At 43.4% G+C, this 139,485-nt stretch overlaps 8 protein-coding genes across 13 annotated transcripts; 5 read left to right on the plus strand and 3 right to left on the minus strand.

Moving 5' to 3' along the window:
- Window positions 1-7,870: 7,870 nt before the first annotated feature.
- On the plus strand, window positions 7,871-11,833 carry tnni4b.1 (troponin I4b, tandem duplicate 1). Its single transcript, XM_029643580.2, has 6 exons — window positions 7,871-7,964; window positions 8,488-8,619; window positions 8,990-9,079; window positions 9,449-9,619; window positions 9,992-10,082; window positions 10,440-11,833. The coding sequence occupies exons 1-5, from the start codon at window positions 7,905-7,907 to the stop codon at window positions 10,076-10,078; spliced, it is 540 nt and encodes a 179-aa protein (XP_029499440.2). The 5' UTR covers window positions 7,871-7,904; the 3' UTR covers window positions 10,079-10,082; window positions 10,440-11,833.
- A 9,845-nt stretch (window positions 11,834-21,678) lies between these two features.
- Window positions 21,679-32,463, plus strand: LOC115115103 (troponin I, cardiac muscle-like). The gene is made up of 8 exons (XM_029643583.2): window positions 21,679-21,755; window positions 23,312-23,340; window positions 27,846-27,900; window positions 28,907-29,038; window positions 29,195-29,284; window positions 30,116-30,289; window positions 30,490-30,573; window positions 32,202-32,463. Exons 2-7 carry the CDS (start codon window positions 23,330-23,332, stop codon window positions 30,568-30,570), a joined length of 543 nt encoding a protein of 180 aa, XP_029499443.1. The 5' UTR covers window positions 21,679-21,755; window positions 23,312-23,329; the 3' UTR covers window positions 30,571-30,573; window positions 32,202-32,463.
- A 7,604-nt stretch (window positions 32,464-40,067) lies between these two features.
- LOC115115106 (troponin I, slow skeletal muscle-like) lies at window positions 40,068-43,317 on the plus strand. The gene is made up of 5 exons (XM_029643588.2): window positions 40,068-40,211; window positions 40,399-40,530; window positions 41,169-41,258; window positions 41,634-41,804; window positions 41,927-43,317. The coding sequence occupies exons 1-5, from the start codon at window positions 40,083-40,085 to the stop codon at window positions 42,008-42,010; spliced, it is 606 nt and encodes a 201-aa protein (XP_029499448.2). The 5' UTR covers window positions 40,068-40,082; the 3' UTR covers window positions 42,011-43,317.
- A 291-nt stretch (window positions 43,318-43,608) lies between these two features.
- On the plus strand, window positions 43,609-90,660 carry LOC115115104 (bisphosphoglycerate mutase-like). 3 transcript variants are annotated; one of them, XM_029643586.2, is made up of 6 exons: window positions 43,609-43,711; window positions 44,331-44,963; window positions 45,652-45,804; window positions 84,568-84,702; window positions 88,241-88,277; window positions 89,973-90,659. In XM_029643586.2, the coding sequence occupies exons 2-4, from the start codon at window positions 44,363-44,365 to the stop codon at window positions 84,615-84,617; spliced, it is 804 nt and encodes a 267-aa protein (XP_029499446.1). In that variant the 5' UTR covers window positions 43,609-43,711; window positions 44,331-44,362; the 3' UTR covers window positions 84,618-84,702; window positions 88,241-88,277; window positions 89,973-90,659. The 3 variants fall into 3 exon arrangements, with proteins under 3 accessions (XP_029499446.1, XP_029499444.1, XP_029499445.1); XM_029643584.2 differs by having other exon boundaries at window positions 43,622-43,711; window positions 44,336-44,963; window positions 89,973-90,660; XM_029643585.2 differs by lacking the exons at window positions 84,568-84,702; window positions 88,241-88,277; window positions 89,973-90,659 and having other exon boundaries at window positions 43,622-43,711; window positions 44,336-44,963; window positions 45,652-47,770.
- On the minus strand, window positions 69,486-71,250 carry LOC115115105 (uncharacterized). Its single transcript, XM_029643587.2, has 5 exons — window positions 71,093-71,250; window positions 70,524-70,781; window positions 70,246-70,342; window positions 69,910-70,139; window positions 69,486-69,814 (listed from the first exon to the last, which is right to left on the minus strand). Exons 1-5 carry the CDS (start codon window positions 71,133-71,135, stop codon window positions 69,678-69,680), a joined length of 765 nt encoding a protein of 254 aa, XP_029499447.1. The 5' UTR covers window positions 71,136-71,250; the 3' UTR covers window positions 69,486-69,677.
- A 9,586-nt stretch (window positions 90,661-100,246) lies between the features above and the next one.
- LOC115115109 (troponin T, cardiac muscle isoforms-like) lies at window positions 100,247-105,753 on the plus strand. The gene is made up of 9 exons (XM_029643590.2): window positions 100,247-100,338; window positions 100,799-100,856; window positions 101,270-101,386; window positions 101,484-101,561; window positions 102,446-102,559; window positions 102,726-102,838; window positions 103,049-103,139; window positions 104,391-104,428; window positions 105,572-105,753. Exons 1-9 carry the CDS (start codon window positions 100,262-100,264, stop codon window positions 105,609-105,611), a joined length of 726 nt encoding a protein of 241 aa, XP_029499450.2. The 5' UTR covers window positions 100,247-100,261; the 3' UTR covers window positions 105,612-105,753.
- Window positions 104,477-130,916, minus strand: LOC115115107 (dynamin-1-like protein). Of its 4 annotated transcripts, none has more exons than XM_065022332.1 (19): window positions 130,541-130,912; window positions 129,276-129,415; window positions 128,202-128,237; window positions 127,135-127,181; window positions 125,137-125,208; window positions 123,436-123,522; window positions 123,042-123,204; window positions 116,099-116,219; window positions 115,704-115,835; window positions 115,292-115,498; window positions 114,203-114,323; window positions 113,774-113,929; window positions 111,414-111,503; window positions 111,177-111,269; window positions 111,023-111,076; window positions 109,238-109,378; window positions 108,931-109,040; window positions 107,506-107,665; window positions 104,477-106,744 (listed from the first exon to the last, which is right to left on the minus strand). In XM_065022332.1, exons 1-19 carry the CDS (start codon window positions 130,603-130,605, stop codon window positions 106,688-106,690), a joined length of 2,052 nt encoding a protein of 683 aa, XP_064878404.1. In that variant the 5' UTR covers window positions 130,606-130,912; the 3' UTR covers window positions 104,477-106,687. The 4 variants fall into 4 exon arrangements, with proteins under 4 accessions (XP_064878404.1, XP_064878402.1, XP_064878403.1 ...); XM_065022330.1 differs by having other exon boundaries at window positions 129,276-129,420; window positions 130,541-130,910; XM_065022331.1 differs by lacking the exon at window positions 128,202-128,237 and having other exon boundaries at window positions 129,276-129,420; window positions 130,541-130,909.
- Window positions 130,917-131,728: 812 nt separating this feature from the next.
- LOC115115110 (dnaJ homolog subfamily B member 9-like) lies at window positions 131,729-135,468 on the minus strand. The gene is made up of 3 exons (XM_029643591.2): window positions 135,380-135,468; window positions 134,496-134,739; window positions 131,729-133,786 (listed from the first exon to the last, which is right to left on the minus strand). The coding sequence occupies exons 2-3, from the start codon at window positions 134,710-134,712 to the stop codon at window positions 133,335-133,337; spliced, it is 669 nt and encodes a 222-aa protein (XP_029499451.1). The 5' UTR covers window positions 134,713-134,739; window positions 135,380-135,468; the 3' UTR covers window positions 131,729-133,334.
- Window positions 135,469-139,485: the final 4,017 nt, after the last annotated feature.

Genomic DNA, 139,485 nt, shown 5'->3' on the forward strand with positions numbered 1-139,485 from the left:
TATAACAGTGGTGGTGGTGATCTTTATAACAGGGGCGGTGGTGATCTTTATAACAGGGCGGTGGTGATCTTTATAACAGGGGTGGTGGTGATCTTTATAACAGGGGTGGTGGTGATCTTTATAACAGTGGAAGTGGTGATCTTTATAACAGTGGCATTGGTGATCTTTATAACAGTGGGGGTGGTGATCTTTATAACAGTGGGGGTGCTGATCTTTATAACAGTGGGGGTGGTGATCTTTATAACAGTGGTGGTGGTGATCTTTATAACAGTGGTGGTGATCTTTATAACAGTGGGGGTGGTGATCTTTATAACAGTGGTGGTGGTGATCTTTATAACAGTGGTGGTGATCTTTATAACAGTCGGGGTGGTGATCTTCATAACAGTGGTGGTGATCTTTATAACAGTGGGGGTGATGATCTTTATAACAGTGGTGGTGGTGATCTTTATAACAGTCGGGGTGGTGATCTTTATAACAGTGGCGGTGGTGATCTTTATAACAGTGGGGGTGGTGATCTTTATAACAGTGGTGGTGGTGATCTTTATAACAGTGGTGGTGATCTTTATAACAGTGGGGGTGGTGATCTTTATAACAGGGGTGGTGGTGATATTTATAACAGTGGGGGTGGTGATCTTTATAACAGTGGTGGTGATCTTTATAACAGTGGGGGTGGTGATCTTTATAACAGTGGTGGTGATCTTTATAACAGTGGGGGTGGTGATCTTTATAACAGTGGTGGTGGTGATCTTTATAACAGTCGGGGTGGTGATCTTTATAACAGTGGGGGTGGTGATCTTTATAACAGTGGGGGTGGTGATCTTTATAACAGTGGCGTTGGTGATCTTTATAACAGTGGAAGTGGTGATCTTTATAACAGTGGGGGTGGTGATCTTTATAACAGTGGGGGTGGTGATCTTTATAACAGTGGGGGTGGTGATCTTTATAACAGGGCGGTGGTGATCTTTATAACAGGGCGGTGGTGATCTTTATAACAGGGGTGGTGGTGATCTTTATAACAGGGGTGGTGGTGATCTTTATAACAGTGGAAGTGGTGATCTTTATAACAGTGGCGTTGGTGATCTTTATAACAGTGGGGGTGGTGATCTTTATAACAGTGGGGGTGCTGATCTTTATAACAGTGGCATTGGTGATCTTTGTAACAGTGGCGTTGGTGATCTTTGTAACAGTGGCGGTGGTGATCTTTGTAACAGTGGGGGTGGTGATCTTTATAACAGTGGGGGTGGAGGTGGTGATCTTTATAACAGTGGCGGTGGTGATCTTTATAACAGTGGAGGTGGTGATCTTTATAACAGTGGCGGTGGTGATCTTTATAACAGTGGAGGTGGTGATCTTTATAACAGGGGTGTTGGTGATCTTTATAACAGGGGCGGTGGTGATCTTTATAACAGTGGAGGTGGTGATCTTTATAACAGGGGCGGTGGTGATCTTTATAACAGTGGAGGTGGTGATCTTTATAACAGTGGGGGTGGTGATCTTTATAACAGGGGTGGTGGTGATCTTTATAACAGGGGTGGTGGTGATCTTTATAACAGTGGCGTTGGTGATCTTTATAACAGTGGCGTTGGTGATCTTTATAACAGTGGGGGTGGTGATCTTTATAACAGTGGCGTTGGTGATCTTTATAACAGTGGGGGTGGTGATCTTTATAACAGTGGGGGGTGGTGATCTTTATAACAGTGGTGGTGGTGATCTTTATAACAGTGGTGGTGATCTTTATAACAGTGGGGGTGGTGATCTTTATAACAGTGGGGGTGGTGATCTTTATAACAGTGGGGGTGGTGATCTTTATAACAGTGGGGGTGGTGATCTTTATAACAGTGGTGGTGGTGATCTTTATAACAGGGGCGGTGGTGATCTTTATAACAGGGGCGGTGGTGATCTTTATAACAGGGGTGGTGGTGATCTTTATAACAGGGGTGGTGGTGATCTTTATAACAGTGGAAGTGGTGATCTTTATAACAGTGGCATTGGTGATCTTTATAACAGTGGGGGTGGTGATCTTTATAACAGTGGGGTGCTGATCTTTATAACAGTGGGGGTGGTGATCTTTATAACAGTGGTGGTGGTGATCTTTATAACAGTGGTGGTGATCTTTATAACAGTGGGGGTGGTGATCTTTATAACAGTGGTGGTGGTGATCTTTATAACAGTGGTGGTGATCTTTATAACAGTCGGGGTGGTGATCTTTATAACAGTGGTGGTGATCTTTATAACAGTGGGGGTGATGATCTTTATAACAGTGGTGGTGGTGATCTTTATAACAGTCGGGGTGGTGATCTTTATAACAGTGGCGGTGGTGATCTTTATAACAGTGGGGGTGGTGATCTTTATAACAGTGGTGGTGGTGATCTTTATAACAGTGGTGGTGATCTTTATAACAGTGGGGGTGGTGATCTTTATAACAGGGGTGGTGGTGATATTTATAACAGTGGGGGTGGTGATCTTTATAACAGTGGTGGTGATCTTTATAACAGTGGGGGTGGTGATCTTTATAACAGTGGTGGTGATCTTTATAACAGTGGGGGTGGTGATCTTTATAACAGTGGTGGTGGTGATCTTTATAACAGTCGGGGTGGTGATCTTTATAACAGTGGGGGTGGTGATCTTTATAACAGTGGGGGTGGTGATCTTTATAACAGTGGCGTTGGTGATCTTTATAACAGTGGAAGTGGTGATCTTTATAACAGTGGGGGTGGTGATCTTTATAACAGTGGGGGTGGTGATCTTTATAACAGTGGGGGTGGTGATCTTTATAACAGGGGCGGTGGTGATCTTTATAACAGGGGCGGTGGTGATCTTTATAACAGGGGTGGTGGTGATCTTTATAACAGGGGTGGTGGTGATCTTTATAACAGTGGAAGTGGTGATCTTTATAACAGTGGCGTTGGTGATCTTTATAACAGTGGGGGTGGTGATCTTTATAACAGTGGGGGTGCTGATCTTTATAACAGTGGCATTGGTGATCTTTGTAACAGTGGCGTTGGTGATCTTTGTAACAGTGGCGGTGGTGATCTTTGTAACAGTGGGGGTGGTGATCTTTATAACAGTGGGGGTGGAGGTGGTGATCTTTATAACAGTGGCGGTGGTGATCTTTATAACAGTGGAGGTGGTGATCTTTATAACAGTGGCGGTGGTGATCTTTATAACAGTGGAGGTGGTGATCTTTATAACAGGGGTGTTGGTGATCTTTATAACAGGGGCGGTGGTGATCTTTATAACAGTGGAGGTGGTGATCTTTATAACAGGGGCGGTGGTGATCTTTATAACAGTGGAGGTGGTGATCTTTATAACAGTGGGGGTGGTGATCTTTATAACAGGGGTGGTGGTGATCTTTATAACAGGGGTGGTGGTGATCTTTATAACAGTGGCGTTGGTGATCTTTATAACAGTGGCGTTGGTGATCTTTATAACAGTGGGGGTGGTGATCTTTATAACAGTGGGGGTGCTGATCTTTATAACAGTGGGGTGGTGATCTTTATAACAGTGGTGGTGGTGATCTTTATAACAGTGGTGGTGATCTTTATAACAGTCGGGGTGGTGATCTTTATAACAGTGGTGGTGATCTTTATAACAGTGGGGGTGATGATCTTTATAACAGTGGTGGTGGTGATCTTTATAACAGTCGGGGTGGTGATCTTTATAACAGTGGCGGTGGTGATCTTTATAACAGTGGGGGTGGTGATCTTTATAACAGTGGTGGTGGTGATCTTTATAACAGTGGTGGTGATCTTTATAACAGTGGGGGTGGTGATCTTTATAACAGGGGTGGTGGTGATATTTATAACAGTGGGGGTGGTGATCTTTATAACAGTGGTGGTGATCTTTATAACAGTGGGGGTGGTGATCTTTATAACAGTGGTGGTGATCTTTATAACAGTGGGGGTGATGATCTTTATAACAGTGGTGGTGGTGATCTTTATAACAGTCGGGGTGGTGATCTTTATAACAGTGGGGGTGGTGATCTTTATAACAGTGGGGGTGGTGATCTTTATAACAGTGGCGTTGGTGATCTTTATAACAGTGGAAGTGGTGATCTTTATAACAGTGGGGGTGGTGATCTTTATAACAGTGGGGGTGGTGATCTTTATAACAGTGGGGGTGGTGATCTTTATAACAGGGGCGGTGGTGATCTTTATAACAGGGGCGGTGGTGATCTTTATAACAGGGGTGGTGGTGATCTTTATAACAGGGGTGGTGGTGATCTTTATAACAGTGGAAGTGGTGATCTTTATAACAGTGGCGTTGGTGATCTTTATAACAGTGGGGGTGGTGATCTTTATAACAGTGGGGGTGCTGATCTTTATAACAGTGGGGGTGGTGATCTTTATAACAGTGGTGGTGGTGATCTTTATAACAGTGGTGGTGATCTTTATAACAGTGGGGGTGGTGATCTTTATAACAGTGGGGGTGGTGATCTTTATAACAGTGGGGGTGGTGATCTTTATAACAGTGGGGGTGGTGATCTTTATAACAGTGGTGGTGGTGATCTTTATAACAGGGGCGGTGGTGATCTTTATAACAGGGGCGGTGGTGATCTTTATAACAGGGGTGGTGGTGATCTTTATAACAGGGGTGGTGGTGATCTTTATAACAGTGGAAGTGGTGATCTTTATAACAGTGGCATTGGTGATCTTTATAACAGTGGGGGTGGTGATCTTTATAACAGTGGGGGTGCTGATCTTTATAACAGTGGGGGTGGTGATCTTTATAACAGTGGTGGTGGTGATCTTTATAACAGTGGTGGTGATCTTTATAACAGTGGGGGTGGTGATCTTTATAACAGTGGTGGTGGTGATCTTTATAACAGTCGGGGTGGTGATCTTTATAACAGTGGCGGTGGTGATCTTTATAACAGTGGCATTGGTGATCTTTGTAACAGGGGCGTGGTGATCTTTATAACAGTGGGGGTGGTGATCTTTATAACAGTGGCGGTGGTGATCTTTATAACAGTGGTGGTGGTGATCTTTGTAACAGTGGTGGTGGTGATCTTTATAACAGTGGTAGTGGTGATCTTTGTAACAGTGGCGGTGGTTATCTTTGTAACAGTGGCGGTGGTGATCTTTGTAACAGTGGTGGTGGTGATCTTTATAACAGTGGGGGTGCTGATCTTTATAACAGTGTTTGGTGTGCAGCTCTATGTATTTCACATAAGGATTACCTGTGTTGAAAGGCATTTCCGTTTTAATTGTATTCTATTACACTGCATCTCTGTTTACAGTATGATACAAGCCAATCATCCCTGTGTGAAGCCCTCATGACCCTGAGCAATGATTTCTAGCTGGACCTTGTGCCTAAGAATCTATTTTGCTAGAGAAACTGGCATCAGATGATGGTTCCATGTTTATGGTCTTACAGCAGGTGGTCTTAGATATCAGACTGTTCTGCCAGTTTGTTAGAATTATTTATTATTCAGAAGTAGTTTCATGGTACTGTGTGTGTGTGTGTGTGTGTGTGTGTGTGTGTGTGTGTGTGTGTGTGTGTGTGTGTGTGTGTGTGTGTGTGTGTGTGTGTGTGTGTGTGTGTGTGTGTGTGTGTGTGTGTGTGTGTGTGTGTGCGTATACATACGTGTGTGCAACGTGCGTAACTGTGTGTGTAACTGAGTGTGTGAACTGTTTACAGCTTTTATATGTACATCATCTGGGAACGGATGTATACTAGGTTGGGGAACAAAGAGCGATGCATTCTAGTCAATGTTAAATGTCAGGACTAGGAGAGGCGTTGCAGGGGGTCTATTTTAGTGAGCCATTCACACGAGGCTTTCAATCCATAAATCTATCATCTCAAATCATAAAATACTTTTTCCTCTCCTCTGTCCTCTGACACTCCTCTCACTCTCTCTGATTGTCCTCACCTTGAAGGTAAGTTTGATACAATAATCAAGTAATAGAAATACGCTAAATTAAATGGGTATTGTTTAAAGTTATGTATTTGAATTTGGAAGAAAAAATGTAAGTAAATCAGATTTACATTAAAAAGGGCAACTTAACGATAAAACGTCTGACGTTGCAAGATACAGTGGAAGGAAGAATGGAGCCCAGCTGTAGCTCCTGCATAGTAACGTTAAGACAGAAGTGCATTTGCCTGGGTGTGTTTCAGGCTCTCTCTCTACACTGTACAAATGTGCTGAGGACGGTGGACTAGCCTTTGTTTTAATGCCGGGGACTAGTGAAGATTGCATATCATCGTGACCAGCTGTGACACGGATACCGCTGCTGCTATTCGTATTTACGTCATGGAATCTGTGTTATGCCACTACTTTTGTTGTATATGTGTCTTAGTCAGAGCAATCGTCCAATTGTGTGTGACTTATTTTGCCCCTCTCTGGGCCAACACCATGAATGACTGACTGATAAGATTTTTTACCTTTATTTAACTAGGCAAGTCAGTTAAGAACAAGTTCTTATTTACAATGACGGCCTACTGGGGAACAGTGGGTTAACTGCCTTGTTCAGCGGCAGAACGGCTGATTTTTACCTTGTCTGCTTTCGGTTACTGGCCCAATGCTCTAACCACTCGGCTACCTGTCGCCCCAAAGAGAAAAACATGTAACCTGAAAAGCTTATACACACCCCAATTGCAAAAAGTCTGATGGCAGGTTACAACCACTTCACAGCTTGAATCCTCTTTAGTGGTCAAGAATCTGGGGTCAAAGGCCATTCTTCCTCTACTAGTTTACCTTGACTTGAGCACACCGTCAGTCATTGACAGGCTTAGCTTCATAGGCTGCATATTTTGCATTTAGGTTTCATTATACTGTCATGCTATGGTACAGAACCTGTAATTATCATTCTATAGTCTCATTCTATCTACACTCTTAGAAAAAGTGGTGCTATCTAGAACCTAAAACATTTCTTCAGCTGTCCCCATAGGATAACTCCTTGAAGAACCTTTTTGGTCCCAGGTAGAACCCTTTTGGGTTCGATGTAGAACCCTTTACACAGAGGGTTCTACATGAAACCCAAAAGGGTTCTTTCTACCTGGAGCCAAAAAGGGTTCTACCTGGAACCAAAAAGGGTTCTCCTATGGGGACAGCCAAATAACCCTTTTTAAACAGTTTTTTCTAAGAGTGTAGGGTAAGGAAAAATTGTTTAAAAAATGTTTTTTTTTCATCCAAATATTTCAACAACAAGATATTTCAGCCATGTATTGTAAGGTTCTCTCTGCTATATTTCAACACCAGCCGCCATGTGCAACAGGGAAGCTGAAAGGAGAGTCACATTAAATCTGTTTCCTACCAGAGACAGAAAGAAACAGAAGAAAGAGAGAGATGGGAAAACAGCTAGATCATCCTCAGTGTCCTGCCAAAACCACTTTCCTGTCAGGTCTTCTATCGACAGACCTTCTATTGCCAGTCCTTTGACTGGCATAACCAAGGCCACAGCTGCTACTTAATGTCTATCTGGGCCAAAGGAAAGCACGGGAGAAATGTGCAACGCAAATATAGCCAGACAGGAGCTCTCACACAACCTTAGCCCTTGATAACAAAGAGAAGTATTATCCCATGGTGTGAGCACACTGACATTTTGTCCCCATCAAGTCCTATGAGACAAGCAGGCCTAACTGTAATCATTAAATGATCTGTGGGAGATTACTGTATCAGCATAAATGTTCCATAAAGCTTGTAACGCTTGTTTGGATTGGTTCCTCAGGTAACCTGACCGACGGTAGCCATGTCTGAAGGGTGAGTAGTGACTTTAACTTCTCTTTATCCAAAGCTTGGTCAAAATATATGTCATGTACAGTCAATTAACTGCTCTTGTCTTATTGTTGTTTTACCAATGGTGGAAAAAGACCGGTGAGTACTTTGTCCTTTATCCACATCAACACATCTAAAGCAGTTGCTTATATACAGAGGTCACTGGTGTATATTGTCTATAGTGAAAATGTTTTGTCTCTTTCAGAAAAAGACAAAGTATTCGGCAACACGCCGGCTGCTCCTAAAGGTAGGTTTCACTCTCAGGCCTTGCTGTGTTGATGACGGTAGTAGGTCGATGACAGAATTCACAGAAACAAGGAGGCCTTAGTTATCTGCATGTGCCCCTACAATATGGATACACATTGAATCCTGAGTGTTAAAGACTCCAGGTCTTCAGACATGGACCTGCCCTTTGAATCCCTAGGTTGTCCCTTTATTTCAACTTCCTGGCTGCTTATTGGTCCTTCGAGCCGGATAGATGGTTATACATGGAATCAAAAATGGTTCAACCTGAAACCAAAAAGGAACAGCCAAAGTACTATTTAAGGTTCTAGATAGAACCTTTTTTTCTGAGAGTGCAGCTACACCTTTTATTGAGAATGGATTCTAATACATGATAAGCAGTGTTAACTTCAGTTGAAAAGAGATGTTTACCTGTTTACCAAATGCCACATTAAAAGTGATTAACTGTTGGTGTAAAACATAAATCTGTGTCATTCTGTGAGAAGGAAAATTGGCAGGGGTTAACTGCTGCTGTTGTCCTTCCTCAGACCAAACTGCTGAAAAAGGCAGGGATAATGCTGGTGGCTGAGTTTGCGGACAAGAAACGTGAAAGAGAGAGTGCTCTGAATGAGAGAGCCCCACCCCTCAAACTGTCTGGCCTGTCTGTGCAGGAGCTACAGGTAGGCCTTAATATATCTATAATACTTCATGTATCTATAATACTTAATATATCTATAATACTTAATATATCTATAATACTTAATTTATCTATAATTCTTAATATATCTATAATACACCATATATACTATAAAATATATTCCAGCATATCCATCCATATTAGGAGGTGGTTAAATAGGCAGAGAATCCTCCATAAAAATATTTTACTCAACACATCTGCTAATATAGAATTTTTAGAATTGTCTATACACTATAAGTTCTTTCTTTTGCAATTGATTGGCTAAATATTTTAAATAATCTGTAATTTCAATAATATTGTTATCTGTAATGTGTTGTTGGTTGTCTTTTCTACATGATATCATATTTTTGCAGGACCTTTGTAAAGACCTACACAAAAAGATTGATATCGTAGATGAGGCACGATATGACATGGAAATCAAAGTGGGGAAAAATGATTTAGAGGTATGCTATGTTCTCTGTTATTGTGTTTGAGATATTCACCCAACCATAAATCTGTCCACGATGATGACTCATCTTCTAGAATGTATTTTACAGTAATTAAATGATTACATTCCTAGCTATATTAAATAAAAAAGTGATGAGAGTGTACACCCTTGTCTTGTGCCTCCATGAGAAGGAACGTAATTCCTAATAATTAACAGCAATAGCAATTGACTGATTGGACACGTGCTAGATAAACTAAGATTGGACTTTATTAATCCCTTTAAGGGAGAGCCGATCTGATTGCACCAGCCATACAAACAACACCAATAAATACACAACAAAAATATCAGACACTAAAAAGCAGCACATCATCAACGCTGTCCACAGATTAAGTCGCTGACCCAGAAGGTCGATGAGATTAAGGGGTCGAAGAAGCCTACTCTGAAGAGGGTGAAAAAGTCTGCCGCCGACGCCTTGTCGGGAGCCGTGGCCGACACTGGCAAAATGAAGGCTGACTTCACATCCGGCCTCAAGAAAGTCAAGAAGGAAGAGGAGAAGGTTTGTTTGTTTTAAGACAACAATTAGGTCTATGGTTGTCCCAAATGGCACCCTATTCCCTATATAGTGCTCACTGGTAAAAAGTAGTGCACTATATAGGGAATAGGGGTCAAAAGTAGTGCACTATATAGGGAATAGGGGTCAAAAGTAGTGCACTATATAGGGAATATGGGTCAAAAGTAGTGCGCTATATAGGGAATATGGGTCAAAAGTAGTGCGCTATATAGGGAATAGGGGTCAAAAGTAGTGCACTATATATGGAATAGGGTGCCATTTGGGATGCAGCCATAATCTTCCAAGGGTCCACGGAAAACAGAAATCTGATAGTATTTTTCGAATCAAACCTAATAATATGATATCTGGTCTCCTCAGAAAGAAGAGGTGACTGACTGGCGTAAGAATGTGGATGCCATGTCTGGCATGGAGGGCAGAAAGAAGCTGTTTGATGCTGGAAAATAAGCAGGTATTGATTATGATTAGCAACATTAGCTAAATGACACTTTAGGACATGTGTCAAACTAATTCCCCGGAGGGCCGAGTGTCTGCGGGTTTTCACTCTTCCCTTATACTTGACTGAATTACTGAATTAAGGTCACTAATTAGTAAATAGCTCCACTTACTTGGTTGCCTAGGTCTTAATTGAAAGGAAAAACTCGCAGACACTAGGTCCTCCATGGAATGAGTTTGACACCCCTGCTTTAGGACATTGGAAAGTGTCTTTTGCACTTATGATACATTGTCAAGGAGTGCTTAAATACTAACCTTCTTCTTCATGTAATTCTTATTCTCATCTCTAATCTCGATTCTAATATTATTGCAGGGTCATGTTGTACCACCATTAAGAGAGAAGTATGCCAAGACTGTAAGAACCCACAAAGAAGAGAGAGAGGAGGTCAGTTCTAGATGAGATGTGAATTTCATGTTGTGATATGAAATGAATTTTATAAAGAATCATGTCAACCATGTCAATTTTACGTGTGTGTCCCCTGTTTAATGTGATATGAGAGTTTGCTAGTTCACAGGGAATATTGTTGATATTATATATTGTAGATATGTTATAGATAGTTGTGTTATAAATTATGTGTTGATAGAATCAGTTATTTATGATGTATTGGTAGTATCCCTTATGTAAAAACCACATGATTTCAAGTGGAAAATCACATTGTGGTTTTCGAACACTTCACATATGAGGATATTTCACATTAAATTTCACATGGATTTTCACGTGATCACATTATCTTTCACATGTGAACCAATGTGGTTTTGGAACACTTCACGTGTGATTATATTTCACATGAAGTTTCACATGTGGATTCAAATGTTGACTTGTGTATATTTTTCACGTGATATTTCACAGGTGATGATGCCCTGCATACAATAATTTGTCACAAAATAGTTGCAGTGTTTTCAACTTACATATTTGACACACATGATTATATTGTGCATGTTTATTTCAGTGGAGGGGAGGACGGCTCATAATAACAGCTAGAACCATGGAAACCATGTGTTTGATGTTGTTAATACCTTTCCACCTATTCTGCTCCAGCCATTAACACGTGCCCATCCTCCCCAAGTATGGTGCCACCCAACCTCCTGTATGTTTATTTATACAGTAATTATTATTCAACATGTCCTCACCTTCCTGCCACCACCATGTCTGTGTCAATGACTGATTTCACCTGTATTCCTACACGTTGGACTTTAAGTTCATCTTAGCTTTGTATAATACATTCAAGAAAATCTATTATATTTATCATAGTGATTCACCAACATCAGACAACTATACAGAAAACCCTCAAGTTGCTGAAATAAGTCAACTAAATCAATGAGAGAATAATCAGATTAAATGATAACTAAAATCTTAGTTATGCAGAGATGTATTACAGGTAATGAATGTGTAGGGGACTTCTACACATGGTACAAACTTTGTGGTGCAGCAGAAAGATCAGCGTAGCCCAATTCCCAGTTGGGGTCATATTGAAAAGTCTACTAAGTGATCATGTAAAATGTAATCATTTTTCTATTGATGAAAGATTTTTGCACTATTTCAGCTGAGCAGCGTACCATTTACCTTAACCCCCCCTACCATTTCATTACTTCCCTAACAAACAAAAATATGAAAGGTGCAGTTTCACATGTGAAACCATGTATATTACATATAGAGTTCATAATTTAACACCAACTTTGTGAGGAGAATAACATTTTGTGAAATTTGAAATTTGCAGTTCCACATATGAAAAACTTTCACATGTGAAAATTAAATTCAGCATTTTAATGTGAAAAACTTTCACATGTGGAATTGCATTTTCAATGTGAAAATCGAATTTGTCACGGTCTTCATCGTTGACTTCTATTTTAGGATAATATGATGATTTCACTTACCCGAGGTCATTCATTATCCACCTACAAAACATTCTCAGTCCACTCCTTATACGTGTATGTAGAATAAGTACTAACTAAGTGTACGGTCATGTGGGCCACTAGCCTGTTCCGATTCTGTAGAGCAGCATGTATAGCCAACCCTTCTATTGTTGTCATGACATATGAGGCAAGCTGCATTGCATTAAACATCTATCTTACTTTACATTAGTCTTTCCCATCCCTGGTCCTCCAGTACCCCCAACAGTACACATGTTTATTGGGACCCTGGACAAGCACCCCTGATTCAACTGATCCTCAAGCCCTCAATGAGTTGAATGAGGTGTGCTTTTCCAGGGTCACAACAACAATGTGTTGGGGGTACTGGAGGACCTGCATATGTGGAATTGCAAGTTCACATGTAAGAAACATTCACATGTGAAAATTGAATTTGCAGTTTTACATGTGAAAAACGTTCAACTGTTATCACAGGTGTAGTGTCTTGGCATCACATGTTGTCACATTTATTTAACTTGAGATCATGTGAAATTCATGTGTTTTTCCGTAAGGGATTGTAGTTTTGTAGGTGGATGGATAACTGTCAATATCATCTAAATAGATATTTCAGGTCAGAGCCAGGAATGTGATGATATTAACAGTATCTGTACATTATCTGAAAAGATGTATATTTTCAGTTGATTAAGCTAAATAAAAAAAGACGATCGCTACTGAGAGAGTGAAGCCAGGTTATTTTGATGTACAGACTTGCTGTAGCCTACATACATTTAATTTGACTGAATGTACAGACTTGCTGTAGCCTACATACATTTAATTTGACTGAATGTACAGACTTGGTGTAGGCTACATTAAATTTGACTGAATGTACAGAATTGGTGTACACACTGCTACATTTGACTGAATGGTTTAAAAGTGATTTATTTATTTGATATGAATGTAAATGCCACTCCACTATTTAATAAATAGAGCTTGATAGTTTTGCAGTCTGGTGTCTCACTTTTTATTACTATGGAAAGGTGGCTGCTGCGGGTGTTTGACAAGTTCCAGAACAACATCCTCTCATCCCATCTAGGGCTGAACACTGGAGTGTAGTAGGGGACCTGCCATTGGGGACTGGGGGAGTTCTACACTCATGGTATAGTGTTTAGATGTTATATCCTGGTTCGTCAGGACAGTGGGTTTATTTGAGTTGTCCACTCACAGGAGGCCATGACATTTGACTGAGGTCATACAGTAGTTATCATGTTGTCTAGTTATCACATTGTTTAGTTGTCCTATTGTCTAGTTATCCTATTGTCTAGTTATCCTACTGTCTAGTTATCCCAGTGTCTAGTTATGCTATTGTCTAGTTATCCTATTGTCTAGTTATCATATTGTCTAGTTACCCTACTATCTGGTTATCCTATTGTCTAGTTATCATATTGTCTAGTTATCCTATTGTCTAGTTATCCTGGTGTCTAGTTATCATATTGTCTGGTTATCCTATTGTCTAGTTATCATATTGTCTGGTTATCCTATTGTCTAGTTATTCTGGTGTCTAGTTATCCTATTGTCTAGTTATCCTAGTGTCTAGTTATCACATTGCCTAGTTATCATGTTCTCGACCAGTGAAAAGCTCGCTGTTCCAGGTTTTCTTCCTGCAGAGAAAAAGGTAAGTTTGTTTAACATCCGATGTGGCATGGGAGCATGGTCTGAGATCAGATATATGAAGTTAATTATGTATAATTTTATATTCCAATATCAGTTACGTTTGAAGCATTATGTACATGCAGATTCATATTTCTTATACTATATTTAATATTAAAAATGAAATATTGAATATCAATATATATTTTAATATGTCATATTCACAATTGAGTAATGTAGTGCTACCATTGTTATGTAGACACATTCTGGACAAGAAAGATATTTGATTTAAAAAAAAGATGTTTAGATCTTTCAGAAATAGGGGCAGATGTACAGTATGCCTCTCAAAAATATATTTCAAGTCAATTTCTTTGAACAATCTATAGTATTCAGGTATGGCCTGGTGCTAATTGAAAGGCTAAGTGCCTGCGTTTTAGCATACCATGACTTGAATAGTTAACATCTTTAGCTTCAGCTGCATGGGCATCACTCAACCAGAGGCTTGATATGGGAGAAATACACAGGGTTCTGAAGCTGAAACCGTATTCTATTCTACGTGCAGATGCCTTTGGCAATTAGTCCAAAAATAAAGCCATAGTTGATGAGTTGTGGCTACAGACTAATTGATCTGATTCTTAGGTTCAGATATGTGTATACTGTAATTTGTCTTCAATGCAAGGAAAATGTTAGTTATTTTAATCTAATTAAATCTCATCTAAATTGTGGGCGTTTGGCAGTTTTTCAGGAAACTAAAGGATAATCCATCATGTTTGAGGCCTATGATTTTTACGTGTTTTAAAAGGATCTTTTTATTGCACAGAACCTGTTTTATCATTAACTCATTGTTTATTTCTCCATTGTTCTCTACGATCATGTTCTTCACAGACCGGGGCAAAAATCAATTATATCAACCTATCATTTCATCATTTTGTTACACATAATTGCTGAAAAAAAAACATTGTTTTATGGTAAAATTATGTACATTAACTTGTCAGTGATGTCGTGTTAGGTATGTTTAAAAAAACAAACGATGATACAGTATGGAGAAAATAATAAAATAGGAGATAACGAGAATCCTAATTATAACAGACAGTAAACAAAAACAAGAGGTAAACATGATATATAGGGATAATTCAAAAATTCTTAATTAACCTCTATGTTCACGTAGAAAAAAACGAAGATCGCTGCATCCCGCTGACTGGCTCTAAAGCTATTTTCTTCCCCAATCCTGAGTGGTGCAGCGGTCTAAGGCCCTGCATCTCAGTGCTAGAGGCGTCACTACAGACCCTGGTTTGATTCCAGGCTGTATCACAACCGGCCATGATTGGGAGTCTCATAAAGCGGCGCACAACTGGCCCAGCGTCATCCGGGTTTGGACGGGGTAGACCGTCAATGTAAATAAGATAATGTTCTTAACTGACTTGCCTAGTTAAATAAATACTTTAAAAAATCCCAACAGCTATACAAGACACAAACACATTCAAAGAGATCTCAGGAGGCCTAGGAAATCAATTATATTTGTGATAACATGTCTTTATTTGATAGGAGATACTTAGTGGCATAAGTCATGCATTATTATATTATAATTATTAATATTCCTCCTGTTATTTCAGACCAAACTGCTGAAAAAGGCAGGAGTGATGCTGGTAGCTGAGAAAAAGAAGAAGAGGCTCTGAGTGAAAGAGTTCCTCCTCTTAAGTTTTCTGATTTGGCTCTGGTTGACCTAAAGGTATGTCCCAGGGGTCATAGGACAATGGTCATAGGTCACAGGGGTTGATTGACTCAATCAATCATGAGCCTAACTGGAACATAATTGACAGGATGCAATACTTTGCCTGTCATCCTATCTAAGTTCTGCACAGGCACTGTGTAGAGAACTGCACCATAAGATCAATGTTGTAGACGAAGAGAGGTATGACATTACAATGAAGTTGTCCAAGAATGTCAAAGAGGTACTCATTTACATGTATATGTAAACATCTACACACACAAACTCTGTGCAAAACACTACCTTATGCATTAACATTATGAATGCTTTGTATAGGCTAGGGTTTGTTATTTATATACCTAATATACTTTATTATGCTATATTTGCCAAAGATTGAGAATCTGAATCTAAAGATAGTTGAGCTGATGGGTAAAAAGAGACCTACTCTGAAGAGGGTGAGAGTATCAGCTGAAGCCATGATGGAGGCCCTGCTGCCAGCCAATAAATACAATAATCAAATAAGAACTGTCTTATAAATGAGGGATATTTTAAATGATGACACCTATATAGATAGTTAGCTAGCTACTGAAACAGATTGTCGTTTTATATGGCGTTGAAGCTCGTTTGGAGGTTTGTTAACACAGTGTCCAAAGAAGGGCCAGATGTATACAGAATGCCGTCGTCTGCGTAGAGGTGGATCAGAGAATCACCAGCAGCAAGAGCAACATCATTGATATATACAGAGAAAAGTTGGCCCAAGAATTTAACCCTGTGGCACCACCATAGAGACTTCCGGAGGTCCGGACAAGTCAAAAGCCTTGGCCAGGTCGATGAAGATGGCTGCACAGTACTGTCTTTTATCGATGTTGGTTATGATATCGTTTAGGACCTTGTGCGTGGCTGAGGTGCACCCATGACCAGCTCGGAAACCAGATTGCATAGTGGAGAAGGTACGGTGGGATTCGAAATGGTCTGTGATCTGTTTATTAACTTGGCTTTAGAAGATTTTAGAAGGGCAGGGCTGGCTGGATACAGGTCTATAACAGTTTGGGTCTAGAGTGTCTCCCCCTTTAAAGAGGGGGATGACCGTGGCAGCTTTCCAATCTTTGGGGATCTCAGACGATACGAAAGAGAAGTTGAATAGGATAATGAGGGTTGAAGGATGATAAGGGTTGAAGGATGACAGAGGGTTAAAGGATGATGAGGGTTAAAGGATGATGAGGGTTGAAGGATAATGAGGGTTGAAGGATGATGAAGAGTGTATCCATTAGCACCTCTAATGGGAACTTTGCAGTCTAAACAATTACTGTGCGTGGTAGGTAGAGTCCTCTGTGAACAGCTCTATACATACCTGAGATTTTCATCTCTTGAGAAAATAATCAAATGCAGGGGTGTTTTGGTTTAAGCGGCTCTAAAGTTTCAGTCATCGTCCTCTACACCACTGCTTCCCAAAGGAACTTTGTCCCTGGTTCCCTGGTTCTTAGTTTCATAAGTGGATGACTTTTTATTTAATGTATTTCCAAAATGTTAAAAAGTACATAACTGCCGTCTGACTGTATAAATACAGCGCTGTTGGTACCGGGCATTTGATTAGAGAGCGGCGCTATGTTTTGGGGGAATAACACTGCTTGCATCCATCAGCCAGCTAGCTTTTCTTATGACCAGCACTGTCCAGGACTTGGGGAAACGCCTGCGCTCGTAAACTGTCCAGGACGTGGGGAAACGCCTGCGCTCGTAAACCGTCCAGGACTTGGGGAAACGCCTGCTCTCGTAAACTGTCCAGGACTTGGGGAAACGCCTGCGCTCGTAAACTGTCCAGGACTTGGGGAAACGCCTGCTCTCATAAACTGTCCAGGACTTGGGCAAACGCCTGCACTCGTAAACTGTCCAGGACTTGGGGAAACGCCTGCGCTCGTAAACTGTCCAGGACTTGGGGAAACGCCTGCGCTCGTAAACTGTCCAGGACTTGGGGAAACGCCTACTCTCGTAAACTGTCCAGGACTTGGGGAAACGCCTGCGCTCGTAAACTGTCCAGGACTTGGGGAAACGCCTGCTCTCGTAAACTGTCCAGGACTTGGGGAAACGCCTGCGCTCGTAAACTGTCCAGGACTTGGGGAAACGCCTGCGCTCATAAACTGTCCAGGACTTGGGCAAACGCCTGCGCTCGTACGGCAGCGGCATCTACGTGAGACAAAACTTTACCGGCATCATAGCATACGAATCGGTGAATCGTTGTGACATGAAATACGAGTGATGGTGTAATCAATGTGTAATAACTACATATAAAATGAATGAATGTGTTAAATTATTAGGTGACGTGCAGTCATATTTAGGTCCTGATTGGTCAACACGCTCATTTGGCGTGTCAAAGTGTTATTTGACGTGTATCTTTTTTGACACGCAACGACCCAAACGCCGTTTCATACTGTTCTTGTCTATTTACATTCTCTATTATGTAATGTTTCATGTTTTGTGTGGACACCAGGAAGAGTAGATGCTGCTTTTGCAAATGACTCACAAATGACTCACTTACTTACTAATTACTTTGCTTCTTCTGGGTATTATAAAGTATTTTCCTCTAGAGAGTACCTCAGCGATCAGCCAGCGGGTCATTGTATCCACATTCAGTCTCTCTTTATACTTCAAGGTCTCCTCAGAGAACAGTCAGTCAGCCATTATGTTTTTTAACAACGTTTGTAAATCAAAGAAGACATGAGACACATATTAGGATTATTTGACCTTTCCAAACATAGTGACGGTCACAGGGTCAGGGTTGCTATTGTTCAACGATGTGACTCAAAGAGGCCTGCCTGGCCACAGGCCCGAGAGGACGCCATTCCTTCACTCACATACCCGTAGAGACAGGCTGCGTAATAAAGATGTTGTGATTGACAATAGACACGTGGGGTTGTGTACCAGGAGTTTAGTTTAGTGTTGTGTGGGGCCAGGAGTCTATCCTGACCATGTGACCTGACCAGGTAAAACTACGGATCGCACTCAATGGACATCTTTTAAGAAGATCTACCAAAAAAATAGTATTGAACCACTGAAAAAAGTGGTCCAATACCACAGTATATTTGCTGACTACTATGCTGACAGGATACTCATTTTCATTAGGCGCCACCTACTGTAACTGATAGGCTGTTTCACAGAGACATAAATATACAGGATATCAGAGACATGATAAATATACAGGACATCAGAGACATGATAAATATACAGGACATCAGAGACATGATAAATATACAGGACATCAGAGACATGATAAATATACAAGATATAGACATGATAATATACAGGATATCAAAGAGATGATAAATATACAGGACATCAGAGACATGATAAATATACAGGACATCAGAGACATGATAAATATACAAGATATAGACATGATAATATACAGGATATCAAAGACATGATAATATACAGGATATCAAAGACATGATAAATATACAGGATATCAAAGACATGATACATATACAGGATATCAGAGACATGATAAATATACAGGACATCAGAGAAATGATAAATATACAGGACATCAAAGACATGATAAATGTAGAGGACATCAGAGACATGATAAATATACAGGATATCAAAGACCTGATAAATATACAGGATATCAGAGACATGATAAATATACAAGATATAGACATGATAATATACAGGACATCAGAGATATGATAAATATACAGGATATCAAAGACATGATAAATGTAGAGGACATCAGAGAAATGATAAATATACAGGACATCAAAGACATGATAAATATACAGGATATCAGAGACATGATAAATATACAGGATATCAAAGACCTGATAAATGTAGAGGATATCAAAGACATGATAAATATAAAGAATATCAAAGGCCTGATAAATGTGGAGGATATCAAAGACCTGCTAAATGTGGAGGATATCAAAGACCTGATACATGTGGAGGATATCAAAGACCTGATAAATGTGGAGGATATCAAAGGCCTGATAAATGTGGAGGATATCAAAGACCTGATAAATGTGGAGGATATCAAAGACCTGATAAATGTGGAGGATATCAAAGACATGATAAATATAAAGAATATCAAAGACCTGATAAATGTGGAGGATATCAAAGACCTGATAAAGGTGGAGGATGTCAATGACCTGATAAATGTGGAGGATATCAAAGACCTGATAAATGTGGAGGATATCAAAGACCTGATACATGTGGAGGATATCAAAGACATGATAAATATAAAGAATATCAAAGACCTGATAAATGTGGAGGATATCAAAGACATGATAAATATAAAGAATATCAAAGACCTGATAAATGTGAGATTCTCATCACAAAATTGTCCAAGTTCAACTTTTCCCCTGATGCCTTGAGATGGAGGAAATCATACCTTGAAGGCAGAACTCAGTTGTGTCAGAGAGAGCAATGAGCTGTCGCCCACTCTTAGCTATGATGTGGGCATGCCCCAAGGGTCAATACTGGGGCCCCTCCTGTTCAGCCTGTACATTAATGATCTGCCTTCTGTCTGTACTGGGTCTGAAGTTCAAATGTATGCAGATGATACAGTGATATACGTCCATGCAAAGAGCAAACAACAAGCTGCACAGGAACTCACTACTGTAATGGTCCAGGTTACAAAGTGGCTCAGTGACTCGTGTTTGCATCTCAATGTGAAAAAAACTGTTTGCATGTTCTTCACAAAGAGGGCAACAGATGCTACTGAGCCAGATGTCTATGTGTCAGGGGAGAAGCTCCAGGTGGTATCTGATTTTAAGTACCTTGGCATCATACTTAATTCCAACCTCTCTTTTAAAAAGCACGTGAAAAAGGTCATTCAAATAACCAAATTCAACCTAGCTAATTTCCGATTTATACGAAATTGTTTGACTACAGCGGTAGCAAAACTGTAAACTTGGTCCAAACATTTCAAACAACGTTCCTAATCCAACCTAAGGTTTCCTAAAACATAAATAATCTATACAATTTAAGGCGGGATAAACTGTTTCCAATACCGGATAAAAACAACGTGAAGCGTTCACTCGCACCAAAATACTAGAGACCTTCAGAGTGACACTTACAAAGAACAGCCATACTTCTTAATTTCTCAAAAGAAAAACATCAAACAATTTCTAAAGACTGTTGACATCTAGTGGAAGCCATAGGAACTGCAACCAGGTTCCCATTAAATAGTGCTTCCCATAGAAAAACATTGGGAAATACTATAACCTCAATTGTTTTTTTCCCTGGATGGTTTGTCCCGGGGGTTTCACCTGCCAAATAGGTTCTGTTATACTCACAGACATTATTTGAACAGTTTCAGAAACTTTAGAGTGTTTTCTATCCACATCTATGAATTATATGCATATCCTAGCTTCTGGGCCAGAGTAACAGGCAGTTTATTTTGGGCACGCTTTTCGTCCAGACGTGAAAATACAGCCCCTATCCCTAAGAAGTTTTAACAGCTTCTACCCACAAGCCATAAGACTGTTGAACAACTAATCAAATGGCCACTCTGACTATTAACATTGTCCCCCCCCCCTCCCTTTGTTTTTACACTGATGCTACTCGCTGTTTATTATCTATGCATAGTCACTTTACCCCTACTTACATTTACATTTACATTTAAGTCATTTAGCAGACGCTCTTATCCAGAGCGACTTACAAATTGGTGCGTTCACCTTAAGACATCCAGTGGAACAGCCACTTTACAATAGTGCATCTAAATCTTTTAAGGGGGGGGGGGTGAGAAGGATTACTTTATCCTATCCTAGGTATTCCTTACTTACATGTACAAATGACCTCGACTAACCTGTACCCCCACACATTGACTCGGTACCGGTAGCCCTTGCATATAACCTTGTTATTGTTATTTTATTGTGTTACTTTTTAAATTTTTAATTTACTTTAGTTTATTTCAACTCTATTTCTTGAACTGCATTGTTGGTTAAGGGCTGGTCAGTAAACTTTTCACGGTAAGGTTTGTTGTATTTCGGCACATGTGACAAATACAATTTGATTGGATTTGGTTGGATTTGATTGCCTAGAGTTGCCCTGAGACAAGTTGGTAGACTCCTATGGCAACTAACCATAGGATGCTGTAGGAGTCTACAGACACGCCACAAGGGAAGGTTTTAGAGGGGCTCTAACAATAAATGTTTCATGTTAACTTGCCACCAATGGGTGGCGTCAGAACCACGCGACAGACAGACAGTGTACTGCCCAAACATCCAAGTCCATATAAGTTGTTTTATTGCAGCCCTTTCCTGCCTGAATAATGTTTGTAAACGTCAGCAGGAGAGTGGCTTGGACAGAGAGCAGTCTATTTTAGTGAGCCATTCACACAGGGGTTAGAAACTATAAATCTGAATGATTTCCCCCCTATCCTCTCTCAGTCCCTCACTCTCTCCCTCTCTCAGCCTTTTCTACATCTTAAAGGTAGGGTACCTCTCAATGACCACTTTGGCTTGATATTAAGGAACTTAGTTTTTTATATTTCATCTTCTGTGTAGAATACATGTATTATATTGTAGGTACACTATGAATGCAGGAAGAGTGTTGAGGAGGCAGAGGAAAACAGTATGGGAATGTGTGATTTTTCAGTATAGGTGAATTAGATTTATTTCTGGAGGGTCTGCCGGAATTCAGATATGAAATTGATGATATGATGACACATTGTATTAATATTTTGCCATAGACTGCAAGATAGTGTTAATTAGTTCACATGCCTTTAAATTAGTGGGCTATGGATTACACTGACACCTATGCAGAGACTCTTGTCAGTTACAGAGATAAACGTTAGCTCCTCACATTGTACATTTTATATTTTCAACTAAATGTTTTACAATATTTATATTTTAACTATTTAAATATAACATTTAGGCACATTGTTTCTACTCTGCTTTTTACTTGGGAGCAAAAAAGAAACCAGCACAGCCTTTGAAATTGGGATTGAACTGTAAAATGTGTTGTAATGGTTTGTCATTTGGGTGTTACACGCTCTGACATTTTCCCAGAATATAATGATATGTGATATATAATAATATCTCGAAGTTTCTTTGTGTGAAATGTTGACCTTTGGAATCAGGTCATGTGAGCTGCAAATAACAATAACCCCATACTGCCTCACATACTGTACCCAATTCAAATGTGCTACAATAAAATAACTCCCTTCGTCAAGTCTGGACTGAGGCCTCTTTTGGATTTGGACACACCAGTGGTGCACAATAAATTATCTAAAGAGAGGTTTAATGAGGCAGCACATGCTCTGAGTACGTGACATAGCTGACCCAAAGACCATACAACCAGTCATCAAACCCCATCCTCAGCATTGGCAACAGCTCAATTGATGCAGAAGTGAAAGATACAGTCATTGAATTGTATTTCCAATACATTTTACAACCACATTAATAACATAGTATATAAATAAAGGAAAATTGTTCCCACATTAAAAAAACAAAATCATCAATGGATACAAATGTACAGTACATAAAATGTAAAGTACATAAAAATGTACAGTACATACAAATGTAAAGTACATACAAATGTAAAGTACATACAAATGTACAGTACATACACATGTAAAGTACATACAAATGTAAAGTACATACAAATGTAAAGTACATAAAAATGTACAGTACATACACATGTAAAGTACATACAAATGTAAAGTACATAAAAATGTACAGTACATACAAATGTAAAGTACATACAAATGTAAAGTACATAAAAATGTACAGTACATACAAATGTAAAGTACATACAAATGTACAGTAGATAAAATGTAAAGTACATACAAATGTAAAGTACATAAAAATGTAAAGTACATAAAAATGTAAAGTACATAAAAATGTGAAGTACATCAAATGTACAGAACATAAAATGTAAAGTACATACAAATGTACAGAACAGAACATAAGCCTGAATGTTCGGTTTACTGTTTTTCTTTTCACCTGGGGTAAAAATGCTAACTCCTTTCTCTATCTAAATTTCAGTAAGATAAGCAGGAAAACATGGCAGACGCGTAAGTATTCATGTTCACTGTGTGTATCAAGGTTATTATAGTAAACTAAAACTGAAACTAAAACGAAAACTAATCATGAAAAAACTATTTAGTCAACTGAAATAAAATTATTAACAAACCCATTTGAAAAATATACTAAACAATAAAATTTGACTCCAAATCAAACAAAAATAAACATTAATTATGTTCAATTTTAGTTTTTGGGGGGTCGAAAAGCGAGTGGGGTTTTTCAATGGGGTTTTAAAGCTTTTTAATTTTTTAAAAAACTTCTAATGGGGTTTTCAAGCTTCTGAATCTGGCAGATCACATTGAGATTTAGTTTAGTTTAGACTCACAAGATGATGTTGCCAATAGCAGCACCGTTGATATTTGGTATTTTTGAGTTGGAAAGCTAAAGCAACCGACTCTAGACAAAAGTCGAGGAGTGAAGCCGGGGGAGGTGCATCTGCCACAGTCGAAAGTTGGAAACTAATGTGGTTTTCTAACAAGGCTCAGATCCACATGGCAGTATTGCCATTGTTTAGAAACATACTTTTAATAATATGTGTGTACACATTATAAAATGAATTTGTGATAGAGAGCCTCAAATATCACATATCACAATGCATATATACAGTGCATTCGGAAAATATTCAGACCCCTTCACTTTTTCCACATTTTGTTATGTTACAGCCTTATTCTAAAATGGATAACATTGTATTTCCCCCCCTCATCAATCTACACACAATACCTCATTAAGACAAAGCAAAAACAGGTTTTTAGAAATTTATTACGAATATAAAACTGAAATATCACATTTACATAAGTATTTAGACTCTTTACTCGGTACTTTGTTGAAGCACTTTTGGCAGCGATTACAGCCTCGAGTTTTCTTGGGTATGACGCTACAAGCTTGGCACACCTGTATTTGGGGAGTTTCTCCCATTCTTCTCAAGGTCTTGTCAAGCTCTGTCAGGTTGGATGGGGAGCGTTGCTGCACAGCTTTTTTCAAAGATCTGGTTTAAGTCCGGGTTCTGGCTGGGCCACTCAAGGACATTAAGAAACTTGTCCGAAAGCCGCTCCTGCGTTGTCTTGGCTGTGTGCTTAGGGTCGTTGTCCTGTTGGAAGGTGAACCTTCGCCCCAGTCTGAGATCCTGAGGACTCTGGATCCTGACCAGTTTCCCAGTCCATGCCACTGAACAATATCCCCACAGCATGATGCTGCCACCACCGTGCCTCACCATAGGGATGGTATTGGCCAGGAGATGAGTGGTGTCTGGTTTCCTCCAGATGTGACGCTTGGCATTCAGGTCAAAGAGTTACATCTGGTTTCATCAGACATCTCATGGTCTGAGAGTCCTTTAGATGGCTTTTGGCAAACTGAAAGCGGTCTGTCATGTGCCTTTAACTGAAGAGTGGCTTCCGTCTGGCCACTCTACCATAACAGCCTGATTGGTGGAGTGCTGCAGAGATGGTTGTCTTTCTGGAAGGTTCTCCCATATCCACAGAGGAACTCTGGAGAGAGAGACCATTGGGTTCTTGGTCACCCCCCTGACCAAGCCCCTCTCCCCCGATTACTCCGTTTGGCCGGGCGGCCAGCTCTAGGAAGAGTCTTGGTGGTCCAAAACTTCTTCCATTTAAGAATGATGGAGGCCACTGTGTTATTGGGGACTTCAATGCTGTAGAAATGTTTTGGTACCCTTCCCCAGATCTGTGCCTCGACCAAATCCTGTCTCTGAATTCTCTACGGAGAATTCCTTGGACCTCATGGCTTAGTCATTATGGGATATTGTATGTAGATTGATAATCATTTGTATTTATTTTAGAAAAAGGCCTGTTTCAGTCATGTCTTTGGTCACGTTCGCATGGTCATGACCTCTGATCACATGATTTTTTGGAAAGATCATGCATTCGATCTGGAGGCGCTATTGTCAGAAAATGTGTATTCCCAGAAAGCAAAACACTTTGAAAGGCGTGACCAACAATGGTCACCGAGTTGGAGATCAGACCACTGAGGAGACCCGAAGCGGTTCCACGGAGATGAGAGAGAGAGAGAAAACAAATTAAATACAGTTGTGATGGAAACTAAGAAATCCCTAGATTAGTTTATAGTCAGAGTGAGGGTTTTGGATCAATGTTACCTGGGGGATCTGTTTGAAGTCACAAGGAGTATGATGGATAATTTGGGTGAGGTGGCGTCGGCAAGAGTCACAAGAGCTGGTTTTATTCCTATTTTTTGTGTGTCCGCGGAACAGAAGAAGCGTGCTTTGAGCCTCAAAAATATTTTGGAGTGGAATGTTTTGTGCATGGAATTCCTGAAGCAGGTTGCCTGTCAAGGGGGTTATTTCTGGGGTTCCGCATGAAGTGGATGGGACAGCAGGGTAGCCTAGTGGTTAGAGCATTGTACTAGTAACCGAAAGGTTGCAAGTTTAAATCCCCGAGCTGACAAGGTACATATCTGTTGTTCTGCCCCTGAACAGGCAGTTAACCCACTGTTCCTAGGCCGTCATTGAAAATAAGAATTTGTTCTTAACTGACTTGCCTAGTTAAATAAAGGTCAAATAAAATGAAAAAATATACCTGAGAAAGTAGGTGAAGTGATTGATGTCGACTGACCTGTATGGTGGAAGTATGGAAACTCACTCCGTCCATATTATAGTTTCTTGATGAGTCTCTTCCTTCTCATGTAAAGCTAGGCTATGAGATACCATGTAATATTCCGAGTGGTGCAGTGCTCAGTGCTAGAGGCGTCACTACAGACCTGGTTCGATGCCAGACTGTATCACAACCGGCCGTGATCGGGAGCCCCATAGGGAGGCACACAATTGGCCCAGCTTCGTCCGGGATGGGGTGGGGGGGGGGGGGGGGGGGTGGTTTGGCTGAGGTAGGCCGTCATTGTAAAATAACAATATGTTCTTAACTGACTTGCCTAGTTAAATAAAGGAGAAATACATGTTTTTTTTTAAAGTACGACCCAGTAGTACTGTTTACTTCATGCATCTACATCATCTCGCTGAGTCATCTCGCTGAGTCATCTCGCTGAGTCATCTCGCTGAGTCTACCTTTAAAGCTGAAATCCTCAACCGTGAAACAGCCATGTCCATTTGCAATATTACAACAACAAAGTTACAGCAAACAACCAAAAGTTTTTTCCTCCTCAGACATCATTGTACGGATGATAGAAGAGCGCAATATGTAATGCCATTTTTTTTTACCATGCTGCGCGACGTCTCAGCAGTGTTGCCAACTCCTCAGTAAGGAAAGTTGGCCATGTGCATGTAATTGTGATGGACGCTGTAACAGAGAGGAATAACGTTGTGGTAGAGACAAAACATGTGTAAAAAAAAACACCCTAAATATGTTTAGAACTACAAATTAACTTTCTTCTGTCGATTCTTGTTTTTTTATGTTACAATTCCAACCCTCCTCCTTTATCCGGGCTTGGGACCGGCTAAAGTGACCAAAAAGAGACACTCTGGCGGAGTTACTTATTTTTTATTTTATTTTTTTGTTTTTTTGTTTAGTTTTCTTAATTTGTTTTTGTTTTTAACCTTATGGTCCACTTAGGAGCCTACAACAAGTCACAGTAAAACAAACATATTTTTTTGTTGTATACAATCTACATTAACAATCTAAATGGACCAAAAAGAGACAATAGAAAAAACTGTCAATGGCAATGTGAGAAAATGATAGTAACTAGTCTGGCCCTAGTTCAGGTTTAAATTATTATTATTATTTTTTAATGTAAGCCAGGGCGGGATCAGTCAGCGGCGGCTTCCCACATGCGCGATTCATTTGCAGTCTGGAGGAGGAGGGGTGAACATCTCCTGCTCTGACTGCAGCTGGGAGGGACTGCTGCGCGAGGACTGGGCCGCCTGTGAGGGCTTTGGGACCGGGGTGGGGCCCACAGGCAGCACCTGCTGCTCATTGAGAAGAGTAAGAACGATACGTGCTTTCACGTCAGAGTCTCCAAAAGTCTCCAATAACAGCAGAAAAAGTTGCTAGATTTGTCACTAGTCACTTTTTTGAAAATGTGTCGCTAGAGGGGTAAAATATAGTGACATTGTCGTTAAGTTGGCAACACTGCTCCTCAGCTCGGCAACAAAAACAATAAAACTGTAGTGGGGCGACCATGGCGCTGCTTTCGACTACTGTGGGATCCATCTTTAAACCTAACCTAACCTAACCGATAACTTGACCCATCACTTTATGTGTTACTGCCCCCCTGTGGCAAAAAGTGACCCCCAAAAACAAACCACACAAACATACATGGCTCCTCTCACACATAGGTTACTTTCTGTCGCTAACAGTAAAACTAAAACTAAATCATATAAAAATGTAATATAAATGTTTTATAAATGGTAAAGTGGATCTGAATTTGTAATACAAATCTTAAAACTAATAGAAATAAAAATGAATATAAAAACACAGAAGTATAATAACCTTGGTGAGTATTTTAATAATGAACCACATGTAAATGACAGGTTAGCACATTGAAATGTTATCTCCCCCTCCTAATGACACAGACCAAAACCAAAAGAAAAGTCCAAGATCTCCTCAGCCCGACGGTTGGGTTTGAAGGTGAGCGTTGCATCCCATTGTCAACACAAGAAACAAACAAGTTGTCTTACATTTGCGACATGAATGTTATATAAACAGAAAGCATGCCATAATGTGTAGCTCATGAACCCTGACCTCTTGTGACCCTTTTTAACATCTTTTGGATGTTAATGCTCCTATAGATCAGATTGCTGACTCTAGCTTTATGCTCCTTCCTAAAGATCAGTAGTTACCAGATTGCTGATTGTAGCTTTATTCTCCTGTAGATCAGATTGCTGACTAGAGCTTTATTCTCCTGTAGATCAGATTGTTGACTGTAGCTTTATTCTCCTGTAGATCAGATTGCTGACTAGCTTTATGCTCCTTCCTAAAGATCAGTAGTTACCAGATTGCTGATTGTAGCTTTATTCTCCTGTAGATCAGATTGCTGACTGTAGCTTTATTATCCTGTAGATCAGATTGCTGATTGTAGCTTTATTCTCCTATAGATCAGATTGCTGACTGTAGCTTTATTCTCCTGTAGATCAGATTGCTGACTGTAGCTTTATTCTCCTGTAGATCAGATTGCTGACTGTAGCTTTATTCTCCTATATATCAGATTGCTGACTGTAGCTTTATTCTCCTGTAGATCAGATTTCTGACTCTAGCTTTATGCTCCTTCCTAAAGATCAGTAGTTATCAGATTGCTGACTGGAGCTTTATTCTCCTGTAGATCAGATCGCTGATTGTAGCTTTATTCACCTATAGATCAGATTGCTGATTGTAGCTTTGTTCTCCTGTAGATCAGATTGCTGACTGTAGCTTTATTCTCCTGTAGATCAGATTGCTGACTGTAGCTTTATTCTCCCATAGATCAGATTGCTGATTGTAGCTTTATTCTCCTGTAGATCAGATTGCTGATTGTAGCTTTATTCTCCTATAGATCAGATTGCTGATTGTAGCTTTATTCTCCTATAGATCAGATTGCTGATTGTAGCTTTATTCTCCTATAGATCAGATTGCTGATTGTAGCTTTATCCTCCTATAGATCAGATTGCTGATTGTAGCTGGCCAGATGCTAGAGGTTGAGGTGGAGGAGAAGAAGAGAGAAAGAGATGAAGCTCTGGCTGAGAGAGTCCCTCCTCTCAAACTGTCTGGCTTGTCTGTGGAGGAGCTCCAGGTATACACATTGTATAAACAAACTGTTATGAGTGCATTTATAATGCCATATAAGCCGGGCATAATGCGTTATAATGCACAACGCAGTTGAAATTCCTTACAGAAAGTGTAACAAAATAAAATATGATAAATGAGCTGTTTTTTGCTCTCTCGGCAGGATTTGTGCAGAGATCTGCACCATAAGATCGATGTGGTAGATGAGGAGCGATATGACGTGGGACTCAAAGTTACCAAAAATGACAAGGAGGTAGGATACCCCAAAATAATTTGTAGAAAACAAATCATTCCAGAGGGAAATGACAAAAGATAGTTGAAATGTTTTATAGATTATTGTATGTAAGGTATAGAATTGCTCCTGTGATATCATAAAAGGATTGCATTATTCCCCTAACATTTAAATCACTTCTACTTCTATCAGTCCAACATGCACCTTTTTTGAATGGTTGGACTGTACATTTGAAGTTGAAACTGTTAAAACACTGCCTCCCGGTGGTTTTAAGTTTAAAACATACATTTAGAGCGAAAGTCAGCCACAGTACATACTAGTTACTCTACAACTGGGAGGACTAAGTGTGCAAATTGGACTGATAGAAATATAGGCCCTGGTCCAAAGTAGTACGCTATAAAGGGAAAAGAGTCCCGTTTGGGACGTAGACGATGTCAATGGTCACATGTGCGACCCTTTGTTGTACCTCAAAAGTAGCTCAAATCCTGCTTACTGTGACTGTGATATGTGGCTGCTTCTCTCAGCTACTCTACGAGAAAAATAAACTCAAACATTTTTCATCGGTCCACTGTTGATACAATCCCAAAATGTTTTGCATGTCAGCAGTCAAGTTGTCAAGATATTGGACTTTCAAGAAGCAAAGTGTCACTTGTCACATAATCATCATGATATGGTAAGTGACACATCTTGAAAACTTGACTGATGACATGCCAAACATTTTGGGACTGTATCAACAGTGGACTAAGGATTTTTCCTTTAGGATGAACGCACTACCTATAAGTCACTCTGGATAAGAGCATCTACTAAATGTCTAAAATGTAAAAATGTCCTTTGTTCTTTGTGCTCTGCCAGATCCATGATTTAGGACTAAAGATCATTGAGCTGCAGAGCAAATTCAAGAAGCCAAACCTGAGGAGGGTGAAGATCTCAGCTGAAGCCATGCTCAGTGTTCTGCTTGGCTCCAAGCATAAGGAGACCATCGACTTCAAGTCCAACCTCAAGACAGTCAAGAAACCAGAGGAGAAGGTCAGACTGGTGCATGCCCGTTGTACTTCACCTGCAAGATGTCTACTTGCTTTTACATGTTATTTAGCTACTCTTACAGGCGGTTGAAATCTGAGAACCTCTTCATCTCTCGGACAAATTATGAACTTGTTGTTTATTCTCAAAGTAGTTTGTTTTCAATGATCGATTTAGTGTAGATAATACTTTTCTGGTCCTCCCAGAAAGAAGAGGTCACCGACTGGCGTCAAAATGTGGATGCCATGTCTGGCATGGAGGGCAGAAAGAAGATGTTTGACGCTTGAAAGGTACACAAAACATTATCTGTACTGAGAAGATCAGCATTCAACCTGCAGAGCCTTCAGAATGCATTCATACCCCTTTTGTTGTGTTACAGCCTGAATTTAAAATGGATTCAACATGTTTCTGGCCCATCTACGCACAATACCCCATAATGACAAAGTCAAAACGTGTTTTTAGACATTTTTGCAAATTTCTTGAAAATGAAATACCGAATTATCTCATTTACATCCGTAATCCCACCCCTGAGTGAATTCATGTTAGAATTACCTTTGACAGCGATTACAGATGTCAGTCTTTCTGGGTTAGTCTCTAATCTTTGCACACCTGGATTGTACAATATTTGCAGATTCTTCCTTTTAAAATTCTTCAAGATCAGTCAAGTTGGTTATTGATCATTGCTAGACAGACATTTTTAAGTCAAAACTGTAACTAGGCCACTCAGGAACATTCAGTGTCGTCTTCGTAAGCAACTCCAGTGTGTATTTGGCTTTGTATTTTAGGTTATTGTCCTTCTGAAAGGTGAATCCATCTCCCAGTGTCTGTTGGAAAGCAGACTGAACAAGATTTAACTCTAAAAACGTTCCTGTGCTTTAGCTTATTACGTTTATTTTTATCCCCCCAAACAACTCCCTAGTCCTTGCCAATGACAAACATACCCATAACATGATGCAGCCATGATTGGAAAATATGAAGTATGGTACTCAATGATGTGTTGATTTGAATTTGTCCCAAACATGACGCTTTGTATTCAGGACAATAAAGGACATTTCTTAGTTTTACCTTAGTTAAATTTCTCAGTTTTACCTTAGTGCCTTGTTGCAAACAGGATGCATATTTTGGGAATTTTTGCATTCTGTACAGGCTTCCTTCTTTTCCCTCTGTCAATTAGGTTAGTATTGTGGAGTAACTACAATGCAGTTGACCCATCCTCAGTGTTCTCCAATCACGGCCATTAAACTCTGTAACTGTTTTAAAATCACCATTGGTCTCATGGTGAAATCCCTAAGCGGTTTCCTTCCCCTCAGGCAACTAAGTTAGGAAGGAAGCCTGTATCTTTGTAATGACTGGGTATATTGATACACCATCCATAGGGTAATTCATAACTTTACCATGCTCAAAGAGATATTCAATATCTGCATTTACATTTATTTTATTTAAAAAAAAATCTAAAGTATCAATAGGTGCCCTTCTTTGTGAGGCGTTGGAAAATCTCCATGGTCTTTGTGGTTGAATTTGTTTGAAATTCACTGCTCAACTGATACAGTTATCTGTATGTGTGTACATAGTACAGAGATGAGGTAGGCATTCAAAAATCATGTTAAACACTATACTGCACACAGAGTCCATGCAACTAATTATGTGACTTGTTAAACACATTTGTACTCCTGATTTTATTTAGGCTTGCCATAACAAAAGGTGTTATTTATTCAAGACATTTTAGATTTTCCTTTTTAATGAATTAATTTCAAAACGATTCTAAAAACATAATTCCACTTTGCCATTATGGGGATTTATAATTCCACATATGACATACAATCTCACTTTAATCCATTTTACATTCAGGCTGTAGCACAAAACAATTTGTATAAAGTCAAGGAGTGTGAATACTTACATAATACATCATGTTTTGCAGATGAGTGATGATTATCACGTCATCCTCCAACGATGGCTTTGATGATTGAAGATAAAAGACCATGCGACAGAGAGGGCAACTGAAGGTATGAAGAATAACTGTAGGAGATAACTGAGGGAACACATGGAGAAGAAAAATAAATAAATACAAAACATTTGTTCTTTTTTGTACGTGAAATAAAGGTTTTTTGATTTAAATGACTGTATGAGAATGTTGAAGGGAAAACAGATAGTGTGTGTACAATAAACGTAATATTAGTGTGTTTGAGCAAATGCATTTCCTTATTTTCAATCCTTTTTTATTTGTAGTATTCCAAGTGCAGTTTCTTGTTTGGAGACCAATATTATCCTCAACTGCCTGATGATGGCAGTGTTAGCTTGAGGTCGGAGAACGTTGCTTCCACCCACTAACGTTGCTATTTTTCCCTATTATTGGTTGTCTACTGTACAAATGTACTATTGAATGTCTATATACACCCCATCAAGAATTACTTGTTTCAAAACTGATACCAATTAAATCAACTTTTAACTCAATTGTAAAACAACTGCTCGTGAAATGATTATGGGGGCATTATGGATTGCTGTGGTAGGGATTTGTGAAATGATTATGGGGGCATTATGGATTGCTGTGGTAGGGATTTGTGAAATGATTATGGGGGCATTATGGATTGCTGTGGTAGGGATTGGGATTCAACCATTTATTTTATTTGAGAGGGCTAGTCAAACAACGGAAGACAGGACAGTACTCTTAATATACGCTCTGTATTTAGGAAGTAAATACTCTGGATATCCATTGGCTTGGGGTGTATATTGTACATTTATTGCCCATTTGTGCAAAATATATATTTTTTTTAGACAGAGGTGCACTACCGGTAAAATGTTTTAGAACACCTACTCATTCAAGGGTTTTTCTTTTCTTTTCTTTTTTTTTCTACATTGTGGAATAATAGTGAAGACCTGGAATGCATTTCAATTAACAGGTGTGCCTTCTTAAAAGTTAATTTGTGGAATTTCTTTCCTTCTTAATGCGTTTGAGCCAATCAGTTGTGTTGTAACAAGGTAGCGGTGGTATACAGAAGAAAGCCCTACTTGGTAATAGACCAAGTCCATATTATGTCAAGAACAGCTCAAATAAGCAAAGACAAATGACAGTCCATCATTACTTTAAGACATGAAGGTCAGTCAATCCGGAAAATTTCAAGAACTTTTAAAGTTTCTTCAAGTGCAGTCGTAAAAACCATCAAGTGCTATGATGAAACTGGCCCTCATGAGGACCGCCACAGGAAAGGAAGACCCAAAGTTTCCTCCGCTGCAGAGAATAAATTCAGTTGAGTTACCAGCCTCAGAAATTGCAGCCCAAATAAATGCTTCACATAGTTCAAGTAACAGACACATCTCAACATCAACTGTTCAGAGGAGAATCAGGCCTTCATGGTCGAATTGCTGCAAAGAAACCAATACTAAAGGACACCAAGAATAAGAAGAAACTTGCTTGGGCCACAAACAATGGACATTAGACCGGTGGAAATGTGTCCTTGGTCTGGAGTCCAAATGAGAGATGTATGGTTCTAACTGACGTGTCTTTGTGAGACGCAGTGCGGGTGAACAGATTATCTCTGCATGTGTATTTCCCACCGTGAAGCATGGAGGAGGAGGTGTTGTCGTGTGGGGATGCTTTGCTGGTGACACTGTCTGTGATTTAGGCTCACTTAACCAGCATGGCTACCACAGCATTTTGCAGTGATACGCCATCCCATCTGGTTTGGGCTTAGTGGGACTATCATTTGTTTTTCAATGGGACAATGACCCAACACACCTCCAGGCTGTGTAAGGGCTATTTACCAAGAAGGAGAGTGATGAAGTGCTGCATCAGATGACCTGACCTCCACAATCCCCCGACCTTAACCAAATTGAGATGGTTTAGGATGAGTCGGACCGCAAAGTGAAGGAAAAGCAGCCAACAAGTGCTCAGCATATGTGGGAACTGTTGGAAAAGCATTCCAGGTGATGCTGGTTGAGAGAATGCCAAGAGAGTGCACAGCTGTCATCAAGGCAAAGGGTGGCTATTTGAAGAATCACCCATATAAAATATATTTAGATTTGTTTAACAATTTTTTGGTTACTACATGATTCCATGTGTGTTATTTCAAAGTTTGGATGTCTTCGCTATTATTCTACAATGTAGAAATAGTAAAAATAAAGAAAAACCCATGAATGAGTAGGTGTTCTAAAACTTTTGACCGGTAGTGTACATCTATCTTTTAATTCTTATAATAAACCGTCCGGGTACAGTGTGATCATTATTCATTTCCAAGCGACATGGCATTGTACAGTTAGTTATGTGACACGAATCAAATTCTCTGAAGTGCTCTTGGTTGTGTTCACCAAATATAATGTATCACTTACATAGATTTATTTACGCCCTCAAATAACATGTAGTAGAATATAAAGTATCACCACTAAAACTCAAATCAAGTTACTATGTGTGGAAGGTCACACATAATAAGAATGTTGAGGACAGAGGGTCTATTTTGGTGAGCCACTCACATGAGGTCCAGAATCTATATAGTAACCCACTTTTCATCCCTCCAGCCTCACAAAGACAACTAGTAACGTTACAGTAGCTTTTCTTCATCTGAAAAGTACGTTTCCAGTATTAACATAACGCCTCAAAGGAGGAAAGTGTCAAATCTGATTGTGGTAAAGGATTTTCTTTTGTGTATGTTTTTGACAGTAGCTTGCTGTCAGTGTGAGTAGATACCCCAACAAAGAGATGTCAAGTTGAAGTTGAAGTTTGTACGTGTGATTTATGTCAGGATTGTTTTAGTTTGCCAACAATTTCTATTGCAATCGGGTAAGACCAGAACTTTATTGCATTTTTTGTTTTCATGGTAAATTTCATGGTAATTTTATGAATTGGCAAACAACCAGAGAATTGTGTTCTGTTATGTATGTTTGATATATGTGGTTTTTGTGAGATATTACAGAAGATCGCTAACCAGTTTAGCTATTTGAGCTCAAAACTCCATCTCCATTTGTGTGTACAATTCATGCAGTCTAAAGTCTACAATACTAAAAAGGAGATATCTTGGGAGAAGACCTTTCTTAATCAAGTTATAAATCTGCATACTAGCATTCTTTGATAATACCCCAAATACCCCAAATACTAGTCAGATATGTTTCTAAATCCTAAATTAAACACTGAATAAAATAAAGACAAAATACTACTCTGACAGATTTATTGTGTGTTAACAGTACTGACTTTCAACCATTATTTTATTTCTGCAAGGTCATGTATTTTAGTTGTATGTTGTACGATTTTATTACAGTCATTTGCTGTAGTTAAAGAAATAAGATTATTTTTATTTGATAATCTGCTAGAATAGATTGGAATATTATCCAAATGAACTAAATGTATTGTTTTATGTATGTTTTATCTAAAATAGTTTAGCTATAGTTTGGCGTGCTAGAAACTGTCCGTAATAAAATAAGCTGTCTGTAATATGAGGTAGTTTTGAAAACGTCTTTCAGTCTGTTGTAACTGTTGAACTTTTTTACATTGTGAAATATGTAGGAGACACAGAGAACCGCAACCATGTCTGAAGCGTAAGTATCGACGTCTCATATTTCATTGCATTGCTGTCAACATATACAGTGACTTTAGAAAGTGTACATCCCCTTGAACTTGATCCACATTTTGTTGTATTACAAAGTGGGATTGAAATAGATTTAATTGTATTTTTTTGTAATTGATCCACACAAAATACCCGAAGTGAAAGTAAAATTATAATTGTTTTTGACAAATTAATACAAAATATAGTCGTTGCGTAAGTATTCAACCGTTTGTTTAGGCCTAAATGAGTTCAGAAGTCAAATGTGGCTTAACAAATCATATGATAAGTTACATGGACTCCCTCTGTATGAAGTAATAGGGGGTGACATAATGACTAACCCTTCCTCTGTCCCCCATACATACAACATATGTAAGGTCCCACAGTCAAGTATTGAATTTCAAGCCCAGATTCAACTACAAAGCTTTTCGAAAACCTCATAAATAAAGGCAGTGATTGGTAGACGGGTAACAATAACAAATAAGCCATTGTATATATCTTTAAGCATGGTCAAGTTAATAATTATGATTATGTATTAAACCACCCAGACAACTCAAAGATACAGTCATCTTTCTGAACTGAGCTGCAGGACAGGAAGGAAACTGCTTAGGGATGTCACCATGAGGCAATTGGACATTTTTAATCAGTTACAGAGTGCAATGGCCGTAATTGTAACGATTGTCGGTGGAAGAAGGTGAGGACCCGGGTGCAGCGTGGTACGTGTTCAGCATTTGATTAAATATAACTGAACACTAAATACAAAGTAATAAACGGCACAACCGAAACAGCTCCGTCAGGTGCAACACCCACTAAACAGAAAATAACTACCCACAAAACCCATGTGGACAAGAGCTACCTAAGTATGGTTCTCAATCCGAGACAACGACAGACAGCTATCCCTGATTGAGAACCATACCCGGCCAAAAACAAAGAAATACAAAAACATAGAAAAAAGAACATAGAACGCCCACCCTAGTCACACCCTGGCTTAACCAAAATAGAGAATAAAAAGCCTCTCTATGGCCAGGGCGTGACAATAATGGGAGAAAAATGAGGATAGATCAACAGCATTTCAGTGACTCCATAAAATTGACCTAAATCACAGAGTGAAAAGAAGAATAGAAATATACAGAATACATGCATATGTACTGTATGCAATAAGCCACTAAAGTAATACTGAAAAAAACATGGCAAAGGAATATACTTCTTGGCATAAATGCAATGTCTTATGTTTGGGCAAATCCAACACAACACATCACTGAGTAACTGTCTTCTTATTCTCACGCATGGTGGTGGCTGCAAATACTGGGGAGTTTTTCAGGATGAAAAGAAATAGGATGTAGCTAAGCACAGGCAAAATCCTAGAGGAAAATCTGCTTCAGTCTGGGAGAGGAATTCCCTTTCCAGCAGGACAATAACAAACAAAAGCCAAATCTACACTGGAGTTGCTTACCAAGAAGGCAGCGCATTTTCCTGAGAAGCCCAGTTTTGAATTTAAATCCGCTTTGAAATCTATGGCAAGACCTGAACATTACTGTGTAGACATGATCCCAACACCTTGACAGAGCATGAAGAATTTTTAAAATACTAAATGGGAAAATATTACACAATAGAGGTGTGTAATGGTCTTATGAGACAAGAAGACTTGTAGCTGTAATCACCACCTCAGGTGTTTCTAACATGCATTGACTCGGGGGTGAATACTTTATTAGTGTTTTTATTTTTCATTCATATTTAATAAATGTTAGAATTTTTTTCTTACACTTTGACATTCGAGAGTATTTTAGATTGTTTAAAAAAAAAATAGTTTAGCTTGTTTAAAACAATTGACAATTAAATAAATTTTAAGCCCACTTTGTAACGATAAAATGTGAAGAACTCAAAGGAGGGTGTAGACATTTTGTAGGCACTGCAGTAAACAATATGCAAAGAACAGAAATGTAACAATCTTCTTATTTTGGGGTTTTGGTTTCTTTCTCTCCAATTGGTTGATGTTGGTCCAGGCCGGTAAGTGAATTTTCATACTCAAACCAGAACAAATGTGCAGAAATTAACACGGCCCTTACACAATGATCATCTTGACAGGCGTAATTTACATTTACATTTGAGTAATTTAGCAGACACTCTTATCCAGAGCGACTTACAATTAGTGCATTCATCTTAAGACAGCTAGGTGAGACAACAACATATCACAATCGTTTCAAGTACATTTTCCCTCAACAGCAGTCAGTGCTAGTAGGAAAAGAAAAGTCCCTTTTTTTTGGAGGTGGGGCGGAGTGGTGGGGGGAGGGGGGTGTGTAGGGTTTGAGCATAGCCTTAAGGTAAGGAGGGGCAGTTCTCCTTGCTGCTCCGTAGGCAAGCAACAGAGTCTTGAAGATGATGCAAGCTTCGACTGGAAGCCAGTGTAGTGTGCGGAGGAGCGGGGTGACACGGGAGAACTTAGGAGGGTTGAACACCAGGTGGGCTGCTGCGTTCTGGATAAGTTACAGGGGTTTGATGGCACAAGCGAGGAACCCAGCCAACAGAGAGTTGCAGTAGTCTAGGCGGGAAATGACAAGGGCCTGGATTAGAATCTGCACTGCTTCCTGTGTGAGGAAAGCTCGTACTCTTCGAATGTTGTAGAGCAGTGGTCACCAAGATCACATTCTGAGTAAAAACGCAAGCCGAGATCTACCACTCCATTTTTTAACATGACTTAAAAAAACCTAAGCCTATTAACCAATTAAAAACAGTTCTGTAGCAATGAGGTACAGTATGTACAGTAAGCTATAGACCCAATACATTACCACTATGCTTGAATTGCCCTGCCAATTTTGTTCTTCTCAGACCATTTTTAAATTAAAAACATTTAGGTATATTATCACGCTGGTAATAGACTATTTGTTGTATTAATTGTGAGGCAAAGCTAAGTGAGCTTCTTTGTTTTTTACTGTACTGATGACCTGCATCTGATGGTCAGTGAGGGGAGGGAGAAAGCTCCCTTCGCTGAAAAAAGGGAACAGTCTTCCAGCTGATAATAAAACTTAAGTCGCACTGAATCATTTCTGCCTCATGCACCAATTCATGTTGTTACTCTTTTTACCAGAAAGTTAAATATTCCTTGATATTAAAAGCCTCTAATAATAACAATGTAAACTTATGGGAACACTTTTCTATACGCATTCATTACAGCTGCAGTGCTGGTTGTAGTGTGAGTGGAAGTAGGGAGAACTCGCGTTTTATGGCTTATAAAAGTGTTGAACAAAGTGTTGACAGTGCTGAATAACAACAAACATGAACTTACTCATAACAACAGCAACTCTTTGCTGTGTCTCTTTAGTCATGTTTTTTATGATGTGAGCTATCTGATTGGCCAGCGATAGACCTGTAAGTGCACTTGATTTGATCTCTGGGCCTGCTGGGTGTGCAGAGTTCTACCTTCAGACACATGAAATGGTTCAAAATGGGAACACTTTGCCTTTCGCAGCGCTAGGCCTGCTGAATCAAGTGCCCCTACCGCCAACAGCTCAAAACAAATACATAAAGGAGCGACATGCCAGGTAGGATGCAACCCAGGAGTGTGCAGAGCCTGAGATGGCCAACCCTGAGAGGGTGGAGAGGAGGATCTGATAGAGCCTGAGATGGCCAACCCTGAGAGGGTGGAGAGGAGGATCTGATAGAGCCTGAGACGGCCAACCCTGAGAGGGTGGAGAGGAGGATCTGATAGAGCCTGAGACGGCCAACCCTGAGAGGGTGGAGAGGAGGATCTGATAGAGCCTGAGACGGCCAACCCTGAGAGGGTGGAGGAGGATCTGATAGAGCCTGAGGTGGCCAACCCTGAGAGGGTGGAGAGGAGGATCTGATGGTTCACGGATGTTGAAGGCAGCAGACAGATCTAGGAGGATGAGAACAGAGGGGAGAGAGTCAGTTTTGGCAGAGCAGAGAGCCTACGTGACTGGTTAGGGTCAAGAAGATCGTTCTGAGTGAGAAAAAGAGAGAGATGGTCAGAGACAGCACACTCAAGTGTTTTGGAAAGAAAAGAAAGAAGGGATACAGGTCTATTATCACAATAATTTATGCTTCACTGAGCTGGCCTAGAAGGTGCAGTTGCAGCATAGCATGGCTATGATAGCATGATCAGGCTATTTTATATTCTGGATTTCAGGACTTTTGATCAAATCAATCAAATGTGTTATATAAAGCCCTTCTTACATCAGCTAATTTGAGGCAGCAGCAATACAAAGACAAACATTTTAAGGGTACTGTCCATAAAAGCCAATTAATAATTTAACATGAAAATATTGATCGTGAATATTATTGTTTATTCGTTGTTTAGCAATGAGCTTAAGACATCTTCTCTGTCCTCATTTCAGCCAAAACCAAAGTCGAAGATCTCTGCATCTCGCAGACTCTTCTTGAAGGTAGCTTTTGTGTCTTACTTCCCTGTTACTGTCACAGTCACAACTAAACAATACTTCTCCATAATGTGTGTGAGTTGTGATTTGTGGCTAACGCATACATAGATATATAAAACACAATAGCAGTTGTGCTACAAGTACATTGATAATACATAATAGTATAAAGTAATGATATGGTGTTGTATCCCAGACCAAGCTGGTGAAGAAGGCCATGGCTATGTTGATGGCTGAAAAGGAGCAGAAGGTGATTGACAGAGAAAGCACACTGAGTGAACGAGTCCCAGCACTCAACCTCTCTGGGCTGTCTGTACAGGACCTGCAGGTACTATTAATATAGGAATATTATTTAGATACATTACTATGCATATAGTCATGTATATTCAGGTAGAGTACTATGAGTATAGTCATGTATATTCAGGTACAGTACAATGTGTATATTAATGTTCATTTAGGTACAGTACTATGGTATAAGTATATTTAGGAATGTTCAGGTGTAGGTACAGGTGTCAGATCTTAATTTGATCAGTTTCATCGCAGGAGTAAAATAATCCTGCTCCAGGAAGATTTGATTATTCTCCCAAAAAAAGTTATACTTTCTAACAGGAAATGCGTTTTGATAGGACCTCCTACAGTAGTAGGACATGTATTTGGTCTGGTGCTTTAGGATTTGAACAAGCGAGAGAGGAGAACTGCAGATTTTCTGTGAATTCGTGTAAATCCTGTGGCTCAGGACAATTCTCTGGGACAACAGAGTGATCAAAATGACCACATCTGTAGGTTACTATGAGTATGACTACAGTATAGTTAGTTATATTCAGGAAGAGTACTATGAATATGAGTTTGTTTGTATATTTAGGTATATTCAGTCTGAGTTAAGTACATTCGGTATATTCTGAAATATTCAGGTACTATGGGCATGAGTACGGTATATTCAGATATCAATCTGCTTTCTCTTCACAGACTCTTTGTAAAGAACTGCACCAGAAAATTGATGTTGTTGATGAAGAGCGGTACGACATCGCAATGAAAGTCTCCAAAAGTGACGCAGAGGTACCCGATCCACAGATTCTCAAATTCAAATATTACAAACAGGTCACTTCAATGTATGATCTTTCAATGCATACTCTATCCAAGTATGGGATATCTTATTAAGAAGAATAGTATTTACTAAACCTTTGTTCAGGTCAATATTGTAAAAAAAACTAACATAAAGGCAACATAAGCATTTCTTTTTTTACAATAACATTTCAATCAAATCAATGTACAGACAGCAACGTTTGAAATATTGTCTACCCTCTTGTGGCTTTGAGTCGGGTACTCTTACCACGGAGTGACATTTTATCACAGAGTGAATATTTGTGTTGGTATGTGGGACTTTCATTTAGAAATGGAGACTTGTATTTTTTTTGACACCTTGCTATGTAGATTGAAAATCTGACCATGAAGATCATTGAGCTGAAGGGCAAGAAGCGACCTCAGCTGAAGAGGGTGAGAGTATCAGCTGAAGCCATGATGGGGGCCCTGCTGGGAGCCAAGATCAAAGAGTCTGTCGACTTCAAGGCCAACCTCAAGACTGTCAAGAAGGAAGAGGAGAAGGTGAGAAGGACATTCACTGCACAGTACAGCCTGTCCCAATGCTTTCTTTTCGTTACTTATTTTTTGTTGTAATGTGCACCTGCAATTCAACTGTGTGTGCAATACTTCTGTCATCCCCACAGAAAGAGGAAGTGACTGATTGGCGTAAGAATGTGGATGCCATGTCTGGCATGGAGGGCAGAAAGAAGATGTTCGCTGCTTCCTAATAGCCACGGGTGGAACGATGACATCATTATGACTTCTCAGTGTTTAACTTACATTATGACAGTCAAGGAACAGAGTTAGTTTGCATGGTGTTACGTAGCTACAGAGTCTCTTGCGTTGTTATGTGTACATATGTTTTGTGTGTGCATGCAAATCACATTTATATCATATGATAATTATAGTCACTCAATGGAAAATAATGTTTTATCTTTATGTAATATGTTATGGAATGTTGTTATTATATACACTACCGTTTAAAAATTTGGGGTCATGTAGAAATGTCCTGGTTTTTGAAAGAAAAGCACATTTTTTGTCTGTTAAAATAACATCAAATTGATCAGGAATACAGTGTAGACATTGTTAATGTTGTAGAAGGTCAGCATATCGTGGTTTCCTCTTCACTGTTGACATTGAGACTGGAGTTTGACAGGTACTATTTATTGAAGATTTACATTTACATTTAAGTCATTTAGCAGACGCTCTTATCCAGAGCGACTTACAAATTGGTGCTTTCACCTTATGACATCCAGTGGAACAGCCACTTGCCAGTTGGGGACTTGTGAGGCGTCTGTTTCTCAAACTAGACACTCTAATGTACTTGTTCTCTTGTTCATTTGTGCACCGGGGCCTCCCACAACTCTTTCTATTCTGGTTAGAGCTAGTTTGCGCAGTTCTGTGAAGGGAGTAGTACACAGCATTGTACGAGATCTTCAGTTTCTTGGCAATTTCTCGCATGGAACAGCCTTCATTCCTCAGAACAAGAATTGACTGACGAGTTTCAGAAGAAAGTTCTTTGTTTCTGGCCATTTTGAGCCTGTAATCTAACCCACAAATGCTGACGCTCCAGATTCAACTAGTCTAAAGATGGCCCGTTTTATTGCTTCTTTAATCAGGATAACAGTTTTCAGCTGTGCTAATATAAATGCAAAAGAGTTTTCTAATGATCAATTAGCCTTGTAAAATGATAAACTTGGATTAGCTAACACAACGTGCCATTGGAACACAGGAGTGATGATTGCTGATAATGGGCCTCTGTACGCCAATGTAGATATTCCATTTCTTTTTTAATCTGCCATTTCCAGCTGCGATAGTCATTTACAACATTAACAATGTCTACACTGTATTTCTGATTAATTTGATGTGGACAAAAAAAATGTGCTTTCCTTTTAAAAACAAGGACATTTCTAAAGTGACCCCAAACTGTTGAACAGTAGTGCATATTATATGGTATTGACATGCAAAATGTTGGATGTTTGAAGTTATCCAAATATGATTGAGTTACTGACAATAAATTAAATGTGTTATCATTGCCACGTGTATGGTCAACCGTCAGCTGCACACAGTTTAGTCCACAAAGGTGATCGTGTGTGTGTGTGTGTGTGTGCGTGCGTGTAATTTGCATTGTGGATCAATCATAGTTCATACTGTAGTTTTACTGTCTAGCCACGTTCAGTGACTGTTACAATGTAGCTAGTAGAATCGGTCATGCCACGCCTTCTCCCCCATGACGACCGTTCTAGAGGGCCTTTTCTCTCATCTCTCTCCACCGATGGGCAGCACACATGACACAAATCCCGCCCTAACCTGAGTTTTTCCGTTTCGATTGGACCACAAGCTTTCAATCGCTGACTTCTTAAATGCTCTCGATGGTTGTCCAAATTTCTGTCAGCAGTCACTTTTGGGACGGACTTGTAACTCGCAGGGTAAGAGCGTATTCATGCTATTATTATGATGCATGTTCCGGTACATGTATGTTTTGTAGCTTGCCGTCTTGCAGTCTCGCGCGTAAACGCATGGCCGTTAGCAGCCTACCAATGAGATGACAAGTGCATAAGGCAAGCTCTTTTAATTTATTTTTACTATTTGACTGTTTTGATGTAAAATGTATTAATTAGGGAATGTGCAATAGCCACATTTCCATGTTTAGTTACTGAATTACCCTGTTTAATTTGAAGTTAAACAATAACCCGTTGTATTGGCATGTAGCCTTTTAACCACTCGAAATGCCGGACATTTGCTGACCCCACTAGACCCACCCCCAGAATAAATGACATGGCGACTGCTTCTGACATTAAGCTTAGTAACAGCAGTTCCATAGTAACAGTAAAATATTAGGTGTGTGTGTGTGTGTGTGTGTGTGTGTGTGTGTGGTTAATAATATACAGCACTGAAATGTTGTTGGATATTTAGGTTGATGAAACTCAAGAGACTTGTTGAATGATGTTTTTCACTTTTGTGGTAAGTGTCTGGCCACAGTACAGTACTATGTTACTGTACTAGTCCAGCATCACCCTCATCTGTAAACCCATTGTTTGTGTACAGTACAGGCTGCTGCTGCCAGACAGTCTTTCCGGATGTCCAAGTACAAAGTCTTTGTGATGAGGCATGGAGAAGGAGCCTGGACCAAAGAGAACCGCTTCTGCAGCTGGGTGGACCAGAGGCTGAGTGCGGACGGGGTCAAGGAGGCTTTGGCGTGCGGTCACCTCCTGAAGGAAGCAGGCTACCAGCTGGATGTGGTATTTACCTCCCTGCTCAGCCGATCCATCCACACAGCCTGGCTGTTGTTGGAAGCCATGGGGCAGGAGTGGGTCCCCGTGGTCAGGACGTGGAGACTCAACGAGCGCCATTATGGTGCTCTGATCGGGCTGAATAGAGCTGAGATGGCCCTAAACCACGGTGAGGAGCAGGTGAAACAGTGGAGGAGGAGCTATGACCTCACGCCTCCCCCTATCGATGAATCACACCCTTACTTCCTGGAGATCTACAATGACCGCCGGTATTCTACCTGTGATGTGTCTAAAGAGTTTCTTCCGAAGTCAGAGAGCCTGAAGGATGTCTTAGAGAGGCTCCAGCCATACTGGGACGGCACCATTGTGCCGGAGATCAAACGGGGGAAATTGGTGCTCATCTCTGGGCACGGGAATAGCTGCAGGGCCCTGCTGAAACACCTGGAAGGTATGCCTGGTGGCTCCTCGTGTGTCTGCGTGTCTCTGTGTGCCAACCCTGCTCGGCTGGACTGCATCAGTTGCAGTACCATTATTACCATTGACTTTTGCTGCACTGCTATTGTTCTCTTTTGTTCCTGCAGATTTTAGTATGAGCTGCATGGCCACTTTCACCTGCATTTGAATGTTTGAATCCACAAAGGCCCTTGTATTGGAGTTTGCTAGGGCCTCCATGTTTTAGACCTAGTTTGTAACTATCATTCACTCTCATTTGGATGAGAGGAATATACTGTATATTAGTTCCAGAAATGTCACGCGGTTGAACTTGTACCAAAAGGCCACTAGGTTTATGTTACATCAGGCTACTGCCAGTAGATCCACATTGACCTTTTCTCTTCCCCACAGGCTTCTAGAGATCACGTTTGTCGTAGTTGGCCAGCCAGGTACTTTATAGGCCGTTATGTTAAATTATCGTCGCTATGTAGCTGGACAAAAAAAATGTGTAAAGATCTAGACGTAAACAAAGTTATTCACTTATCTGTGTATTTTGGTTTTAATTGGTCATGTTGCTAGCGCTTTACATAACAGCATGGGCGAAAGCTGTGCTAACGGTTTTATTATGTTTATGGCGATAGTATGGTCGTTTTACTGTGGTTTACAGAAGCAGAACAACACAACATTCAGTATTCTATCAACAGGTATATCAGATGCTGATATCGTCAATGTGACGTTACCCACTGGGACACCCATTCTGATTGAGCTGGATGAGAACTTCCGGCCCACCAAACCCATGCAGCTCCTGGGAGACCAGAAAGCCATCCAGGCAGCCATCAGGAAGGTGGAGGACCAGGGTAAGGTCAAACAAACAGCCTGAACATAGTCATTCTGGATTGTAGAATATAGTCAACTGGATTCTGATCGTTTTCGATGATCAATTCTTAAAACTAGCCAAATTGACTAGAATCTGTTTGGCTAGATTAGAGAATCTAAAATGACTAGAATCCAGAATGACTAGACTCTTTCTGGATTGTAGAATCTAATCAACTGGATTATAGTCATTCTAGATCCTGGATTGTAGAATTTAGTCAACTGGATTCTAGTCATTCTGAATTGTAGTCAACTGACTGCATAACTGTTATGACTGGATCCTATTTGGTACAACGTGGAAACGAAACAAGATAGTTTGTCCTTCTGTTAAGTGCTGTGCTTACTAGATTTAACTTCTGTTTGCCAAGATAAAACCCTCTCAAAGTTAACATTTAACATGATAATAGGCTGCTTTGATTTGACCCTTGTATTGAGGTTCTTTAGAATTGAGGAAATACTAAGATGTGTCCCCAACAAAACCATTTTTTGAAAGATCTGTCCCACGTGTCTTCATTGCCAATATTTTCTGTAGGACTTTTGCAATGCGATGTAGCTAGTTTTTCCAGGTGAATTATGACTGACAGAATCCAGCAGGTGATGAGCCAGCACTAACAAGCACAGGTTCATTTATTTATCAAAACCCTTTTAAAAGCACCTTTATAACAAATATTACCTCAGTGAGACCGACAGCCTGGCTATTCTTTCCAAGACAGAGCGGTGATTGTGTGAAGCTTTTTTTAGTATAGAATTGCTGTAAATGTTGTTGAAACCAACGGGGCAAACTTGATAAGAGCGCGTCTTCCAGTGGAGGCTACTGAGGGGAGGACGGCTCATAACAATGGCTGGATCGGAGCTAATGGGATGGCATCAAACACATGGAAACCATGGAAACCATGTGTCTGGTGTATTTTATACCATTCCACTCCAGCCATAACCACGAACCCATTCTCCCCCATTAAGGTGCCACCAACTTCCTGTGATGTCTTCTTATAGGCTACATGCTAGTTTGAGAGACTTTCATATGAAATAACTGCAGGGTTTATTCATAAAATACCTACATTGACATGTTGTAATAAAGTCAGATTAATGATTTGCTGTATCATTGTATCATTTATTTCCATTTTTACTGTTCAAAGGAAAATATCCCCATCGTACCTTTTCTTCTCTACCCAACTTATCAATGTCATTTTTTTGTGACTTTTATTTCATTTAGTGACGACAAACAAACATTTGAGTTAACAATTGACTATGTTCAGTATACTCTACACTGAACACCACTGCATTTACAATGTAGTACAGTGCTACTAAAGATTGTACCTGATGAGGGTACAATTATTAATATAGTGGCTTGTTTAAAAAAAAAAAATGTCTGATGCACATGCTTAGACAAATCCTCCCTTTTCCCACTTTAAATCATATTTTCTTGTGGAACTTGATATATTACATTTCAGAGGTTGACGATAACAAAAATGACTGTGAATTGATGACCAAACAACCACTTGTTGTGATTGTTACACAATTTTTATGCACTGTTAATGTAGGGAAAAATGATTTGCTCCTTATGAGTGTTGCACGGTGTGTTACATCTGTTTGTGCATGGTTTTAGGGGGCATTTATTGTGGTGCTTTTCTTTTTTACACAGGAGAGACATGCATGTATGTGTGCCTCTTGTGGTGTTTGAAACAGTCTTTTTTTAAATCCTCTATCCATCTGTCATAACCACTATCTTGGGTCATTTAAGAAAATGCTGACTCATTTAGTTGAGCCCTAAAACTGTAAATGTGTAAATTTTATATTGATACTGTAGTTCTGTAATGTGTTATACCCACAGTCATCCTAAATGGTGACGATAGGAAGTATTGGACTCGGTTTGAACATTTTGACTTTTGATGGTTTGCATGGTGGAACTGAAATAAAGGAACTGAAAACATGCCCCATTCAGTAACAGTATGACTGTCTCAGATTGCTTCTTTTTGTGTGGTAATGTCAAGGATGTGACTGTATGGTCATGTGGAACTTAAGTGTACAGTAGTGTATTATGATAAATATCCGTATCCTACCAGTTGGAGAAGTTACAGTTTTTCCTAATAAATCATGATAGTCACGTGATCTGAAATGAGCATAGCCCAGACAAATGAATCTCATTGTCAGGAGAACTTCGGACAGGTACAGGCAGGAGCTGCCCTGCGTTTCTGCACGGTTTTAGTTATGTGCCCAGGAGTGGATGAAAGGGAGAAGTGGATGAAAGGACTATGCCAGAAACCATCACTCTGGGCAAAGACACTTGATTGAGCTGCCTGTTGTAATGGAACCAATAGAAAAGTAAAAAAAAATGGAAAAACCCACCCACTTTGCACTCCAGAAAGGCTAAAGCAAGATTTCAAATGCTATTTGAACCCAGGTCTGTATGGATCGTAGAGCTTTGGGAGGGATGTAGACTTCTATACTGTCCTTTGAATATGATTAGGGCCCTGATAGGAATAAACTAGTTATTAGCCTCACTATTACTCCGACCCTGGTTATGGACTTGATAGTAATGAACTAGTTATTAGCCTCACTAATACTCCGGACCTGATAGTAATGAACTAGTTATTAGCCTCACTAATACTCCGGACCTGATAGTAATGAACTAGTTATTAGCCTCACTATTACTCCGACCCTGGTTATGGACCTGATAGTAATGAACTAGTTATTAGCCTCACTATTACTCCGACCCTGGTTATGGACCTGATAGTAATGAACTAGTTATTAGCCTCACTATTACTCCGACCCTGGTTATGGACCTGATAGTAATGAACTAGTTATTAGCCTCACTATTACTCCGACCCTGGTTATGGACCTGATAGTAATGAACTAGTTATTAGCCTCACTATTACTCCGACCCTGGTTATGGACCTGATAGTAATGAACTAGTTATTAGCCTCACTATTACTCCGACCCTGGTTATGGACCTGATAGTAATGAACTAGTTATTAGCCTCACTGATACTCCGGACCTGATAGTAATGAACTAGTTATTAGCCTCACTAATACTCCGGACCTGATAGTAATGAACTAGTTATTAGCCTCACTAATACTCCGACCCTGGTTACGAATGTTGACTTTTTTAAGAAGTAAAATAAATGAAAGCTCTTTATTATTGCTTTCATCATGAGTGTTTCATAATAGGCGAAGTCAACTGTCATATAGAGTATAGAGTAAGTATAGAGTAATAGCCAATGAAAGTTAAACATGGACAGGACAAGCCAAAACTACCGTAGCCAGTGAATAAATAAACTGTTCCAATTCTCTCTCCCAAGCTACTGACTTGGAACCTAAAGAAACAAGTGGCTTTCTGCAGGACAGGTACGTTTTCGATGACATATAAACTTTGCATGCATTTAAAGTGCATTCGGAAAGTATTCAGACCCCTTCTTCTTTTTTAAACATTTTGCAACTGTCACATCCTGACCAGAGAAAGCTTTTGTTTTCTATAGTAGAGTAGGTCTGTGCATGACTGGGGGGTTGTTCTAGTTTATTTTCTATGTGGGGTTCTAGGTTTATTTTCTATGTTGTCTCTAATTGGGGATCATATTTAAGTAGCATTTTTTTCCACCTGTGGGTTATGGGATATTGTTTGAATGTATGTGTGTTGAGTTAGTGCACATAGCATCTCTGTAGTCACGGTTCGTTGTTAGTTTATTGTTTATTTGTTTTTGTCATTGCTAAGTTTCACTTTATTCATTCAAATTATGTGGAACTCAACATACGCTGCGCCTTGGTCCGATATTCATTCCAGCGAACGTGACAGAATATTCCCAACAACAAAGGACCAAGCAGCGTGCCCAGGAGGAGGAAGTATCCTGGACTTGGGAAGAGATTCTGGATGGGAAGGGATCCTGGACTTGGGAAGAAATCCTGGCAGGCAGGATCGCCTTCCATGGCGGGAGACGGAAGGAGGTAATGGAGGACAGTGACGACGCCAGGGTTCGCGGCCACGACGCAAGCCCAAGACACAGCCTCAAAAAAAATGTTGGGGGTGGCCACACGGGGTGGTCGGCGAAGTTGAGGGGAGAGTTAGAGACCTTCGAGGCGAGTGAAGCGAGAGAGCTGTTGGTTTGGCGTAGTATGCGCGGCATTCGCCCTGAGGAGCATATTAGCCGTCCGATGCCACCTGAGTACTAGTCCTGAGAAGTGTGTTAAAGTTCCGGTACAATTGATGCCGGCTATACACACCAGGTCTCCAGTGCGCCTTCACAGCCCAGTACATCCTGTTCCTTCTTGCCGTGTGAGGTGTGTCATCGAACCGGTAGCATTGATGCAGGCTATACACACCAGGTCTCCTGTGCGCCTTCACAGCCCAGTACATCCTGTTCCTTCTTGCCGTGTGAGGTGTGTCATCGAACCGGTAGCATTGATGCAGGCTATACACACCAGGTCTCCTGTGCGCCTTCACAGCCCAGTACATCCTGTTCCTTCTTGCCGTGTGAGGTGTGTCATCGAACCGGTAGCATTGATGCAGGCTATACGCACCAGGTCTCCGGTGCACCTTCACAGCCCAGTACATCCTGTTCCTTCTCCCCGCACTCGCCCTGAAATGCGTGTCACCAGTCTGGCGCCACCTGTGCCGGCTCCTCGCACAAGGCCTCCAGTGCACCTCCCCAGTCCGGTACGTCCTGTGCCTCCTCCTCGCACTCTCCTTGAAGTGCATGTTCCTAGTCAGGTACGTCCTGTGCCTGCTCCTACTCCTCGCACTCTCCTTGAAGTGCGTGTTCCCAGTCAGGTGCGCCCTGTGCCTGCTCCTCGCACTCGCCCTAAAGTGCGTGTCACCAGTCTGGCTCCACCTGTGCCGGCTCCACGCATCAGGCCTCCAGTGCACCTCCCCAGTCCAGAGCTTCCCACGATGTTCCCCGGTCCGGAACTTCCAACGACGGTCCACAGTCCGGAACCTCCAGCTCCATGGCAGGAGCCCTACTCTGCACCGAGGTCCAGTCCAGCTCCATGGCGGGAGCCCTACTCTGCGCCGAGGTCCAGTCCAGCTCCATGGCGGGAGCCCTACTCTGCACCGAGGTCCAGTCCAGCTCCATGGCAGGAGCCCTACTCTGCGCCGAGGTCCAGTCCAGCTCCATGGCAGGAGCCCTACTCTGCGCCGAGGTCCAGTCCAGGCACAGTGGTTATTCTGGGTCCATGGCTGGATCTGCGGGATGAGCGGATACTTCGTCCCGCACCAGAGCCTCCACCGACACTAGACACCCCCCCTAACCCTCCCTTTTTGTTTCAGGTTTTGCGTTCGGAGTCCGTTCACGTCCTGACCATAGAAAGCTTTTATTTTCTATGGTAGATTCGGTCAGGGTGTGACTAGGGGGTTGTTCTAGGTTTATTTTCTATGTTAGTGATTTGTATGATTCCCAATTAGAGGCAGCTGGTAATCGTTGTCTCTAATTGGGGATAATACTTGTCACGCCCTGGTTGAAGTATTTTGTATTTATCTTCATGTATTGGGTCAGGCCAGGGTGTGGCATGGGGTTTTTGTAATTGTGGTGTGTTTGTCTTGGGGTTTTGGTGGTGGTATTGGGATTGTAGCTTAGTGGGTTATCTAGCAAAGTCTATGGCTGTCTGGAGTGGTTCTCAATCAGAGGCAGGTGTTTATCGTTGTCTCTGATTGGGAACCATATTTAGGCAGCCATATTCTTTGAGTTTGTCGTGGGTGATTGTCCTTAGTGTCTTTGTTCCTGTCGCTGTGTTAGTTGACAAGTATAGGCTGTTTCGGTTTTCGTTACGTTTATTGGTTTTGTAGTGTTTGTGTTATTTTCGTGTTTACGTTTGTTTGATTAAACATGGATCGCAATCTACACGCTGCGTTTTGGTCCGACTCTCCTTCACCACACCTAGAAAACCGTTACAGAATCACCCACGACAAACTCAAAGAATATGGCTGCCTAAATATGGTTCCCAATCAGAGACAACGATAAACACCTGCCTCTGATTGAGAACCACTCCAGACAGCCATAGACTTTGCTAGATAACCCACTAAGCTACAATCCCAATACCACCACCAAAACCCCAAGACAAACACACCACAATTACAAAAACCCCATGCCACACCCTGGCCTGACCCAATACATGAAGATAAATACAAAATACTTCGACCAGGGCGTGACAATACTTAAGTAGCATTTTTTCCCACCTGTGGGTTATGGGATATTGTTTGGATGTATGTGTTTTGAGTTAGTGCACATAGCATCTCTGTAGTCATGATTCGTTGTTAGTTTATTGTTTATTTGTTTTTGTCATTGCTAAGTTTCACTTTATTCAATAAGATTATGTGGAACTCAACACACGCTGCGCCTTGGTCCGATATTCATTCCAGCGAACGTGACAGCTACGTTACAGCCTTATTTAAAAATGTATTAAAGTATTTTTCCTCTCATCAATCTAAATACAATACCCCATAATGAGAAAGCAAAAATAGATTTTTAGAAAAAAAACGGAAATATCACATTTACATAAGTATTCAGACCCTTTACTCAGTACTTTGTTGTCTCTCCAGAGATGTTTGATCGAGTTCAAGTCCGGGCTCTGGTTGGGCCACTCAAGGACATTCAGAGACTTGTCCCGAAGTCACTCATGCGTTGTCTTGGCTGTGTGCTTAGGGCTGTTGTCTTGTTGGAAGGTGAACTTTTGGCCCAGTCTGAGGTCCTGAGCGCTCTGGAGCAGGTTTTCATCAAGGACCTCTGTACTGTGCTCCATTCATATTTTCCGCGATCCTGACTAGTCTCCCAGTCCCGGTCCCTCAAAAACATCCCCACAGAATGATGCTGCCACTACCATGCTTCACCGTAGGGACGGTGCCAGGTTTCCTCCAGACGTGACACTTGGCATTCAGGCCGAAGCGTTCAATCTTGGTTTCATCAGACCAGAGAATCTTGTTTCTCATGGTCTGAGAGTCTTTAGTTGCCTTTTGGCAAACTCCAAGTGGGCTGTCATGTGCCTTTTTCTGAAGTCTGGCCACTACCATAAAGGCCTGATTGGTGGAGTGCTGCAGAGATTGTTGTCCTTCCATCTCCACAGAGGAAATCGGGAGCTCTGTCAGAGTGACCAGCGGTCACCTCCCTGACCAAGGCCCTTCTCCACCGATTGCTCAGTTTGGCCGGGAGGTCACCTCCCTGACCAAGGCCCTTCCCCACTGATGGCTCAGTTTGGCCGGGCGGTCACCTCCCTGACCAAGGCCCTTCTCCACCGATTGCTCAGTTTGGCCGGGCGGTCACCTCCCTGACCAAGGCCCTTCTCCACCGATTGCTCAGTTTGGCCGGGCGGTCACCTCCCTGACCAAGGCCCTTCCCCACCGATGGCTCAGTTTGGCCGGGCGGTCACCTCCCTGACCAAGGCCCTTCTCCACCGATTGCTCAGTTTGGCCGGGCGGTCACCTCCCTGACCAAGGCCCTTCCCCACCGATTGCTCAGTTTGGCCGGGCGGTCAGCTCTAGGAAGAGTCTTGGTGTTTCCAAACGTCTTTCATTTAATAATGATGGAGGCCACTGGGTTCTTGGGGACATTCAATGCAGCAGACAGGGTCTGAATACTGCCAGGTCGCAGTTCTAAATGAGAACTTGTTCTCAACTGGCCTACCTGGTGAAATAATAAAAAAATACAACTTATGTAAATAAGGTATTTCTGGTTTTTATTTCTAATACATGTACAGAAATATCTATAAAACCTGTTTTCTCTTTATCATCATGGCGTATTGTGTGTAGATTGATGAGGGGAAAAAATGATGTAATACATTTTAGAATAAGGCTGTAACATTAACAAAATGTGGAAAGGGGAATAGGTCTGAATACTTTCCAAATGCACTGTAGAGCAGTAAAAAGACATGCTTTGTCATACCCCTGGTATACGGTCTGATATACCACAGCTGTCAGCCAATCAGCATTCAGGGCACGAACCAACACGTTTATAATTTGACTTAACATTCCGTTTGCCATACATTAAGCAGACGTCCTGTAGTGGAAAAGCTGTGTGCCGCAGAGTACATGCCAAGTCAGGCTCCTATTCCTTAGATGGTACAGTATTGAGAATAGAGAAACCTGAGCCACTTTGTGTTGAAGCGTGTGTGTGTGTGGACGTGTTTAACTATACTTGTGGGGACCAGAAGTGCCCACAAGAATAGTAAACAAACAGAAATTTGACCAACTGGGGACATTTTGTTAGTCCCCACAAGGTCAAATGCTATTTCTAGGGGGTTTAGGGTTAAGGTTAGAATTAGGGTTAGTTTTAGGGTTAAGAAGTAGGGTTAGGTTTAGGGTAAGGGTACGGGTTAGGGCCTAACCCTATAGGGAAAATAGGATTTTGAATGGGACTGAATTGTGTGTCCCCACAAGATTAGTTGTACAAGACTGTGTGTGTGTGTGTCTGTGAGCCATCATCTGCTGATGAACAATGAGTGGGTGATCAGGAAATTGTTTTGGCTGCAGTTAACTCTCTTCCTCTCCTCTCCCCGCCACCTCCCCCCTCCTCTCCCCTTCTCTCCCCCTCCTCTCCTCTCTTCTACACAGCCAGTGGCTATGAGAATGGGATTTGTGAATCTCATTGTAGAAAAGAGCACAAGGCTCTCTTTCTGATACACCTGTAGATAGACCTGTCTAGGTCACCTGTAGATAGACCTGTCTAGGTCACCTGTAGATAGACCTGTCTAGGTCTACTGTAGATAGACCTGTCTAGGTCACCTATAGATTGACCTGTCTAGGTCACCTGTAGATTGACCTGTCTAGAGCTACTGTAGATAGGCCTGTCGATAGACCTGTCTAGGTCACCTGTAGATTGACCTGTCTAGGTCTACTGTAGATAGGCCTGTCGATAGACCTGTCTAGGTCACCTGTAGATAGGCATGTCTAGGTCTGCTGTAGATAGACCTGTCGATAGACCTGTCTAGGTCTACTGTAGATAGACCTGTCGATAGACCTGTCTAGGTCTACTGTAGATAGACCTGTCTAGGTCTACTGTAGATAGGCCTGTCGATAGACCTGTCTAGGTCACCTGTAGATAGGCATGTCGATAGACCTGTCTAGGTCTGTGTTTTTGTGTCCTTATACTTATAGGAAAATAGTATTATTGTTTAAACCTGTGTCCTCGTGTTTAAACCTGTGTCTTAGTGTTTAAACCTGTGTCTTAGTGTTTAAACCTGTGTCTTAGTGTTTAAACCTGTGTCTTAGTGTTTAAACCTGTGTCTTATTGTTCAAACCTGTGTCTTAGTGTTTAAACCTGTGTCTTAGTGTTTAAACCTGTGTCTTAGTGTTTAAACCTGTGTCTTAGTGTTTAAACCTGTGTCTTATTGTTTAAACCTGTGTCTTATTGTTCAAACCTGTGTCTTAGTGTTTAAACCTGTGTCTTAGTGTTTAAACCTGTTTCTTAGTGTTTAAACCTGTGTCTTATAGTTCAAACCTGTGTCTTGGTGTTTAAACCTGTTTCTTAGTGTTTAAACCTGTGTCTTATAGTTCAAACCTGTGTCTTGGTGTTTAAACCTGTGTCTTATAGTTCAAACCTGTGTCTTGGTGTTTAAACCTGTTTCTTAGTGTTTAAACCTGTGTCTTATAGTTCAAACCTGTGTCTTGGTGTTTAAACCTGTGTCTTATAGTTCAAACCTGTGTCTTAGTGTTTAAACCTGTGTCTTGGTGTTTAAACCTGTTTCTTAGTGTTTAAACCTGTGTCTTATAGTTCAAACCTGTGTCTTGGTGTTTAAACCTGTTTCTTGGTGTTTAAACCTGTGTCTTATTGTTCAAACCTGTGTCTTTGTGTTTGGGATCAGACCCTTTTTTTCCCCAATTTTCACCTAAAATGACATCCCCAAATCTAACTGCCTGTAGCTCAAGACCTGAAGCAAGGATATGCATATTCTTGATACCATTTGACAGGAAACACTTTGAAGTTTGTGGAAATGTGAATTTAATGTAGGAGAATTTAACACATTGGATCTGGTAAAAGATAATACAAAAAAAACATGTTTTAAATCACCTTTGAAATGCAAGAGAAAGGCCACAATGTATTATTCCAGTTTAGGCACAAATTTGATATTAGCCACTAGATGGCAGCAGTGTACACTACTGTTCAAAAGTTTGGGGTCAGTTAGAAAAGTCCTTGTTTTTGCTATGTTTTGTCTATTCAAATAACATCAAATTGTTTAGTTTAAGAAACAGACACCTCACAAGTCCTCAACTGGCAGGTTCATTAAATAGTACCCTCAAAACACCAGTCTCAACATCAACAGTGAAGAGGCGACTCCGGGATGCTGGCTTTCTAGGCAGAGTTCCTCTGTCCACTGTGTGTTCTTTTGCCCATCTTAATCTTTTCTTTTTATTGACCAGTCTGAGATATGGCTTTTTCTTTGCAACTCTGCCTATTGTAAGTCTTCAGGTATCAGGTCTCCGGTGTGTTTCACCACTGTGAAACTCTGAACTCAGGTGCTTCTCTCCTCAGTCTGCACCAGTATTGAGACTGCTCTCTCTCATTGTGTCACTGTCATAAAGGCAGCTTAGAAATGAGAATTTAATTGCATGTTTAGTTCAGGATGAGATGCTGACACCCTCCCTCGTCCCTACTAAAAGCTGTAAAAACATTATGTTGATTGAAAGAGTTTTGTCCAATGTCCCTCTACGCTACGCGTGTTCGCGGCCGCGCACCTCTTCAAAGACTGCCGCTCAAAATAAATATCATGCAGCGCAGAGACGCAAGAGATAGATTGACCTTCACTGAGTTCCCTTACTAGCTTGGACTATTATACATCAACGTTTTTTCTGTGATCGAATCAACATTATATCAGCCCCTTTTCAATGCAACAAAACAAATCTAATTTGACAAGATTGAGTCTGTGATTATGTTGTAGGCAGAGCCAGAGCACAACGGAGTAGAATTCTATTGGCTGGGGTAGCCCACGAGTGGTCTTTCAGTCACCTGGGAGTGAAGGCGCTTTTCAGATCAGAGCGCAGAGTCGCGCATGTGCGCATTTGTTGATAATCTTTGCTAGTTAGCGAGTTATTCGCCCAGTAATAGATAAGTATAGGTCGGCAATGGGGAGTTACTGCTTTCCTACAAGAGCACACAACGTGTAGGCTACATTTGGGCAGGGTTTGCGTACAATGGTCAGGGTTCGCACATAATGAGCAGGGTTCGTACATAATGAGCAGGGTTCGCACATAATGAGCAGGGTTCGCACATAATGAGCAGGGTTCGTACATAATGAGCAGGGTTCACACACAATGTTAGTCAGCCTACCTGGTGGTGGGTCAGCCCGTGTCTGCCGCGACTCTGACTACTGTTAGTCAGCCTGCCTGGTGGTGGGTCAGCACGTGTCTTTTTAATTATATGCGCTAAACATTTAGCTAGAATTGGTGCATTACAACACTGAAATGTAAGTTTTTTTTTATTGCTATCTATCTGTACTGTTAGTCCTTCTATATCCTTTGTTAATATGGACTATTTTGATCTAAATTGCTTTTGTTTTATAGATGAGTACTGTATTGCATGGCCTCTAAAGGCCCATACAATACGGGGATCTGCTGTACCTATGTCAGAAAAGTTCAGTTCTAAATTCCTATGTCCTTGTTAAAAATAAGTTATCGTCCAATAGGCTCTGATTAAATTTCCAATATCCTCTCCCACGTGGAAATTCTGTAAAAGGAATATATATGCCAATTATGTGATAATCCGACTGCATTCTGTCCCCTATCAACACTTTTTAACTTTTGGTGCCGACGAGAATAACATAAGAAAGTAGTCAAGACGACTAGCTTGATTAAGCCTCTGCCATGTATATCTCACAAGGTCTGGATATTTAAGCCTCCATATATCCAACAGTGTCCATGACATTCGTGATTTCCTTAAGTGCATATCTCCCACCATAATAATATAATCTTGTATTGCTTGTAGGGTTGATAATTTATTATATATATTTTCTAAGAAACGTGGATCATTATTATTTGGTCCGTAAAGGTTAATGAGCCATATCTGTTTATGTCCAATAACATATTTAAAATCATCCATCTAGTAAGTCGCTCTGGATAAGAGCGTCTGCTAAATGACTTAAATGTAAATGTAAATCTACCTTGAGGATCTGTTTGGACAATTTGCACATTCAGATCAAAATGACTGTTAATTAATATCATCACCCCCTTTGAGTTTCTTCACCCATTTGAGAAGTATATTTCACTCCCAGTCCTTTTCCCACAAAACTTCATCTAAAATTGTTGAATGAGTTTCCTGTAAACAATAGATATTATATTCCTTCTCTTTAAGACAGCTGTATCCCAGAGAATGTGGTTTCATTAGGAATTCCCAGTCATTCTCAGTAGATGTTGCTCCCTTCTCAGATTCAGCTGCGACTATTTCTGTATTCAGTACTAGAATCTTACAAATTGTTTGGGTACATAAACATTCATGTGGATCTGTCTGTTTGAGTTGTTCTGTCTGAATGAATTGTTCTTAAATATACTCAAACTGCAGAACTTTATTCCAGGATATACATAAATAGCTTCCAATGAAATTCCAGCAGGATACTTTCCAGAGCTCTGTGCTCTACTTGGACATGTTCCGTTTGCACCCCCCCCCCCCCCCCCCCCCCCCCTGTTTCACTCAGTTTCAAAACATTTTCTCCCTACTGAACACTACCCAGACCACACTATAGTGGAACAACCGGGAAAGGAAGGTCCCACAGTGAAAAAAGGCTTGCTCGCTCTGCTGGCTTTGTTTTGTGACTGCCATGTAACAGTCTCCGAACGGGAGAACTTGCACAAAGCAGCCAAATATACACACTTCACTATTCCAACTTATTGAGTATTTGTTGAATCTTTCCAGAAATAACATGAAGTATTATCATATTATCATTATTATTTAATGGACTGGGAGACGTGTAGTACAACCAAGGCCTAATTTAAATTGATAGTAGCCTCTAATATCTTAAATGTTTCAAAAAATGCACAGGAAACTGTAGCTTCAAACAAAAACGAGGAGTTTTGATGTATTTTTATTTGCTGTTCTAAGCCAAAATGTCTGGAATTTGAACTGTTTCTGGTCTCCTTCCCCTACTCTCTGAGACTGAAGAAAAAACCTGCATTTTCAGTCTTCAGAAATGACGTATTGTGTTACCTTACTCTGCGACTGTTCTGTTCACCCTGTTCGTCTCACTCTGGACGTAGTTGGCAGTGAGCAGTGAATTTACAGTAGCTGTCAATGACATACCCAGTCAGTCTCAGGATCATATCAAAAGAGCATTTCATTGGCAGTAGTTATGAACATACACCCATCCTATAATTCACTTCTTTCAGCATCTGTTTATTCCTCAACGACTATTCTGTTATTGTATCTGCCAATCACGTCTCTTCTCAGTGGAAGCAGACTCTCTCTGAACAGGACAACCTTCAAATAATAAGTCAGTCAGTGACTTGTGAACGGAAAATCATACATTTCTTACATCAAATAATTATTGTGACATATCTGTTAAGAAATTGGGCTGCTCTGGCATATTTGACATCTCAGTTCAGAGGAGCTGTTTCAGCCTGTCGTTCAGAGTCTTGGCATTAGTGAGTTTGTGAGTTGGCAAGGGTTTCGTATGACTTATAATGTTACGTAATGGACTGCACTTCACTAAATCCCTCCTGGTCTGCCTGTCTGTACAGCCCTAAATACAGATGTATTATGACTAATTAACACAGTGTTTTATAGATAGGATAGTATATATGCTTTGGTAGAGATACCCAGTGTAACATTATCTCTTAAATCTCTTTTGTTATTTACATTTACAATATGTTGGGAATTTCAGATGTTCTTTTCCTCCTTTCTCCCATGATGAGAACAATACATACACACCTTGGAAAACGTTCAACATGGAGTGCCATAGACAATGTCTTCTGCAGCACAGAGGGAGAGAGGGAGAGGGGGAGAGGGAGAGGGGGAGAGAGGGAGAGGGGGAGAGGGAGAGGGGGAGAGAGGAGACGGAGAGAAGGAAGAGGGGGAGAGAGAGGGGGAGAGAAGGAAGAGGGAGGGAGGGAGGATGAGAGAGGGGGGAGAGGGAGAAGGAAGAGGGAGGGAGGATGAGAGGGGGAGGGAGGATGAGAGTGGGGGAGAGAGAGGGAGGATGAGAGGCTAGAGGGAGGGAGGGAGGCTGATAGTTATAGCTGCTGAAAGAGCAAGCAGGAATGATTTGTGCAGTAGGAGAGAGAGCAGAGGTATATAAACCAGACTGTGGACTTGATATTCTGAGAGAGGAGGGAGGGCTGCACATGGACTAAGCCTAAGAGTTGCTACTTTATTTATTTATTTATTTTTATTTCACCTTTATTTAACCAGGTAGGCAAGTTGAGAACAAGTTCTCATTTACAACTGCGACCTGGCCAAGATAAAGCAAAGCAGCTCGACACACACAACTACACAGAGTTACACAGGGAGTAAAACAAACATACAGTCAATAATACAGTATAAACAAGTCTATATACGATGTGAGCAAATGAGGTGAGATAAGGGAGGTAAAGGCAAAAAAAGGCCATGGTGGCAAAGTAAATACAATATAGCAAGTAAAACACTGGAATAGTAGATTTGCAGTGGAAGAATGTGCAAAGTAGAAATACAAATAATGGGGTGCAAAGGAGCAAAATAAATAAATAAATTAAATACAGTTGGGAAAGAGGTAGTTGTTTGGGCTAAATTATAGGTGGGCTATGTACAAGGTGCAGTAATCTGTGAGCTGCTCTGACAGCTGGTTCTTAAAGCTAGTGAGGGAGATAAGTGTTGGTAGTCAATAATACAGTAGAAAAATAAGGCTATATACAATGTGAGCAAATGAGGTGAGATAAGGGAGGTAAGGTAAATACAATATAGCAAGTAAAACACTGGAATGGTAGAGTTGCAGTGGAAGAATGTGCAAAATAGAGAGAAATAATGGGGTGCAAAGGAGCAAAATAAATAAATACAGTAGGGGGAGAGGTAGTTGTTCGGGCTAAATTATAGATGGGCTATGTACAGGTGCAGTAATCTGTGAGCTGCTCTGACAGCTGGTGCTTAAAGCTAGTGAGGGAGATATGTGTTTCAGAGATTTTTGTAGTTCGTTCCAGTCATTGGCAGCAGAGAACTGGAAGGAGAGGCGGCCAAAGAATGAATTGGTTTTGGGGGTGACCAGAGAGATATACCTGCTGGAGCTCGTGCTACAGGTGGGTGATGCTATGGTGACCAGCGAGCTGAGATAAGGGGGGACTTTACCTAGCAGGGTCTTGTAGATGACATGGAGCCAGTGGGTTTGACGACGAGTATGAAGCGAGGGCCAGCCAACGAGAGCGTACAGGTCGCAATGGTGGGTAGTATATGGGGTTTTGGTGACAAAACGGATGGCACTGTGATAGACTGCATCCAATTTGTTGAGTAGGGTATTGGAGGCTATTTTGTAAATGACATCGCCGAAGTCGAGGATTGGTAGGATGGTCAGTTTTACAAGGGTATGTTTGGCAGCATGAGTGAAGGATGCTTTGTTGCGAAATTGGAAGCAAATTGAAGCCAGTTGAAGAGCATGCATTTAGTTTTTAAGAGCAATTGGAGGCCACGGAAGGAGAGTTGTATGGCATTGAAGCTTGCCTGGAGGGTTGTTAACACAGTGTCCAAAGAAGGGCCAGAAGTATACAGAATGGTGTCATCTGCGTAGAGGTGGATCAGAGACTCACCAGCAGCAAGAGCGACATCATTGATGTATACAGAGAAGAGAGTCGGTCCAAGAATTGAACCCTGTGGCACCCCAATAGAGACTGCCAGAGGTCCGGACAGCAGACCCTCCGATTTGACACACTGAACTCTATCAGAGAAGTAGTTGGTGAACCAGGTGAGGCAATCATTTGAGAAACCAAGGCTGTCGAGTCTGCCGATGAGGATGTGGTGATTGACAGAGTCGAAAGCCTTGGCCAGATCAATGAATACTGCTGCACAGTAATGTTTCTTATCGATGGCGGTTAAGATATCATTTAGGACCTTGAGCGTGGCTGAGGTGCACCCATGACCAGCTCTGAAACCAGATTGCATAGCAGAGAGGGTATGGTGATTCGAAATGGTCGGTAATCTGTTTGTTGACTTGGCTTTCGAAAACCTTAGAAAGGCAGGGTAGTATAGATATAGGTCTGTAGCAGTTTGGGTCAAGAGTGTCCTCCCCCTTTGAAGAGGGGGATGACTGTGAAGGTTGAACAGGCTAGTAATAGGGGTGGCAACAATTTCAGCAGATAATTTTAGAAAGAAAGGCTCTAGATTGTCTAGCCCGGCTGATTTGTAGGGGTCCAGATTTTGCAGCTCTTTCAGAACATCAGCTGACTGGATTTGGGAGAAGGAGAAATGGGGAAGGCTTGGGCGAGTTGCTATGGGGGGTGCAGTGCTGTTGACCGGGGTAGGGGTAGCCAGGTGAAAATCATTGCCAGCCGTAGAAAAATGCTTATTGAAATTCTCAATTATAGTGGATTTATCAGTTGTGACAGTGCTTCCTATCTTCAGTGCAGTGGGCAGCTGGGAGGAGGTGTTCTTATTCTCCATGGATTTTACAGTCTCCCTGAACTTTTTTGAGTAGGGTCTGTTTTTAGCCACCTCGTGCGTTTTCGTTGGTAGGATTAGTGGGGTTCCATGTGGTAGAGGGGATCAATCCAATTCGCAAAAAAATATATATAGTTATAGAGGCCCAAGAAAAAAGAAAAACATTTGTCCGATAGATCTATTCAGATAGCAGCCGATAAGATAGCTAACGATTAGCGGACCGCAGATGGGCGTTCAGGTAACGTCGTGACGAAGGAGCCAGCTGGATAACTCCCTCGGGCAGATAACGTCAGTAGTCCAGTTGTGAAGGTCCGGTGGGGCGCCGCGTTGGCAGTAAAACGGGTCTGGATAGGTGATTGTAGCCCAGGAGTGACTGATGGAACTCTTCAGCTTGGCTCTGTCATAACCTCACATGGTCTCTCCTATCATTGCTATGCAGACAACACACAATTAATCTTCTCCTTTCCCCCTTCTGATGACCAGGTGGCGAATCGCATCTCTGCATGTCTGGCAGACATATCAGTGTGGATGACGGATCACCACCTCAAGCTGAACCTCGGCAAGACGGAGCTGCTCTTCCTCCCGGGGAAGGACTGCCCGTTCCATGATCTCGCCATCACGGTTGACAACTCCATTGTGTCCTCCTCCCAGAGCGCTAAGAACCTTGGCGTGATCCTGGACAACACCCTGTCGTTCTCAACTAACATCAAGGCGGTGGCCCGTTCCTGTAGGTTCATGCTCTACAACATCCGCAGAGTACGACCCTGCCTCACAGGAAGCGGCGCAGGTCCTAATCCAGGCACTCGTCATCTCCCGTCTGGATTACTGCAACTCGCTGTTGGCTGGGCTCCCTGCCTGTGCCATTAAACCCCTACAACTCATCCAGAACGCCGCAGCCCGTCTGGTGTTCAACCTTCCCAAGTTCTCTCACGTCACCCCGCTCCTCCGCTCTCCACTGGCTTCCAGTTGAAGCTCGCATCCGCTACAAGACCATGGTGCTTGCCTACGGAGCTGTGAGGGGAACGGCACCTCAGTACCTCCAGGCTCTGATCAGGCCCTACACCCAAACAAGGGCACTGCGTTCATCCACCTCTGGCCTGCTCGCCTCCCTACCACTGAGGAAGTACAGTTCCCGCTCAGCCCAGTCAAAACTGTTCGCTGCTCTGGCCCCCCAATGGTGGAACAAACTCCCTCACGACGCCAGGACAGCGGAGTCAATCACCACCTTCCGGAGACACCTGAAACCCCACCTCTTTAAGGAATACCTAGGATAGGATAAAGTAATCCCTCTCACCCCCCCCCTTAAAAGATTTAGATGCACTACTGTTCCACTGGATGTCATAAGGTGAATGCACCAATTTGTAAGTCGCTCTGGATAAGAGCGTCTGCTAAATGACTTAAATGTAATGTAAATGGCTAGCTCCGGAATAATTGATGTTTGCTCTGGGATCGACGTAAGCCGACAGTCACACGGATAGCAGCTAGCTAGCTGCGAGATCCAGGTATAAATGTCCAGAGCTTGCGGTAGAAATCCGGGGACATGGAGAGAAAAATAGGTCTGGTATGTTCTGGTCCAAGCTGAGCTGTACAAAACTGGCAATAGATTTTCGAGCTAAAGGATAGCTGATGACCACAAACTGTTGAGTGATTCTTACATCCTTAGGAGTATCAACCCAGAGCTCTGATGTGAGAAAAGCAGGGTTTTCTCACAGTCCCCTGCTTAGTTCAGTGTATCCAGGTGGAACAGAGGATGGGCTCTGAGGAATATATGGAACAAGCATGTTGTGCAGCAGGTCATGATCATTCTGTACATTCTGTACGCTATTGTGTGATAACGTTCAGCTTGGATTTTCCCATGTAGGAAATATTATGACCTTAGGTAATGCACTTTGTAATAGTACCAACACTAGTTGTTAATCAATCAATCGATCGATCGATGTTACAAGGTGTTTTACAGTAAACCAGCCAGGAAGCAGTAAAGTAATGACATCAGCATACAGGATGTGAACAATGTGATATGGATCGAATATAGTGGATGAGACGTTCTCCTCTGAGCTCAGTAAGAGTTTTCTGATCTCTGTGCCAAACTCATCCCTGCCGCTGGGCATGCACTGGTAAACCTCAGTCAGTATTGGCATGCACACACTCGCTTGCATTCGAGCACCCCGGATAACTGGAGAACTGTTGCCAGACAGCTTTGGGCCAGTCCCTCAGTCATTTCCTGGTTAGTTTCAGCAGTGTTGCTCCTCGGCCAAACCGGACTGACTGACTGACTAATTGACTGACTAACTCCACACTAGAATGAATCCGATCGCCTGTTTTTGTCTGCACCTTTTAAAGGAAATGTTTCTGTTGCTTTGCTCTTCCATTAAAGAACAGGTTGGCTGTGCTGTTTAGAGAGCTAGGTCTCCTTCTCTGTGTGTGTCTCCAGTCTGCAGAATAGCTCTGGCCTCTGTCAGAGCTCACTCCCGTGGGTCTGGGATGCAGCCGCTCTGCTCCTCTCCTGCAGACTGGAAAGGACTGTACACCTCTCCCTCCCTCCCTCCCTCACTATTTTTGTTAGGTAAATAGCTGCCACTCTTATCTCCCTCTCTCTGCCTTATTCCATATGCTTCTTGTCAGTCTGGTAGCTTCCCACTGGACACAGACGTCAATTCAACGTCTATTCCATGTTGGTTCTACGTAATTTAATTGAAGTGAAGTGGGATCGATTAAAAGGAAGAGGGAGAGAGAGAGAGAAGGAAGACGAAGAGAGAGGGAGGGAGGATGGAGGAAGAGGGAGAGAGAGGGAGTGGGAACGGCGAGAGAGTGAAGAGGAAGAGGGCGAGAGGGAGGAGGAAGAGTAGAAGAATGCAAAACAAGACAAGGGAGTTAATAAAGAGAAGATCTTGTCTTTAAATCTTTCCAGTTCTCTCTCACTTTCTCCCTCCCCTCTATCTTCCTCTCTTTCTCTTTTCTTGTTGTAGGGATAGTGAGGGGGCACTCTCTCTCGATCTGACCTCCCACCATTATGGCAGGAAGTACCCATCCATCCATTGTACCTGCTTGCACACTGCTCCATCCGCCTTGCTCTTCAACACGGCGTTGGTGTAGAGGTCCTGCAGATTGTTGCTGTGGAAAACCTGGAGGCTGTCGGGTCTGAACTCTGGGTCCAACATCTTCTCAAGGTTCAGCAACCGGGCCCAAGCCTGAAATTTCCTCTTGGCGTTCTTGGTGACGGTGTAGGAAAGGGCCTCGCCTAAAGGCGGGTCGTCAAATTGCCTCTTGTTGACAATCAGAGGAGTGCGGCTGGTGAGCTCTCGATCGAACTCGAGACCCTTCCACAGCGGGGCCCCATCGCCCTGGTGGCTGCAATTGTGACACGCTCCCGGAGAGCACCACCAGCGAAGCCGTCCGCGTTGAGCATACCGTACTTGTCCACCACCAGGACGTTGAGGCCAACGAACAGAGGAGGCCTCCTTCACTCACTATCCTCCGAGACCTTGTGGTACAGTTTGTTGCAGACGGTGCACCTCTACAAGAGTGTCTTGAAGCGGGCCCGGGCTCGGGCGCCCAAGCGTAGCGGAGAATGTTCTGGTCTCTTGATAGTACAGCCTCTCGTAGTATAGCTTGAACTCGGATGGGCTGAGCTTACTGCAAACCAACTTCTCCTTGTAGCCCATGGCTCGGTGGAACGTGATTGGAGTCGCGGCCGGGCATGCTTCGGAAAGCGAGGCCGCTTTCTTGTTGGTCATGGTGCTTAGGCACACACTGACTCCCATGGAGGTGAGCCTGCCATACAGCAAGGACAGGGTGTACGACTTGCCGTAGCCAGCGTTGCCGCTGAGCAGTGTCAGAGTCAGCCCCAATAGCCTCGACCTTTGTAACCAACAGCCCCAATAGCCTCGACCTGGATACCCCGTTGATCGACTTGGCCCCGGGTGACATCTACCGGCTGGGGATAGGCATCTCCAGAATGACACAGTTGCTGGACCGGTGAGGACCCCCAGGTACACCAGAGTGAGAACTACCCCCTACAGAACCAGCGCTCGCACCAGAGTCGAGACCAGAGTCGAGTCCATAGCCGAAGCCGAGACCAGAGCCAAGGCCGAGACCAGTGCAGAGGTCAGCGCCGATGATACTGTGATGATTATCAGCGAGGAAGAAAACAAGGAAGACCTCGTTGATGAAGATCATTGAATATGGGAGGAGGAAGACGGCAGCTGGTTCTGGGAGTTTTACGACTGCCTTCGAAACGAGGACCCCTCAAGATGAGACAGAGACTCTGCAGCTGGGTGAGCCTACAGCATCACTGATCGAAGGTGAGACTACAGCAGAAGCACCAGGGGGTACGGTAACCACCACCTCTTCTCGTATCAGATCAGATCAGGAGAACTCTGGAAACGAGGACCCCTCAAGATGAGATTTGAGATATAGATTGTTTTAAAGGTGATATTTTGCAGAAGCAAAGGGGGTACGGTAAAAATGTATTTTCTCGTATCAGATCAGATCAGGAGAACTCTGGAAACGAGGACCCCTCAAGATGAGACAGAGACTCTGCAGCTGGGTGAGCCTACAGCATCACTGATCGAAGGTGAGACTACAGCAGAAGCACCAGGGGGTACGGTAACCACCACCTCTTCTCGTATCAGATCAGATCAGGAGAACTCTGGGAGATTTATTGATTGGATTTGTTGTTGTTTGGTTTTGGTTTTTGTGTTGTATATAGATTGTTTTAAAAAGTTGTATATTTTGGAAATAAAAAGATTAGAAAAATGTATTTTGTTGTTCGAGTATGTTTTTACAAGCTTGTACCGCTGTTGAAACTGATGAACACTGTTGATCCAAAGGCAATTCTCACCCAAACTCATTTTAGTTAGTTTTATTTTAGTTTTTTTGCACATATTACTTTAGCCTCATTGTACTTCTACGACCCCTGTTATAGCTTTAAGACTGCGTTATATCAATTCAATTCTGTGTGTTATATCAATTCAATTCTGTATAGATAGTGTTTTGTATTACTCAAAATAATAAGCTAAATATCTAAACACACACACACAATAACAATATACATGATATACAAATAAAGACCTGTCTGTCTCAAAAATGTCAAACTGCCCCCAGAGCTACAACTCGGCCCGAAACAATTGGCCCCAATACACTTGATCCCAATACACTCGGCCCCAATACACTTGATCCCGATACACTCGGCCCCAATACACTTGATCCCGATACACTCGGCCCCAATACACTCGGCCCCAATACACTTGATCCCGATACACTCGGCCCCAATACACTTGATCCCGATACACTCGGCCCCAATACACTCGGCCCCAATACACTCGGCCCCAATACACTTGATCCCGATACACTCGGCCCCAATACACTCGATCCCGATACACTCGGCCCCAATACACTCGGCCCCAATACACTCGGCCCCGATACACTCGATCCCGATACACTCGGCCCCGATACACTCGATCCCGATACACTCGGTCCCGATACACTCGGTCCCGATACACTCGGCCCCGATACACTCGGCCCCGATACACTCGGCCCCGATACACTCGGCCCCGATACACTCGATCCCGATACACTCGGCCCCAATACACTCGGCCCCAATACACTTGATCCCGATACACTCGGCCCCATTACACTTGATCCCAATACACATCATTGCCACATAATGAGGGAGGGGGGGGGGGGGGGGGTACGTGTTCAGATAGTGACCAAGACGTCCCGATGAAAATAGGATATCGGGATAGATTTAGACTTAGACCCAAACGACATCTGTGTTATCCTGAACCCCGAACCCCGGTAGAGGAAGACAGCAAGCCTTTGGGAAAAAATAAAACCATAATAAGAGTGGGTCAGTCCAGATATTCGTGGTCATTTAAAAAAATCTTAAAACTCTTTCAAATCAAATCAAATCCAATTTAATTTGTCAGTGATACATGTGTTACATAAAGATGCAATAGATGATATAGAGTACAGTATATACATATACATATGAGATGAGTAATGTAGGGTATGTAAACATTATATTAAGTAGCATTGTTTCATTAAAGTGGCTAGTGATATATCTTCCATCAATTTCCATCAATTCCCATTATTAAAGTGGCTGGAGTTGAGTCAGTGTGTTGGCAGCAGCCACTCAATGTTAGTGGTGGCTGTTTAACAGTCTGATGGCCTTGAGATAGAAGCTGTTTGTCAGTCTCTCTGTCCCTGCTTTGATGCACCTGTACTGTCCTCGCCTTCTGGATGATAGTGGGGTGAACATGCAGTGGCTCGGGTGGTTGTTGTCCTTGATGATCTTTATGGCCTTCCTGTGACATCGGGTGGTGTAGGTGTCCTGGAGGGCAGGTAGTTTGCCCCCCAGTGATGCGTTGTGCAGACCTCACTACCCTCTGGAAAGCCTTACGGTTGTGGGCGGAGCAGTTGCCGTACCAGGCGGTGATACAGCCTGACAGGATGCTCTCGATTGTGCATCTGTAGAAGTTTGTGAGTGCTTTTGGTGACAAGACGCATTTCTTCAGCCTCCTGAGGTTGAAGAGGCGCTGCTGTGCCTTCTTCACAACGCTGTCTGTGTGGGTGGACCAATATAGTTTGTCTGTGATGTGTATGCCGAGGAACTTAAAACTTACTACCCTCTCCACTATTGTCCCATCGATGTGGATAGGGGGTGCTCCCTCTGCTGTTTCCTGAAGTCCACAATCATCTCTTTAGTTTTGTTGACGTTGAGTGTGAGATTATTTTCCTGACACCACACTCCGAGGGCCCTCACCTCCTCCCTCTAGGCCGTCTCGTCGTTGTTGGTAATCAAGCCTACCACTGTAGTGTCGTCCGCAAACTTGGATGATTGAGTTGGAGGCGTGCAAGGCCACGCAGTCGTGGGTGAACAGGGAGTACAGGAGAGGGCTCAGAACGCAACCTTGTGGGGCCCCGGTGTTGAGGATCAGCGGGGTGGAGATGTTGTTTCCTACCCTCACCACCTGGGGGCGGTCCGTCAGGAAGTCCAGTACCCAGTTGCACAGGGCGGGGTCGAGACCCAGGGTCTTTAATACTTATGTGTAAGTTTTCGTAGGGGCATCGATGGAGACATCAATCGAGACATCTGTTTACAAAACATCTGAGGCTTTTCAGTAAGAAGACACCACAAAAATATTATTTAATTACGTTTTATTATATATTTTTTAATTTCAAAGCACATGTCGTTATTTTTCAAGCATACATAGTGTTAGATTGTACATCATTGATTAATGCTTATTTTAGATTTTTTTTTAAACAAAGCATATTATTCTAGCCCATAATATAGACAACCAGACTGTATTGTGTGTTCAGGACACCCCAGACTTTCTAGGACGCATATAAGGATATGAAGGTCATCATGGAGACAGTGATCCCAGTGGTGATCAGTATCTTATTATGTGTGTAAGGGCAGGTGTTTGAGAGAGCATCCATTTTTTCATTGTATTCCTTCATGGTCCTTTTTACTGGGAAAAAGAGAAGAGGGTAACAATTAGTTTCAAGTTGATTGCACTGCTGATTGCATTGTTGTATAAACGTTATAAGGTCACATCCCACTCACTATCGTCGAGAAGGTCGTCGATTGAAAGAAGCGAAAAATCGCTTGGGTTGCTGTGAAACACCTCTATCTCCTCCATCTGGCAGTTGTCTTTGTCGTATGTACGAAAAACTCCCGGGGAGGATGTTGTTACCAGTAAGCCCGTTTCCGTCTTAGTGAACCTGTAGCTGAACGGCAAACGGGGGTCTCCACCCTGCAGCCCGATATCCGACCTCCACAGCTCGTAACCCTGACTGCATAGCAAAGAAGAGATATATCAGAGGGTAAGAAGAACAAGAATTCCAAACAGCTCTGTCATTTGGGGATTTTGTTTTTATAATTGCGACCTCAAAGAGTTACCTTTGTACGCTATTCACGTTGTCTAACTTGATCTCGATATTCATCACTGGCACGATCTCAGAGGTGACACTTGGCAATTTCACCTTGATTGTCCTATCTGAGGAAGGAGAAGAACATATATGAACAGTCTTTACTGGTTTAACATTGATGAGGGGGCTGTGACCCGTAATTTCACCTTGATTGTCCCATCTGAGGAAGGAGAAGAACATATATGAACAGTCTTTTCTGGTTTAACATTGATGAGGGGGCTGTGACCCGTAATTTGATGAAATACTCACGCGTCACTTTGAGGTCCACCGTGCAGTCGTCTAAACGATAAATCCCGGTGGTCTGGCAGGTAGGATTCTTGATTGTTAGAGATTTCAAATCCGACGACAATATGTAATTCTCTCCCAAGAATGAGCTTTCTTGGTCGTTTATTGTCATCCGTGTGACACTGGTCACGGGACACGGGATCCAACATTGTTCGCCATATGTAGCGTGATACTCTTTACCCCTATAAACGGGCAGATCCATGGTGACACACAGACAATACCCTGTGAGGGTAGATATTGATGGGAGATATTGTTAGAAACATTACCCTAGTGGTACCATGATACATGATCAAGTAACACCACCTTATCAATGAATCTCATGGGTATCAGTTACCAGTGCCCTCTAGCGGCGACCCGAATAGATATACAAATATATTCCAGACCCAACCCCACACATAGTTTGTAAAATGTGTAAGATTTTAATGTTCGGTCCTGATACATCAAGCGTCATCAGGATCACCGTCATCAGGATCACCCCCCTCCTCTGGCGTTATTGTACTAAACATTACACAACAATGCGACCATAAACTCACCTATCACTCCGGTTAGTACCAATAGTCCCTGCATCGTTGTCATGTTTCCTTATCTTCTGTGGATGAGGCAGAGAGCGATGTTCCCAGCACAGGCTTCTGACTGGCTGCCGCCAAACAGCCACAGCTTTTATCAGCAGACTTAGATACTCCCCCTGTTAAAAAAAAAAAGTGAGTCCAAGGGGAGTCTGCAGACAGTGACAATGGATTCATATTCAGGCAGAGTGAATCATAGGAGGAATACAGAGCCAAGTATATTTCTCAAGAAATGAAAGTGGGGGAACTTCCCCGGAAACACCACACCCCTCTTCACATAAACATGTGAATATAACAGACATACAGTAACAGACAGAACCATTATTATAATATGATTAATAATAATGTAAGATTATACAATTAAAAACAAATTATATCCATAATCTAGAATGTAAAGATTTAAAAGTTTAAAAAAATAATCAGAGCAAAAATAGAATATATTTGTAATAGTAAAAAGGTAAGCAGATTTACTCTCAAAAATATAAGTTTAAGTTGGAAAATTCTCTTTATGTTAAAAAAACAAGACTTATAGAGTGTAAGAAAGAAGTACACACCGAGTGGTGTCCACTCCAGGAGAGACCTTGTTATTCTGAGAATCTTCTGTTGAGGAGGCAACTCCTTAAAAAAGCAGGGACTGACCTCCCAACAGGTGATATTAATCCCTGTTGTCAATGATCTAAATCCCACTTCAGATATTCTCAGGGTTTCTGATTGAAGGGGATCATACAATTACCCTGTTGCTCAGTTCAGTTACAATTGATCATCTGTCACCATGCCAGCAGGCCTTGTTAGTGAAAGCTTCACTGGAACCTCTCGTATATAAAGCTGACATGGGTGGAGATGAGATTCATTTGTAAAAACCATCAAGTTTCATTTATTGTTTAGACACCTGCTGGGATAGGAAGCGACCCCACAAAGTAGTTTCACATTATCTTCCTGGTTTCAATATCCTCGTTCTTATCAAGCAAGTGCATTAGGACGGAGTTTTGGAACATATGGTTGTCTAATCTCGGTCTTCGTACATAGTACATAAAACTGGGGTATCAATACACAGGTCCCTATGTATAGCCTAGAAACTCGGTCTCGCTGCATATCCTAGAAACTAGGTCTCGATACATATGCAAGATATCCAAGAGACTCGGTCTGGATACATATCCGAGAAACTCGATCTCGATATATATCCGAGAGACTCGGTCTCGATATATATCCGAGAGACTCGGTCTCGATATATATCAAAGAGACTCGGTTTTGATACATAGCCAAGAGACTCATAGCCAAGAGAATCGATCCCGATACATAGCCTAGAAACTCGGTCTCGATACTGTGGCAGACCAGGGGGTATGGTCAAGACGTTTACACAGATCAGACATGGACAGAGTAGGATTCGCTCAGTTTCAAGGGTGTTTATTTAAATAATAAATCAAAAGAAAAGGATAGGTCTCCCCCATGAGACCCTCTCCGGGTTACCATCTTCTGGGCTCCGGGTCTTACTGTATCCCCCATGAGACCCTCTCCGGGTTACCATCTTCTGGGCTCCGGGTCTTACTGTATCCCCCATGAGACCCTCTCCGGGTTACCATCTTCTGGGCTCCGGGTCTTACTGTATCCCCCATGAGACCCTCTCTGGGTTACCATCTTCTGGGCTCCGGGTCTTACTGTATCCCCCATGAGACCCTCTCCGGGTTACCATCTTCTGGGCTCCGGGTCTTACTGTATCCCCCATGAGACCCTCTCTCCGGGTTACCATCTTCTGGGCCCGGGTCTTACTGTATCCCCCATGAGACCCTCTCCGGGTTACCATCTTCTGGGCCCGGTCTTACTGTATCCCCCATGAGACCCTCTCCGGGTTACCATCTTCTGGGCTCCGGGTCTTACTGTATCCCCCATGAGACCCTCTCCGGGATACCATCTTCTGGGCTCCGGGTCTTACTGTATCCCCCATGAGACCCTCTCCGGGATACCATCTTCTGGGCTCCGGGTCTTACTGTATCCCCCATGAGACCCTCTCCGGGTTACCATCTTCTGGGCTCCGGGTCTTACTGTATCCCCATGAGACCCTCTCCGGGTTACCATCTTCTGGGCTCCGGGTCTTACTGTATCCCCCATGAGACCCTCTCCGGGTTACCATCTTCTGGGCCCGGGTCTTACTGTATCCCCCATGAGACCCTCTCCGGGTTACCATCTTCTGGGCTCCGGGTCTTACTGTATCCCCCATGAGACCCTCTCCGGGTTACCATCTTCTGGGCTCCGGGTCTTACTGTATCCCCCATGAGACCCTCTCCGGGTTACCATCTTCTGGGCTCCGGGTCTTACTGTATCCCCCATGAGACCCTCTCCGGGATACCATCTTCTGGGCTCCGGGTCTTACTGTATCCCCATGAGACCCTCTCCGGGATACCATCTTCTGGGCTCCGGGTCTTACTGTATCCCCATGAGACCCTCTCCGGGTTACCATCTTCTGGGCTCCGGGTCTTACTGTATCCCCATGAGACCCTCTCCGGGATACCATCTTCTGGGCTCCGGGTCTTACTGTATCCCCCATGAGACCCTCTCCGGGATACCATCTTCTGGGCTCCGGGTCTTACTGTATCCCCCATGAGACCCTCTCCGGGATACCATCTTCTGGGCTCCGGGTCTTACTGTATCCCCCATGAGACCCTCTCCGGGTTACCATCTTCTGGGCTCGGGTCTTACTGTATCCCCCATGAGACCCTCTCGGGATACCATCTTCTGGGCTCCGGGTCTTACTGTATCCCCCATGAGACCCTCTCCGGGATACCATCTTCTGGGCTCCGGGTCTTACTGTATCCCCCATGAGACCCTCTCCGGGTTACCATCTTCTGGGCTCCGGGTCTTACTGTATCCCCCATGAGACCCTCTCCAGGATACCATCTTCTGGGCTCCGGGTCTTACTGTATCCCCCATGAGACCCTCTCCGGGATACCATCTTCTGGGCTCCGGGTCTTACTGTATCCTGTCGGGCACAAAAACTGAACTCCCTCCTTTCAGCTCGGGCACCGTCTTCAACTATACAGAAGTCACCTTTCTTCCTCCCTGTCCCTTTCCTTGTATGTTGCCCTTCTGGCAGCTTTATGGGACTCATACAGCTGGTGAGCAACCAACCACCAACCACAATCAGCCCCAATTAGTCCTGGCCGGAGAGGCCCTTCGAGACCTGGCACGTTCAGCAGAGGGGGCCATTGCCTCGTGATGTAGACTCCGTTTGCCACCAGGCCTCGATGAATCTCCCCTGGTGGCTGACCTGCTGTACGCCACAATACATATCCAAGAGACTCGGGTCTAAAAACCCTATGAGACATGGTACATTCAGTGTTTTACAAATACACACAAATACACACAAGTCTTGAGGCGTTGAACCCCGAGAACATGGCGGAACACTAATTGTCATAGACGAACCTGTAGAAAAAGCTGCTGCCATCCTCCGACTCAATGCGTTATTCTGCCAGAATTCACGTCTTTTTTACCGCCTGCTTCCTCATTTCCCAGTAGTGAGTAGACTCTATGTTCTCCACGCTTAGCAGCTGGGCGTGTAAACCGATCGTCTCGGGGGGAGCGCCGGTCCGTGACCACTATGTCGCTGAGCAGCTGGGAGTGTAAACCGATCGTCTCGGGGGGAGCGCCGGTCCGTGACCACTATGTCGCTGAGCAGCTGGGCGTGTAAACCGATCGTCTCGGGGGGGAGCGCCGGTCCGTGACCACTATGTCACTGAGCAGCTGGGGGTAGCACCAGAACCGACGGTCTCGGGGACTGCGCTTCACTGGCGGAGGGCCGGTGACCACTATGTGACTGTGAGCTGTGGCTTGGTCGGGCGTGGGCATAAAGGCGTTCTCTTCCAGTTCTTCGGTGGAGGGACCCAGCAATCCCAGATACTCCAGTACTTGGACGAGGGTCCCGTTTGGCGCTGGTTTAACGTGAGAGGATAAGGCACACTGGGAATCGGAACCACTTGCTTTTTTCTCAACCCATGTACGGCGACCGAGTTATGGTCAACCCATGTACGGCGACCGAGTTATGCCCCCCCTTGACGGAGGGAGTTTAAGTGTTATATTATGACCCATGGTGAGTTTAAGTGGAGAGTTTTAAAGTGATAAGTTATCAGGCTTGACCTCCCCCCAGGGCTAAGCGAGGCACATTATTAAATTATCGCATACAATAACTTTTAAAAGGCATAATCCTTGAGTATCTCTATGGGGACCTAGTTTCGTTTGCACACGTATGAGGACCAGATGTTTGCGTAGAAGTACCGCCCCATGTTGTCCCTGTCGAGTCACCGCCTTGCGTGTATTTAATTCTCACTTACGCAGAGGTCTAGACCAGATTCTCGAAGTCGACTTACATCGCGGTGTGGATATTGGATAGAGCGGTGTATATAAAAAAAATGGCTCATAAACCAATGACCAGTTGGCTGCAAGAATACACGGAGCGGAGGAATCCAGTTGGCTGCAAGAATACACGGAGCGGAGGAATCCAGTTGGCTGCAAGAATACACGGAGCGGAGGAATCCAGTTGGCTGCAAGAATACACGGAGCGGAGGAATCCAGTTGGCTGCAAGAATACACGGAGCGGAGGAATCCAGTTGGCTGCAAGAATACACGGAGCGGAGGAATCCCGGAGTACCCGTGTACAAACGATTGCCCTTTCCAAGGGCCTTACCATAAGCCAGCTTTTGGCTTCAAGGTGTCTCTGAAAGGCGGTTGGGTGGCTAGAAGCGAGGGTTCTAAATATAATTTGGGTCGATGCTCACAAACTGAGCACACACAAACGAGCAGTCCTGTGATGTACGTCCTATGATGTTTGTTCTAAATGGGAAATAAAAACACATAACTTCACTTGATACTGTTTGTCTTTAAAAAAAAATATTTTACTGTTTAACGTTTCAGCACAATGTTGCTTTATGGAAAAACAGGCTTGAACAACTTCATCAAAGACTGCGCATGACCCCGAATGGGTCAGAGCTGTGTCTCGTCAGGATGCCAACCCATGGTTTGGGGAACAGCCCCTGAAAACTGAGGACATTCCTGTGTTCACTAGAATCGACCAACAAAAGGTGTTGGAAAAAGAACGGCTGATGGCTAGGATTTTTAACAAGAGCCCCGTCATTGTCGACGGCGGTGACAATGATAGCGACTGGGGATCGAGGCCGGGCTCGCTGGTGGCCGATTTCGACGACGGCTACCAGAGACAGGAATCGCCGGCCGATTTCGACGACGGCCACCAGAGACAGGACTCACCGGCCAATTTCGATGAGACCTCCTCGGAGGGCTTGCTCGGACACGACCAACAGCAAAAGAACGCAGAGTCGGAGGACGGTCCATCCGAGCTGCTGAAAGCGATTGGCCCGTGTGGGGGCACCAACAAGCATCACCAGAGGCGTCTCTGCAGATTTGATGACAATGGCCGCTACTCAGTGGAAGTCGATACGGGAGACATCAAATTCGACTGCAAGTGGGGCACATCAGTGGTGAGGAGGAAGGGAGTGTACTTTTTGGTGGTGAGCTCAAAGGAGTCCAAGAACCTTGTTGCCCGTGTCATCGCCAGGCTGAACGGTGACCTGAAACGGATACTGGTTAGCAGGTGCTGGAGGCAGGCCGCAGGGCGCTGCCGAGCATGATATGCTAACCAAGTGATGACACGTCCGTCGACTATATGCACCGAGAAATACAATGCTTGTCGTAATGACACCGCCTCGCCCAGGATAAAATCTCTGTCCTTGGTTTCCTCGAGGACCAACGCGGCAAGGACGAGGTGAGACTTGACCAAAACGGCGGTGTCAGCAGCTCCGTACACAGTCACGTTGGACGAGCCTGCTCTCAACTTCGATAACAAACGTGTTGGCTTTCAGGAATGAGTAGGCCAGGTGTTTTGCCTCCATAGACTTAGCGGAGACCGTCAACGATATGATAGCCCATAGGTTGGCCAAGACTCAAGCAGCGTCCTCGGTTTTTCAGAAGCTCACTAAAAATCCACTGACTAAGATCGCAGGAAAGCTTTCGTCTTTGCCCAGAGTCTGGAGGCGGTTGATCTCGGGCGACGCTCGCCCCCTGAACTACTACGGGCTGGTGCGCTCGACACAGCACCTCCTCAGTATGATCTTTAAGCCTCTGGGTCACACGTTTGTTCCACTGATGCTGGTAGACATCGCAATAACTGTAACGGTACAGCTGGAAGAATCTAGACTTGTACTGGAGGACGCTGGGACTATGTTGAATATGACGACGCTGGGTCGGGCTAGGCTACATGCGGCGGTCTTTTTCAGCGTGCCGAGCGTCATCGACTATTACGGCTCATTGGGGAACTACTACTTACTATTGGAAAATGATCTGAATTCGATGTACAGCGCCTTGGAGATGCCCGTCGCGAAGGCAGTGGTGGCCTGTCCGCCGATGGTGACCGTAAAGAACAAGTTGGACCTGCATCGAGCCGCAGACTACGATAACAACTATACCGAATCATCAAAATGCACACGACTTGTCTGAAATTGACCTATTTGTAGACATCCCCCTCCAAGAGATTTTTCTGTGCTTCGCAATGTCACAGGAGATATGCATAGCGCACAAACACTTCGATTGCGAGACAGACGACAAGGGAGCAGACTCGCATATGTCGATTGCTGTGCAATACAGGCAGGGGGACCGAGCTCCTTCGGAGCCGTGAGCTAGCAGAGACGTTTTGCAACAGGATCTACTGGCAAGACGTTTAATGAAACCGGCGTTAAGGAACATCGGAGAAGCCCTGCTTGAACCCAACCTTGCAGCGGATAAGGTTGTGTCTCTAGGTATTTCGTTAGTGTCCAGGCCTCAGGGTACACTATCAACTCAGATGAAATGCGGGAAGTTCAGAGTGCCAAGAGTCAAAATGAAGAGACTAGGAAGTTTAAGTCACCATGGTATCGCGTACTATTCGTGCAGGGAGCAGGGTGTATGTACCGAGACTACAGCTATAGTTGGGGTAGGAGATTCTGCCGTGAGGGCGTATGTGGTGACGACAAGAGCATCCCGCTCTCAGCAGGAATGGCTCGAGTCTGGTGATATGATTTTGTACATGAATATGCCGGTCGACACCGATGGCAAGAAGATACTGATTGCTCAGAAGGACTTCCCGGGAGCGATTCTCGTCAATGGTGTGTTTGACATTGTCGGTAGCACAAAAGCACCCACTGTCTTTCTGCTCACCGGTACCACCGCAAGGGGTCGGCTTGTGGGAGGAAAACTTGGTGACGTCCTCATGATTCGCGGGTGGGTACCTCAGCTGTAGGTCGAGGTGTCAAGGCGAGTCATGGGTGGGGGGGATCAACATCCTTCTGGAGGAAATAGAAGTTCTGTCTGCCATCGGCAGTCCCACCAAACTCTCGGTAGGAGGGCATTTGGGGAACGCTGCCGTCGGCCCCGACAGCAAGGTACGGGCGAGGACCGAATCGGCTATGAGTCTGGTCGAAGTCGGATCTCGCACGACGGTGACATTCGAAGAAGTGACAACGTGACTGTGTACACCGCCATTTTGGTCAAGTCTCACCTCGTCCTTGCTGCGTTGGTCCTCGAGGAAACAGAGTATAGAGATTTTATCCTGGACAAGGCGGTGTCGATACAACAAGCTTTGGATTTCTCAGTGCACACAGCCGACGGACGCATCGTCACTTGGTCAAAGCTAGTGGACGGTTGGAGCAAGAACGGCTTTTTCAACACCACCGCCGCCGATTATGGTCGTTGGGACACTGAGGTGGGGGTGTGGAAAAACGCAATGGAGAAACACAACCTGGACAGCTGCCTATCCATAAACGGATCGCAATCTCTGTTGGTCACCTGGGCGCCGATGTCGATCGATCTCACTGGAGAAGGAACTGGCCGAGATGGAAGTGGTCGTCAAGGGGCCTAGGCCTGAAGTGGCTTTCGATTCTCCCGAACCACACCAGACCACCAGGCCACCGTGACGCTGCGATCGTACGAGGACGGCGAGACACTAGACGTCAAACTTCATCTCGATGAGTTTACAGTGTTTCTACAAAGACCACGGACGGCTCTTCCTCGGAGTGGAGTGTCACGGACACCGCCTTGGAGCGGTCCCCTTATGACGTCTTGGAGATCACCGGCGAAGATGTTACTGTGAAACTGGCTGGCAGAGACGGTGAGCCGTGTGTTGAGGGATTCTCCGGCAGGTTGAAATTCAAACGTACTGCCGACGAGAGAGAAGAGCTGATGCATCTGATGTAATGAACCTTCGTGTTTCTAGGTGTCATTATTTATTGTATCTTTTGTATAATCTCAGATATTGGTATGTTCTGTGTGGTTGACGTCTCTCTGATAATAAAAACAACACCTCTGGGGGACACTGGGTCAATGTAGTTCTCTTCCGAATTTAAAATGTTATTATTATCGCACAAAGTATAACATCCCAAAACTATTTTGTACTGTCCTTAAGAAAGGTACACTTTCTCAGATCAGTAGGATAAATGTTACCACCTTAGGTAGATCAAGGTATACGTTTCGATAAGTTTCTAACAAAGCTCTGCCGAGCGGCGGGGTTCAGGTCCTGATGGAAAGAAAGCTTCAGGTGTCCTTTTTCGACGGGGTGCCTTTGGTAAATGTACCTGGTAAATGTATGGTTACTTGGATTACCTGTAACAAAAAATAAACCTCGGATTTACTACCCAACAAATATAATAAGAACCACCTGTTTTGAGATATACTTTTCTTTATTTTGGGAACAGAACAATGAATGGAATATATGAATTATGGCCACGCAGGGTCCAACATTCCTGGAAAATTAATGTATGAATATTTAGAAAATAGATCTCCCTCTAAAAAAAAGAACCATACATCACATAAACTTGTGGATGCTCTTATTTGAAATCATTTTATCAAATAGATTGTCCTGAAAAAAAAGAATGGGATGTTGAGACATTCCTATACAATTTTGTGCCCAGCTAACAACTGAGGGAGCAGGCCTTAATTTGGTATTGATCAGCTTGACGATCCGCGGGAGGACTTCGTTGTGAGCTTGACCGTGCAGACTGCACATTTTTCAGCAGTATATCCTCTCCTTTTAGGTGGATGGAGATCAAAAGAATATCCAGTTCTTCCTTGTGGTACACACCTGAAGAGTACAGCAACTTGGAAATATTGTCGACCCCCCAAATTGGCCAACATCTCCACATACTCAACGTGGGAATCGATGAGCTCTTTCTTGATAGGTCCTGTAAAAAAAGAACACAGAATTAGCTAAATACAAACGCAAACCGGTCTGGGAATTGAGTTTAATAACCATGGAATTCGATTCAGGCTCACCGTATCTTTGTAAGAATCACAGTGTTGGGTGAGTTCTCTCATCAGGTGAGGTTCGTGAGTCAAGTGTAGGGTGTAGACATGCTGGTGGAGTGTAGTTTCTTCCAACAGACGAGACATCCCAGCCGTATCCCTCCGCTCTCTCTTTGCGACTTCATGGTAACTCTCACTAGTTAGCAGTCCCTTGCCCAATAAATCGTCGGCCATAGGTAGGTGACTAAAACTGAGTGCTCGGTGAAATGTGTCCACAAAGTCGGCCCTGTCTTGGCTACTCATGTCTGGGTCGGCCTGGATGGTAACTGCGGTCGGTGTGTCTCTGATCTGGTCTGTCTCGGGAGAATGTTGAACTTCAATGTCTCTGGAGTATTCATTCCTAAATGCACAGAAGTCTCTGTGTGTGTTTATAGTGTCAAGCTGGGGGCTGCATTGTCCGACCCGAGCCCAGAACTCGGTCCACATACACGGTTTACTCGGTCGGCACACATAGTTTAGACTTTCCCTCGGAAACGGAGGAATCTGAGATTGGAACCAGAAAAGGAGTCCTTGTCGTACAAAACTCCGACAGATTACACGGTTCGTACAAACTCCGACGGACTCATGAGATACCTTCGGCCTCTTTGTCAGTTTAGGGACTCTCAGACTCCGGGACTCATTTGGTGCAAACTGTCCTCAACAGACTCCGAAGTTTTACCATCTCTCCCCTTGGAGACGACCAAGTTGGAACTGCCGAGTACACCTTTCGACCTCTGAGCCAGCCCCCACCTCGTTCATACCGGACTCTGTCATAACAGACTCCACGACTCCTTGTCCTCACCAGCATTGGCCTCACAAGATCCCTCCCCTCCTGCTGAGATGTCGAAACGCATCGATGACTCCGCACTAGCAGGGTACCTGGACGACCTCACGTTCTCAGAGTTTGATAGATTTAAACATGAACTGGCCCGAGGACAAGATCCCCTGGTCCCCGAGCTCCCTGCCGTGAGCCGTCCTTCGGCGAGCCATCTGGAATACGCTAAACCCTGGGATGTGGTGAGTTTGATCCGATGGCGGTGCGGCGACTTGGCAGTGAACATCGTGATGAGAGTCTTAAGCCGCGTCAACACCCGGCTGTACGAGAGACTGCACAGTGAGCACGCAGCCCTCTCTCACAAGGACGATTCCTCGAGTGCGTGGAAGTGCGGCGGTCGGAGTCCTCACCCGAAACCCATTGAGACGGACTACTCTCGATCTGAACTGAGCAGTGTTATGGATCGTTTCACCGAGAAGGAACTGGACATGTTCAAGGACTGCCTGAACAGGCCAGTCCTTTCCGACGATCCCAGGTACATCAAGCGGAGTCCCTTGGAACGGGCAAAATACAGCTGGAACGTGGTCGATTTGATCGTCTCAGTCGCGATGGTCGTCTTCAAAGAGATGGAGTGTGTCGATCTCTACAAGAAGTTACATGACTGCTCGAAGAAGAGCCCTTCCTTGAGACCCGAAGTCCTCCAGCGGGGTCCCTCGAGTTTCCCCCCCCCTGGCCCGCTCCGAGGTGACATCCCTCGAGACGGCCTTCACCTTCGAGTGGGGGGACTTCTCGTCGACCCGCCCCGAAAAGGACGACTAACCCATGACCCCCCCATGATGTGATGCACCTGCAGACCGTGCAAACGAATCGTATCACCGAGGTTGCAGAGTATAGAGTATAGAGACCCACTGACCCACTGAAAAATTGCATGTAAAACAAAAAAAACCTGCATATCTGTCTAAATTAATACGGTCTACTTAAGCGCCATGTCTCTTAAAGATTGCTCTGCGTAAGAATATAAGAACATTGAATTGAGATTAAGATTAAGCCTGTTGTCATTAAGACTGTTGTCAAGACTAGACTGTTGTGGATGTGCAGTGATATGAATAAAACTGGTCGTCTTTATTATTTATTGTAATAAAAAGCACAAGTTTTGAAAGGATAGGTCGAGCAAATTTTACATTTGACCATTTTACAGACCAATTTATTCGAACGATTGCTACAAATGATAAGCCCTCTCCAGAGCCAGCAGCACTATCTTGAACACGAAGCCTATCACGTAGCGGTTCAGCTCCTCCAGATCGGTCTGCAGTTTTTTTGCAATGGGAGATCGTGTAGACGTGGTACTCCACGGGAGAAACGGTGTAGTCCCTGAAAATCAGAAAGGCCTTATCGTTGAGCTTCCAGTCCAAGGCAGGAGGAGGGAGGATTTTTGGCGTGAGGAGTTTTGGCAACATCATCAGGTAACCCTGCACCTGAAGACTGTATGCGCTATTCGGGTCCACAAAGGCCTCTCCGTTGGCTCCCTTCTTGTAAGCGCGGCCTACCATCGTTCCCACAGTGCCCTTGTTCTCCACCACAAAGACGTGCTCCGGCCCGGTCCTCTTCTTGACCAGCATCATGCTGTCTATGTGTCCGAGCATGAACCACCATTCGACCAACACCTGGGGTTCGGCAGACACCTTCCAGGAGGGCTGGAACTCGCTGGTGTTTTTCAGAATGTGGTTAACAAACTGAGGCCAGTCGTTGTTGTCCCTGTACCTTATGTCGAATGTGGGTTACTCTCACCAGCTTGCTGAGGTCCTCCTGCTTCACCTGCAGTATATCCTCGCCAGACATCTTCATACCCTCTCTCTCAATTCTGCCGGTCATGCCAGAAAAGACGGAGCGGTCGCTGTCCTCGTAGATGAGATCTGCCCACTCGGGTTCATATTAGAGACTTAGTGTCCGATGAGCGCCCGAGGCTGCTTCCTGTGTTCTTCCTCCTACAGCTGTAAGACATCACACACGCCTATTGTCTCCCAGACAGGTAACACATTGGAACACACTGTATAAATAGAGGATACTGTATTCCATCACACTGTCATTAGGTCTACACTTCATGTTATTGAATGTCAAATATGGCATCACAGGAGGTTGGTGGCACCTTAAATGGAGAGGACAAGCTCGAGGTAATGGCTGGAGCGGAATGGCTGGAGCAGAATGGCTGGAGCGGAATGGATGGAGCGGAATGGATGGAGCGGAATGGATGGAGCGGAATGGATGGAGCGGAATGGATGGAGCGGAATAGCTGGAGCGGACTGGATGGAGCGGAATGGCTGGAGCGGACTGGATGGAGCGGAATGGCTGGAGCGGACTGGATGGAGCGGAATGGCTGGAGCGGACTGGATGGAGCGGAATGGCTGGAGCGGACTGGATGGAGCGGAATGGCTGGAGCAGAATGGCTGGAGCGGAATGGCTGGAGCGGAATGGCTGGAGCGGACTGGATGGAGCGGAATGGCTGGAGCGGAATGGCTGGAGCGGAATGGATGGAGCGGAATGGCTGGAGCGGAATGGCTGGAACGGTATCAAGTACAGTACATCAAACACATTCCACTGGGGCCGTTCCAGCCATTATTATGAGCTGTCCTCCCTTCAGCAGCCTCCTGTGTATAGCATCCTCAAAATGATTATGTAAGCAGTGGGCACACAGCGCTTCACAGGTCAAAATCAATTAAAGTAGAGAGACTGGGAAAAGTTAAACATGTTAGGTGATTGTACATGTACTGTATTGCTAACAGTGGCGCTCCCGAGTGGCGAAGCAGTCTAAGGCACTGCATCTCAGTGTTAGAGGCATCACTATAGACACCCTGGTTCGAATCCAGGCTGTATCACAACCGGCTGTGATTAGGAGCCCCATAGGGCGGCGAGCAATTGGCACAGCGTCTTCCGTGTTTGTTCTTAACTGACTTGCCTAGTTAAATGAAGGTTACATTTTTTTAATTAAATAAAAAAGCTGTGTTATATTGACACAAAGTTCCTTATTAGAAAATGGTTACCATCATAGTTAGAGCAGTAAAAATAAATGTTTTGTCATATCCGTGGTATACGGTCTGATATGGCATGGCTTTCAGCCAATCAGCATTCAGGCCTTGAACCACCCAGTTTTTAAGTTTATCCTATATGGTTGTGGACACATTGCGGACATGGAATAAAGATGCTATCAGGCAAGATGTTCAATACCTTTTTGGCTCCCATTCCCTAGTTTTTATTAAATGTGGCATCCTCCTAAATGAGAATGTATTGTTAGCTGTCTCGTCTGGTTAAATAAAAGTTAAATAAACTCCTGATAAAATGTCTACTTTCCTATCCACAGACCAACCAGGATGTCAGATCCGCCATGTCTCCATTCTCAGAACTGCCTGAGACCCCCAGCATCCGCAACATCAAGACCATGTGGGAGAAAGGCAACGTTGTGGGGGCCACAGAATGCCCCAAAGCTATGAATAAGGTAAGGGACTAGAGGGAGAGAGAGAGAGAGGGGGGGTGGTGGTGGGGGGGGTGATGGAGTGATGGAGAGAGAAAGAGAGAGTGAGGACAGACAGACAGACAGACAGACAGACAGACAGACTTAACCTTAAATATTCAGAGCTAATACCTTAACTTAACCTTAAATATTCAGAGTTAATACCTAAACTCAACCTTAAATATTCAGAGTTAATACCTAAACTCAACCTTAAAAATTCAGAGTTAATGTCTAAACTTAACCTTACATATTCAAAGTTAGTGCCTAAACTTAACCTTACATATTCAGAGTTAGTGCCTAAACTTAACCTTAAACACTTATACATTTTGAGAAACATGGATGAACGTCTTATTCTGACATGAGACTGTGAGATCTGGTAGTGGTAGCTACAGGTACATAGACCTGTCTACTACACTAGTGTAAACAAGTTGAAATAGGATTTGTATACACATCATGTCAAACGTGTCTCCTCCAGTTCAGAAGAAGACCAAGCGAGCAGTAGAAGAATGATAGCTCTGTGGCAGGTGGCATCGAGCCAACATAACTTCCTGGTTCTGCCCTCACCCCACCAGCCACTCTGAGGCAATATTTCACCTTGCTTGGCTCTTATGGGTTCAAGGTTATCTTACCGCTGGTAGAGTACATCATGGCATATATAAGTGTGTAATTCTTGGTGACATTGTGACGCTGTCCATATTTGACCAATCAGAGAGCGGCTCTCTCTGGAGTTCTGTTTAAGACAATAACAAAAGGTCAAGTCCCTCAAATGTTTTCAGTTGACGACCATTTTCATAACAGCCAACTTTTTCTTTCTCAAAACAGTTGATTTGTTTTAATTTCAAATTTAGACCAAAACTAGAGAGTTAAACTAGATCATTTCTGTACACATATCCTAGCCATGTCCAGTGATATGAAGGTCATTTGAAATAGTGTGATGACAGTGAATGTGTCCTATTCTTTATAACGAGCTAACAGGCTAATCTTTTCTGTTCTTTTAGAGACACTCGGGACCGTTTGTGAACCTATGTTCCCACATACAGACCTACTGTTGATTGACAAGGCACATTGTTCTAACCTCAAATTTATGAGGGGATATCTTTAGTCCCATTCCTACCAGCCACAAGAACTTGTACGAGCCAAGTTGTTTTTACATGAACACTACAAGGCTTCCCTCTCATGGAGAGAAGTTCTATAGCACTCTTCTCTACGTAATATAAAATCTTTAGGTTAGATTTGTATTTAGCCTTTGAGGTAGGCTATTTCTTTTGAGGACATTTCTATATATCTATCAGTTACTGTTGCTTAGCAACTTATTTTCTTGTCTTCTACTTTACTAGTTGTGCAGTTTTCCTCCTCTTGGTCTTCCACTTCAACTTTCCTGTTCTGTCTTCTACTTCATTTGAACTGTGGGACAGGTATTATATGGTCTAAAGCGTACTTTACATGAGCGAGATGCATTTAATATCTTTAAAAAGTACATTCTTGAATGTACCATTAATAGAAACACGAACCTCCAGTTAGCCAATAGATTTTTAATAATTTACTCATGATCATTCACCAAACATTGATGCACTTGCTAGCATCCAGCGTAGTTCCATCCAAGTTTTAGTTCAGATTAAATGCACTACAGCCTCACTATGTCTCCTTCCCCACGGCACGCTCTGCGCTCTGTTGCAGGACCTGAAACCTGTGGTTGTCGGCAACAAGCGCAGCCTATGGGGAAACAAAGGGCTCCTCCCTTTCTAAGGTGAGCTAGTAGACCAGACGATGGCCCTGTCCCAAATCAACCCCTAGCCCCAGACACTTATGGAGACCTGAGAGGATTTGATGGGTGTTAACAATGTTGTGATAGCTTCACCAAGCTCGGTGGAATTATTCCATAATTATTGCGAACACCTGTCCAATAATTGTGTGTTGGATTTAGGGGTAAATGAGAGATTGGACCACAGTACTGTAGTAGCTATCTACAGAGTGACAAAGATATCAAATGCTTCTTCGGGTGTCTGGTACAATAACAGGGTTCTGTGATCCCTCCCCATTTGAAGCAGTCCTCTTAGTTGACTGCACCTTTAAATCTCGATAAGTGGAAGAGGTAATTGGTATTGAGCATAAGTAAAGTTTTACAGATTATACCACCAGGCACTCAGTCTGATCCCAGATCTGTTTTTCTGTCATACCAAACAATGACCATGGAAGATGTCAAAACAGCAGACTACTGAGTTATTGTAACTTGCTGTAATTATTCACCTACGTTTTCTCCGTCAAACACCAACCCCATGACACAGAACGGGTCAGGTGCACCTCTATAGGAAGAAAACAATCAGAACAGAAACAGGTCTGACTCATGTGGGTTGGATTCCCACTATGTCCTATCAAATCAATCACCATATCGCATTCTCACATGCACTATATCTGTTTGTACAGTATGTGGCCATCCTTAGTTTCCATAGAGGCTTTGACTAGAAGAATGGCATTTTGGGAACTGTAGTCTTCTGGTGTGGCTTTTCACCATTGATATTTAAATCCTTATTTAGAGAAATGCTGTAGACGTTATGTGAAGGGACATATGGATTGCATTGCTCAGCAGTTTGGTGCGAAGGCAAAATACATCTGTGCCAGTCAGGACATACAGAGGGGTCCAAAATGATTGACACCCTTGATAAAGATGAGCAACAACGACTGAATAAAATAAATATTTCAAATACTGAGCTATATTGTCTGCTCAAAGAAATTGGGAAATAGTAGTATTTTATTCTAATACAATTGCTCTGAGAAAGAGATTTTTTTAACAAGTCATATATTTGTTAAGAATAGAATATGTTTCTAAACACTTCAACATTAATGTGGATGCTACCATGATCACGGATAATCCTGAATGAATAGTGAATAATGATGAGTGAGAAAGTTAGAGGGTCTTTTGACCCTCTGTAACTAATAAAAGTGACTCCAAAAGAACACAATACATTATTTACACAATTCCTGGACTCTTTAAATGTCCCAGTTCTTCCATGGTCTGCATACTCCCCAGACATGTCACCCACTGAGCATGTTTGGGATGCTCTGGATCGACGTGTACGACAGCGTGTTCCAGTTCCCGCCAAAATCCAACAACTTGCACAGCCATTGAAGAGGAGTGGGACAACATTCCACAGGCCAAAATCAACAGCCTGATCAACTCTATGCAAAGGAGATGTGTCTCGCTGCATGAGGCAAATAGTGGTCACGCCAGATACTGACTGGTTTTCTGGTCCACGTTGTCATCTTTTTTTTTGGGGGGGTATCTGTGACCAACAGATGCATATCTGTAATCCCAGTCATGTGAAATCCATAGATTAGGGCCTAATTAATTTATTTAAACGGACAGATTTCCTGATATGAACTTTTTAATTGTTGCATGTTGCTTTTACATTTTTTGTTCAGATTTGTGAATCTGAGCTCCACAAAGAAATGTTAAAAAGTAATAATGATTGGCCCATGGTAAGACAGGACACATCCTGAAATACAGTCTCATTTGTTTTCACAGGAGACAGTTGGAGTCAAGAGCAAATCTGTCACAAATGGTAAGCAAGTTCTCTCACCATGGTGTCTGTCTGTGTGTGTTTTGAAACAGGGCTTTTCCAAACCTGTTGTGGTTGACATCGTCACACATGAAAAGGTGGTGAGACTAAGAAAAGTGTCTCTTCTAAAGGACGGACACACGCACGCGCGCGCGCGCTCACACACACACACACACACACACACACACACACACACACACACACACACACACACACCTCAAATTGATTTACGACCCCCTCCCATGGAAACCAGGTGTCCACAACTCCTACAACCATCGTCCTCTTTGTGTTCCGCTGGCCACCGTAAATCAAAGCTGCTAGTCATCTTGGGCTCCTTCAAAGGTCCCTGCCTCACTGCATTGCTGTTCTATATTTAAAGAGGCTGTTCCCTCTGACCTTGTTTCCCTGTAGAAAGAACCTTACACGCTCCTTAGATGGCTTCCATGTCACTGTCCTGCTTCCCAAATGGCTTCCTATTCACTGAATACTGCACTACTATAGACCCTGGTCAAATAGGGAATAGGGTCTATGGACCCTGGCCAAAAGTAGTGCACTACATAGGGAATAGGGTCTATGGGTCCTGGTCAAAAGTAGTGCACTACATAGTGTGCCATTTGGGACGCAGTACCCATTCCTACGTAGTTCACCCCACGCCACCAGGAGCCGCGGAATACCGTGTCGAGCGTCGGCTTGATGCCGTGCATGCCACAGAGCAGCTGCATGTATTGTCCCATTACTGTTGCATTACGTCTGTGTGCTGTGGAGGATTACCAGCTGGTTAAGCAGAAAAGTCACCGGGCTTATACACTCAACCTTAATGTTTTAAAGGCTTGTTCTCTCAGTAGGTCGATGGCTGTTGAGTGAGACTAATAACATAGGTTTTACTGATGCAGTTGTACTGACCCAGAGCAGAAAGACTTGGCACCTACTGTATAGGCATCAAGTTGATATGTTTATTACAGTACGCCTTTCTGCCCATGTGTCTTTCACCCGACAGTGGTACTTTCTCTAGTTCCCCAATACAGTATACACTGTATTATCAGCAGCACCCTCAGCCCAGTCCAAGCCCAACTAGGGATGTCCTCTCAGGATGCTACCACTGAGTCAGACTTGGGGGAATGGAAAAGCTGTCGCAGTCCTTTTGAGTGTCACCCTAAATAGCGCCCCCACCCTTGAAACCTTCGCAATTCTTCAGCTGAAATAGCCCCATGGTAATGAATTGAAGGGCAAATGACAACGGTACAGCTATCAATCCCTCTAGTGTCACTGCAGAGACCTCAGAGTATGTGTCAACAGAGGTGTACTGGGTCTGACACACAGCTACACACGCATTCACGCGCAAAGCAACGCTCACAGACACAAACGCATGCTTGTACGTACACACACAATCTGATTAACAGCTCTTACATTAGATGACTCGTTTATCAATCAGTGTCTCTATTAACACCTAATAAAGTTTGATACGCTATGCCATTGTCTGAAGGAGTGGTTAGATTTGATTAACTATGACTCACTTAGTACTAGAATTACCTTACTGCTATATTTTGGCTGTTCTAGTTGTTTTTCAGTTTTCTTGCAACATTTTGCCACTTTCTGCACAGTTTTACCATTTTATAAGACGTTTGAGGCTTTTGGCCACTTTTTGTTGGAGACATTTCTTCAGGACTAAATTATATTTTCCTTCTTGTCTCTCAGCAGGTGTTGGATGTTAACAATATAAGAGGAAAACCCCTCAGGAAGAAGCCCCAACTGACGAAATGCAAGACTCTACTATGTGTATTCATAACACAAAATATCTCCATAACAACCACACACAAAATATCTCCATAACAACCACATGGTTCACATGAGGTTTTAGGGGGAGGGAGTACAGGTTATTCATTTTGGTTGGTATTCAGAGTTGAGATCCTCACGTTTAACTCTTACTTTTGTGTAAATCATTCATTGATGTCAATGGGAGACATGCGCCAAAATTTGAATACCATCTCAAAATACATATTAGTACTGTATTTAAAACCCTTTATATTATTTTAGATTCTTGATGAAACGGCTTTTGCACAATCCCTTGTACGTGCTAATAGAATCAATGCTGGGAAAATAACATTTGATCAACCACATTTGTAGGAAATAAACGTATGTTTGTAATGAAAGATATTTTAACCACACCCGTTTGGGCTTGACTTAATTTCTTTGATAAAGAAAATAAATTCAAATAATAGATATGAAACCTTCAAAATAATTCTAAAAGTTGTTTAAAATGTGTCTTCTAAAGAGATACAGTAATAATTTAAATAGGTAATGTAAGTAGCCATAGAGAAGTGAAAGCTTCCAGTTGTATAAGATCATATACTACCTACACCTGACCAGGCTGGTGGGAGGAGCTATAGGACAGGCTCTTTGTAATGTCTGGAATGGTATTATTGGAACGGAGTCAAACATGTGGTTTCCATGTGTTTAATACCTTTCCATTTATTCCATTCCAGCCATTACAACGAGCCTGTCTTATAGCTCCTCCCACCAGCCTCGTCTGACATACACTGAGTGTACCTCAGTTTGTCGGGCCATTGGATCTACAAGGTGTCGAAAGCATTCCACAGGGATGCTGGCCCATGTAGACTCAATGCATCCCACTGTTGTGTCAAGTTGCCCGGATGTCCTTTGGGTGGTGGAACATTCTTGATATACACGGGAAACTGTTTGAGAGTGAAAAACCCAGCAGCGTTGCAGTTCTTGACTCAAACTGGTCCACCTGGTGCTTACTACCATACCCCGTTCAAATGCACTTAAATCGTTTGTCTTGCCCATTCACCCTCTGAATGGCACACACAGACAATCCATGTCTCAATTGTCTCAAGGCTTAAAAATCCTCCTTTAACCCATCTCCTCCCTTTCATCTACACAGATTGAAGTGGATTAAACAAGTGACATCAATAAGGGATCATAGCGTTCACCTGGATAAAGAGCAGACGTTCCTAATGTTTTGTAAACTCAGTGTTTTTGTCATATTCACATTCACATACAGTAGGCCTATGTATGGGGATTATAGTTATGAATTAGCAGTGAACACTATCACAGATATCTTTTAGATGTCTTCACATTTTGGCTGGACTGAGGGCTAGTAAGCCTGTTGTAAGACAGGTCCTCAGCAGACATCACCGGCAACAACGTCGCCTATGGGCACATACCCACCGTCGCTGGACCAGACAGGACTGGCAAAAAGTGCTCTTCACTGATGAGTAGCGGTTTTGTCTCACCAGGGGTGATGGTCTGATTCATGTGTTTCGTCAAAGGAATGAGCGTTACACCGAGGCCTGTACTCTAGAGCGGGATCGATTTGGAGGTGGAGGGTCCATCATGGTCTGGGGTGGTGTGTCACAGCATCATCAGACTGAGCTTGTTGTCATTGCAGGCAATCTTAACTCTGTGCGTTACAGGGAAGACATCCTCCTCCCTCATGTGGTATCCTTCCTGCAGGCTCATCCTGACATGACCCTCCAGCCTGACAGTGCCACCAGCCATACTGCTCGTTCTGGGCAAGATTTACTGAAAGACAGGGATGTCAGTGTTCTGCCATGGCCAGTGAAGAGCCTGGATCTCAATCCCATTGAGCACGTCTGGGACCTGTTGGATCGGAGGGTGAGGGCTAGGGCCATTCACCCCAGAAATGTCCTGGAACTTGCAGGTGCCTTGGTGGAAGTGGGGAAACATCTCACAGCAAAAACGGGCAAATCTGGTCCAGTCCATGAGGAGGAGACGCACTGCAGTACTTAATACAGCTTGCGGCCAGCTTTGTTCAGGGACACATTATTCCATGTCTGTGGAACTTGTTTAGTTTGTGTCTCAGTTGATGAATCTTATGTTCATACAAATATTTACACATGTTAAGTTTACTGAAAATAAACGCAGTTGACAGTGAGAGGACATTTATTTATTTCCTGAGTTTATATCGAATAGCTCTGCTCTGCAGGTGACATTTACCATGAACTACAACTTACTATCACAATAAGAACTGGTTGCCAATACTTGCAGAAATTATGCGTAGGACTGCAGCAAGTTAATCAGAGGGTAAATCACAATGACGAGACAGCCTATAGGGAGGAGGTCAGAGTGGATCACATCAGAGTGTTGATGTGAGCCATGAACAGCCTTTCAAAGCACTTCGTGGCTACAGACATGAGTGCTACGGGTCGGAAGTCATTTAAGCAGGTTCCTTAGTGTTCTTGGGCACAGGGACTATGGTGGTCTGTTTGAAACATGTTGGTATTACAGACTCAGTCAGGGATAGGTTGAAAATGTCAGTGAAGACACTTGCCAGTTGGTTTACCAGGAGTACACGTCCTGGTGATCCGTCTGGCCCTGCAGCCTTGTGAATGTTGAACTGTTTAAAGGTGTTACATCGGCTGCGGAGAGCGTGATCACACAGTCGTCCGGAACATCTGATGCTCTCATGCATGTTTCAGTATTACTTGCATAGAAGTAATTTAATTTGTCTTGTAGGCTCGTGCCACTGGGCAGCTCGCGGCTGTGCTTCCCTTTGTAGTCTGTAATAGTTTACAAGTCCCTGCCACATTCGACGAGCGTCGGAGCCAGTGTAGTACGATTCAATCTTGACCCTTTGACTGTTTGATGGTTCGTTGGAGGGCATAGCGGGATTTCTTATAAGCTTCCAGGTGAGAGTCCTGCTCCTTGAAAGTGGCAGCTCTACCCTTTAGCTCAGTGCAGATGTTGCCTGTAATCCATGGCTTCTGGTTGGGGTTTGTGCGTACGGTCACGGTGGGGACAACGTCATCGATGCACTTATTGATGAAACCAGTGACTGATGTGGTGTACTACTCAGTAGAATCCCGGAACATATTCCAGTCCGTGCTAGCAAAGAAGTCCTGAATTTAGCATCTGCTTCATCTGACCACTTTTTTATAGACCGAGTCACTGCTGCTTCCTGCTTTAGTTTTTGCTTGTAAGCTGGAAACAGGAGGATAAAATGATGATCAGATTTGCCAAACGGAGAGTGAGGGAGAGCTTTGTATGCATCTCTGTGCGTGGAGTAAAGGTGGTCTGGAGTTTTTTTCTCACATTGCACATTTTTTCCCACGTGCACATTGAACACGCTGATAGAAATTAGGTAGATTTGAGTTTCCCTGCATTAGTCCACGGCCACTAGGAGCACCACATCTGGATAAGCGTTTTCCTGTTTGCTTATGGCCATATACATCTCATTGAGTGCGGTCTTAGTGTCAGCATCGGTTTGTGGTGGTATATAGACAGCTACGAAAAAATACAGATGAAAACTCTCTTGGTAAATAGTGTGGTCTACAGCTTATCATGAGATACTCTACCTCAGGCGAGCAAAACCTTGAGACTTTCTTAATATTAATATTTCGTGCACCAGCTGTTGTTTACAAATATACATAGACCGCCACCCCTTGTCTTACCAAAGATTACCCTCTCGGCGTCGGATCCTAACAAGGCCCCCGGTCCTTCGTCCTCGATACCTCTGTCTCTTTCTCCTGCGAATGATGGGGATGAGGGCCTTGTCGGACATCTGAAGTAAATCCTTCAGACGCTCGAAAAAGTATTCCTCCAGTACAGGGTGAGTAATCGCTGTCCTGATATCTAGAAGCTCTTTTCGGTCATAAGACACGGTGGCAGAAACATTATGTACCCAAATAAGTTACAAATAATGCGAAAGAATATACACAGTAGCACATTTGGTTACGGGATTGTAAAAAACGTCAGCCATCTCCTTTGGCGCCATTTTCACGTCCTCTCAAGATGGGCTTGACTTCTGTTTTTATCCATGAGGATGTAAAGGGCTTAGTGTATAACAAGGCTAGTGGAATTAAGGACGTTACGGGAAAAGTGTGACTAAAAATGTATGCCTTTTTTGAGAATGTCCTATTTATGATGTTGTTGTAATAATTGCTAATAATTAATTGTATTTTAAAGATTAATGTTTTCAAATTATATTTGCATCATTTTGAAACACCATTGAAAATTAACATTAGATGATATTTGCAGCATATTGCAAGTTGAGGGGAAAAGTAAAAGACCCATCTGTCTAAAATACAGCATACTTTACTGATTTAGACCACAATAGAATCCTGTTCTAGGCTTCTAATTAACATACAGTGCTATACTCACTGATGTTTCACTGTGGCATTCTGAATATGAGGTAGTATCAGTCTCTGAATGGTCCCGGAGAAAATGGAGAGTACTGTAAGTAACTCCTATAATTTAAAGGACCGTATCGTTGGAAGCTTGTTCATTGTCCCTGCTACAGCAACAAAAACATATAGTAATGTTGAGAATGTCTTGTGATTTGTTTTGATGTTTTATCTTTCATGAGATTTAAAAATATATATATTTGGATGGATGAAAAGTTGACAGACCTGTGCCGATTTTCATGGAGGGGAGTGTAAGGGTAAGAACTTCAACAAAACCTTGTGTGTAAAGTGCTTGCGTGTGTGTATGACTAATGCCTTCTGATATGTTGGGGTTCAATTGTCTAAGGTGCTAACAATAGCTGGACAACCATAGGGCAGGGCAGTCACATGAGTAGGAAAGGAACACGCTATGTAGACTTGATGGCCAAACCTAAACCTGTTTGGATTCTGAACCCCAAAGAACTGCAGCCTCTGTATTCATATCCCTCTTCTCCCTCTATCTCTGCCTTGGGCTCAGGTAAGGGATATTACTTCATACTAACATACCTCTCTATACATAACTGCTTTGGTATTCATTACAGACATACCGTTACATTGTCTTGAAATCAAATTAACTTTTGATGGTTCGTTGCTTGAAGATGATTGGTTTTCTGCTGCAACATATTATAGGCTAAATGGGATGGTTATTAACTATTGACTTAATGAACTGAATTGTGAATACCGTTTAGAAAGACAATGAAGCAATGTTAAAGGGAATAGTAAAATGCTAATAACAATATCATAAAAGTTGTGTCTCTGAATGGTCATTAAAGTTGCAGACAATTTACTCTCTCTACAATTGAGCCTAGGGGAAGTGGGGGGGGTTTCACCCATTCTGTTAATTCTTTATTTGAAGTGAATGTGAATGTTGAATGTGTTATGTATGAGTTATGTATGAGTTATGAATGTGTTGTGAATGTGTTGTGAATGTGTTGTGAATGTGTTGTGAATGTGTTGTGAATGTGTTGTGAATGTGTTGTGAATGTGTTGTGAATGTGGTGTGAATGTGTTGTGAATGTGTTGTGAATGTGGTGTGAATGTGTTGTGAATGTGTTGTGAATGTGTTGTGTGGTGTGAATGTGTTGTGAATGTGTTGTGAATGTGTTGTGAATGTGAATGTGTTGTGAATGTGTTGTGAATGTGTTGTGAATGTGTTGTGAATGTGGTGTGAATGTGGTGTGAATGTGTTGTGAATGTGTTGTGAATGTGGTGTGAATGTGTTGTGAATGTGTTATAAAGCCCTCATGTATGTATTCTTTAAAAAAAAACATTACCTACATTTTTATTATGACCAATATTTAGACTTTTTTTTATATATACAACAGAATCCAACAAATAGAATGTAATAAGACCCAACAAATACCAATTAACTCACTACCTTGGACAACAAACATCTAAAAACATCCAACCAAAAGCAACAGAAAACTGGAACACATTCAGATAGCATCATTGGCTAATCACAACACATTGAGCGAGAATATGCCAAGAGGGTTAGGCTTATTGCTTATAATTTAACACAATTTGAAGAATTGCAGACATTTCTAAAGCCACTGACAGGGTTCTGGCAAGCCGTTAGACATTACCAGACATGAGGATCAATTTCATGAGTGGTGAAGGTTCTGGCACTGCCACCTGTCCTAAAGCACATGACTGACAGTCCTGTTCGTGCCCAAAGCAGACAGTGGCCTTGGCCACCATTCCCAGTTTAGACTCAGTTGTCTCCTTTTCCACTGATCAGAAGAGATGACCTGCTGTAGACCCTTTGTATCTATAGTAGGGAGTATGGATGAGTGACATTTTGTTCGGATCAAGCCCTCATTAATAAATAAACAGTTCAGGCATATATAGAGAGTGTTCTTCTAAGACGAGCTAAGTCACTGATCAGACCGCCAATGTCCTCTGAGCCAATCAACAAGCCAGAGCCAATCAACAAGCCAGAGCCAATCAACAAGCCAGAGTCAATACCTCAGATGTCAAGAGAAGAGTGCTGATGTCAAGAGTGCTGTGAGAGGGAGATTGACTGAGTGCTGTGTGATAAAGATTTAGTACTGTGTGATAAAGATTTAGTACTGTGTGAGAGAGATTTAGTACTGTGTGAGAAATATTTAGTACTGTGTGTGTGATAAAGATTTAATGCTGTGTGAGAGAGATTTATTGCTGTGTGAGAGAGTTTTAGTGCTGTGTGAGAGAGATTTAGTGCTGTGTGAGAGAGATTTAGTACTGTGTGAAAGAGATTTAGTGCTGTGTGAGAGATTTAGTACTGTGTGAGAGAGATTTAGTACTGTGTGAGAGAGATTTAGTGCTGTGTGAGAGAGATTTAGTACTGTGTGAGAGAGATTTAGTACTGTGTGAGAGAGATTTAGAGCTTCTGGTCAGCGGGGTGGTGGCACCGGGATCCTCATCTCTCCCAAGTGGTCATTCTCTCTTTCTCCCCTTACCCATCTGTCTATCGCCTCCTTTGAATTCCATGCTGTCACAGTTACCAGCCCTTTCAAGCTTAACATCCTTATCATTTATCGCCCTCCAGGTTCCCTCGGAGAGTTCATCAATGAGCTTGATGCCTTGATAAGCTCCTTTCCTGAGGACGGCTCACCTCTCACAGTTCTGGGCGACTTTAACCTCCCCACGTCTACCTTTGACTCATTCCTCTCTGCCTCCTTCTTTCCACTCCTCTCCTCTTTTGACCTCACCCTCTCACCTTCCCCCCCTACTCACAAGGCAGGAAATACGCTCGACCTCATCTTTACTAGATGCTGTTCTTCCACTAACCTCGTTGCAACTCCCCTCCAAGTCTCCGACCACTACCTTGTATCCTTTTCCCTCTCGCTCTCATCCAACACTTCCCACACTGCCCCTACTCGGATGGTATCGCGCCGTCCCAACCTTCGCTCTCTCTCCCCCGCTACTCTCTCCTCTTCCATTCTATCATCTCTTCCCTCTGCTCACACCTTCTCCAACCTATCTCCTGATTCTGCCTCCTCAACCCTCCTCTCCTCCCTTTATGCATCCTTTGACTCTCTATGTCCCCTATCCTCCAGGCCGGCTCGGTCCTCCCCTCCCGCTCCGTGGCTCGACGACTCATTGCGAGCTCACAGAACAGGGCTCCGGGCAGCCGAGCGGAAATGGAGGAAAACTCGCCTCCCTGCGGACCTGACATCCTTTCACTCCCTCCTCTCTACATTTTCCTCTTCTCTCTCTGCTGCTAAAGCCACTTTCTACCACTCTAAATTCCAAGCATCTGCCTCTAACCCTAGGAAGCTCTTTGCAACCTTCTCCTCCCTCCTGAATCCTCCTCCCCCTCCCCCTCCTCCCTCTCTGCAGATGACTTCGTCAACCATTTTGAAAAGAAGGTCGACGACATCCGATCCTCGTGTGCTAAGTCAAACGACACCGCTGGTTCTGCTCACACTGCCCTACCCTGTGCTCTGACCTCTTTCTCCCCTCTCTCTCCAGATGAAATCTCGCGTCTTGTGACGGCCGGCCGCCCAACAACCTGCCCGCTTGACCCTATCCCCTCCTCTCTTCTCCAGACCATTTCCGGAGACCTTCTCCCTTACCTCACCTCGCTCATCAACTCATCCCTGACCGCTGGCTACGTCCCTTCCGTCTTCAAGAGAGCGAGAGTTGCACCCCTTCTGAAAAAACCTACACTCGATCCCTCCGATGTCAACAACTACAGACCAGTATCCCTTCTTTCTTTTCTCTCCAAAACTCTTGAACGTGCCGTCCTTGGCCAGCTCTCCCGCTATCTCTCTCAGAATGACCTTCTTGATCCAAATCAGTCAGGTTTCAAGACTAGTCATTCAACTGAGACTGCTCTTCTCTGTATCACGGAGGCGCTCCGCACTGCTAAAGCTAACTCTCTCTCCTCTGCTCTCATCCTTCTAGACCTATCGGCTGCCTTCGATACTGTGAACCATCAGATCCTCCTCTCCACCCTCTCCGAGTTGGGCATCTCCGGCGCGGCCCACGCTTGGATTGCGTCCTACCTGACAGGTCGCTCCTACCAGGTGGCGTGGCGAGAATCCGTCTCCACACCACGTGCTCTCACCACTGGTGTCCCCCAGGGCTCTGTTCTAGGCCCTCTCCTATTCTCGCTATACACCAAGTCACTTGGCTCTGTCATAACCTCACATGGTCTCTCCTATCATTGCAGACGACACACAATTAATCTTCTCCTTTCCCCCTTCTGATGACCAGGTGGCGAATCGCATCTCTGCATGTCTGGCAGACATATCAGTGTGGATGACGGATCACCACCTCAAGCTGAACCTCGGCAAGACGGAGCTGCTCTTCCTCCCGGGGAAGGACTGCCCGTTCCATGATCTCGCCATCACGGTTGACAACTCCATTGTGTCCTCCTCCCAGAGCGCTAAGAACCTTGGCGTGATCCTGGACAACACCCTGTCGTTCTCAACTAACATCAAGGCGGTGGCCCGTTCCTGTAGGTTCATGCTCTACAACATCCGCAGAGTACGACCCTGCCTCACACAGGAAGCGGCGCAGGTCCTAATCCAGGCACTTGTCATCTCCCGTCTGGATTACTGCAACTCGCTGTTGGCTGGGCTCCCTGCCTGTGCCATTAAACCCCTACAACTCATCCAGAACGCCGCAGCCCGTCTGGTGTTCAACCTTCCCAAGTTCTCTCACGTCACCCCGCTCCTCCGCTCCCTCCACTGGCTTCCAGTTGAAGCTCGCATCCGCTACAAGACCATGGTGCTTGCCTACGGAGCTGTGAGGGGAACGGCACCTCAGTACCTCCAGGCTCTGATCAGGCCCTACACCCAAACAAGGGCACTGCGTTCATCCACCTCTGGCCTGCTCGCCTCCCTACCACTGAGGAAGTACAGTTCCCGCTCAGCCCAGTCAAAACTGTTCGCTGCTCTGGCCCCCCAATGGTGGAACAAACTCCCTCACGACGCCAGGACAGCGGAGTCAATCACCACCTTCCGGAGACACCTGAAACCCCACCTCTTTAAGGAATACCTAGGATAGGATAAAGTAATCCCTCTCACCCCCCCTCCCCCTTAAAAGATTTAGATGCACTACTGTTCCACTGGATGTCATAAGGTGAATGCACCAATTTGTAAGTCGCTCTGGATAAGAGCGTCTGCTAAATGACTTAAATGTAAATGTAAATGTAAATTTAATACTGTGTGAGAGAGATTTAGTACTGTGTGAGAGAGATTTAGTGCTGTGTGAGAGAGATTTAGTACTGTGTGAGAGAGATTTAGTACTGTGTGATAGAGATTTAGTGCTGTGTGAGAGAGATGTAGTACTGTGTGAGAGAGATTTAGTACTGTGTGAGAGAGATTTAGTGCTGGGAGGTGATGATAGTAGCCTAGTCCACAATGTGTTTTTATCCCGTATGGCTTACTCTTATAGCCATATCTTGTACTCAAGTAAAGGTTTTCTCTTGTATTTTAGGGTTCAAAAAAGACAAAATGTCAGACACAGAAGAAGTGGAGGAAGTGCAGTGAGTATCATATGTATTATTATTACTACATATATTTCCTGTTTCAAAACCTTCCACTATATCAAACTAATTAAATATTTATTTTGTTTTCATGCCACTTCTTTCGTGAAGGGAAGAAGAAGGTAAGATTGCTTTGTCTGAAAGTCTCATTCCTCATAGTGGCGATATGAAAAATGTTTTGTAATTTTTTTCTATTTGAAAGATATACCGCTTGTGTATATGCCAATGCACTGTATATTTTATTACACAATAATACTTTTATGACCCCATCCCGTACAGCTTTAAAGGACTATTCTATCCTGATTAACATGACATCCTTCTATGATATGATCAAACTAAGACAGTCACTGTCCTTTATTACAGATGGAGCCAAGCCCAAACCAAAGTAAGTTTTTAGATAGAATATGACAGACTGTGATTCAGGCCTCGTTTCAGTCTGTGAAGCTGAAACGTTACAGATTCCACAATAGAAATATCAAGGTCGTTTTCCGATTGAGCCGACATAGGCAGCTTCTTTGTTGTTGTAATATCGCAAAACAGAAGTGGCCGTGTCACCGCTACGGATTCCTGCTGACCTTGGCTCTTATAAGGATCATAGGCCGTTGACGAATATCCTCCATCTCCAGGTCACACCAGTTGAGGCCATTCTTGGTCATTTCTGCCTGGAGGACACTCCTCCAAGTGTTTCTGGGTGGCCCATTTTTTATTTTCCCCTGACAGATGATACGTTATATCATAAGTGATCTTGAAAGATCACGACATTTACTGAAATGCTCAAATTGAGATTATATATATATATATATATATATATACACACATTAGATACGCAATTTTCATTTCTATAGGTTTGTGCCAAATATCTCTGCACCAAAGATGCCTGATGGCGAGAAAGTGGATTTTGATGTAAGTTGAATCACATAAACACACACACACACCACAGGTGGTTGGTGGCACCTTAAATGGGGAGGACAGGCTCGTGGTAATGACTGGAGGGGAATCGGTGGAATGGTATCAAATACATCAAGCATATGGTTTGATGCCATTCCATTCGCTCCGTTCCCTCCATTGTTATGAGCCGTCCTCCCCTCAGCAGCCTCCGCTGACAAACACATCATGATTAGAAAACTAACTAACCATTTGTGACAGACTTGCCTCCAACTGTATCCTGTTAAGATGAAGCAAATGAGAGGTACAGAAAGTCCAGCGATGATGTCCAACTAAGGAAATGACTCTTTTCAGGGTGTATTACATGTATGTTGTCTTACCAAAACAAACTATTCCTATTACTTCATCTGATTCTTCTGTGTGGTGGTCAGGACATCCACAGGAAGCGTCAGGACAAGGACCTGTCTGAGCTCCAGTCTTTGATCGAGTCTCACTTTATCCAGAGGAAGAAGGAAGAAGAGGAGCTCATCAGTCTCGTCAACAGGATTGTGAGTTGGTGTTATTTTAAATGTTATTTTACTGTTCCTAGAAACATTGCAATGGGACACCTAACAACTTGGTCACTGAGTGTGCTCGTGTGTGCAGGAGAAACGTCGCGCAGAGAGGGCAGAGCAGCAGAGGGTTCGTGCAGAGAGGGAGAAGGAGAGGCAGGCCAGGGTTGCGGTGAGTCTTCTCCCCATTATGACACCTAGCTAATGTGTGTTCTATGCTGGAATTGAACCCACAACCTGTGTGTTGCATACTCTTATCAACTGACCCACACAGGATCACATTTGACTAATACAATATGACTTCTAATGGCTAACGGGGAAACAGATTGTGGATGTAATTTCTATGATAGATCTTGATAGATATTTATTCCCTAATGCTCCGTGTCTTTCTTCCCTAATGCTCCGTGTCTTTCTTCCCTAATGCTCCGTGTCTTTCTTCCCTAATGCTCAGTGTCTTTCTTCCCTAATGCCCCGTGTCTTTCTTCCCTAATGCTCAGTGTCTTTCTTCCCTAATGCTCAGTGTCTTTCTTCCCTAATGCCCCGTGTCTTTCTTCCCTAATGCTCAGTGTCTTTCTTCCCTAATGCCCCGTGTCTTTCTTCCCTAATGCCCCGTGTCTTTCTTCCCTAATGCCCCGTGTCTTTCTTCCCTAATGCTCCGTGTCTTTCTTCCCTAATGCTCAGTGTCTTTCTTCCCTAATGCTCCGTGTCTTTCTTCCCTAATGCCCCGTGTCTTTCTTCCCTAATGCCCCGTGTCTTTCTTCCCTAATGCTCCGTGTCTTTCTTCCCTAATGCTCCGTGTCTTTCTTCCCTAATGCTCCGTGTCTTTCTTCCCTAATGCTCAGTGTCTTTCTTCCCTAATGCTCAGTGTCTTTCTTCCCTAATGCTCAGTGTCTTTCTTCCCTAATGCTCAGTGTCTTTCTTCCCTAATGCCCCGTGTCTTTCTTCCCTAATGCCCCGTGTCTTTCTTCCCTAATGCTCCGTGTCTTTCTTCCCTAATGCTCCGTGTCTTTCTTCCCTAATGCTCCGTGTCTTTCTTCCCTAATGCTCCGTATGCAGGAGGAGAAGGACAGGAAGGAGGCAGAGGATCAGCGTAGGAAGCAGGATGATGACATCAAGAAGAAGAAGGCTCTCACCAACATGACCCACCAGTATGGAGGAATCCAGCAGAAGGTCAGTGGAATATTGTATCTTCAAAAACATTTTTTTTTTAAACAACACCCAGCGTATTCATTATCATATAGATATTGATAATAGTGTAACGGAAACATCAAGTAATGTGAGGCAATGAACAAAATATCTTTGAGAACAATGGTATTTGTGATGTTTCAATTCTCAGAGTGAAAACCGCAAAGGAGCCAAGAAACAGACAGAGAGAGAGAAGAAGAAGAAGATTCTTGCTGATCGAAGGAAACCTCTCAGCATCGACCATCTGAATGAGGACAAACTCAAGTATGACGTCATCGTTAATATTCAGAATTTGCCAGTCCTCAAGAAAAGCTGACCGTGTTATCATAATTATTTATGATGGTTTATGTCTGATGTTTTTTAGTTTATGACTGAACACATAACTATGTGAACGGTTCGAATGATGGACATTCTTCAGTGAGACAAGGGTTCTTTGGGGCAAGAACGTGTTCTGATCCACTGTTGCACCAACAGGGAGAAGGCCAGTGAGATGTGGCAGCGAATGATGGAGTTGGAGGCAGAGAAGTTTGACCTCAGTGAGAAACTCAAGAAACAGAAGTATGATGTAAGTTACCTAGACAACACACATGACAAACTCAAGAAACAGAAGTATGATGTAAGTTACCTAGACAACACACATGACAAACTCAAGAAACAGAAGTATGATGTAAGTTACCTAGACAACACACATGACAAACTCAATAAACAGAAGTATGATGTAAGTTACCTAGACAACACACACATGACAAACTCAAGAAACAGAAGTATGATGTAAGTTACCTAGACAACACACATGACAAACTCAAGAAACAGAAGTATGATGTAAGTTACCTAGACAACACACACATGACAAACTCAATAAACAGAAGTATGATGTAAGTTACCTAGACAACACACACATGACAAACTCAAGAAACAGAAGTATGATGTAAGTTACCTAGACAACACACATGACAAACTCAATAAACAGAAGTATGATGTAAGTTACCTAGACAACACACACATGACAAACTCAAGAAACAGAAGTATGATGTAAGTTACCTAGACAACACACACATGACAAACTCAAGAAACAGAAGTATGATGTAAGTTACCTAGACAACACACGACATACTCAATAAACAGAAGTATGATGGAGTCACCTTGACCTAACACAGAAACAAGTACACAACAGTCACCCTCAATGAAATATTTGAAATGAAATATTTTCCAGTATTTCTCAACAGCAGCAAGATTTTGGATGGGATCTGGTTGGTCAACCCTTTAGTATTGACTATCGTCTCAGGTCGTGTAGTCCTCTCTCAGTGTATTCTCTCACCTTGAGATCTCACCTTGAGTCTCTTCTTTCGGTTGGCAATGTGGGAGTGCCCAGGCAGTGGCTACATCAGAGGTGACCTACAGGTGAATTCTGAAGTCTACAGGGTCATCGGCAGGTTTCTGGGTTAATTTATCCTCTCAACCTCCCTGGGATCTGAGGAATACTGTGATATAGTCTTGTCTGCTTTCGACTGGCAATTAGAGGTCCCAGGGTTGTGGTCAATTCCATTTCAATTCAGAAAGTAAACGAAATTCCAAATGCACATTTTCCTCATTGAAAATCATTGAAGACACTTGGAATTTCAAATTACTTCCTGAATTAACCCCAATCCTGGTGGGTACATGAAAGGTGTACAACAAGTTCAACTAAAAGTGAATTATGTGGTCTATAGTATCATCACGTTCCTGGGTTTCTCTCCGATGGACTCCACCTGTACAGGTTTCCACCACAGTAACTAAAAGGTGTTGTCAAAGCTTACAGCAAGTCTTGTCCTTACAGATTAACCAGCTTCTCACCCGGGTCCAGGACCACCAGAGGTAAGTAACACAAAGGTTCAGGATTTTGGACTTTGAAGGACAAAGAAATTCGGAGTCGTGTTTATTAGGGTACAAAATTAAAAGAAAATGAAAACACGTAGACTAATAAACAGACAAGCATCTCTTATTGGACGAGTACAGAGTACAGTTTAGAACAGTTTCTTCCATGTTGTGCCTAATGAACAAGACCCAGCATTGTGGTTTTCATTTTAATTGGGCTGAGTCACTGGTTGCCATTCCATCAACAACTCAATTTCCCATCATTCCTTTCAAACTCTCAAGCAGGGATGGTCATTTAATGACCAGTGGAACAAACATTGATTGAAACCAAAGAAACAGCCATGACCATCACTTACACAGCCTATGTCCATCTGTGTGTGTGTGTCTCTGTGTGTGTGTGTCTGTGTGTCTCTGTGTGTCTGTGTGTGTGTGTGTCTCTGTGTGTGTGTGTCTGTGTGTCTCTGTGTGTGTGTGTGTCTGTCTGTGTGTGTCTGTGTGTCTCTGTGTGTCTGTGTGTCTCTGTGTGTCTGTGTGTCTCTGTGTGTGTGTGTCTCTGTGTGTCTCTGTGTGTGTGTGTGTCTCTGTGTCTCTGTGTGTCTCTGTGTGTGTGTGTGTCTCTGTGTGTGTGTGTGTGTCTCTGTGTGTCTCTGTGTGTCTCTGTGTGTCTCTGTGTGTGTGTGTGTCTCTGTGTGTGTGTGTGTCTCTGTGTGTGTGTGTCTCTGTGTGTGTGTGTGTCTCTGTGTGTGTGTGTGTGTGTGTGCATTGCATATGGCATGATCACTGCACGATAGATTGAAGACATTGTAAATGGGGAATATGTAAATTGCCAACATGGTCTGGTCTGAAATTACAGCACAATCAAACTATTTAATGATAAACATCAAGCCAAAAGAAGTAAAATCCCGTGTAACTGATGGACTGACAAACCATTAAACATATTCACCCTTGACCCAGAAGTGGACCACTTTTTCCGCCAGTCTCTGACTCCCCCTTGCATGAGAGGGAGTGAGAACAAGTGCACACTTCTGGGTGTAGCGTTAGACTCATAGTGCAGTGAAGTGCTGCAACAGGGACGTTCACTACTGGGCTTACGACCTGGCTGCCAAGTGATTCAGATTTCTTAACCCTGTCCTGACCCCTCAGCGCCAAAGGTCGAGGCAAGAAGACGGGCCGTGTGAGGTAAAGGAGCAGCCGCCATGGTCGAGGGCAGACAGCCATGACTGGAGATCGGCCCATGATGATAATGTGTCTGTATACGTGATGTTCATTGTTCCGTCTGGTATAACAGCAGACTGGATCACAAGTCAATAAAATGGCTCATTCAACCCTGGTACCACTTTTTGAGAATATACAGAATAAACCTGCCAATTCAAGTTAGACGTTGCCACACAATCCAGCCCTGCCTTTGCTACCAATAGTTTACCACATGGTATTGTGGGTATGACAACAAATTATCATTATCCCATAATCAATCTAGTTGGACAAATGACCTCATCAATACACTAGATATCTTAAAACCCATTTAGCGACAGACGTACGGTTGAGTCAAAATAACGTTGAAATCACAGAGAACATTGAAGTGTACGGTTCACAGCAGCATTATGGTGCTTTTTCAACCAACAAATAACACGTATTCTACGTCCGAGTGGCATTTCTCAGCTCTTTGTAAATATCAGCGACACAAATGAGAGATTGTTACCATGTAAGGACATTTTCAGCAGTAGCATAGACATGTGAGACAATAGATCAGCAAACATGATGAAGACAGACAATATTTACAAGTCTCAACATACATACATACATACATACATACCAGCAAGCCAGAAACTAGAGGAAACATCTTTAATGTAACTCCACATTATTCAGTAGGTAGACCTCACACGTTCATCAATATAATACTATACTTACATATGAAAGATCATTTTGGTGTGTGATGTGGTGCAGGTGAAGACTGATACTGTATAGGTCATGTCCATATAATACAATCTACAACTATTTTCAAATGTGCGTCCCCATTCTCCACTCATTACCAGAAGTGTTTGGTTGAAACTCCCTTCAGCCAAGGCTTACACCCATCCATTGCTTTTAAAACCATGACAGGGGAGTGTGGAAGTGACAACTTCAAGAGGATGGAGAATTGATGATACTCAATAAACACCAGTGTATTTCCAAGTTGGCCGTCTCTGCAGTCCAGGTAGGTTTGAGACAGAACAGGGTTCAGTGCTTATGGTCCATGTGGGGGGGCGGAGGTAGAGGCCCTCACCACATCTGTGTTTCTCTGATCTCAGCGATCACCTGACTGGCTTTCTGCAAGGCCTGCGGACACAGAGTGGAAAAGACAGTTTAGGTGAGCAAATTCATACAGAAACTAAACACCCCCGGTGACGTCAAAGCCAGAGGTCACAGTCACAATAGCTGCTACATTCAAGCAGCAGTTAGATCACGTTTGAAAGGGGTTAAAACACACTACCAAGCTTCTCATTTGTGGTGCTGGGAGTTATTGCCTCAAAAACACATCTGTCATATTTCAAACTCCCATAGTTCTGCAACTAATCCCAGGCCTGTACTTTGAGCATGTCTTCAGACTCAGTGAGCAGGTTCTACACACGTACATTGAGCATGTCTTCAGACTCAGTGAGCAGGTTCTACACACACACACCTGTACATTGAGCACGTCTTCAGACTCAGTGAGCAGGTTCTACACACACACCTGTACATTGAGCACGTCTTCAGACTCAGTGAGCAGGTTCTACACACACACCTGTACATTGAGCATGTCTTCAGACTCAGTGAGCAGGTTCTACACACACACCTGTACATTGAGCATGTCTTCAGACTCAGTGAGCAGGTTCTACACACACACCTGTATATTGAGCAAGTCTTCAGACTCAGTGAGCAGGTTCTACACACACACCTGTACATTGAGCATGTCTTCAGACTCAGTGAGCACGTTCTACACACACACCTGTACATTGAGCACGTCTTCAGACTCAGTGAGCACGTTCTACACACACACACCTGTACGTACATTGAGCATGTCTTCAGACTCAGTGAGCACGTTCCACACAAAACTGTACCTTGAGCATGTCTGCAGCTTCGTTGCGTCTCTGGGCCATGTCTTCAGACTCAGTGAGCAGGTCATCCAGCAGACCAGCCTTATACAGCTGCCCCACCAGCTCACTCTGCAGACTGTCCTTTACATGGTTCACCAGGAAGTGCATCACCGCCTTGGGCACGCTGCAGGAGGAAGTGCAGAGGGAGAGAGAAGTACACTGAGTGCACTAAACATTAGGAACACCTGCTCGTTCTATGATAGACTGACGCGGTGAAAGCTATGATCCCTTATCGATGTCACCTGTTAAATACATCAGTGTCGATGAAGGGGGGGGGGACAGGTTAAAATGGGGTTTTAAGCCTCGAGACATGGATTGTGTATGTGTGCCATTCAGAGGGTGAATGGACGAGACAAAATATTGAAGTGCCATTGAAAGCAGTATGGTAGTAGGTGCCAGGCGCACTGGTCTGAGTGTGTCAGGAACTGTAATGCTGGTGAGGTTTTTCACACAGTTTCCTGTGTGTATCAAGAATGGTCCACCGCCTCCAGGGTGGCGCAGTGGTTAAGGGCGCTGTACTGCAGCGCCAGCTGTGCCATCAGAGTCTCTGGGTTCGCGCCCAGGCTCTGTTGTAACCGGCCGCGACCGGGAGGTCCGTGGGGCGACGCACAATTGGCCTAGCGTCGTCCGGGTTAGGGAGGGCTTGGTCGGTGGGGATGTCCTTGTCTCATCGCGCACCAGCGACTCCTGTGGCGGGCCGGGCGCAGTGCGCGCTAACCAAGGTTGCCAGGTGCACGGTGTACCCTCCGACACATTGGTGCGGCTGGCTTCCGGGTTGGATGCGCGCTGTGTTAAGAAGCAGTACGGCTGGTTGGGTTGTGTATCGGAGGACGCATGACTTTCAACCTTCGTCTCTCCCGAGCCCGTACGGGAGTTGCAGCGATGAGACAAGATAGTAGCTACTACAACAATTGGATACCACGAAATTGGGGAGAAAAAGGGGTAAAAAAAATATATATATATATATAAAAAAAAAAAGAATGGTCCACCACCCAAAGGACATCCTGCCAACTTGACACAACTGTTCGAAGCATTGGAGTCAACATGGGCCAGCATCCCTGTGGAAATTCTTTCGACACCTTGTAGAGTCCATGCCCTGACGACGTGAGGCTGTTCTGAGATCAAAAGGGGTGCAAGTCAATATTATGAAGGTGTTCCTAATGTTTTGTCACTCAGTGTATAGAAAGGGTGGATTAGACAAGGAGTGTGAGGGGCAGAAATGATGACTTTATACATTTCTTCGAAGCAGGTGAAAAGGAAGAGGAGAGATTCAGATTGAGTGAAGTAGAACAACAAATAAAACAGGAAAACCATTTCAGAATATTATTTCTAGAATTCACAGGAGAGGGAGTCTAACAACAGGAAGTAGAAGCACAGCGGCCACCATACCTGTCCTGGATGTTTTTCCTGACGATGAGGAAATAGGACTTGATAAGCCTCTCGATGACCTCACAGTCCCTCTGCTCTCTGGCCGACAGCTTCCTGGAAACGGGAACAGGCTGGGGGGGGATACAAGGACAAAAACAGACCAATCACTGACAACTTAAAAAGTAATGTGGTTGCTTAGCATTAAAATCTTCTCTCAAACAGCCTAGAGATTATTCTTTTCGAATACGTTTTACTCCTAAGAATTAAGAGTTACGTCAGATGTTTTTGTATCATTATGTGGCAAAGCAGACAAAACATTACTACCCACCACATCCAGCAGGTTGACGGCGTGGCCCCTCTGAGGGCTGCCAGGGTTAGAGGTCTGGAGCATGGACTTGTCCCCGCCGACCCCCTCCTCTCCCTTCTTCAACATGCCCCTCCAGTTCCCTGTCCCTACATCCTGGTCTCCCTAGACAGACAGAACGGTTAGAGGTCAGTCTCCTTGAGATTAAAATCTCTTTTATAAGAGAGAACTTTTCAATAGAGCCACAATCATACATGTGTGACCATGCATTCCCAAAAAGCATGCCTCTCACCAGGCTATTACATCAGGAATGAAGGAACATCTACACAGTCATGTCTGTACATATACTGACTTTCTGGAAGAAATAGCTTTCTGACAGTGGCAGAGTCACATATTGTACCAAGACTTCCCTCCAGGGACCCTTCCTCTGTACAGAAGCACACATGCCGGGAGGAGATGTCAGATGGGAAATGTAGTTCACCCTCAGAGGGGTGGAAGGGGAATAGAGAAGGGGAACACAGAATTGTGTTACACAATTAGGGCCTTCAGCCTATAGGCTTGGGGTCAAGGGAGAGTGAGAGTGGCTTGGGGTCAAGGGCAATTCCATTTGAATTAGTTCTGAATTGAGGACTGCAAATTTTACTTAAAGTTAACTTCCTTAATTAACTGAATTGAAATGAAGCCCAACCCTGGTTGAGGTAAGATGCAGGCAGGCATTGAGTGACACAGGGACACACCTGGGGTCTTTCTCCTTCTGGGGGAGGAAGATCAGTGGGGGAGAGAGACTGAACACCTGGGCCCTTAAAGGACTAGAGAGAGTGCGAGCGAGAGAGACAGAGAGCAGAGTGTGAAAGACGAAGGAGTGAACAGAAGACTAGAGGGAATAAAAAGTAGCGGACAGACAATACACAGGGACATGTGTAGACTGGGAGCCGTAAAGACATATGGCTTCTAGCGCTGCTCTAAAGGGTAGACTGGGAGCCGTAAAGACATATGGCTTCTAGCGCTGCTCTAAAGGGTAGACTGGGAGCCGTAAAGACATATGGCTTCTAGTGCTGCTCTAAAGGGTAGACTGGGAGCCGTAAAGACATATGGCTTCTAGCGCTGCTCTAAAGGGTAGACTGGGAGCCATAAAGACATATGGCTTCTAGCGCTGCTCTGAAGGGTAGACGGAGCCATAAAGACATATGGCTTCTAGCGCTGCTCTAAAGGGTAGACTGGGAGCCGTAAAGCTGCTCTAAAGGGTAGACTGGGAGCCATAAAGACATATGGCTTCTAGCGCTGCTCTAAAGGGTAGACTGGGAGCCGTAAAGACATATGGCTTCTAGCGCTGCTCTAAAGGGTAGACTGGGAGCCGTAAAGACATATGGCTTCTAGCGCTGCTCTAAAGGGTAGACTGGGAGCCGTAAAGACATATGGCTTCTAGCGCTGCTCTAAAGGGTAGACTGGGAGCCGTAAAGACATATGGCTTCTAGCGCTGCTCTAAAGGGTAGACTGGAGCCATAAAGACATATGGCTTCTAGCGCTGCTCTAAAGGGTAGACTGGGAGCCATAAAGACATATGGCTTCTAGCGCTGCTCTAAAGGGTAGACTGGAGCCATAAAGACATATGGCTTCTAGCGCTGCTAAAGGGTAGACTGGAGCCATAAAGACATATGGCTTCTAGCGCTGCTCTAAAGGGTAGACTGGGAGCCATAAAGACATATGGCTTCTAGCGCTGCTCTAAAAGGGTAGACTGGGAGCCGTAAAGAAACAGTGAGAAAACTGTACTTTTTGTAGCAATCGATCCTAACCACGACAGTCTGTTACCTTATCCCGAGGAACAGACGAGGGTAGCTCTCTCATTCTGTTACGTCTCTGTTCCTATGACACACAACCACATGATATCATTAAGTACAACACTTCATATACTGTAGAATACAATTTAAAGAAGCAATTTCCAACTCTGAACAATGTTTCATACCTCTATGTTGTTGTTCATGAGGCCACAGGCATCAGCAAAGTCAGGGTGTTTGGTGTTAATATAGGCCAACTCGATGGCCACCAGGTTATGAACCTGAAAAGAAAGACAGGAAATGTGATTTGGTACACTTAAATCTATGGGGTTTATGGGTTATTGTAGTGAATCAGAGAGCATTTAAAAACATTTATAATGTCTTATTCATGCAAATGATTCTAAAGTGTAAGCAAAAACACTCACCATCTCATTGGTGACTGGTAACCTTTTCCTGAGGAGGGATGTGACCACTTCTACTATGGCATCATGGAGCTTAGGAAATCTCAACAGCTCCTAGAGAGAATAAACACAAATTCAACAAATTAACAAGGCACACCTGTTCATTGAAATGCATTCCAGGTGACTACCTCATGAAGCTGGTTGAGAGAATGCCAAGTGTGCAAAGCTGTCATCAAGGCAAAGGGTGGCTACTTTGAATTCTCAAATATATTTTGATTTGTTTACTTCATGATTCCATGTGTTATTTCATAGTTTTGATGTCTTCACTATTATTCTACAACATAGAAAGCAGTACAAATACAGTAAAACCCTGGAATTAGGTGTGTCCACACAAGTACCACTCAGAAGTTACACATACATAAACTTAAAAAAAGAAACACCCCTTTTTCAGGACCCTGTCTTTCAAAGATAATTGGTAAAAATCCAATTAACTTCACAGATCTTCATTGTAAAGGGTTTAAACACCGTTTGCCATGCTTGTTCAATGAACCATAAACAATTAATGAACATGCACCTGTGGAACGGTCGTTAAGACACGAACAGCTTACAGACGGTAGGCAATTAAGGTCACAATTATGAAAACTTAGGACACTAAAGAGGCCTTTCTACTGACTGAAAAACACCAAAAGAAAGATGCCCAGGGTCCCTGCTCATCTGCGTGAACTTGCCTTACATCATGCTGCAAGGAGGCATGAGGACTGCAAATGTGGATCTAGTATCTTAGAAACGGTTGCCCTCCTGGGATTTTCACGCACGACAGTGTCTGCGGTTTACCGAGAATGGTGAGGAAAAAAACATAAAACACTTCCAGTCATCGACAGTCCTGTGGGCGAAAACAGCTTGTTGATGGTCGAAGGAGAACGGCAAGAATCATGCTAACACCTTCTAGATGATAGCAGGGTGAACAGGCCATGGCTCGTGTGGGTGAGGTCCTTGATGATATTCGTGGCCTTCCTGTGACATCGGGTGCTGGAGATGTCCTGGAGGGCAGGAAGTGTGCCACCGGTGATGCGTTGAGCAGACCTCACCACCCTCTGGAGAACACTGCGGTTGCATGCGGTGCCGTACCAGGCGGTGATACAGTCCGACAGGATTCTCTCAACGGTGCATCTGTAGAAGCTTGGCTGTGGTCAATGAACAGCATTATTACATAGGTATTGTTGTGGGACTAGAGTGTCTGGTAAGGTGGAGGCGATATGGTCCTTAACTTGCCTCTCAAAGCACTTCATGACAGAAGTGAGTTCTTTGGGGCGATAGTCATTTAGTTCAGTTACCTTCGCTTTCTTCGGTACAGGAACAGTGGTGGACATCTTGAAGCAAGTGGGGACAACAGACTGGGATAGAGAGAGATTGAATATGTTCGTAAACACTTATGCTCGGAGGACACGACTTGGGATGCTGTCTGGGCCTGTAGCCTCGTGTGGATTAACTTCTTGGTGACAGGGGCCAGTATTTTCACATCCGGATGAAATACATGCCCAAATTCAACTGCCTGCTACTCATCCCCAGAAGATAAGATATGCATATTATTAGTAGATTTGGAAAGAAAACACTCTGAATTTTCTAAAACTGTTTGAATCATGTCTGTGAGTATAACAGAACTTATGTAGCAGGTGAAACCCCGAGGACAAATCATTCAGATTCTTGTTTTTTTTTAAGTCACTCCCCTTTTCAATGGGTTTTCATTTGTAATCCAGATTTCTAAGGGACGTAAATAAATGGACATTTTGGATATATATCGACAGAATTAATCGAACAAAAGGACCATTTGTGATGTTTATGGGACATATTGGAGTGCCAACAGAAGAAACTCGTCAAAGGTAATCATGAATTATATTTTTATTTCTGCGTTTTGTGTCGCGCCTGCAGGGTTGAAATATGCTTTTCTCTCTTTGTTTACGGAGGTGCTATCCTCAGATAATAGCATCGTTTGCTTTCGCCGAAAAGCCTTTTTGAAATCTGACATGTTGGCTGGATTCACAACAAGTGCAGCTTTAATATGGTATTTTACATGTGTGATTTCACAAAAGTTGGATTTTTATAGTAATTTATTTGAATTTGGCGCTCTGCATTTTCACTGGCTTTTGACTGAATTTCTGGTAAGTGACCACCGATCTAATATCCAAAAGTTATTTCCGGCTGTATATAATAATACAAGAAACATTGAAGAAATAATGTAAGAAATAACAATTTAAAAAATGAAATACTGCAAAGTTGGCTAGGATCTAGGAACAAGGCGACTGTGTCTGTCGGCCACCATCTTGCTAAAACAGAGTGTACTTACGTGTGTGTGTGTGTGTGTGTGTGTGTGTGTGTCCCTCTACCTGTGTGCTGTAGTTGCTGCAGTGCTGGATGATCCTCTGCATCTCTTCGTGAACCAGCTCCACACAGCGCAGGCTGGGCTCCTCCAGTCTCTTCACCTGTCTCTTCACCAGCAGCTCAAATGACACCTCAGGCACAAACAGGGCTGGCCGCGGGCCCTACAGAGAGAGAGAGAGAGAGAGAGACATTACCCAGCAGTCTCTGGCTAACACACAACTCACAGTTAGGAAGAATATTTAATTGTTCATTTTCTTGAGAGAAGGTAAAGGTGTCTTTTTCTGCTTTGAACTCAAGCTAAAATAACAAGTTCACCCCTTAAACAGATGTGTCAAACTGATCGTCAAAACACTGAACATTGCATCATTGTACTTGAAATGAACATGGATCCCAACAAATGTGAGGCTGTACGTAACCAGTAGCATACAACTCACTGTAGCGTTCCTAATAGCTGTTAGCACGTCTATGGTGGTCAGACCTCCCAGTGGGTCGACGGACTCCAGCGTCCGACCAAAGGTCTCATGGAAAATATAACAGATTCGTGCTCCACCACACCTGGAAGAGGAGAAAAACAACGTCTTAAGGTTCTATCGCCATTTGTCAAATTTGAGTTTACAGCCTTGTTCTTACTATATAGTACTCTAAAAGCCCCAATTGTTATGTAAAAAATAATTATATATATATATATAAATTTGCTGACACCATTAAAACCAATGAGGTTTCGGAACTTTAAAGCCAATTATCTCAGAATCCTCTTTTAGTAGATAGAACGTTGAAGTCCCAAGCTCTAGATTTGTAACTGAAAGAACAAAGTAGTAGGCTAGCTAATCTACCTCCTACACAGGTGTATGTGCTCCCGAGTGGCGCAGCGCTCTAAGGCACTGCATCTCAGTGCAAGAGGCGTCACTACAGTCCCTGGTTCGAATCTAGGCTCTATCACATCCGGCCGTGATTGGGAGTCGCATAGGGCGCACAATTGGCCGAAGCGTCGTCTGGGTTTGGCCAGGCTGGGACGTCATTTGTTCTTAACTGACTTGCCTAGTTAAATAAATGTTAAATAAAAACTGGAAAAGCTCCCAATTGTTTGATTGTGATGCTCAATTTGTACTGGTGCCACCTTCTGGCAATTAGTAGAGGTGCCACCTTCTGGCAATTAGTAGAGGTGCCACCTTCTGGCAATTAGTAGAGGTGCCACCTTCTGGCAATTAGTAGAGGTGCCACCTTCTGGCAATTAGTAGAGGTGCCACCTTCTGGCAATTAGTAGAGGTGCCACCTTCTGGCAATTAGTAGAGGTGCCACCTTCTGGCAATTAGTAGAGGTGCCACCTTCTGGCAATTAGTAGAGGTGCCACCTTCTGGCAATTAGTAGAGGTGCCACCTTCTGGCAATTAGTAGAGGTGCTAGGATGTTTGGAAGAGGTTCATTCCATCCTTCCTAATTTTCTCTTCAAATAAATTAACAAAATACTAAAGAGTAGGAATTCACACCTTTGAGGGTGGGGGGGAAAGAATATAAGTTGCTCACAGTTCTGTTGTCTCTATGTACTTAGCGGTGCCCTCGATAGTGTGGCAGTACTCTGCGGCGAACTTGGTGATGAGCTGCAGCAGAGTAGAGCTCTGGTCCTCTACAGGTTCACCGTAGCTACTCAGCAGGGACTGGTACTGGGCCGCCAGCACATTGATACGAGTCTTCAGCTCCGGGAGACAGTCTCTAATGTGATGCATCAACAACCTGGCAACGAGGAGGAGAAGAGCGTGAAGTTAGAAATAAGGAAAGGGCTACAGACAGCATGATAGCCATCCACAACGAAAGGAACTTTGCTAGTTGCTTAGAGGGACATTACACTTCAAAATCAGAAGTTGGTCAAATGTTTTCAAACCTCAAAAGTTGTCTTCTGTTGAAGACTTGTTTGCTGAATACATTTCTATTTTCATACCTGTTCAACGTTCTGGCTAAGTATTTGGTTCCATTTCTGCTGGCGAGGGAGGGGTACTTCTTCTGTAGAAAGGCATATTCATCACGAATGGCGTTTGCCACGGTCTTCTTATTGTTGATGTCAAGCTGACTCCTTGGAAAATGAATGAAGGTAATAAACTGTGAGATTTATTTTTATGACATTGTAGTGTTAAAGAACATTGTAAACAAAACGTGAAAAGGAATGCTTGGCCCTCTTTCCATTTTGATCTTGAGGGACTGTTGGCTTCTAGAAACCTTTGATGCACGAGGAGGCAATCCTCTCCCTTTAAAATATATACAGGATTTTCAAGAAGGCTGAAGTCTTGCTCTATTCAACATGTTAGAGACTGAAGTGTATTGTGTAAAGGTGCAGACCTGTTGACCACTCCTATGAGGCCCAGTTTGACAGGGATGACCCGACCCATCAGTACGTCCATGGCATCTGTCCCAGCATCCATTAGGTCCAGTTTGGTCACCACAGCCAACGTCCTCCTGCCTACACACAGCAGAACCCATATTCATAAAATAATCAGAATAGGAGTGATGATATGATCTAGGATCAGGCCCTCCCTGCTTGGAGAAATTCCAGGTAAAAAACAGTTAACCAAGGAGTTTATAGTAGGTAACCAAGGGGTTTATAGTAGAGGGTGTATCCTACACCCAGGTAACAAAGGGGTTTATAGTAGGTAACCAAGGGGTTTATAGTAGGTAACCAAGGGGTTTATAGTAGGCGGTGTATCCTATACCCAGGTAACCAAGGGGTTTATAGTAGGTAACCAAGGGGTTTATAGTAGGCAGTGTATCGTACACCCAGGTAACCAAGGGGTTTATAGTAGGCCGTGTATCCTACACCCAGGTAACCAAGGGGTTTATTGTAGAGGGTGTATCCTACACCCAGGTAACCAAGGGGTTTATAGTAGGCGGTGTATCCTACACCCAGGTAACCAAGGGATTTATAGTAGAGGCTGTATCCTACACCCAGGTAACCGAAGGGTTTATAGTAGGCGGTGTATCCTACACCCAGGTAACCAAGGGGTTTATAATAGGTAACCAAGGGGTTTATAGTAGGCGGTGTATCCTACACCCAGGTAACCAAGGGGTTTATAGTAGGTAACCAAGGAGTTTATAGTAGGTAACCAACGAGTTTATAGTAGGTAAACAAGGGGCGTATAGTAGGCGGTGTATCCTACACCCAGGTAACCAAGGGGTTTATAGTAGGCGGTGTATCCTACACCCAGGTAACCAAGGGGTTTATAGTCGGCGGTGTATCCTACACCCAGGTAACCAAGGGGTTTATAGTCGGCGGTGTATCCTACATCCAGGTAACCAAGGGGTTTATAGTAGGCGGTGTATCCTACACCCAGGTAACCAAGGGGTTTATAGTAGAGGGTGTATCCTACACCCAGGCAACCAAGGGGTTTATAGTAGAGGGTGTATCCTACACCCAGGTAACCAAGGGGTTTATAGTAGGCGGTGTATCCTACACCCAGGTAACCAAGGGGTTTATAGTAGGCGGTGTATCGTACACCCAGATAACCAAGGGGTTTATAGTAGGCCGTGTATCCTACACCCAGGTAACCAAGGGGTTTATTGTAGAGGGTGTATCCTACACCCAGGTAACCAAGGGGTTTATAGTAGGCGGTGTATCCTACACCCAGGTAACCAAGGGATTTATAGTAGAGGCTGTATCCTACACCCAGGTAACCGAAGGGTGTATAGTAGGCGGTGTATCCTACACCCAGGTAACCAAGGGGTTTATAATAGGTAATCAAGGAGTTTATAGTAGGTAAACAAGGGGCTTATAGTAGGCGGTGTATCCTACACCCAGGTAACCAAGGGGTTTATAGTCGGCGGTGTATCCTACACCCAGGTAACCAAGGGGTTTATAGTCGGCGGTGTATCCTACATCCAGGTAACCAAGGGGTTTATAGTAGGCGGTGTATCCTACATCCAGGTAACCAAGGGGTTTATAGTAGGCGGTGTATCCTACACCCAGGTAACCAAGGGGTTTATAGTAGGCGGTGTATCCTACACCCAGGTAACCAAGGGGTTTATAGTCGGCGGTGTATCCTACACCCAGGTAACCAAGGGGTTTATAGTCGGCGGTGTATCCTACATCCAGGTAACCAAGGGGTTTATAGTAGGCGGTGTATCCTACACCCAGGTAACCAAGGGGTTTATAGTAGAGGGTGTATCCTACACCCAGGCAACCAAGGGGTTTATAGTAGAGGGTGTATCCTACACCCAGGTAACCAAGGGGTTTATAGTAGGCGGTGTATCCTACACCCAGGTAACCAAGGGGTTTATAGTAGGCGGTGTATCGTACACCCAGATAACCAAGGGGTTTATAGTAGGCCGTGTATCCTACACCCAGGTAACCAAGGGGTTTATTGTAGAGGGTGTATCCTACACCCAGGTAACCAAGGGGTTTATAGTAGGCGGTGTATCCTACACCCAGGTAACCAAGGGATTTATAGTAGAGGCTGTATCCTACACCCAGGTAACCGAAGGGTGTATAGTAGGCGGTGTATCCTACACCCAGGTAACCAAGGGGTTTATAATAGGTAATCAAGGAGTTTATAGTAGGTAAACAAGGGGCTTATAGTAGGCGGTGTATCCTACACCCAGGTAACCAAGGGGTTTATAGTCGGCGGTGTATCCTACACCCAGGTAACCAAGGGGTTTATAGTCGGCGGTGTATCCTACATCCAGGTAACCAAGGGGTTTATAGTAGGCGGTGTATCCTACATCCAGGTAACCAAGGGGTTTATAGTAGGCCGTGTATCCTACACCCAGGTAACCAAGGGGTTTATTGTAGAGGGTGTATCCTACACCCAGGTAACCAAGGGGTTTATAGTTAGCGGTGTATCCTACACCCAGGTAACCAAGGGATTTATAGTAGAGGCTGTATCCTACACCCAGGTAACCGAAGGGTTTATAGTAGGCGGTGTATCCTACACCCAGGTAACCAAGGGGTTTATAATAGGTAACCAAGGGGTTTATAGTAGGCGGTGTATCCTACACCCAGGTAACCAAGGGGTTTATTGTAGAGGGTGTATCCTACACCCAGGTAACCAAGGGGTTTATAGTAGGCGGTGTATCCTACACCCAGGTAACCAAGGGATTTATAGTAGAGGCTGTATCCTACACCCAGGTAACCGAAGGGTGTATAGTAGGCGGTGTATCCTACACCCAGGTAACCAAGGGGTTTATAATAGGTAATCAAGGAGTTTATAGTAGGTAAACAAGGGGCTTATAGTAGGCGGTGTATCCTACACCCAGGTAACCAAGGGGTTTATAGTCGGCGGTGTATCCTACACCCAGGTAACCAAGGGGTTTATAGTCGGCGGTGTATCCTACATCCAGGTAACCAAGGGGTTTATAGTAGGCGGTGTATCCTACATCCAGGTAACCAAGGGGTTTATAGTAGGCCGTGTATCCTACACCCAGGTAACCAAGGGTTTATTGTAGAGGGTGTATCCTACACCCAGGTAACCAAGGGGTTTATAGTTAGCGGTGTATCCTACACCCAGGTAACCAAGGGATTTATAGTAGAGGCTGTATCCTACACCCAGGTAACCGAAGGGTTTATAGTAGGCGATGTATCCTACACCCAGGTAACCAAGGGGTTTATAATAGGTAACCAAGGGGTTTATAGTAGGCGGTGTATCCTACACCCAGGTAACCAAGGGGTTTATAGTAGGTAACCAAGGAGTTTATAGTAGGTAACCAAGGAGTTTATAGTAGGTAAACAAGGGGCGTATAGTAGGCGGTGTATCCTACACCCAGGTAACCAAGGGGTTTATAGTAGGCGGTGTATCCTACACCCAGGCAACCAAGGGGTTTATAGTAGAGGGTGTATCCTACACCCAGGTAACCAAGGGGTTTATAGTAGGCGGTGTATCCTACACCCAGGTAACCAAGGGGTTTATAGTAGGCGGTGTATCCTACACCCAGGTAACCAAGGGATTTATAGTAGAGGCTGTATCCTACACCCAGGTAACCGAAGGGTGTATAGTAGGCGGTGTATCCTACACCCAGGTAACCAAGGGGTTTATAATAGGTAATCAAGGAGTTTATAGTAGGTAAACAAGGGGCTTATAGTAGGCGGTGTATCCTACACCCAGGTAACCAAGGGGTTTATAGTCGGCGGTGTATCCTACACCCAGGTAACCAAGGGGTTTATAGTCGGCGGTGTATCCTACATCCAGGTAACCAAGGGGTTTATAGTAGGCGGTGTATCCTACATCCAGGTAACCAAGGGGTTTATAGTAGGCCGTGTATCCTACACCCAGGTAACCAAGGGGTTTATTGTAGAGGGTGTATCCTACACCCAGGTAACCAAGGGGTTTATAGTTAGCGGTGTATCCTACACCCAGGTAACCAAGGGATTTATAGTAGAGGCTGTATCCTACACCCAGGTAACCGAAGGGTTTATAGTAGGCGGTGTATCCTACACCCAGGTAACCAAGGGGTTTATAATAGGTAACCAAGGGGTTTATAGTAGGCGGTGTATCCTACACCCAGGTAACCAAGGGGTTTATAGTAGGTAACCAAGGAGTTTATAGTAGGTAACCAAGGAGTTTATAGTAGGTAAACAAGGGGCGTATAGTAGGCGGTGTATCCTACACCCAGGTAACCAAGGGGTTTATAGTAGGCGGTGTATCCTACACCCAGGTAACCAAGGGGTTTATAGTCGGCGGTGTATCCTACACCCAGGTAACCAAGGGGTTTATAGTCGGCGGTGTATCCTACATCCAGGTAACCAAGGGGTTTATAGTAGGCGGTGTATCCTACACCCAGGTAACCAAGGGTTTATAGTAGAGGGTGTATCGTACACCCAGGCAACCAAGGGTTTATAGTAGAGGGTGTATCCTACACCCAGGTAACCAAGGGGTTTATAGTAGGCGGTGTATCCTACACCCAGGTAACCAAGGGGTTTATAGTAGGCGGTGTATCGTACACCCAGATAACCAAGGGGTTTATAGTAGGCCGTGTATCCTACACCCAGGTAACCAAGGGGTTTATTGTAGAGGGTGTATCCTACACCCAGGTAACCAAGGGGTTTATAGTAGGCGGTGTATCCTACACCCAGGTAACCAAGGGATTTATAGTAGAGGCTGTATCCTACACCCAGGTAACCGAAGGGTGTATAGTAGGCGGTGTATCCTACACCCAGGTAACCAAGGGGTTTATAGTAGGTAACCAAGGAGTTTATAGTAGGTAACCAAGGAGTTTATAGTAGGTAAACAAGGGGCGTATAGTAGGCGGTGTATCCTACACCCAGGTAACCAAGGGGTTTATAGTAGGCGGTGTATCCTACACCCAGGTAACCAAGGGGTTTATAGTCGGCGGTGTATCCTACACCCAGGTAACCAAGGGGTTTATAGTCGGCGGTGTATCCTACATCCAGGTAACCAAGGGGTTTATAGTAGGCGGTGTATCCTACACCCAGGTAACCAAGGGGTTTATAGTAGAGGGTGTATCCTACACCCAGGCAACCAAGGGGTTTATAGTAGAGGGTGTATCCTACACCCAGGTAACCAAGGGGTTTATAGTAGGCGGTGTATCCTACACCCAGGTAACCAAGGGGTTTATAGTAGGCGGTGTATCGTACACCCAGATAACCAAGGGGTTTATAGTAGGCCGTGTATCCTACACCCAGGTAACCAAGGGGTTTATTGTAGAGGGTGTATCCTACACCCAGGTAACCAAGGGGTTTATAGTAGGCGGTGTATCCTACACCCAGGTAACCAAGGGATTTATAGTAGAGGCTGTATCCTACACCCAGGTAACCGAAGGGTGTATAGTAGGCGGTGTATCCTACACCCAGGTAACCAAGGGGTTTATAATAGGTAATCAAGGAGTTTATAGTAGGTAAACAAGGGGCTTATAGTAGGCGGTGTATCCTACACCCAGGTAACCAAGGGGTTTATAGTCGGCGGTGTATCCTACATCCAGGTAACCAAGGGGTTTATAGTAGGCGGTGTATCCTACATCCAGGTAACCAAGGTATCCTACACCCAGGTAACCAAGGGGTTTATTGTAGAGGGTGTATCCTACACCCAGGTAACCAAGGGGTTTATAGTAGGCGGTGTATCCTACACCCAGGTAACCAAGGGATTTATAGTAGAGGCTGTATCCTACACCCAGGTAACCGAAGGGTGTATAGTAGGCGGTGTATCCTACACCCAGGTAACCAAGGGGTTTATAATATGTAACCAAGGGGTTTATAGTAGGCGGTGTATCCTACACCCAGGTAACCAAGGGGTTTATAATAGGTAAACAAGGGGCTTATAGTAGGCAGTGTATCCTACACCCAGGTAACCAAGGGGTTTATAGTAGGCGGTGTATCCTACACCCATGTAACCAAGGGGTTTATAGTCGGCGGTGTATCCTACACCCAGGTAACCAAGGGGTTTATAGTCGGCGGTGTATCCTACACCCAGGTAACCAAGGGGTTTATAGTCGGCGGTGTAACCAAGGGGTTTATAGTAGGCGGTGTATCTTACATCCAGGTAACCAAGGGGTTTATAGTAGAGGGTGTATCCTACACCCAGGCAACCAAGGGGTTTATAGTAGGCGGTGTATCCTACACCCAGGTAACCAAGGGGTTTATAGTCGGCGGTGTATCCTACACCCAGGTTACCAAGGGGTTTAAAGTAGGCGGTGTATCCTACACCCAGGTTACCAAGGGGTTTATAGTAGGCGGTGTATCCTACACCCAGGTAACCAAGGAGTTTATAGTAGGCAGTGTATCCTACACCCAGGTAACCAAGGAGTTTATAGTAGGCGGTGTATCCTACACCCAGGTAACCAAGGGGTTTATAGTAGGCGGTGTATCCTACACCCAGGTAACCAAGGAGTTTATAGTAGGCGGTGTATCCTACACCCAGGTAACCAAGGGGTTTATAGTAGGCGGTGTATCCTACACCCAGGTTACCAAGGGGTTTATAGTAGGCGGTGTATCCTACACCCAGGTAACCAAGGGGTTTATAGTAGGCGGTGTATCCTACACCCAGGTAACCAAGGGGTTTATAGTCGGCGGTGTATCCTACACCCAGGTTACCAAGGGGTTTATAGTAGGCGGTGTATCCTACACCCAGGTTACCAAGGAGTTTATAGTAGGCGGTGTATGCCATGGCATGTCTGACATAAGGATTAAAGGACTTTGAGAAACCACTGTAGGAGACAGCCAACTGAGATCAACAGAGAGAGAGCAGGAGAGAGAGCGTATGGAACAGAGACAAAGACCGAGAGACAGACAGTCAGCTACACACAAAAGAGAAGAAATTGATAGCGGGAGAAAGGTGTTTACCGTCAGGGTCGACCTCACGGGCCACTTTGAGGGCCTCTGAGGTGGCCATGTCTGTGTTGGCAGCAGTCACAGCCAAGATGATGGAGTTGGGGTTAGAGATGTGCTTCACGATCAAGTCTTTGATCTGCACCTCGATGTCTTTGGGCTGGTCTCCCACCGGCACCTGGGCAGACATACACACTGTCAACGTAGCCTGCCCATTTCATATTTCAAACCACACTTGGGGTTCTGTCTCCTTCAATGTTCAGTGAACCATGCTGGCAACATGAATAACCTCGCCTGAGCTCTGAAGACATGAATTAGCTCCCCAGAGGTAATGCCTTGGCTTTAGCTCAGCAGACGAAGTACGTTTTGAGCATTTTGATTTGAAATAAAAACATTTCTTTGTGTGTACCTTTGTGATACCTGGCAGATCCACCAGTGTGAGGTTGACTACGTGAGGGGAGAAGATCTTCAGGTGTATGGGTTCATCCGTGATTCCCTGGAAGAAGACAAACACAAATGTCACTTCAGCAGTTGGTAATGATAACATGTGTTTGACATTGTTTGGGACCATCTTCGCACTAAATGATTTTTGTTGTTGACATGTGTATTTATTATGGATCCCCATTGGTTGTTGCCAAGGCAGCAGCTACTCTTCCTGGGGTCCAAACACACCAAAACATCCACATTACATATAAAAACAGTGAACTATGTTTATACTGAATGAACTAAAGATAAAACAGTCCATCATATAACATCTCTATACCACCACATATCCACAGCATGTTCAATACCACCATACAACAATATAACAATGTGTCCTGATGCATCTGACCTTTGTGGGTGTCTCTTCACAGTCCCTGTTGTTCCAGAAGGTGTATTTAAAAAAACAAACATCTGATTGTACTGATGGCATCAGTTACCTGATGTGGAATAGAGTTCCATGTAGTCATGGCTCTACGTAGTACTGTGGAATAGAGTTCCATGTAGTCATGGCTCTATGTAGTACTGTGGAATAGAGTTCCATGTAGTCACGTCTCTATGTTATACTGTGGAATAGAGTTCCATGTAGTCATGGCTCTATGTATTACTGTGGAATAGAGTTCCATGTAGTCATGGCTCTATGTAGTACTGTGGAATAGAGTTCCATGTAGTCACGTCTCTATGTTATACTGTGGAATAGAGTTCCATGTAGTCATGGCTCTATGTTATACTGTGGAATAGAGTTCCATGTAGTCATGGCTCTATGTAGTACTGTGGAATAGAGTTCCATGTAGTCATGGCTCTATGTTATACTCTGGAATAGAGTTCCATGTAGTCATGGCTCTATGTAGTACTGTGGAATAGAGTTCCATGTAGTCATGGCTCTATGTAGTACTGTGGAATAGAGTTCCATGTAGTCACGTCTCTATGTCATTCTGTGGAATAGAGTTCCATGTAGTCATGGCTCTATGTAGTCATGGCTCTATGTAGTACTGTGGAATAGAGTTCCATGTAGTCATGGCTCTATGTAGTACTGTGGAATAGAGTTCCATGTAGTCACGTCTCTATGTTATACTCTGGAATAGAGTTCCATGTTGTCATGGCTCTATGTAGTACTGTGGAATAGAGTTCCATGTAGTCATGGCTCTATGTAGTCCTGTGGAATAGAGTTCCATGTAGTCATGGCTCTATGTAGTACTGTGGAATAGAGTTCCATGTAGTCATGGCTCTATGTAGTACTGTGGAATAGAGTTCCATGTAGTCATGGCTCTATGTAGTACTGTGGAATAGAGTTCCATGTAGTCATGGCTCTATGTAGTACTGTGGAATAGAGTTCCATGTAGTCATGGCTCTATGTAGTCCTGTGGAATAGAGTTCCATGTAGTCATGGCTCTATGTAGTACTGTGGAATAGAGTTCCATGTAGTCATGGCTCTATGTAGTACTGTGGAATAGAGTTCCATGTAGTCACGGCTCTATGTAGTACTGTGGAATTTAGTTCCATGTAGTCATGGCTCTATGTAGTACTGTTCGCCTCCCATAGTATGTTCTGGACTTGGGGACTGTGAAGAGACCTCTGGTGGCATGTCTTGTGGGGTATGCCTCAGTGTCATACCTCGTTATTGCCATACCTTGTTATTGCCAGAAACTCTTTCCGTCTCAGCTTCGATCTCGAGCCGGATTTCATCAAAGTCTGTGTAGATCTAAAAACAAAACCAATTGAACCTTAAACACATTATTACATTAGGGTTTATATAGCTGCACATGACATCAATGTAAATATGATTCACTATGATCTGGTCCCAACATCAAAAGGCTACTGCAAAAATCTAAATATAATTTGATATTACAAATATAAGCATGAAGGGGAAAAAAATCCTGTATCACCCACAGCATCGATTTACAGCACGTCACAAGGCCTTCTCTGTTCCTGACCATGAAGGAGACATCTAGAGCAGCAGAGCAGTTCGCTGCACACGTCTCTACTTTATATATGCGAGGGGGGTGACAGAGAGAGAGAGAGGGGGGTGTGACAGAGAGAGCGAGAGGGGGGGTGTGACAGAGAGAGCGAGAGGGGGTGGTGACAGAGAGAGCGAGGGGGTGGTGACAGAGAGAGGGGGGTGACAGAGAGAGCGAGAGGGGGTGGTGACAGAGAGAGCGAGAGGGGGTGGTGACAGAGAGAGCGAGGGGGGTGGTGACAGAGAGAGAGGGGGGTGACAGAGAGAGAGGGGGTGACAGAGAGAGAGGGGGTGACAGAGAGAGAGGGGGTGACAGAGAGAGAGGGGGTGACAGAGAGAGGGGGAGTGTGACAGAGAGAGCGAGAGGGGGTGTGACAGAGAGAGCGAGAGGGGGTGTGACAGAGAGAGCGAGAGGGGTGTGACAGAGAGAGCGAGAGGGGGTGTGACAGGGAGAGCGAGGGGGTGACAGAGAGAGAGAGGGGGTGTGACAGAGAGAGCGAGAGGGGGTGTGACAGAGAGAGCGAGAGGGGGGGGTGACAGAGAGAGGGGGTGTGACAGAGAGAGAGGGGGTGACAGAGAGAGAGGGGGCGTGACAGAGAGAGAGGGGGCGTGACAGAGAGAGAGGGGGCGTGACAGAGAGAGCGAGAGGGGGTGTGACAGAGAGAGCGAGGGGGGTGACAGAGAGAGCGAGGGGGTGACAGAGAGAGCGAGAGGGGGGTGACAGAGAGAGCGAGAGGGTGACAGAGAGAGAGAGAGTGTGACAGAGCGAGAGAGGGTGTGACAGAGCGCGAGAGGGTGTGACAGAGCGCGAGAGGGGGTGTGACAGAGCGAGAGGGGGTGTGACAGAGCGAGAGGGGGTGTGACAGAGCAAGAGGGGGTGTATGACAGAGGTGTTTCCTACACCCAAGGGGTTTATAGTAGAGGGTGTATCCTACACCCAGGTAACCAAGGGGTTTATAGTAGGCGGTGTATCCTACACCCAGGCAACCAAGGGGTTTACAGTAGGTGGTGTATCCTACACCCAGGTAACCAAGGGTTTTTATAGTAGAGGGTGTATCCTACACCCAGGTAACCAAGGGGTTTATAGTAGAGGGTGTATCCTACACCCAGGTAACCAAGGGGTTTATATTAGGCAGTGTTTCCTACACCCAGGTAACCAAGGGGTTTATAGTAGAGGGTGTATCTTACACCCAGGTAACCAAGGGGTTTATCGTAGTGGTCGACCGATTAATCAGGGCCGATTTCAAGTTTCCATAACAATCAGTAATCTGCATTTTTGGACACCGATGATGGCCAATTACATTGCACTCCACGTGTGGAGACTGCGTGGACCTGTTCTGCGAGTGCAGCAAGGAGCCATGTTAAGGTGCTAGCTGGCATTAAACTTTTCTTAGAAAAAAACTATCAATCTTAACATAATTACTAGTTAACTACACATGGTTGATGATATTACTAGTTTATCTAGCTTGTCCTGCGTTGCATATAATCGATGTGGTGCCTGTTAATTTATCATTGAATCACAGCCTACTTCGCCAAACGGGTGATTTAACAAGCGCATTCGCAAAAAAAGCAGGTAAAGATGAGGGAGTGTTTTGCTTGGTCAGCAACCTGCTTGCTTCGAACCAACAGAGACTAGCTCGGAGCCATTGTTAGTACTGAGACATAGCCTACCTTGTTTTTGGTGTGTAGAAATTTGCCCCATTCCTCTCCGTCGACACCTGTGGGAATGACAACAAGGCAGTCTCAGTCCCATTTCCCAATCGGTCTGGCAGGTGTCATTTGGAGTGGGTCTAGCAGCCTACTCTTAGGGACAGTTTCCCAGACACAGATGAAGTTTAAGGACTAATTTACATCACCGGGGACGCTACATTGTACCCGATATTTCAAGGTCTAGGCTTCATCTGCGTCTTGGAAAGCAGCCCATTGTGTTGTAAATCAACGGTCATGTTGACTGGTGTCTCAAGGCAGGATGTAGACCTATTTATTTGTTTGTTCAGCTGGGATGGGAATACGTTGTGCAGACCAATAACCCAGAGGGATACGGACAGAGATCTGAACAAACAACACAGTGAGAAATGGGGTTGACGACAAAAGCAAAGAAAATATGCCTGCTGTGAGAAAAGCCAGGGAAGCATGGTTGGTGCATTATGGGAAGCACAGGAATAGGCATTACTACTACCAAACACCTTTCATATAACAACAATGTTCATATAACAACAATTTAAACTAATAGATGTTTTAGTTGGAATAATTCAAATGAAATAATTACATACCAAACTATAAAATAAAATAAAGATGGTGGCTCAGCTGTTAGTTAACTATAAGCAGCTATTTGAGTTCATTTTAACATTAAGAGGCGTTTGTTTTTCAGCATATTTAAAATTTGCGTGAATTGAAAACAGAACATTTTATTTGCACTTAAGGGCCCTATACCACCAAATAAGTTATCATACTGTGACCATGCACTCCAAAATAGGTTCTTATGATGTCCTTTCCTTATACAGAAAATAAAATGTTTTGTCTGAATCAGAGTTTGACCTTCCTGGGCTTGATTGCTGAATCAAGCTAAGCCACAGGGTTTGTCAGCTCAAAACCAACAGAAAGGGGTAGGCCTAACAGAAAGGGGTAGGCCTAACAGAAAGGGGTAGGCCTAACAGAAAGGGGTAGGCCTAGACTAGAGTAAGAAGCTGCTGACTGAACACCGACAACAGGCAATAAGGGAACAAGGAAAAGGAGACCTTTGTAAAGGCGCATGTTTCTCCAAGCATTGGGGTCTGTGGTTCAGAAGAGATCAGACAACAGGAGAGAGGGGTTAGTAGTTATAGATGCAGCTCCTGCATCATGGCCATCTGCAGCAGTGCAGGGGTTTACATCATCCTTCATGTGACTATTCCCTGCAGCAGGGCAGACAAGCACTCTGCCTATAGGGCAGAATGTCTCAAACCACACAGGGTTACCTACATTTGTCATTCTATTGGGGAAAGCCTAATAGTGGCATATCTCATAAGCTGGTTTTGCGTTCAAATGTCTTGGATGTCATTGTTGATGGAGTATCATGACATTGACATTGCACGCTGTTGTGACTTGGTGGCTGTGTAAGAACATTCAGGTGCCTGTAGAACTTTGATAGATAAGGGAAACCCTGTTGAAGCATAAGTGCCTAATTTACGGCTACATTTACATTTACATTTAAGTCATTTAGCAGACGCTCTTATCCAGAGCGACTTACAAAGAACTCGCTAGCTTGTCCATTGCTGTGAATACAGACTTCTATATCCGCTGAGGTGACATGGCACTTCTCACAGTCCAACTGAATAATGCACTGTGACATGACTTGCTGGTGCAGTCATTCATACGAGCATGTCCTGGCCTAAGAAACGCTACCACACTTCTAAAAAAAGACTGGCCAATCAGAGTCAGAAACACACAGGCACACAGAGCGGCAAAACACAGCATGTCACAAACACAGACACACAAACAACTAAATTGGTTTAAATAGTAATCTGATGACTGTAGACATGAGGGACAGGACGGATGAAAACCACAACACCATCCCCAGTTAACTGCCAAGAGACACAGAGCAGCCACCAGCAGAATGTCACTTTGTCAAAGTTCACAGATTTTTGAATCAGAAGATAGACTAAGCAGAGAGGGAATACTCCAACCACGGTTTCTGAAAAACCTGGGAACGTTGATGAGAAGCCTCCCAGAATAGTACAATTTGTAAGTCGCTCTGGATAAGAGCGTCTGCTAAATGACTTAAATGTAAATGTACAACCCTAGAGCAGTGATGGTGTCGTGTTTCACAGTACCATTCTCCTCGCTGGTCTTCCTGCGGTCCTCTGGGTCCACATGGACCAGCTGGAGGATGAGGGGCCGACGGGTGACAACGCCAGTACCACGGGGCAGAAGGTCTCTCCCCACCAGAGCCTCTAGCACTGAACTCTTCCCACTGCTCTGGAGACACAAACACAATCAGTAACAACACAAAAAGTAACACGGGAGATAGTAAACAACACAACTCAGCATCACTTACAAAACAAAACAACTGACGCAATGACAGAGTTAAATCTTTCCACAACAACATTGATTTTAACCTGCCTGATCTCACCTCAGCTGCGCCTGGCTGAAGTTGACCTATTTTAGTTTGCACTCAGTCATGTGGAAAATAGAAAAATCCCTGAAATCACTGTCAGTTCTAACAAACCCCTCTGAGTGAATATGTCCTTTGAAAAGCAGTAACAAGACAACGCAGAAACACTCTGGAGGCCGGATAATTGGGGAAACATCTTATGGCTGCCTTCTTGTCGCCATGGCACCGTCAGTTCAGAGGTTGCCAAAGGGCTGAGACAGTGACATCCTCTTAGCAAATCAGTGTAATTATGTGTACCTGGGAGGGGATGGCTGCTACTGTAAACATGTTATGTAACACCTACAACAGCTGTGTGGAGGGAAGGGTACAGGTGCAGCCTATTTTGGTACAGGTATAGCCTATTTGAAGTATATCATCTCTGTTCATCTAAGCAGATGCAAGGTCATTCTAGAAATCAAACAAAGAGGATGCCTTGGAAGACTTCAATTATGTTCACATTGATTGAAAATAGTCTTCCAAGCAAGGCAAGGAGAAGAATGGATACAAGTGAGTGTAAACAAACCATAAACACTGTAGCGTGTCCGTTTAATGAAGTGACTGCGTATCAAAATCAGCTGTATAGTTAGTTGTTTGCTTTGGTCACGGCTTGTGACACCTGCTGCTGAACATAGCAGTATGTTACAGGGGTAGTTGGCCATGTTTCACTGCCTGTCAAATTCGCTCTAGTTATCGGCTCACACTAGTGCTAACTAGCTAGCTAACAAGTTAATTAACGCGATAGTTAGCTACAGCTAAGTAACTAACGTCAGATAACCTTTCCTGGAAAACACAGCACACGAAGCTACATTTCTATATTCCACGAGTGGATCTATGTGATAGTCAACAGTAACAGTAGCTAGCTAACGTCGTAAGAGTGAATTAAACTCTGTGGTAAGAGCATGCTAACGCCAGATGGCTATAGTCCGCTAGCAGGCTGACTCTTACCTGCGTTCCAACAACAGCAATCTGCGGCAGTTGGATAATGTCCGCGCCAACCGTATTAAACACATCTTGTAATTTGTTTATGACCGGGATAAGGGCCTCCATAGCTCTGGGAAAGAAAGGCTGTACCTGTCAAATAAATGGACTAACTACAAAGCAACCCTGCTAACCACAGGCACAAAGTCATCCAATGTCCCTCACACGGTCACAATGTATACTGCCCCGAAAACTGCGCAAAAAAAATAAATTCAGCGTTGCATTATGGGACTTTGAGTTTTTACATAGAGAAACGTTTAAAGGAACAGTAAATTTAAATAAAATAAACAAGCACAAAAATAAACTACATTTACAAGCGTTGACGTCATGATGCACCAATGTTACTGGAGCTTGGTTTCCATCCAATTGGCGACAGATTTTCAGTGGCGCACAGATAGAACAATGAGACTGGCATCCGGTTGGCGTTTCCACACACTACCAAATATGGTGGTGAGAGGAAGAGCAGCGGCCGGCGGTAGGAGAATATAGATTTTGGCCGACAATTTCCACAATGGAACGTTTGATCTCAAAAAAGTTTTCTGTTTCTAAAACTATATGTTACGAACAGAGTGGACTGATTTTTGTATACTTTGTTCTTTGCCAAAGTTTACAAAACTTGCGTTGTTTAGAAGGAGTGCAAGGGAGAATTGAGTTAATACACACGCGCACCTCAGAGTAGGCGTTCCCTAACGGAAATGCATGCCCACTATGATTAATTTAAAACGCTATCTTGGGTTAGTTAAACATATTTGAGTGGTGTTTCCTCCAAACGGACCTGTTGCGCATAAAAACCTATGCGTGGTGACGTAGTGCACACATGTATTTTTTCTGTTTACGTTTATATGTTCCGAATAAAAATGTAACGTGATGGATGAGCGAGAGAATATTTTTTTTGTCAAACGTCAGTCAAGCGTCGATCAACATGTCACCAGAATAGGACGTTCGATATTTATTGTAAAGCAGCATCAAGCTTATCACCGCCCTTATTTCATCTGTAGCCTAATAAACTGCATGGTTTCCCTAGTAGGTCCACACACCATATCATCGCACTACCCCCCAAAAAAAGTTGTTGCAGAGAAAATTATACTCGAGAGTGTGCAAACCTGCCAACCTGACAACGATTGGTACAATTTCACAGAATGAAAATACACATCGTTTGTTCTCATCTTTAATTTCCTGAAGCCTTTTTTCCCCCCTCCATTTTCAAAGGACTATACCCTAATTTCAGTCAAGGTAACACACATTTTATCCATAGGATTACAATAACTAAAGTGCTATATTAGGTCATACATCAACATATCACAATGACAAAGCCAGCTAGTAACAGTGGCGAAACATATGAATTACAAGAGGAGCTGGCTTTAAAATATTGCACATGACATAAACTTGGGCACATATTCATTAAGCGTCTCGGAATTGGTTCGCTGCCGATCCAGGATCAGTTCCGCCTTACCATGTAAATGTTATTCACGTTGATCTAAAAAAGGCAAAACAGATCCTAGATAAGCACACCTACTCAGAGAACATTTCTGAATACAAGCCCAGGAGAACAGAGATTTCTGACTACTGAAACATGAGGTAACGGGGTGGTTATGAGGTGTTGGATGAACAACACTGGATTTTATTCACACCAATGTTAGCTTATAAATTCAAGTGGTCCATGCAGACAGCAGAAGAGATGTTAAAGTTCCTCTGGAGTGAAAATCATAATGTAGCTAGCTACATCAACAGTAATAGTAGTTTACATGTTACGATCTTTGCCAATACAAGTTCTTGTCGATCTGAATATTTCTTTCCTAATTTCAACTTAAAGTGGCGAGCATCCTTTAACAACAGCATAAAAATGCTGCCATACAGTTTCAGTACATGTTCCGAGGGAACATTTTTGCAGACGTTGTTCTCCATTTATCAAACAAAAGCAAACCTGTCACGGTTCATTATCCACACTGTTTTGTTCCAACCAAAAGGCTGCTGGATTCACACAATGGAGCTGTAGGCTATACAAAATACTACATGCACACAGAAAATGTCTAGGTTCAGCAGTGGTAGTAGTTACTGAAACTATTTGGCTGACGAATTACAATAACAAAGCTCAAGTGAAAACATTCTCCCATGAAAAAAGCCCCAATAAATCTCTTAAGGCAACAATACTGATACTATGTTCAATTGCATTTTTAGGTTTGCAAGGGACTATATAATGAATAGCTGAGAAGCTTCTCCTCATAAATCCTATGTAAATATTAAGGGGGGGGGGGGGGGGGGTTTCTTTGAAATATACAGTATATAGAATGATATATATAATTCTAAGTAGCTAATGAAAATCTGGAACCAGATCAGACTTAACACAACCCAAAAAATATTTCTCTACAACATTTACATTCCTAACCATACTGTGAGAAATATGCTTCAAAAGCTTTTCAGTGCTTTAATTAAATTGTTAAAAATTACAAACTGAGTGTGCTAAAAAGTGTTTTCATTAGCTACTGTGACTCAACAAAATAGCAATGACCAGCACTTAGGTCACAGCAGCAACAAAAACAGCTTGCTCCCGCCACAGGGGCCTACCCATGTGCAAGCAGTGCCAGGGTCATGTTCATTAGAGCACAACGTAGAGAAACAGTTCAAAATGTTATGCAATGGAAAACAAGCCTTGCTTATTGGACAAGTTCAGATAGTACCTCCCCATTTCAGGCTGCTTTCTTCCATTTCATGCCTGATGAACACGACCCAGAGGATATGGATACCGACAAGACCTCTGTCCTCAGGAGCCAGTGCAGTCAGTGTACGTGGTGACCATGTTCCCCCTGCGCTGTGTCACTGTTCTGCAGTGTTGCTTCGTTGTAGTACCCTGAAATGTGCTCTCCGTCCGCTTAGTAGTGTCCGTGTCAAAAGTAAACATCTTCTCCATGTCGTCAAACATGTCGTCAAAGCCGCCGCCACCACCACCTGCTGCTCCAAAGGCACCCTGGAAGTGTCTCTTGCGTCTGCTGTGGTGGGCCTCCTGGTGGGCCCGGAAGTGATCCTCGAAGTGCCTTTGGTGATGGGCGTGCCGGTTCTGGCTGTAAATATCAAAGTCCTTGAACATGTCGTTGAAGTTGAAGGGCTGGTGGACGTTTGGACCGTTTCTGTCTTTGGTTATGTCATTATAGAATGTGCCGTGACCAAACTGGTCATACTCTTGTCTCCTCTTCTCATCTGATAATGTTTCATATGCTATAGATGACAGAAGTGCAAGAACAGTTTTCAGATCATAGCAATGATTCTATTAGCAGTACAGTGTAAAATAAAAACACTAGTTTTGCACAACAATAATGTAATTTGGCTACAGCACAATAATAAAGAAAGAACACACTGGAAGGAATGTGAGAAGATGGACATTTTTACATAAATAAAAGACAAGAAAGAGTAAAGAATAATAGGAATATTTAAGATGACCAAAGTTGATATTTAGTTTAGAGTGATCAACACAATGTTTAGTATATTTGGAGTTTCTTTAGTACACATCATTTCCAGTGTTACACTCAAGGTCCATGTTGATGGTCACTAGACTAGAAGCTGAATGTTGTTATGGATTATTCTCATGTCTGCTGATAGTGATTGACTCCAGACTGGAGGTAAAAGAACCAAGGACACTGATTATTCACGGCTGTATTGATGCCATTCTGTGAACACCCGTGTGATTCTGTAGCAGCTGACCAAGTCACTGCCTGTTTGTTTTGACTTCCTACAAGCCTCTCCGGCTGGTGTTTACAGAATATGTTGTGCTCTCTGATTAGGATACAAGGGCCTACGCGGAGAAGGCCAGTTAGACATTTTCTCTGCTTCTGCTCTAGAGGAGACTCACTGTTGCAACTTGTAATAAACCGGAATTACTCAAGAATTACTTCTCTTTTGTTAACCTGGAGTTTCCTATTACACTTACCCTCAGCAATTCCTCTGAACTTTGTCTCAGCATCTGGGCTCTTGTTCTTGTCTGGATGATACTTCATTGCCAGCTTGTGAAAAGCCTTCTTTATCTGACGCTCGTTGGCATCTTTCCGCACACCCAGTATGTCATAGTAGTCCTTCTTGGCAAGTATCAACTCTGTTATCATCAGGATACACACTGCAAATGTTAACGCTGACTGTGCAGTTGCCATGGTGCTGGTGGCTTCTGTAAAGTAGATCTGGGGAGAGTAGAGGAACAGTTGAGATCCCAGAGCTACACTACAGCATACATACATGTTCAAAACTTCAACGCATTCAAACCAGTGGTGATTTATGCAAAAGAGTGAGCAGAAAAGGCCTTAATGTCTACTGGTATTAATATCATCTCCAACACAAAGATTACCCTGTTCCCACATAATCTTTTATAGCAGCTTTAGTTAAACAGTGCCTTGAGCTGAGAGCAGTGATACAGCTATTAAAATGTAAACTGATCATCTGCATAGCTCACACTGTGAGTCACGGTCATCTTGACTAACGTTAAGCAATATTGATGGAGCCATCCAGACAAATTGAGCCTGATTGAGTGAAGTATGAACTCCCTAAGAAAAAGGCAGTTTACCTGAACGTACACGATGTTATCAATATTAATCCCAATGACCCTGGCACAACAAACGACATTGCTGATGATGTTAAATTAAAATAGCTTGTTATTCAGCTAGTTTATATATTGGTGGTTAGAAAATGTTAGCTAGATGGCTAGTTAAGCATTTATCGCTAGCAAGCCTGATTGCCCAGTAAATCTAAACAACCAATAATTCAATGACACTAATAATGAAGTTATGCGAGGACACATAGCTGCAAAAATACAGCTTTGCTTACCTTTTTGCTGAACTGCGAAGGATAACTTCAGTTGGCTAGCGGTTATCGCGTCGCTCTATTTTGACGCTCCGTTACACTGAACGAAAACAACACGAATCGCAATGTGATTGGGCAGCACCCTTACCCAATGATTTCTGACTCCGCCCTTACTTCTTCACTTTCCGCGGGAAAAGAAACATGTAGAAGCGTTTTTTTTTATTGAATAAATTGCTAATTTACCAACGTGAGGCCTAGATCGAATTTTAGTTTCGTAACGCTTAGGTTGTTATGAATGTACTGGTGTAAATGGACGCTGTAAATGGCATCCCTATTTTCCTCTGTTGAAGACGACATGACCACAGATATAAAACACTGATTAATTTAACCTTTATTTTATCAGGGAGCCATAATGAGACCAAGGTCTCTTTTACAGATGAGCCCCGAGCTACATAAATTACAGAAAATACACTCATCAATATAAATACAAAATGCAAGTAGAAAGAGAAACATGGTCATAAAAAACAACCACCTTCATCAGTAATAAGGTCCTCAATCAGCCTTCTGAATTGCCCTAGAGGCATCGAGTGACTTACAGACACCCTGGTTCGAATTCAGGCTGTATCACAACCAGCCGTGATTGGGAGTCCCATAGGGGCGGCGCACAATTGGCCCAGCGTCGTCTGGGTTTGGCCGGTGTAGGTCGTCATTGTAAATAAGAATTTGTTCTTAAGTACTACTTAAGTAGTTTTTTGGGGTATCTGTACTTTACTATTTATATTTTTGACAACTTTTACTTTTACTTCACTACATTCCTAAAGAAAATATTGTACTTGTTACCCTGACAACCAACAGTACTCCTTACATTTTGAATGTGTTAAATTCAAGCACTTATCAAGAGAACACCTGGTCATCCCTACTGCCTCTGGCCTGGTGGACTCACTAAACACAAATGCATCTTTTGTAAATGATGTCTGAGTGTTGGAGTATGCCCCTGGCTATCCATACATTTTAAAAACAAGAAAATGATGCCGTCTGCTTTGCTTAAGATAAGGAATTTTAAATGATTTATACTTTTACTTTTGCTTTTGATACTTAAGTATTATATTTTAACAATTACATGTCTTGCTATTTATGTAAAACCAAATACTTTAACACTTTTACTCAAGCAGTATTTTACTGGCTGACTTTCACCTTTACTTGTAACTTTCTATGAAGGTATCTATACTTTTACCAAGTATGACAATTGGATTATTTTTCCCCCACTGGAGCTAAGAGGCACAGAGTAATCTGCAGCTATTTGTTGAGTGAGCTGAGACTTTGCCAAGGTCCCTGGCCAACCATGTGAGAGCAGAGCAGACTGACAAAGACCTCACTCAAGTCGCAGGATTCAGTGGCTGGGGGGAACTGGGAAAGCAGTGTTGGCAGAGCTCAGTCCACACTGATGAAGCACCCTCCAAAGGAGTGGAGCTGCTGCAGGGGATCAGAGTGGCTGCCAATGCACCATTCTGTGTGTGCACAGGAGGCCTTGGTGTGGCTCCTGTAGCAGGGTTGGTGCTGCCAGTTTGTTTGCCAATTCTCAGTTTGTAATTCCAGACATGATTAGTGATTTGTCCTCTTCTTCTTATTTTTTGGTGTCATGGCGTTCGCACAGTTTGTTTGTGTATGCTGCCATCTACTGTGCAGGAATGTGCTGTCGATCACTTTACATTTTTTGATACAAAAATAAAAAGAAAGGGGCAAAGGATCAAATTGAACCACCAACTAGCCCTCCACCGATATACCACTAATACACCTATATACCACTAATACACCTATATACCACTATCCCATTCCGCAACTTTGACCCTACACCGGTCCAATGGCCTGGGAGGACGGGACTCTTTCCTTCAACACACCCTGTAACTCTTCTGCTTCAGGCACCATTCTTCCTCAATACACATATTCCCTCTGCATCAGCTCTTCTCCTTCTTTCTCGCTGTCCATAACAATATATATCTGTTCACCACACTCTTGTCGCGCCTTCATCCCCTGTATTGTCTTCAATACCCAACTTCTGTTCCTTAGCCAAATGTACTAGTATGGCGATCTATGGCCTCTCCATGCTCGCCATTAAAAATAATCACACGGAGCTGAAGACAAATAACCCTTCTTCTTCTTCTTCTTCTTCTTCTTCTTCTTCTTCTTCTTCTTCTTCTTCTTGTTCTTCTTCTTCTTCTATCCCCTCCACCAGTTCATCTGTTTGAACGGTAATCTGCGTTGCTCTGTCATATTGTCAACAACGCAGCATGGTGTATCGTTCAGAAACATACAACATCTATTTTCCATGAAATGTATGTTTGAATTTTCTAAGTAGTTTCATTGGGAAGGCAGATAAAGTGTTTGCATGTGAAAACACAGATCCTCGTGCTTAATCTACATTTTTATTTGAGCCAACTTTTTAAGCCAACGCCGTTGGCCAGAACCTGGCCAGAAGGGGCACCAGGCCAGAGAGGTAGAGGCAAAGCGAGAGGTTTTGCACTGCCCCAAAATCTGTTGTTGAAAATAAGCCTGCAAAGTGAATATTTTTTTTGTATGGAGGTCAATGAGTGTCGAATTTGGTCAACAAAAAATATGTAATTGCTCGTTTGCTACGTGAGGCTTATTTGATTAAGTAGAAGTTACGTAATGGTTAGGTAGGTTGTTACGAATGCACTGATATATGTGGATGCATTTGGCATTTCGGCAACTTTGATAAAAACTAGTTTAGCATGGACATTGCCATTGAGGGCTTCCACAATTTTAAAGTAGTCAACTGTGTGGGGATTCCAATGAGTTGGAAGCAATCAGCCAAATTAAGAAGAAGAAAATCGACTACTTTAAAATGGAGATAGCCTCAATGGCGATGCCAATGCTGTCACAGACACTATAATTGCACTAACCTAATGTAGCAGGCGTAAAATCAATGCCTGAAACTAGATTCCCTACAAACTGGTCTTGACGAGAAGAAAAAAAAACTGTCCGAGGAGGTTCTCGTCTGCACTGTTCAACCAATCCAGTAAATGTGGAGGAGAAGTTAAGATGGCGTGCCGCCTTGTTAACGTCCCATCACAGGTTCTCTTTTCATTTCCCCCCAAAAACGGATGTCCGGTTGATAGGGACTGGGCAGAGGCTATAATAGAGAGAAATGGTAATGGTGTCTTTTTGGAGGCACTAACTCCGCCATTGTTCGTTAGAGAAAGACTATGAGGAAAATGAATGGCGTTTTTCTAGGGTTTTTGGATAAACACTGACAATAAGGTCTGTGGTAAACAGGCTTAGGAGACCTTATACATATTGTTCTATTAGATCATCTTCATCAGCTAATGTCACTTTTTGTGAATTTTAAGAAATTATGTAATAAAAAAAAACACAAATCACATAAAGGCTTCATAACTCATAAAGGTCATGTTAACTGACTGCTATTATCTCATAGAACAAAACATATAAGATCTCCTGTTAACGTCAGACCTTGTTTTCTACGTTCATAGAGTACCGCAGTATGAGTCATAATACCCATAAAACCTAGCAGTGAAACAAGGAAATGGTTCCAATCGTTTTTCCATCATTCATTTTGCCCTTAGGGGATTTTTGAAACGCTTAAAATAAGGGCTTTATTTCGTGTAGGTTTACCCTTGGGTCACGTTTTGTTATCCGTGTAAATCTCTCTAGGACAAGATAACTTTTATAAATATATTAATTCACCTGTATTTACCCCCCTCCCAAAAAAATGAAAGGCTAATTAGCTGCTAATGTGGTTATTATAAAGAACTAAAAATTCCATGATGATGTGGACGAAATTGCCGAATCGAGGCAAAGGTAAGAATCACTGGATTACCGATCTAATGGATTACCGATCTAATGTTGGCTACATTTTGTAATTATTAAATTGGTTACATTTCTTTCAATTGACAATTCTGTGAACTGTCTTGTGCAAGTTCTAAATTGACACAATACCTGTTAGCCAATTTGTCAGATAGAGATGACATGCAAGAGTCTTGCATGATGTCTACTTTGATGCATAGCTGTCATCAAGGCAAAGGGTGGCTATTTGAAGAATCTCAAATATAAAATATATTTAGATTTGTTTAACACTTTTTTTGCTTACTACA

The sequence above is a fragment of the Oncorhynchus nerka genome, linkage group LG9a, assembly GCF_034236695.1.
Source record: "Oncorhynchus nerka isolate Pitt River linkage group LG9a, Oner_Uvic_2.0, whole genome shotgun sequence".
Classification (NCBI taxonomy): domain Eukaryota; kingdom Metazoa; phylum Chordata; class Actinopteri; order Salmoniformes; family Salmonidae; genus Oncorhynchus; species Oncorhynchus nerka.

Coding starts and splice junctions, on each gene's coding strand:
- tnni4b.1 (XM_029643580.2), top strand. CDS start 7,905: ATGTTTTGTCTCTTTCAGAAAAAGACAAAGTATTCGGCAACACGCCGG. Junction 8,620..8,989: donor TGTCTGTGCAGGAGCTACAG/GTAGGCCTTAAT, acceptor ATATTTTTGCAG/GACCTTTGTAAAGACCTACA. Junction 9,080..9,448: donor TGGGGAAAAATGATTTAGAG/GTATGCTATGTT, acceptor CGCTGTCCACAG/ATTAAGTCGCTGACCCAGAA.
- LOC115115103 (XM_029643583.2), top strand. Junction 29,039..29,194: donor TGTCTGTGGAGGAGCTCCAG/GTATACACATTG, acceptor CTCTCTCGGCAG/GATTTGTGCAGAGATCTGCA. Junction 29,285..30,115: donor TTACCAAAAATGACAAGGAG/GTAGGATACCCC, acceptor GTGCTCTGCCAG/ATCCATGATTTAGGACTAAA.
- LOC115115106 (XM_029643588.2), top strand. CDS start 40,083: ATGAAAATATTGATCGTGAATATTATTGTTTATTCGTTGTTTAGCAAT. Junction 40,531..41,168: donor TGTCTGTACAGGACCTGCAG/GTACTATTAATA, acceptor TTCTCTTCACAG/ACTCTTTGTAAAGAACTGCA. Junction 41,259..41,633: donor TCTCCAAAAGTGACGCAGAG/GTACCCGATCCA, acceptor CTTGCTATGTAG/ATTGAAAATCTGACCATGAA.
- LOC115115104 (XM_029643584.2), top strand. CDS start 43,646: ATGCTCTCGATGGTTGTCCAAATTTCTGTCAGCAGTCACTTTTGGGAC. Junction 43,712..44,335: donor ACGGACTTGTAACTCGCAGG/GTAAGAGCGTAT, acceptor TGTACAGTACAG/GCTGCTGCTGCCAGACAGTC. Junction 44,964..45,651: donor CCTGCTGAAACACCTGGAAG/GTATGCCTGGTG, acceptor TTCTATCAACAG/GTATATCAGATGCTGATATC.
- LOC115115105 (XM_029643587.2), bottom strand. CDS start 71,135: ATGACAACGATGCAGGGACTATTGGTACTAACCGGAGTGATAG. Junction 70,782..71,092: donor GGTACTAACCGGAGTGATAG/GTGAGTTTATGG, acceptor CTACCCTCACAG/GGTATTGTCTGTGTGTCACC. Junction 70,343..70,523: donor GGTGGACCTCAAAGTGACGC/GTGAGTATTTCA, acceptor CTCCTTCCTCAG/ATAGGACAATCAAGGTGAAA.
- LOC115115109 (XM_029643590.2), top strand. CDS start 100,262: ATGACATCCTTCTATGATATGATCAAACTAAGACAGTCACTGTCCTTT. Junction 101,562..102,445: donor AGAGGCAGGCCAGGGTTGCG/GTGAGTCTTCTC, acceptor CTCCGTATGCAG/GAGGAGAAGGACAGGAAGGA. Junction 102,560..102,725: donor ATGGAGGAATCCAGCAGAAG/GTCAGTGGAATA, acceptor TTCAATTCTCAG/AGTGAAAACCGCAAAGGAGC.
- LOC115115107 (XM_065022330.1), bottom strand. CDS start 130,642: ATGGAGGCCCTTATCCCGGTCATAAACAAATTACAAGATGTGTTTAAT. Junction 111,270..111,413: donor TACCAGTCACCAATGAGATG/GTGAGTGTTTTT, acceptor CTTTCTTTTCAG/GTTCATAACCTGGTGGCCAT. Junction 109,379..111,022: donor CGTCTGTTCCTCGGGATAAG/GTAACAGACTGT, acceptor CTGTCTGTCTAG/GGAGACCAGGATGTAGGGAC.
- LOC115115110 (XM_029643591.2), bottom strand. CDS start 134,712: ATGGCAACTGCACAGTCAGCGTTAACATTTGCAGTGTGTATCCTGATG. Junction 133,787..134,495: donor GTTCAGAGGAATTGCTGAGG/GTAAGTGTAATA, acceptor TGTCATCTATAG/CATATGAAACATTATCAGAT.